This window comes from Lepidochelys olivacea (genome assembly GCF_965140295.1).
Source record: "Lepidochelys olivacea isolate rLepOli2 genome assembly, chromosome: 5".
NCBI classification, from domain to species: Eukaryota; Metazoa; Chordata; order Testudines; family Cheloniidae; genus Lepidochelys; species Lepidochelys olivacea.
The window spans coordinates 116,133,228-116,277,406 of NC_140415.1; the positions used below are offsets into that span (position 1 = coordinate 116,133,228).

The 144,179-nt window shown below is 42.4% G+C and overlaps 2 long non-coding RNA genes across 3 annotated transcripts; both read right to left on the reverse strand.

Annotated features, from left to right (window-relative positions):
- Positions 1-16,744: 16,744 nt before the first annotated feature.
- LOC311520392 lies at positions 16,745-81,726 on the reverse strand. 2 transcript variants are annotated; one of them, XR_014711575.1, is made up of 3 exons: positions 81,650-81,726; positions 18,696-18,847; positions 16,745-16,831 (listed from the first exon to the last, which is right to left on the reverse strand). It is a non-coding gene; the product is annotated as an uncharacterized lncRNA (long non-coding RNA). The 2 variants fall into 2 exon arrangements; XR_014711576.1 differs by lacking the exon at positions 81,650-81,726 and adding an exon at positions 22,813-22,871.
- Positions 68,688-74,313, reverse strand: LOC311520391. The gene is made up of 3 exons (XR_014711574.1): positions 74,248-74,313; positions 73,872-73,988; positions 68,688-69,553 (listed from the first exon to the last, which is right to left on the reverse strand). It is a non-coding gene; the product is annotated as an uncharacterized lncRNA (long non-coding RNA).
- Positions 81,727-144,179: the final 62,453 nt, after the last annotated feature.

The following is a 144,179-nucleotide window of genomic DNA, read 5'->3' on the forward strand; positions in this document are numbered from 1 at the left end:
CTAAGGGCAAGATTCTCAAAGTTATTGTGACTGACTCCCATTGAAATCAATAGGAGTTAGGTGCCTAAATCCATTGAGGATCTGGGACTAAGTGTCTAAGTCACTTCTGAAAATGGGGCTTGGGTGCTTTTGAACATTTTGTCCCACATCTTTCACTGAATTGACTGGTATTTTTTGAAAGCACTGCCTCTTTTTGAATCTGTACTTTTGGAAGTGACTTTTCATCCTCAGAAATTCATGTCAGCATTTGAAGACTATTGAAAGATGTATTTATCTCCCCACACCTTTTGCTCTTCACAGAAATATATTGTTTTCCCCCCAGTGGAACAGAATAAAAACATGGTTAAATATCTGCAAACATTTAGGATCTATCCTGCCTAAAATAGGGACAATTGGTATCTATGAGGGAATACACTGATCACTGAAACCTTATTTCATGGTGTACAGCACCCAACCATCACGTGGAAGCAAGGGTCACAAGACAGCAAGGCAGACAAAGTGGGTGCCAGATGGGAATGCTCAGGTAGGAGGTGTCTTATCGTGTGCATTTCAGCTACAAAAATAATTCAGTCATGCTCCTCCATCGATTAGGAGAGAGGGTGTGGAGCAAAACGATTTTTCCATCAATTTTGCAACATCCCTTTGATAACATCTTTTCAATGGAGCAACTTTAAAGACAAAACTTTACAACCAGAGTAACAAACTTTGAAATGAAAAGCAAAGTGTTGTACTCCACACTCTGGCAATGACTGAATTACAACAGAATCTTCCTCATTATGTTACAGTCAAAACTCAATCAATAAGCAAACAAATAAACCTTGTTGGGCTATTTCAGCTCCACTAGGTCAAGCCAGCTGCAAAACATTTGCTACTTGCTATTAACGATGGGTTAGCAGAAGAGGTGCCTGTTGCATAATGATCTGAATTAGAAAAAAAGAGGAAATTGGTGCAGTTCTCTTGCAGCTCTTGGAGCCAAAGATTTTGGACATTATAACAATTTCAATGCTGTAAATATTTATCACTTATAATACATCCATCCCCATTGCCAATAATGGATTTCCTCACTGAAAAATCCAATCCTTGAGATAGATTTCCATAGTGGTGGCCTTGTATTGGGATAATCTCATGGAAGACTCATATAGGGAGGGGAGCCCTTTGTGTCATATGGTATATCTGCATTGTACATTCACTCAGACTGATGTTTAACTGATGCTATCAGGTAATTGCATATTCTAGGGGTCTGAACTAACAACACTCAGGCAAGTCACATAGGGCCAGATTATTATTGGCCCGAACACAGTTGTATGAGAGTAGGGGAGGAGTGTGCACAAGTAGCCTCTGCCCCTTGCATGCTCTGTGCAAGGGCCAAGGATAAACTCAATGCAGTGTTTAGAGGAGTCCAGGGACTCCTTTTGTTGTATGTCCTGGGAGGGCGGGCATATTGCCTCTAAGGAAAGAGGGAGGAAGCAGAGTCATTCCCCCTCCATTCCAGCCTGCTCCATGGGCCAAACTGCATCAGAATGTTGAAACTTGCACACATGTAATCCTGTACACTGGGCTGTTCTGTCTAAGCTCTTGCATCATGCCCATCACCCTGGTATCTGAGCCCCTGCCCGATGGGCAATCCTTTACCAAGCTCAACTGGAAGACTGGCCTACCTCCCCCTCCTAGAGAGGTGCCTTAAAGATCTCATTGGGCCTGATTCAAAGTCCACTGAAGTTAATAGGAGATTTCCATTGATTTCAATGGGCTTTGGATCAACCTCTTTATGTCTCATTTTTGCCACCCGTAAAGTGGTTATAATAGTATTTACCACCTCTGCAGGGTTGCTGTGTGATCTTAAGTCATGAATATTTGTAAAGGGCTTTGAGATGCTTGGATGGAAGGTGCCAGGGAGAATATTATTTAATGTGCACATCGATTTAAGGGAGGGTAAAGGACCTAAACTGACTTCTGACCAAATAGGCTGTACCATAACTGCACAAGTTGGGAGCCTAACTAGCTATTCTGATTGCTCTCTCAGTCCTGGTCATTTTATTAATTTAGTCTAACCTTCACAGAGACCTTATAATTAGTATCCAAATTGGCAGCCCAGCCCTGTAGGGTGCCCTGTCTTCAGTGGCCACTGAGGGCACTCAGCACCTTGTGGGAGTCTGTGCTAGACTTACAGGATCAGGCCCCACAAAGGTAGTCTGTGCTAGAACCTGGCTTAGTGTGCCTGAATAAGATACTTTTCAGATCAACTCAATTATGCATCATCTGAATAGCTCACCCAACCCTTCTGTCCCTAGATGATGTCCAGCTTCACCTGGAATCATTCAAGAATGAGGTCAGTCACAGAAGGTTTATACAAGCCACCAGATGTAATTGTTTTGGTCTCCTTTCTTCTCTTAGCAACTATAGCACCTGTCCCACATAACACCTTGGACATGAGGGCTGGATGCGTCCTGCAGCCTCTATGGCAAGTAAGCAGCCTCCACTGAAGATAGAATGGCGCTCTGTACTTAACCTCCAAGGGGCACAAACGATCAGTGTGAGATATACCTGTGATGGGATCCCCCCCAGGGTGCAGCCTGGGACCCTGGGACTGCTGTGCCCCCTTAACTCTCTCCAGCCTGGGCTGTCTCTCACAATGCCTTGGCTAGTGACCAGCAGCAAACCCATCCAGATGCTGTTATTACTCAGCACAACCACATGTGGAAACCCCACACCCAATTATATTGCATGAATGCTCCCAGAGACACTCATGAATCACACAGAGAAAGGCACCAGAGCCAAATCCCCCCAGCTCCCAGCACTGTACCCCAGGAATATACCGTCTTGCACTGCTCAAGTTGGGCGGTGCACATTTATTAATTGGTTCACTACTTCATCAATGGAAAGTGGATGTACACCAGCCTTTGTCAAACCTGAGCAGATTTGCCCCACACTTCATACAAACTCACTGGTAAAGATAAACAATTAAACAATTTTTTGACTATAAAAGGCAGATTTTAAGTAATAGGCAAAAAGTCAGAGTTAGTTACCAAAAGAAATAAAATATAAGCATGCAGTCCAAACTCTCAACCCTATTAGACTGGGCAATATCTGGATTAAGCAGTTTTTCTCACCCCACTGGATATTGCAGTCCTTAATATACAGGTTTGTTCCTTATACCTGGGCTCCTCTGTTGGAGTCTTGTCTTCATCTCAGTGTCTTAGTTGCTTGCAGAGTAGGTGGGGGCAGGAGAAGGGCCCAGTATATGTCCACTCTGTCTGTTTTATACCCTCAGTCCCTGTGCTTGGAAAACACAAGTCCAGGCATGTCTGAGTGGGCCTTGCTGAGTCTCTAGGCAAGGCTGAGCAATTCCCCTGGTGTGGCCTCATGTAGGTGAGCCATTGCATCCTAGCATCAATGGCTGTTGATGGGTTGATTGATACCCCACTCTGGTGTTGGCTACTTTCCTTGCTGTTGCCTCTGGGGAGCTAATGTCTGGCTGATTCCCCAATTTACAGCATGTTTTAGTGACCACCATACAACACAATTCTCATAACTTCATATGCATTAATGATACACATCTATGGATCGAGAAATGACTTTCAGCAGGTCATAACCTTTTCCCTGATACCTTACAAGGCATGCTTTATATGTAAGATCACAATCATATACAAATGAGGAATATGGGGGTTACAGGGCACTCCTCCAAGGTACAGAATGCCACAATACCCTGTGATCCAAAAGCTAGCCTGGTGGAGCACATAGCATCGTGATGGCCACACCAGCAGTCCTTCTGAGCTAACTGTTGTACTGTAATTCAAACAGTATTGTAATAAACTGGCTAGTGAGTAGGTGCAGCAAAGCACTCTACTGGATAGAATTAGAACTGCTCAATTGTGTGTCATGGGCCCAATCCCGTCAGCATCTTTCCAATAGAGATTCTCCTCTATCTCAAAGGGGCGGGGGGTACTGTGGTTTCAGAGCAGCAGCCTGTTAGTTATTCTGCTAATGTGCCATGAAGTATAGAGCGGCCATGGTGTGAAGCATAGTGGCAAGCAGGAAGTTGGACCACAGGGTCAAGCTGTGCTGATGTGGCTCAAAAGCATGAGTGCCAACCTCAGGGCAGACTGTTAGGAAACGGCACAAATCCCAAATTGGCTGTGAGTTCTATACTTAGATTTCACTAACCAATTCTCAAGTACAAACTCCCCAGGCAATATAATAGCCTTAACATGGAGTCACAGACAGGCCTTTTGGGTATTTTGATCTGTCTTGCCACCAAGTAATCTTACCTTTGTGACAGATGTTCCCTCACACCCAAAGATCATGGCAGTATTCAGGTTATTCCCAGTTCCAAAGGACCAGTCACTCACCCCGGGTCAATTGCACTTTACATATCACACCAAAGACAACTCTCCTAACCAATCCTATAATAAACGAACTAAAGATTTATCATATAGGAAAAGGAAGCAAGAGAGTTACTTACAAGGTTACAGCAGGTAAACATATACATACGAATGAACTCCAATCTTAAATTTCAAAAAGTAATAGAAGTTTCTGTAGTAAGCAAGTTCTATATGTCCTATAGGGCTTGCCCACACTAAGCACTGGGGATCTTTGGCTTATATTTAGTAATCATGGGTATTTTTAGTAAAAGTCATGGACAGGTCACGGGCAAGAAACAAAAAATCATGACAGATGACCTGGCCATGACTTATACCATAAAGACTCCTAATTGAATCTTGGGGGGGGGATAATGCCAGGGGGAGGGAGCCCACGGCACCAGCTGTGGGGCCTGCTGATGGGGCGGGGAGCCCCGGGGAGCCAGCAGCTGCTTGGGCGGTCCCTGGGGTTAGCTGCCTCGGGCCGCCAAAGCAGCGGCTGGGGCTGGGGCCGGAGCTGCTCCGGCAGCGGCTGGTGCGGCTGGCTGTAGATCCGCTCCAGCAGCGGCCAGTGTGGTTGTCCCCAGGGCTCCCTGCACAGGCGCTGAGTTTCTAATCTGCTGGGGGTGCTCCCTCACGGCTCCACCCAGGCCCCACACCACCCACCCCACTTCTTCCCACCCTACCCTGCCCCTGCACACCCCTTCCTGCCTGCGCCTCGCCTCTTCCCCACTCAGTTCTGCCCCCTCCCCTGAGTGCACTGCACCCTAGTTCCTCTCCCTCCCCACCAGTGCCTCTTGATGCTGCAAAACAGTTGATCTGCGGCAGCTGGGAGGTGCAGGGAGGGAGAGGAAGGCACTCATCCGTGGGGCCGCAGGTGGGCGGGAGACACTAGGGGGAGTTAGAAGTTCTGATATGGGGGCTGCCAGTGGGTGCCAGTCAGCGCCTACGGCACCTGAGCAGCTGGCTCCAGGGCCAGCTGCCTGGGCGGCCCTGGAGTCAGCCACATTGGTTGCTGCTGAAGTCACGGTGTTTGCAGGAAATCACAGAATCCATGACAAACACGGAGCCCTATTAGTAATTCTTGCCTCTCCGAGTCCAAGTAGCATAATGATAACCTCCTTGTTAGGGGATTTTATTCTTTCTCCCCTTCTGCTTCAAGAGCAAACTTAGCTGATGGGAGGAATTCACTTACACGTCTACTGTTTTGATGTAGAGCTGAGGGGAGGAGGGGACTCAAGGAGAGAAATTAGCAGAGTCTTTCGTCTTCTGATGTTCCACAATAGTTCATCTGATGTTGATGGGCCTTTTTGTCAAGCATGACAGAACACCTGTTGGAGACTAGTATTTCACACTAGTTAATGCTGCTCTACTCTCTGGTGATTTACACAGTTACAGAAGCTTACAATACAAATGTTTCAGGCCCTACCAAAGTCACAGTCCATTTCAGTCAATTCCATGGTCATAGGATTTAAAAAATCACAAATATCATGATTTCAGCCATTTAAATGTGAAATTTCACGGTGTTCTAATTGTAGAGATCCTGACCCAAAAAGGAGTTGTGGGGGGGTCACAAGGTTATGGGGGAGGGGGGAGGTTTGCAGTACTGTTACCCTTATTTCTGTGCTGCTGCTGGCAGCGGCACTGCCTTCAGAGCTGGGCAGCTGGAGAGCAAGGGCTGCTGGCCGGGAGCCCAGCTCAGAAGGCAGCACCACCGCCTAGCAGCGGTGCGGAAGTAAGGGTGGCCTGGTATGGTATTGCCACCCTTATGTCTGCGCTGCTGCTGACGGGGTGCTGCCTTCACAGCTGGGCACCTGGCAAACAGCCGCTGCTCTCTGGCTGCCCAGCTCTGAAGGCAGCAGAGAAGTAAGGGTGGCAATACTGGGCCCCCCCCAGCAACTCCCTTTTGGGTCAGGACCCCCAATTTGAGAAACGCTGGTTTCCCCCATGAAATCTGGTCTTTTGTGTGCTTTTACCCTATGCTATACAGATTTCATGTGGGGAGACCAGATTTCACGGTCCGTGATGTGTTTTTCATGGCTGTGAATTTGATAGGGTCCAGTTATTTGACCTGAGGAGAGTACGTGCAGTTCAGAAGTAGGCCTCAGCACTTGCTACACTAGTCTCAGCATGAAGACCCCTACAGCTACCCATACAGTCTCTCAGCTGGTGTCGCTTCCATTCCTGTGTGGGGGGAGGGATAGCTCAGTGGTTTGAGCATTGGCCTGCTAAACCCAGGATTGTGAGCTCAATCCTTGAGGGGGCCATTTAGGGATCTGGGGCAAAAATTGGGGATTGGTCCTGCTTTGAGCAGGGGGTTGGACTAGATGACCTCCTGAGGTCCCTTCCAACCCTGATATTCTATGATTCTATGAAATGTTCAAATATTACCTTACAATATGGGATACAGATGTTATAAAAGGGATTAATGCATGCAGCAATTTACAAGTATTCATTAAAGCCTCAGCACTAATCACATTTTTATAACTCTAATATCACTTTTATCAAGATTACCATAAAGGTGAACCAGACAATTCCACCTATGTGGTTGTCAGTATTCAAGTGGGGCATGGGGCCCTTTGCATAAGCTGGGACCTGGCTTGCCACCATCACACACAGCTAATGAAATGCCCACAACTTTATTATAGGCTCAGTCAGCGCACCCAACAAGCATTCTTCCTAGGGCAGTCCAAAAAAGACACCACAGGCCTCCAGCACCATTTGAGTTAGAGAACAATCTCTGTTAGATAGATGTTCATTGGAATAGGCCTATGACATGTACTTGAGCAGTTCTAATTCTGTCCAACAGAGAGCTTTGTGGCACAAAGGAATGAAAAGAAACCACAAGCAAACCAAGAAAAGCAAGCAGCTGTAACATTACATATTTAGATATAAAAGACAATTAAAAAATGGATGCCTATACAAAAATCTCCAAGCAGCTTAACAATTAATACACCTTGAAGATGTAAATGATGACCACCCAGCAACAAACAATAACTATAGGCAAATAATGAATTAACTCTACTAACCAATAAATTAAAGCTAAAAACAGCCTCTTTAACTTTGCCCCCAGGTATATGCCCATATCTTTCACACAAATTCATTTTGAGTTAGTGAATTTTACAGCATGCCCAGAAGGTTACAAAGTTTGGGCTATTTTAGACCCTTGTCTATTTCAGATTTCTCACTAAATCACAACAGCTAACACACTTCTTCTTCTTCTTTTTTTTTTAAAGGGGAAATACAAACACAGATCATGTTATTACAGCTATCAAGATAAATAACTTGAGTCATACTTGTTAAATAAGGGTTCATTGGAAGTGTATTCCTATGGTGTTCTCTTATCCAAGTATGTATCTCTGTGGCTGTTTCTTTTTTTGCTGGAAGTGGTGATTCGGGTGTATGTGTGTGTGTTCAGTGAATTTAGGAAAGGTGTCAGACTGACAGCCCTGGGAGACAGAAATCATCTGTTTATTGCACAAAAAAGTATAGTGCAAACAGCTGTGCTGCCCTGCCAGCGAGCATCAGCCTGATCTGCAGAGAGCATCTCTAATGATGAAAGGGCAGTTCAGTCTCCATCAGCAGCAGCTGGCGTTAGAGGGAGGCAATAAGCATACTAACAGCCCCAACTGAAAGAGTTTGTCACCAGCTGAAAGAAAACAGGTTTAGCACCAAAGTTCCCTGTGAGCTGTACGGCTATGCAGCAGGCTACCAAGGGCCATGATGGTGGGGAGAGGCACCCCTCCCCCGGCCCAGCCTGGCCCAGCCCAGCCTCACCAGAGCTGCTGAGGAGAGGAGCCCTGCCCTGCCAGAGCTACCGTGGCCAGGAGCCCCTCCCATAGCCTGGCCCAGCCCAGCTCTGTGGGAGCTGCCACAGAGAGGAGCTCAGCCCAGCCGGAGCGGACGTGGCCAGGAGCCCCTCCTCCTGCCCGGCCTAGCCGAACCCCACCAGAGCTGCCACAGCCAGGGAGAGGCGCCTTTCACCCATCCCTAAGCTGCTGTGGCAAGAGAGGGCTAGGGGGAGTCCTTTCTCCCTGCCGCAGCTCCAGGGCAGCCTGCACCCTAAACCCCTCATCAGACACTCCGAACCACTCGGCCCTACCCCCACCCCACATCACCTCCATATTGGTGCACATAACAAAATTCATTCCACACACGGACATAAAAAATTAGAGGGAAGACTGTTTAGCACCTTTCCTCCACAGCTGACCTGGCTGACTATAGCCTTATAGTGAGAGGAAAGGAGCTTTTGGAGACCACGATCTGGGTTCAGCTGTTTTCAGGCAGCTCAAAAGTGGTTTCTGGTCAGGCTGAGATTATCTGAGGACAAAGGCATGAGTTCCATGCATCAGAAATGTGAAGTGTAATCAGCCTGGAGTAGGAAAGCAGGAGTGATCTTGATGGCAGTAGGTGAGATGCCATGATTATAGGTAGCTTAAATACCTCAGTAGGCCACTAGATAAAACTGGCTAAAATCAATATATATAGCCCCACCCCACTTGCCTAAAGGGTATCCCTGATCCCCACAGACGGTAGAACTCCTTAGCTCCTCATGCATGGTGTTCCACTTTGCGCTTGGTGCCTCTACCTAGTGGCAGAACACATAAACTGATAGACATCTCCTATGAAGTCTGCCACAAACAGGTAATGATGTAATGATGACAGGAAACAAACATTTATTCCAGCTGGGGGTGGGGAGAAAAGGCAGGAACCAGTCTCAAAAGGAAAAAAAAATGGGGAAATCAGGGATAGCAAATCGATACGTGACTAACCAATCGTACCGTGCTAATTCAACAGCAGCCTCTGGCAGTTGGTAAGAGGAACTGCAACTTCTTGCAGCCCAGCTGGCTGCATGACAATTCAGCTGGGCTACGCGAATATGGAATAGTGCTGCCAAATGTGTGACTGCCATGGAGATGTGTAACTCCTGGCAGCCCTGCTGGAGCATTCAGAGGGTCACTTGTCACATAGGAACGCAGGGTTCTGGATGCTGATCAGAACAGAGAGCTGCCTGCCCCAGCTAGAAGCAGGCTGTGGTTTGTGTGCTGCTGAATGGATGTAAAGTTAAGAATAAAATAATTTAATTGCTTAGCATCCGCTCTCCTTCCATTAAAATGACAAGAACAACACAACCGCTGCTGGCAGACATGTAAGAGGGATGTGGCATATAGTCCCCAGATCCCCACTTGTTCTATCAGCCACTCCAACAGAAGAGATAGAAGTGGCAGGGCAAAACTGCTGCTGTGACCCACCTCTCTCCTTTCCAGTGCCTGCCAACCTGGCCCTCAGCTGGAATTTCAGGAGCCAGTAAAAGGATGGAGCCTGGAGATAGTTTCTACATATATTTAATTTTTTCAGGAATTGGCATTTTTGTCCAAGTCACCACCAGTTGAGCAATGATGGAGATAAGCATCACAGCAGCATTTCTGAGGGGAGGAGTCTGACAGTACACATTAAACATGTCAGCTTGTATGGAAATTAAAAACAAACAACAAACATCAACGTTGCCTGGATTGATTTATAGAGCAGTCATCTCTCAGGTACCTCACTTCTGCAAGGATTGGTAATGGAAGTCAAAGAACCTTGCTTGACCTTGCAATCTGAAAAGCCTTTTTGTTAAACTGTTTTCTCTTTTATCCTTTTTCTTCTGCATTTTTTTTAAATTTTTTGTCTGTGGATATCGCTGCTTTCTGAGCTACCTGTGTGGCAGATTTTGAAAAAACTTCCAATGTGTTTTATCATCTACCTTCATTTATCTCTGTCTGGTTTTATTCAGATTTCCTTATGACTTTGTGACTAGGTTTAGTCCTGCCGCACATCCTCTTTGTTTGTCTTTCCATTGTTGTTTTTCTTTCTTCCTTTGAAACAAGCTTCACTGGTTTATTGATAGAATTGGGAGGGAGGAAATTTTAAAGTTACATTTTTTAAAGTGATGAAACATGGGGTTTTATTCAAAGTATCATATGCAAAAGCAGCCTCTGTAGCTAGCAGCTCCACACTTCTTTCAGCCTATGCAGCTGTGGTAGCTGTTTCTGATCCAGAGGGGAATGTACCTCTTTAATAGCTACAAGATGTAATGCTATACTAGGCATAACGTGCTTATATCCTGCCTAGGAATGTGAAATGACTGACTTTCCCCAGTGTGATCACCATATTTGGCAATTGAGTACATGGGAAATGTGTTGGATGGTTTCTTCTGTGGCTGACTGAACATCACTCAGGCAGGGAAGAACATAGTGGGATGTTGTGAAGTTCCCCTCTGGTGTAAGAATCATAGAATCATAGAATCTCAGGGTTGGAAGGGACCTCAGGAGGTCATCTAGTCCAACCCCCTGCTCAAAGCAGGACCAATCCCCAACTAAATCATCCCAGCCAGGGCTTTGTCAAGCCTGACCTTAAAAACTTCTAAGGAAGGAGATTCCACCACCTCCCTAGGCAACACATTCCAGTGTTTCACCACCCTCCTAGTGAAAAAGTTTTTCCTAATATCCAACCTAAACCTCTCCCACTGCAACTTGAGACCATTACTCCTTGTTCTGTCATCAGCTACCACTGAGAACAGTCTAGATCCATCCTCTTTGGAACCCCCTTTCAGGTAGTTGAAAGCTGCTGTCAGATCCCCCCCTCATTCTTCTCTTCCCTAGACTAAACAATCCCAGTTCCCTCAGCCTCTCCTCGTAAGTCATGTGTTCCAGTCCCCTAATCATTTTTGTTGCCCTCCGCTGGACTCTTTCCAATTTTTCCACATCCTTCTTGTAGTGTGGGGCCCAAAACTGGATACAGTACTCCAGATGAAGCCTCACCAATGTCGAATAGAGGGGAACGATCACGTCCCTTGATCTGCTGGCAATGCCCCTACATATACATCCCAAAATGCCATTGGCCTTCTTGGCAACAAGGGCACACTGTTGACTCATATCCAGCTTCTCGTCCACTGTAACCCCTAGGTCCTTTTCTGCAGAACTGCTGCCTAGCCATTCAGTACCTTGTCTGTAGCACTGCATGGGATTCTTCCATCCTAAGTACAGGACTCTGCACTTGTCCTTGTTCAACCTCATCAGATTTCTTTTGGCCCAAACCTCTAATTTGTCTAGGGCCCTCTGTATCCTATCCCTATCCTCCAGCGTATCTACCTCTCCTCCCAGTTTAGTGTCGTCTGCAAACTTGCTGAGGGTGCAATCCACACCATCCTCCAGATCATTTATAAAGATATTGAACAAAACCGGCCCCAGGACCGACCCTTGGGGCACTCCACTTGATACCGGCTGCCAACTAGACATGGAGCCATTGATCACTACCCGTTGAGCCCGACAATCTAGCCAGCTTTCTATCCACCTTATAGTCCATTCATCCAGCCCCATACTTCTTTAACTTGCTGGCAAAAATACTGTGGGAGACTGTGTCAAAAGCTTTGCTAAAGTCAAGAAACAACATGTCCACCGATTTCCCCTCATCCACAGAGCCAGTTATCACGTCATAGAAGGCAATTAGATTAGTCAGGCACGACTTGCCCTTGGTGAATCCATGCTGACTGTTCCTGATCACTTTCCTCTCCTCTAAGTGCTTCAGAATTGATTCCTTGAGGACCTGCTCCATGATTTTTCCAGGGACTGAGGTGAGGCTGACTGGCCTGTAGTTCCTAGGCTCCTCCTTCTTCCCTTTTTTAAAGATGGGCACTACATTAGCCTTTTTCCAGTCACCCGGGACTTCCCCCGATCGCCATGAGTTTTCAAAGATAATGGTCAATGGCTCTGCAATCAAATCCACCAACTCCTTTAGCACTCTCAAATGCAACGCATCCGGCCGCATGGACTTGTGCTCGTCAAGCTTTTCTAAATAGCCCCGAACCACTTATTTCTCCACAGAGGGCTGGTCACCTCCTCCCCATGCTGTGCTGCCCAGTGCAATAGTCTGGGAGCTGACCTTGTTCATGAAGACAGAGGCAAAAAAAAATTGAGTACATTAGCTTTTTCCACATCCTCTGTCACTAGGTTGCCTCTCTCATTCAGTAAGGGGCCCACACTTTCCTTCACTTTCTTCTTGTTGCTAACATACCTGAAGAAACCCTTCTTGTTACTCTTAACATCTCTTGCTAGCTGCAACTCCAGGTGGGATTTGGCCTTCCTGATTACACTCCTGCATCCCCGAGCAATATTTTTATACTCCTCCCTGGTCATTTGTCCAATCTTCCACTTCTTGTAAGCTTCTTTTTTGTGGTTAAGATCAGCAAGGATTTCACTGTTAAGCCAAGCTGGTCGCCTGCCATATTTACTATTCTTTCTACACATCGGGATGGTTTGTCCCTGTAACCTCAATAAGGATTCTTTAAAATACAGCCAGCTCTCCTGAACTCCTTTCCCCCTCATGTTATTCTCCCAGGGGATCCTGCCCATCAGTTCCCTGAGGGAGTCAAAGTCTGCTTTTCTAAAGTCCAGGGTCCGTATTCTGCTGCTCTCCTTTCTTCCCTGTGTCAGGATCCTGAACTCGACCATCTCATGGTCACTGCCTCCCAGGTTCCCATCCACTTTAGCTTCCCCTACTAATTCTTCCCGGTTTGTGAGCAGCAGGTCAAGAAGAGCTCTGCCCCCAGTTGGTTCCTCCAGCACTTGCACCAGGAAATTGTCCCCTACCCTTTCCAAAAACTTCCTGGATTGTCTGTGCACCGCTGTATTGCTCTCCCAGCAGATATCAGGGTGATTGAAGTCTCCCATGAGAACCAGGGCCTGTGATCTAGTAACTTCTGTGAGTTGCTGGAAGAAAGCCTCATCCACCTCATCCCCCTGGTCCGGTGGTCTATAGCAGACTCCTACCACGTCATCACCCTTGTTGCTCACGCTTCTAAACTTAATCCAGAGACACTCAGGTTTTTCTGCAGTTTCATACTTGAGCTCTGAGCAGTCATACTGCTCCCTTACATACAGTGCAACTCTCCCACCTTTTCTGCCCTGCCTGTCCTTCCTGGACAGTTTATATCCATCCATGAGAGTACTCCAGTCATGTGAGTTATCCCACCAAGTCTCTGTTATTCCAATCACATCATAATTCCTTGACTGTGCCAGGACTTCCAGTTCTCCCTGCTTGTTTCCCAGGCTTCTTGCATTTGTGTATAGGCACTTGAGATAACTCGCTGATCGTCCCTCTTTCTCAGTATGAGGCAGGAGCCTTGCCCTCTCGCGCGCTCCTGCTCGTGCTTCCTCCCGGTATCCCACTTCCCCACTTACCTCAGGGCTTTGGTCTCCTTCCCCTGGTGAACCTAGTTTAAAGCCCTCCTCACTAGGTTAGCCAGCCTGCTTGCGAAGATGCTCTTCCCTCTCTTCGTTAGGTGGAGCCCATCTCTGCCCAGCACTCCTCCTTCTTGGAACACCATCCCATGTTCAAAGAATCCAAAGCCTTCTCTCCGACACCACCAGCGTAGCCATTCGTTGACTTCCACGATTCGACGGTCTCTGCCCAGGCCTTTTCCTTCCACGGATGGACGAGAAGACCACTTGCCCCTCAAACTCCTTTATCCTTCTTCCCAGAGCCACGTAGTCCGCAGTGATCCGCTCAAGGTCATTCTTGGCAGTATCATTGGTGCCCACGTGGAAAAGCAGGAAGGGATAGCGATCCGAGGGCTTGATGAGTCTCGGCAGTCTCTCCGTCGCATCGCGAATCTTAGCCCCTGGCAAGCAGCAGACTTCTCTGTTTTCCCGGTCAGGGCGGCAGATAGATGAGTCAGTCCCCCTGAGGAGAGAGTCCCCGACCACCACCACCCGCTTCCTTCTCTTGGGAGCGGTGGTCATGGAACCCCCAACCCTAGGACAGTGCATCTCATGCCTTCCAATCGGCGGAGTCTCCTTCTGTTCACTTCCCTCAGATGTATCATCTAGTCCACTCTCCGCATTAGTACCTGTGGAGAGAACATGAAAATGGTTACTTACCTATATCTGCGTTGCTGGTTCATGGGCGCCCCCCTTTCTTCTTCTGGAGGTCACATGCTGCCAAATTTCTTCATCGTCCTCCTGTCCCCGCTGCGCAGCCTGCTCTGAATCTTCAGAACATTGTGCCCGTAGAAGCATATCCTGACGTCTGTCCAGGAAATCTTCAGTTTTTCTTATGCAACGCAGGGTCAATACCTGTTGTTCCAGACCTTGAAACTTCTCTTCCAATATGGAGACCAGCTTGTACTTTGTACAGACAAAGTCGCTTCTGTCCTGTGGAAGACAGACAAACATGGCACATCCAGTGCAGGTCACAACAGCTGAACAGTCCCCATCCATATTATCTTCCTTCTACGAACTCACTCAGGAGTTGTAGTAACTACTCAGAGAAGCCGGCAAGATGTAAGCCACAGCAGGCTCTCCCTAGGCGAACTCCCAGGCAAACTCCCTCTGTTAGCCGCTCTGCTGTTCGCTGCTCAGCTGGTTTGCAGCTGACTGGCTTTTATACAGTCAGGCCCACTCAAGGCTCACCGGGAACAAAGCACTCCCTATTCACACTTTTCAAACCACCAATCAAGCACACGGTCAAACTGTCAAACTGTCCCCACAACAGACACTCAGATACCCACCAACACAGCCTCCTGAATGCAGCCCTTAGCGTACCTCCTCTCAGGCAGATCCCAGGCAAACTCCCTCTGTTAGCCGCTCTGCTGTTCGCGGCTCAGCTGGTTCGCAGTGTTATCTGGACTGGTGATCTGCAATCCTTCACTCTGGGAGCCAGCCTTAACTCTCTCTGCTGTGAGGACCCCCACTCCTGGGCTATTCACGCACAGCCTCTAGCATGGAAGCTGCTCCTTGGATTGTGCACCTGAATGACACTCCCAATTCACACACAGCAAACCAGGTTTGTTATGGTTTCTCTGCTGTGATCAGCTTTAAATCTGTTTTTAGGTATTAACTGAGAACCAGTGTTACCATAAGGTTTAACATCAGTAACAAAATTTTTATCCCCAAACTCACAATTAATACCAAAAATTTTATCACAGATGGGTGTTTACAAGTATCTTTAGGATACCACATCATCTATTCAGATAGTGTAGTTTGAGGTTAGTTTGCTCATTACCCATGGTGTCCTTTGACTCTCTCCCATGTATTTAGTCACTGGCTTTTCTTTCCCTCTAATGCTCCCCTCTTAATGCTCTTAATTTAATCACGTTTCTGGAATTTTGGTATCTCAGGGTCTGGCAAGATAAGGGTCCCGGGGGATCCTGCACATTGGCTGGCCCTTTGGGGAGCAGTCTCCCAACCCCAGGACTGTACATATACAGAAAATCCAGCTCCCTTTTTGGGATTACCTGTTGTTTCCCGCTCCCAGCACTGAGTCCTTCCCTGCCCCTGAGAGGGCTGTGATCTATGCTTTCTGGGCTAGGTGTGTTTACCCTTCGATCAGATTCACCTTTTCCCAGCAGCTTTCCCATAACTGCTCTCTGTCTCACCAGTCTGGGGGAAACACCCACTTCTCTCTCAGTTGGGTCATTTGTATTCTGGCAGACTTCCACCTGGCAATTTCCTGGTCCCAACTCCTCTGTTATCACAGGCATTGGAGCTGCATCTTGATTTAAAGAGACACAGTTACTTTCCAAAAACTTATCAGAAATAGCATCCTGAAAATTGGGACCTGGATTGGGGTACCCTCTGCCACCCCTTTCTCTGTCCCTGAGAAGTCAGCTGTGTGACTGCTCCTCTCCAGGAGGTCAGTTACACAGTTCCTTCTCAAAACCTGGGTCACAGACTGAGTGCCTGGGTGCATAGATACTGACCCAGCCATCCTGCCCCAAGTGACCAGTGAGGAGACTGTAGTCCCAGTATTCCTTCCCCAGTTTCCTCCTAAGACACATTACTCTGTGCTCCCTAGGAAGGGTTCTGTTTCTTGTTCATCTGCAAAACCCTGCTCGCTGAGCCACTGTGACCTTCCCCTCTGGTGTTATCTGGATTGAAGATCTGCTAGGTCATCCCAATCCTTGACTCTGGGAGCCAGCCTTACCCTGCTCTGCTGTGAGAACCCCCACTCCTGGGCTGTTCACGCACAGCCTCTAAGAGCATGTAAGCTGCTACTTGGATTGTGCAACCAAATGACACTAGCCAATATCTCTGGTCCCAGACACTACCCTAGGAACCTCTGTGTTGCAGTGTCCAGGTATGCCCACTGGATGCTGCAAGCTTATATGAGTTTGTCAGTTTAACAAAGAAATTGATATGCATCAGGCTTGTTATCCCAAGGGGAGTCTCTGACATGCTTCAAACCAAACACACTGCTTCAGGTAGAATAAACACACAAATTTATTAACTACAAAGATAGATTTTAAGTGATTATAAGTCAAAGCATAACAAGTCAGATTTGGTCAAATGAAATAAAAGCAAAACACATTCTAAGATGATCTTAACACTTTAAATGCCCTTACAAACTTAGATGCTTCTCACCACAGGCTGACTGGTTGCCCTTCAGCCAGGCCCTCCCCTTTGATCAGCGCTTCAGTCGCTTGGTGTTGATGCCTGTAGATGCAGAAGGAAAAGAGAGAGGAAGAGCATGGCAAACATCTCTCCCTTTTATCATGTTATTTCTTCCCTCCTGGCTTCGCCCCCCCCCCCCCGCTTAAGGATCAGGTGAGCATTACCTCATTGCAGTCCTTGACTGACCAAGGGAAGGGAGGTGACTCATTTGAGAGTCCAACAGATCCTTTGTTGCTGCCTAGGCCTCTGTCCTTTGTTCCTGTGAGGCTGGGCTGGGCTTGTCCCATAAATGCCCTGATGGGATGTGAACTGCCCCTCTGTTCCTGGTGAGTTTTGCCTGGGCTTGCTTTAAGCCACAAGAACACATTTTCATGGGAGAATGAAAAAACTGACACCACGCACACAAATTACACATGGATTATTACAGATTTCAAAACCTGTTTTTTTTTAAATGAAGCAACATTACAATCACACAAATATCTATTTACAGAGTCTGCAGATCGACGGTCAGGTTTGTGCAAATGAACCCAATTGGAGTTCACATCGAGACCAGCACACTCTTATGGCCTGCTGCAAAGCCCACTGAAGTCAGTGAAAAGACTCCACAAGTGAAATTGTAACTCTGCTGAAGTCAACAGCTTCCCTGAGGCACCTTAAGTTCCTACTTCCCCATCTAGCTCTAATATGTGTGTCACAGAAAGCTTCATTTATGCTGAGAGGCACGTTGTATGAACGGAAATGTGTAGATTAGATTGCATGGCCAGCTGTTTTTATGTTTCCTTTACAGTGAACAATGGTTTTTTGTTAGGATATATTTTTTTAATAAAGTTAAACCACTAAGTTCCCTGTTTTTCTGTGAACCACTGTGTGCAGCAATCTACTTAGTTAATACAAATTTAGTTTGTAATAATTATTTCCATAATTCATAAATTATATGGTGCCGTATAATAAATGATAATAGCACAGATTACAGAATGAGCTGACATCTTAACAAAAAATACCCTAACATGACTATTATACTGCAGCAAAACATATTATTGCAAAGTAGCTCCACTTGCATTTCTTTTTAGTAAATGAATCATAATGTTTAATGCCTTTGGATAATTTGCAATTAAATGAACTACAAATAAGATCTAAATGACCACTCCAAGGTAGCAGTGTTCTTGGGGAAAAAAAGAAGAAGAAATCTATGCACTCAGAGAAAAAAACATTGTGCAATGTTTAACCACAACAGAGCTGAAATAGAGTCCTTTAGCTCCATTCTATTTATTACTTTCCTGATTTGTTTGCTAATAAAATTTTATTGTACTGTCTAATGACAACGTAGTATTTACTGCATAATGATGCTACTGTAGGTTATCTTATACTAAATGTAACAATATATTTAAATCATAGTTCAATGAGTGTAAATTAAGTTGTAATTCTAATTTTTATCACAGGCTTTATTTTCCTCTGCCTGAGCCTTAATGATACTGTGATCTGTGAATTGGCTTTAAATGATTTAGGGTTCCATACTAACGTTACTCTTCATAACTCATTAATTAGTTAACATAGTATCAGTAGCCTACTCTGTAAAGAGTGGAATACAGAAAGAGGCATTCTGGATGCCATCCTGGGTACATGTCAATACTTTGGTGGGACCCTGATGAAAATTCTGTGCTCAGTGTAGCCCATATGCAAAATGAGGAGTGGGTGCAATGTTGCCCTCAGTTTCTTTCTTTCAGTTGAAAGAGGCAATGAGGCACAGAAAGATGAAGTGAGTTGCCTACAAACTACGCAGGGTTAGACTGAGAATTTGCTCCTTGCCCTGTATAAGTGACAGGATGTTGGTGCACCAGCCAGGAAGTAGAAATCTGCTACTGATCTGAATCAGTAGCTGATTACTATCCCCACTGTATTGGTTTACCTGTGCCAGCTGGTGTGTTGTGGCAGGGGGCTGCATAGACAAGGCTCCGCCCATTGTCCCGCTCTCTATGCTTACACAGGCAGATTAGAGAAGGTAGCAGCCACACCATCTCTGCTTGTTCCTCCATGTCTGCAAAGGACATGCTGAGAGATCTGTGAAGGAGCACAAGAGAGAGTAGGGTCTTACTCCCATTTATTCACCTTCATGGTCCCATGAACTGGCCCATGGAAAGGCAGCTGTAGAGTCAGGAACAGAACCCTGGAGACTCAACTCCTGATTGCCTGAACTAACCATCTGAGCACACAGTACTGCATCCACATTGAAAAACATTGTGTAGAGCAAAATAAGGATGTACACTTTTGCTTTACTAAAGAAGAAACATATATTTTAAAAAGCTTCTTGTGCCAGACATGGTTTTAGAAACCAGGAGGTCATAAACAGAAGAAATGAAAGTGATAAAGGAAAACAAGTTATCCTATCCCCTTGTTATGAACTATATATTGGTATTTGGTGTAATGGTCTCCTGTGAATTATTTTTTTCACACATGCTTGGGTCAACTAGTATTCATATGTTCTACAGTTTCATCACCTTTATATTCTTAGAGTTGTATATCAACCACATCTCAACAAAAGTCGCTCGAACAGAAAGTTGTGTAAATATATATACACACACACACACACCCAAAACAAACAAATAGCAATTCTCTATTAAATTGACCTTTACTTCAAACATACCACATCATTAGCTCATGAATTTTGTATTGGGCCCTGTCCTGACTGAGATTTCAAATTGCGGTAACATCTTTCTAGAAAACCAGGGTAGCTAGAACCTTAGAATTCACAGGGTCAGTTTTACCCCTGCTCAGAGAGCCAGACCATAGCTATGTTCTACTTAGGCCCCATCTTGAGAGTTTAATGGGACTTAGATGGTGCATATGCCTTGTGCTGGCCTTCTGTAAAGAGAAAAATTTCACCCATGCTGCTGAATGATGAATGGCACTGACTGAAAATGGGCAGACATTATGCATAATATTTCATCCAGGACGGCTAATGCACACCTGTCTTGACTTGCACCATTCTATGCTACAGCAGTTCTGTTTCTCCCTACAGCAGAGACTGTGTTACTATGTGTAGTTTTATGAAACAACAAGAAGCTGAGAAGAGACCACAAAACTCTTTTTTTCACTTGTAGCCTGAGCCTATAGCAGAACCCAGGTTTCCAGAAACAAAAGGCTAGAATGGTAATTTGATGTGCTACCATGGACAGCTACCTCCAGGAGCTATTTCTAAAACAAATTGCCGGTTTGCTACCTAACACATAAACTAATCACTCAAAGTTTAACATTGTACTTTTATCTGAACCTGGAAGAAGGAAAAAGCCTACAGACAGGCAGGCAGGAGATGCAGTAGCTTTAGTTGACTTTAATGGAATAAACAGAGTTCCTAAGAGAGGAATCAGAAGCTCTCTGATGTAAATGCTGTAAAATGTAAAATGCTGATTCTTCCCCATTGAAGTCTGTGTAATTATTAGTTATTTTTCATCAATTGAATAGTATTGTAACCATCTTCAGAGAAAAGTATTTAGATCAAAGAAGAAACAGTGAAAAAATGAATGATTTTTAAAAAAATAAAACCTGCATTGTGTTGTTATGGCAACAGGAGATCTAAGAGTGATATACAAGATAGGGTGCCACACCAGTGCAGTATTTGTATCTAATATTATGGAAGATGTTTTGCAACTAGCATATGTACTATAAGACATTCTTTTACCTGCATCGGTTTCCTTAATCAGAGAGTAATAAATGAGACACTGGGCCCTATGCATACATTTCCTAAAGTGGCAACTGGGTTTGCCCTTTAAAAAACCCATTCCCTAGCTATCATTCATAAGGAGCAGTCCCTAGCAAGAGCATAATCAATGGGCAATATAAAATTTGCCATATGAATTTAAACCATGGGTCCATCAAGTACACTATCCTGCCTTGTTCTGTGGCCTTCAGGGGAAAAATGAAATCCCATAAGGCATCTAGTGCATTCTCCACAAGAGGAGATTTATTTCTTCTTGTCCTCTCTGTGATCACCTTATATCCCATAGCATGAAATTTGATTGCCCTTATTTTAGCATCCAAACTGTTGTCAGAATTCAAACCTCAGTATTTGTCAGCTACTAACACACAGCATTATTTGAGACACTATCATCATCTCTTGTACGTAGAAGAGAAAATAACTAGGATAATACTGATAGCTTCTCAATTGCAACTGTTACACTTAAAACATACCTCTTTGATACAAGCAGATTAATTTTTCCTGCAAGAAATTCAAAGGAAAAAACAATTGAGCTGTTTGGATGCACTCTAATTAAATATGGCAACAGCTTCTGAAAATTTAAAGATAACCACAGGAAACAAAAACACAGCAAATAAACCTAATTTGGGCTTACAAAGAGAAGCAAGTCATTTTTTCCCCCAAGGATGGATTTTTTTTTACAAAATAATGCATACCATTAGTAAATAAACCTTTAGGAGTCTATGCTTTGCTTGATAAGAGCATAGTAATTTATTTGTAAAATCCCTGTTGGATGGAGAGATGAACCCACACAAAGCTCTCCAAGCAGTGAACCAAGGTAAATAGTGTGCCAGGATATATTTAGCAAATGATCATAGCAAACCACAGAAGAAATAAATGAAAATGGGGAAAATACATTTCCTGATTGTGAAATTATTGAACATTTAAAGTTAAGGAACTAAAATCTTAAAAGGGCAAGCAAATGGAGAATTTCCAGGTGGTCTACAATCCCAGTCAAATTACTGCATAGTAATGAGGGCTTCATGCACAAATTGATTTCAAAGAGGATACTGCACTTTGTCCTGCAGCGCATTTGTGTCCATCTCTTTGCTCCAAGTCAGCATCCTACCACATGAAACAGCATTCTGCTCCCTCCTACCTTTGCAGCTGCGAATGCTACTTTGTATTTTTGCGTTTGCAGCAAGAGTAAATAAGTATTGGGATGGGAGGCAAGCTAGGATCAACAACAGCTGAGATTAATAAGTCTCGGTTCAGTTGCATGGTTATATGATCCTCAAGGGCAAGCAAGCTTTAGAAGACCACATAAGTCAGTGAAGGGCACAGCCAAACTATTCGGAGCCATTATTAGCCTGGTGCACAAAGGGGAAACCATGACAAAGATTCCTGCCCTATGCTCAGGTGCAATGTGGCTGCTCAAGGCAATGCAAAACTCATTTACATGACAACCCCACCCCCATGGAGAATGCTGCTTCTTATTATCCGTTTGTCCTCTCCCTTATTCTTATGTACTTTGGTATCGCCCAGAGGCCCCGATTCAGATTAAAGCCACACCGTGCTAGGCATTGTACAAACACATAAGAGATAAACAAGGAGTTTATCATCTAAATAGGCAGGGAGACAAAGGGAATAATCATTTTACAAATGAGGAATGGAAATGGTCACTAAGTCTTGATTTAAAGACTGGATGTCTCTTTAAAAGATACGTTCTAGCTCAACTACAAGTTATGGGCTTGATGCGGGAAGCATTTACTGAAATGGAATGCTTGTGTTATGGAGGAGTTCTAACTAGAAGATCATACAGTTATCTGGCCATAACATCTATAAATATAAGACTGTTTGGTCAACCTCTTATCAGAATCTGTAGATTTTATTTTGGCAGATCTGGTGACACAAGACATCTGCAATGGTGGTGAATTGAGCCTAATAAAAATGAGAGCCTCATATTTTAAAATACACACAAGCTCTTAACCCAGTCAAACAAACTAAGCATTTCTCTATCAATTGCCTCCTCACCAACTACCTATTTCAAGAAAGAATTTAATACTGAGAGGCAAGCAGTATACTGATAAAGGAGATTTGTAACCCTGAAAACATTTACTATTAGCTTATGTTAGTACATCTTAAAACTTGAAAGAAAATGAAATTTCAATCTGGTCACTTATCCACTGAGCTAAATTTACTTTTTGATGAGATGGCTGCATATTAAAGGACAAAATTAAAAAGTCATAAAGTGGATTGGAAAATATAAATAAATTGAACTAGGGAGGACAAAAGCATTAGATCAATACATGAGCAAAATCACTTTGCTTACCAGCAGAGATGGGCTAGATTTCCTCGCTATGTCAGGGTGCAGAAAAGCTCTGAAGTACTGGACACAAAATGTTAACCTTCCGGTAAGCATTGTAAACCATCCTATAGAATTTAATAGGGAATGGAATCCCTAATATAGAATCACGTGGGATGCTTAAAAAAAACCCAACCTTACAGTCTGTGTCTAATTCTCCCTAAAACTGGCTAGGCTTCTAGGGATGATTTCTAATGAACCTGGCTTGTTAAATTATTATTGAATTCTATAGGGCTGTGACACTAGGATCAGACTGGGATTCAAAGGTACCAAAATATCAAAGGCTTTTCTCATGAAATGTCTGCCAGATGGGCTGGGAAAAACAGAACAGCACCTCCAGGGATAGCAGAAAGGATGAGATGTAGCAGATCAGGCTGAGGACCAAATGAACAATCTCTCTCTCTCCCTCTTTCTCTCTCTCTCACACACCCCTGCCCCCTTTGCAGGTCCTGGAGTGCCAGCTGACTCCTTTTTACAATTTAAACTCTGGACATTATCTTCTGTCCGCTGATTGGCTCTTTGTCCTAATCTTCTCCCACTCCTTTCAGTCCCTCAGTAGTGTCCTTACCCTGCCTGTCTTCCAGGCTCTTTGCTATCCATATTTCTCTGCCCCTTAAAGAGGAAAGGACCATCCTTTTCTTATTGCCACTGCTTTGTTCCTCTTTACGCATCCTCTTTTCACACCCTACTGCCTACACCTAGAATACAATCCAGCACTGAGGTTCTGGACAGGTTTAAGATCTACTTGGGTGGAGCTCACTGCAAGATTGGGGCCTAAAGGCTTTGATTCAGTCAAAGCACTGAAGTCAATAGAATTTAAGGACATGGTTGGAATTAAGCATGTGCTTTCTTGAACCAAAATGTTTTCCTGAATTGGCGACTTGGGGTGGAGGGGTGTCATTTTTTAGAGGCATAGAGGGCAGTTAGATACCCAACTCCCATTGGACATCAATAGGAGTTGAGTGTTAACTTGCATGTGTGCCTTTGAAAATCTCTCTTAAATGATTCACCCATTTAATTTGGCATGGACAATTAATAGCAGAAGCAAGAGCCCTAGCCCTCACTTTTATAGTTTACTTACTAGGCCACATTTTCGAAAACACCAAACATTTCAGTTTCTCCTATATATATAAGAAAATACACCCTTTGATATCTCTCAAAGTATGTATTTTCTTTTGCTTCAATGATAAACTGCCAGAATTGCTGGAATGAAGATGGATTGAGAGTTATGTGCTTAACTCTGAAGCTCCTTTTCTCATTATTTGCTGATATTACTCTAAAAAGCCCATTCACTTCCTTTATTTTGTTGATGAAAAAATGAACTTGGAGAACTTTGAAAATGTCTGACTCACTAAAGGTTTATCAATTCCCTTGTTGTGATCTTTAAAAGCAGCTAGGAAGGAATCCAAGTGGAATATTTCTTACCCAAAATGTAAGACCACAGGGAATAAAGGTCCAAGAAAATGCTATAACACAGCTTTCCCTTATCTCTAAAACAGAGACTTCTTGTTTTCACCAAGGCATTCAATAATATAGCAACTTGTTGTCTGCATGCCATATTTTAGCACTCAGTTTAAGTAGTTGCTATTTATGAGCTGTCAAGTTTCCTTCCCCACTCTGAACTCTAGGGTACAGATGTGGGGACCTGCATGAAAAACTCCCTAAGCTTATTCTTACCAGCTTAGGTTAAAACTTCCCCAAGGTACAAACTATTTTACCTTTTCCCCTTGGACTTTATTGCTGCCACCACCGAGCATCTAACAAATATATAACAGGGAAAGAGCCCGCTTGGAAACGACTTTCCCCCCAAAATCCTCCCAAACGGTACACCCCCTTTCCTGGGGAAGGCTTGATAAAAATCCTCACCAATTTAAATAGTGAACACAGACCCAAACCCTTGGATCTTAAGAACAATGAAAAAGCAATCAGGTTTTTAAAAGAATTTTAATTGAAGAAAAAGTAAAAGAATCACTTTTGTAAAATCAGGATGGTAAATACCTTACACTGTAATCAGATTCAAAACATAGAGAATCCCTCTAGGCAAAACCTTAAGTTGCAAAAAGATACAAAAACAGGAATATACATTCCATTCAGCACAGCTTATTTTATCAGCCATTTAAACAAAACAGAATCTAACGCATATCTAGCTAGATTACTTACTAAGTTCTAAGACTCCAATCCTTTTCTGTTCCTGGCAAAAACATCACACAGACAGAGAGAACCTTTGTTTCTCCCCCCCTCCAGCTTTGAAAGTATCTTGTCTCCTCATTGGTCATTTTGGTCAGGTGCCAGTGAGGTTATCCTAGCTTTTTAACCCTTTACAGGTGAAAGGGTTTTTCCTCTGGCCAGGAGGGATTTTAAAGGTGTTTACCCTTCCCTTTATATTTATGACATGAGCCATCTTGGCTTCGTGTAAATTGTAAATGAAAACTTGTACATAAGAGACTATCTGACTAGATAAGAATTTTAAGTGATATATGTTAGAAGTGTCATAACATGTGAGAGTGGCAGCATTTACAGAAATTAATCAACAAAAATTCCTGGAAGAGTATTAAAACACTAGCCTATAAAAATCACACTAAATGGTACAGTATAAAACTTATCCCCCAAGGATAAATCAACCTCTCACCCGCTTCAAAAAAAGAGCAAATGAGTGACCTCACCTTTGGATAGCAGGCCATAAAACTTGAAAAGAAAAACTCCCCACTCTAAAATAAGGAAAACTTAGGAGGTGTTTTTTAGACCTTCTTTCCTATCACATTAGTCACTCCTCAACCATACCATCTTGCCCCACTGCTCACTTATACTTTATCCTGGGTAAATGAAGACAACTGATAAATAATGCACTGCTTGTCAGTGTTTCTACAAAACTAATAATAAATGTGTAAATAATAAATAGTAAATGTCATGTGGATGTTTTTACATTTATAGCATCTAAATATAATGCACTGGGCTTTTTGTTTGAGATGTTGCCCTTTGACATTAGCCCACAAAGAAGCTAAGGGATCTCTAGCTAAAAAAAAAAAACAAAAAAACCTCTTTTAGATCAAGTGATAAAAGCCTGAGTTTTTAGAGCAGCAGTATCAGGGTTTTTCAGTTAATGCTGTGTACATAATGGATTTTTTGGTTTGCTGGCAATTAAAAAAAAAATCATTTTGAAAATGAAAATTTTCCAAAGTTTCAGAGACTCAAAAAGCCCAAAAAATTATTCAGTCTATTTAGATTGAGTATTTTTTATAGCTTTGCTTTGTTTTTTTAAATAAAGTTGAAGGAAATTTATGAACAAAAAGTCATTTTTGAAAAATTTAAAAATGTCAAAATAACACATTTCAGAACTTTTTCCCCTCTGGCAGAAATGATTTGGCAAAAGTGACACAAATTAATGAAATGTTCTGGTATCACCAAATCTGCATTTTCATCTGGTTCTAGTACCAGATCCCCTACTGTGTGTATTGTGTTTATATAGATTTGGTTTTGCTGTCCATGGTATATTGATGAATCACATAACAAAGACATTATAGGAGTCTTTGGTCCTCCTGTTTCAGATATGAAATAGTAGTAAAGCCCAGCTACCAATACAAGATGTCACCCAGGGCTGGGGAACAAACTACAAGAGACATTATAGTTTTAGAAACAGCTTGATTTCTATTTTGTCTTTGAAATTCATTACAAATACTTTATACAGGTTGTGATGCTGGCTGATCAGGTCATGCTAGAGTGTATTCAGGTCAATTCACTTGTGTAGATCAAAATAATGGCTAGAGGTATAAGTGTGTATTCAGATGTTTAAACTTCATGAAAACTAGTGGAATGTTACGTGTAATTTTTTTGCTTATCTATTCCTGTCATAATATAATAAACGTTTACATGGTAAATGTCCTTGTAACTAAATTACCCATGAAATAAATCTTGTGAAATGCTAATGAAGGATTTAAGGATGGTAACATAAAATGCTAATTTCAAAGCAAGTGGCCATTATATATATATGGTTGGAGGTCAAATGTACAAGTGCATTGCTCACTGACCATCATCAAAGGAAAAGCCCACATGGAGACACATAGTCAACTTGCTTTCTGGGTGAAGACACTATAAATATGGATTCAATGAAATATCCTTTATTGCTTGACTGTCTGGGTTCTAACAGAGCAGAACAACTGAACGAGAAGACGGAGATCCCCAGAGTTATTCTGGGTAGCCCTGAGAAACTTTTGGGAAACTGGCCGTTTATTACATCACTGCCATCATTTGGAGTTATAAATTGTGATTTACCTGCTATTATATTTTACCCTCTTTAACCCCTCAATAACTCAATTTTTTTTCTTAGCTAACAAGTCTTAGTAGGTTTACTATAGAATTGGCTGCCAGCTTTGTCTTTGGTGTAAGATCCAGAATACCAATTGATCTGGGATAGTTGGTGTTGGTCCTGCTTTGAGCAGGGGATTGGACTAGATGACCTCCTGAGGTCTCTTCCAACCCTAATATTCTATGATAAGTGACTGGTCCCTTGGGACTCAAAGAAAACCTGATGTGGTGTGATTTTTGGTTTAATTTTGGCTTTTATCACAAAATTCAGTTTGTTTGGATGACCAGATAGACTGGCGAGGATAAGTGGACTGTCTGTGACTCCATGGTAAGATTCTTACAGTGATCCAAGAGTTCACATTTGTTATTGGCTTGGTGATATCTATTTATAGAACAGACTGCCAGTTTGGGGCGTCTGCCCTTGTTTTCTGACAGTCTGGCCTGAGATAGGCACTCACAGTTGTGAGCCACTCCAGACAGCGTGACACTGATACAGTACAACACAGTCAGTCTAGGCACAAGCTGAAACCATGGATGTTCTCAAAATGGTATGTAATAGAACTGAGCAAATAATTGGCAATGAATAATATATTTGATTAATTTCAATTTCATCTTTTATTCCATTCATTAATTTTCCATGATCAAATTGGGAAATTCTCCGATATATTTGTTTTTCTCTCACTATTTTTCAAAACAAAATTCTTTCTCCATAATAAATATTTGCAGTTTCTGCTGTTGCTTGTGGTATGGGCTCTGTTACCTGTTTTACGGCAATATTTGGAATTCAGAATTCACAATTCTTACTGCGTTTGCTATTTACATAGATCATCAAACCTGGAAACAAGAACAATACCACATCTTAAGAAACTAATTAACAGCATAAACTAATGATTTTACAAATCCGTTACAATCAACTGTAACTGATTATGGAATTCAAAATTCACATTTGGATAATAGTCAAATTAATATTTGCTTTTATGAGTATTTACACTAATTAATTGTATAAAGATTGGATTGCAAACCTGGTGAAACTGAAATTCACTTTCACATGTGAACAATTATCAGTTTTTTGACCACTTACTTAACTCTAATCCCAAGTATATGCAACCTGTCCTCTTTGTATTGCTGAGTCAGGTACATAGACATGAGGTACATAAGCATTTTGAATCATAGAATATCAGGGTTGGAAGGGACCTCAGGAGGTCATCTAATCCAACCCCCTGCTCAAAGCAGGACCAATCCCCAATTTTTGCCCCAGATCCCTAAATGGCCCCCTCGAGGATTGAACTCATAACCCTGAGTTTAGCAGGCCAATGATCAAGCCACTGAGCTATCCCCCATCCCATTTATCTCACTGCTTTTGTCCCCCCAAGGTAACGGAGATTGGCTGGACTGATTTTATTCTCCTGTTTCCTTCTGCATCACATTAGGGTGGGGGCAGTCTCAATTTCTGAATCCTGTCTTTGGGACTCTCTTCATTTTTATATCCACCAGAATCTCTATGTAGATGTCTTCAAAGCTTGATACAGGGGCTCTCTTGACACAATGCTCTCTCTGTGGCCTTGCAGAGGAGGGAAGAGCAAGCGAGAGCATGTACACATGCATGAGAATAACTCTGTAACCTGGTGGTGAGAGCATGCATCTGGGGAGACCCAGGATCCAGCCCCCACCTGCTCTGATGACTTTTTAACATTATTTTACCAAAGAGGAGCAGGCTCAACAGGAGAGACTGAGGGAGCCTCACATAGGAGGTGGCAAGGCACTCACCTGAGAGATGGGAGATCCCAGTGGAGGGGGGGCTTAAACTGTGCATCTCCCAATTCCCACGTGAATATCCTAACCACTAGGTTAATAGTTATGAGGGATCACTTGGCCACACCCCACCACTGCTTTTTGTAGGCTAGATAATACTTAGTTCTGCCATGAGTGCTGGGGACTGGACTAGATGAGCTCTTGAGGTCCCTTTCAGTCCTATGATTCTATGACTTATAGGGGCCCAAACTGGTCGGTGAGGTCTGAGCACACTTATCAGATCAGGACCCACAAGCCTGTTAGGTGGAAGAATCTACATCTTCTCCCAGTTTGTGCATCACTCTGGGGCTTTGGAATCCAGACACCTGGGTGTGGGTCTACAGAGTTTACAGGTAGCTGAGCAGGGGCTTTGTGAATTCCCATGGGGCCTGATTCCAGGATTTAGGCATCCCAAGTGGCAGTTAAGTGCCTGGGTCCTTTTGTGAATCCAGCCCTCAGTGAATAGTTTAGGATGATTTTTTTTTCAAATATTTCATACAGAAAAAGTTGAAATGTTTCATTATGACTTTTTGATATGAAATGATTTTTCAATTTTAAATTTGGCCAATTTTTACACACACACACACACACACACACACACACACACACACACACAGAATGGTCAAAATCAAAATGAAAAACTAAAAGAAAAAAACCCACTCTTTGAGTTGACCGAAACTTTTCAGTCGACTTGAAATGAATAATCACCAACTCCCACATTTTTTTCTTCAAGTCATCTTGAAACATTTTTTTTTCAAATTTTCTAATTAGACAAAAAATATTTAAAAATTGTTTCTGTTCTAATTGAACCAGAAATGTTTTCTGATTTTTTGGGGCTTCAGCTCCCTGAACCAAAAATTTATTATTCGTTCGACTCCAATGGTAAGCACCTAGTCACTTAGTTTGACAATATATTCATTAGATAAGTGGCTCTTTCACGCCTATTAACTACAATATACTGTAAACACAAGAGGTATCATTTGTGTGAATACTGTAATTAGAGAGTATCCGCTTTGCATAAATTATAATCATATGGGTGGATCCTTTGGATATACTGTAATTATAAATGTAATTTATTTAGTCTTTTATATACAGTAAACCTTGCCATTTCACCATTTACCAGCTTGTGCTTATTAAGCTGTAGCCTGTGCTAGAAAGCAGTGGTTTCTCCTCATTTCTCAGCAAAGATTTTAGTAGTCTAGTACTATAGCAAAGTCATGTATACATTACTAAGGCTTTTATATATGATATTACATAGTGGATCCTAATGTACATTTCCTAGTGAAGTATTACTGACCCACACCTGTCAAATAAGTGAACAAAGTATGTGTTGTGATTCAGTACATTGGGGTATTTTAATTGTTTGTTCATTTACTAGTTCAAATTTAATGACATTCTATTGTAATCCTAATGCTATTTGTTTGCATATGTCCTAAACACGGTACCTTTTGTTACATTCAAAAGACCTTCTACATACATTAAGTTCTGAAGCTGTGCATTATTAACAACTTTTATTTCCTACAACTTTGCATAAATATTCTCACTATTTTGTTTCCTGTAGTTCTGGATTTTCTAAATCTGTCTTTATGCACAATTTCAAATGAATGATAATATTTGCATTTTTGATGTAAATAGCCTCTTCACTTTATAAATGGGACAATTCATGCTAAACAGGCCCACCTACATTGCAGAATGGGTCCGGGTTTTTTTTTCCAGACATATGAACTTTTACAGTTTTCTGTGAAAGTGGCACTGGTTTCAAGTTCAGAACAAAATGTGAAAAATCTTGCATTTCAAGCAGTTTTGCATTTCATTATTAATATTTTACACATGTGAGGTGAAATCTTGTCCCAGCTGAAGTCAACGGCAAAATTCTCATGAGTTCACCAGGATTTCATCCCTGAATTGTTTTTACTGTGGTATCCCACCTTGTGTATTAAACATAGGGTTGCCTGAGTCGTAGTGAGAACAGGGGTACCCTTTATTACCACAGGGGCAATGTGTCACTGGGAGAATCTCAGCAACACAAATAATCTTTGAATTGAACATTGCCTAGCAAGAATGTGTGAAAGGCTGTGTCAGGTAATACCTGTAATAAGAGTCCATTCAAATCCAGCAATCATAGTGACCCCCAACGTGCAAGCACTGTAGAGCATTTTGATTTCAGGAATCATTTAATGAGACAGAGAAATGCACCTGGAGAGCTACAGTGCTGCTAAGGGGTTTGCAGTGCCTCATTGCAATTAAGGCGCCAGACTGGAAGTTAAGCAGAGAAGCACAATCCATTCTACACCCTTATTTTCAGTTGCTGTTAACTACCTCTAACATTTTCCCTTTGGGCTGAAGCATCTCACACCTTAGTCCAAAAGTGAAGTAATTCTAGAAATTTAGAGAAAAATTAGTTCAGGTTTGACAGCTTCACATCAGGATAAAATAGACCAGTCATTTATTTTTGATTCATTCGGAGAGAGAACTGCAATCCTGCTGTTCATCACAGTAATTCTTCCTACTAGAAATAATGACTGCTTTTGTTATAATACCATCCAGTTAAGATATGAAATTAATAAGTGGGGCCTATTTAAGGTGTCCCAGGTCTCTTCATATGATGCTTAAAAACTCAGGAAATGGTCCAGCAAAGCACTTAAGTACATGCATAACTTCAATAGAACTACGCATATGCTTAAAGTAATGCATGCAGCTAAGTGCTTTATTGAATTGGAACTGTAATCCTTAAGGTACTTTTGTGTGTACTAGTATTTTCACACTAACCGGGAGTGGGAACCACACTGGGAGACAATGGATTCCCGCCATATGCAAAAACTATTTAAGGCAGCAAAGTGACATCGTTGTGGTTTGTTCTTCACTAACTCCCCTCCTGAGAAAGAAGGCTGCTGGAAACACCTGAGAAACAGAGAGACTGAGCTGGGGTGTGAGGGCTGAGCCCAGGCTGGAGGGTGTCAGGCCTGTAAAAGAAATATCTGGGGTTTTAAGCTGCAAGCAAGTCTCTGCAATTTGCCTAAAACATCATTTAGGGTGAGAATTTGCTACTTGTAACCAATTTCTTTAGTATATTAATCTTAGATTGCAATTTGTTTTATTTCCTGGGTAATCTGCTTTGATCTACTTGTTATCACTGTTCCCTCTAAGCTGTGCGCGCGCACACAGATCCTAAACCCCATGCACATGGCGAAACACCGCATACACAAAAATTTGCACAAAAGCACAACAATTTGCACAGAAGAAATTGTTTGTGCACACAGCCTGTCAAAAATTAGAGGGAACATTGCTTGCTATCCCTAATAATTATTTAAAATCTATTTTTTGTAGTTAATAAACTTGTTTTTGTTTGGTCTAAAACCCAATGTGTGGAATTTATAACTGGGGGGAAAAAAGCTATTGCATCTCTGTCAAGGTTCCTTCCTCACTCTGAACTCTAGGGTACAGATGTGGGGACTTGCATGAAAGACCCCTTAAGCTTATTCTTACCAGCTTAGGTTAAACGCTGCCACCACCAAAGTGTTACACAAAGAACAGGGGAAGTGCCCACTTGGAAACATCTCCCCCCGAAAAATACCCCCCCCCCGAAGCACTACACCCTCTTTCCTGGGGAAGACTTGATAAAAATCCTCACCAATTTGCATAGGTGAACACAGACACAAACTCTTGGATCTTAAGAACAATGAAAAGCAATCGGGTTCTAAAAAGAAGAATTTCCTCTGGCCAGGAGGGATTTAAAGGTGGTTAGCCTTCCCTTTATATTTATGACAATCTCTCTTTCCACACTGAGATGGGAGCGATTTTCATGCGCTTATACTGTACAATTCTCTGGCAGGGCAAGACAGTACAATTTTGTTTCTACCATCTGGGGAGGGGGGTGCACTTGAGTATTGGGCAATTCCTTAGCTGAGCCTTCCCATGCAGAGCTGATCTCAGCATGTGTGTGTAAAGCTGCAGCTGGATATGTCCCTACCTGTAGGTATGCTGGTAAAGTGCAGTCTGAAGCCTGACGGGAAGGCTTGGCTGGTTTGTCTCAGCAATACAGTGTAAAGGGAGTCCACGTTGGTGGGTCAGGCAGGCTCAGTGGTACCCCAGTCCCAGCTGGCACCCCGAAGAAGTGGGGAATCCATCACAGCACCACAGCCCTGTACCTAGGCCACCACCATTGTCTCCCTCCCACCCAGTGCTCCCCTCCCTCCTGGTACCCTATCCTTATACACATCTCTCCCAAACTCAGTGGTTGGCTTCCCTTCCCACTCATTCTTTCCTTACTCTGTTTTCTTCCCCAGCCCTATAGCCTTTTTACCCATTCTCTCCCTATGCCCTTTCACTAAGGCCCTCCCACTGCTGTGCCAATCTAATCCTGGCTTCAGTTTCACTATTTGTTTACTCCCCTGTATCTCTTCTGCCACTCTGTCCACATGCCCAGAACCATCCCACATCTGCCCCTCTCCACTGCTCATGCCTTCCCTCTACAGAGTCCACCCAATCACGCCTCTAACTTGTTCAACTCCCTCCTTCCATCCACCATCTGAGACCACTCCCAATCAGTTATGACTTGTCCCTAGCTTTATTCACCACAACCCCAATCACTTCCACTGCAGCTTTTCCCTGTCCCGAGATCCCCACCTGCTCTTTCCAGATTGCTTGGGTTCCTTCCACCACTCTTCCCTGTTCCATTTGCATTCTCCTAGCCACCAGCTCTTTTCCTCCCATTTTATTTGTATTTGGTATTAACATGTAATTATAATACTTAATAGCACTTAAATAGTCATTTCCATCTATAGATCTCAAAGTGTTTTACCTTGGAGAGCATGCATTATTATCTCCATTTTAGATCTGAAGAAACTGGGGCACAAGGATGTTAACGCCTGTTTTACCAAAAACTTCCAGGGGTTCTGGGTGCCTCCATTTTTGATTACACAACTTGAGAAGTCTATGACCCACTTTCCAGAGGTGCTCCACTGACATCAACTTGAGTTACAGGTGCTCAGTATCACTGCAAAAATCAGGTCCTTAGTGCTGCAGGTTGGCTACTCAAAAAGTGAAACATCTCAAATTCACGGTCATTTTGGAAGAATTGTGTATGTAAGTCACAGATCACATAAGTGGCAGAACTGGGAACAGAATCTATTTCTTCTGACTTCCAGTCCAATACTCAATACACTAGGCCGTGCAGCTTTCTGAAAGTAAGAGAGGAAAGGGAGATGCCCCCAAAAGTTGCAGGAGGAAGAGAGAGACCAAAAGATGCTGTATAGGGTAGCTGGCATGTTGAAGGAATGGGAATGTGTGGAGACATAGAACTATGGAGATAACTTTAGATAACTACAATAAGCTTTAGGTAAGCATCCACACAGACTCCAAATGGCAAAACTTCTCAATCATGAGTTTGATGTTGTTGTGTTAAAAAAAAAAAAGAAGAAGGAAAAAAAAGGCCATTTTTCAACTTTAGGAGCATACAGCTACATGCTCAAAAATTCATTTGCACAGCAGATAATTGCATGTGCTTACATTACCTATGTAACTAGCCATTTGTGCACTTAGCTACCCACTTTGCTCATGGAATTGTGATTACGCATCTAAATCATGTGCAGTGATGGGCTGCATTTTTTGTGTGCAAAAATGAGGGCAGCTAACTTTGAAAAATCAAGCCATATAGATATTTTTTTTTGTTTGTTTCCTGCATTCTGATTTTTGTAATGTGGGTGCTGTGCTTTTCGTATTCTCTATTTTATTACTTTCACAGACTTACAGCTGCACAAGAATTATTTAAAGGAGAAAAAGGAGACTTATGTCATTCTAAGAATCACAGGCGAGCAGGGAAGACTTGGCAAGCATAAAATATTTCATATTTCTTTAGGCTATAAATCCAAAATCAGAACCCAAAAGGCTTTGGTTTGTGGACTTGAAAAACCAAAGCATGAAGAATGAGGTTTTGTTAAACCAAAACCACCCCGTCCAAATCCCATTGAGATCTCCTGTTCAGTTACGTACCACCAGTAGCGTGTTCAAGTGCCATTAACGACGCATCTGCTTTTCTAGCATTGAGGTGAACAAATTGCTTTCTTTCCTGATATCTGTCAAAAGCACAGTAAAATGATCAGATATGTTGCTCTAGTGTCTCTGCTATGAAGTTTGTCACACTGTGTATACGTATTATATAGTAAATTTGACAGACCCTAAAGAGGAGCATACAGAGTCTTTATGAATGATAAATGCCAGTTTAGGGCCAAATCGTCTGAGCCCTGCTTGCAGACTTTGTAGTGTGTGAGCTTTTATAAAGGAGTATATACTGTGTCTTTGATGTTTCTTTTCTTTTGTAAGATGTATTCAGTGGTGCATGGTGGTAAGAATGAAATAAACCATCGTGTGTATCTTCTGTAAGATACTGACTAGGGGAATTGTTCTTCATCCTATGAGACTTTGAAATTGCGTGCAGCTTGGGTTGATTATTGTTCTTTGTGTCCCTAGAAAGCAGAATGCTTGGGGACATGACCGCCAGCATTGAACATTTTGCTTTTGACATAATACTTCCCATTTATCTAGCGCCTTTCATCTTACAATCTCAAAGTTCTTCACAAGTATTAGTTAGCCTCATCACATCCCTGTGAGGTAATATTATACTTGTTTCATAGATAATAAAAATGAGGACCAGAGAGGGTAAATTACTTACCCCAGGTGCCTGAGGAAATTAGTGGCAAAGCCAGGAATAAAACCCAGGAGTCTTGACTCCCAGATCTCTACTCTAACTAGTAAATAACATTCTCCTACTCAGTTTCATCTGTAGGGCTGTTTGAAATTTTTTCCAACAAAACTGTTCTTCCGTTAGAAAATTGGGATTATGACTGAACAAAATTTTTCATTAAAAGTGTATCGGTGGAAAACTTCAATTTTTCATTGAAAAACCAAATGCCCCCAAACTGAAATATTTTAGCTGAAAACAAAAAAGCTTAATTTGGATACACTGCCATAGAGCATCATAGGAGTTGTAGTTTGGTTGTCTAATATTCCCTTTTTCCTCTGTGGGCTGGAATTCCTGAGCTGGCTATCTGTCTCATGATGCACCAGATGATCAGGGTCTCCTTTAAAGTACTGCCTCCCCTAGCCAAGAGGTGAGATCATGGTGCATCATGGGAGCTGTAATCTGAACAGGGAGCCTGGCTTCTAGAAGACAATGAACTACTACTCCCACCAGACACCATGGTAGCATTTCCAGATGAAATATTTAAATATTTGCTGAATAAAATTCCAACCAGCTCTAATAAGCAGCTACTTCTGTTGATTCCAGAAAAATTGATAATTACATATATTCTGGATTGGCTTTTCCCCACGAACATGGTCACTTTGCATGATCACTCACTTCACACAATGTATTTTGATTATAGTATTGTGTATATTTAAAAAGAAATTATTTGCTTTACATATGCTGATCATTACTTGCAATTAAAAGCCTTTTATTGTGAGCAGTCTTGAGCTACTCTCTTCCTGTGGACTCCGTTCTGCTGTTTGATCCGTGCATTAGCATAACAACCAGCTTTATTTCACACTCAAGCTCCCTCATACTTCAATTTATCCACCTAGCTCTTTGTTACCTCCCCCGCCCCCCACTATCCTGGCCTGTTATTACATTTCTGATGTGATGGATCTTTTAGAGAAATACATTCCAAGGCTGCTGTGACATCAGGGAACTCACTTATACAAAATTTGACATTTTGCCTATTCTGTCAGAAACCACTGGCTTCCAGTTTGTTGCTGAACTGATTATTATTGATTTCAAAGTGCCACTGGCTTTAGGTTCCAGTACCATCCCACCTTACCAAACATATATTCAGACCTATTCTGTCTGATCTGTCTCACAGCATGCTCCAGTTGATGAAAGTCTGATTATGCAATGGATTCAGATTACTTGACACAAGTGGGGCTTTGTGATTAACTGCTAATCATGTCATACATGGGTCATGGGACTCACGTCAGAGACATTCCCATATATTTGCTGGGGTGATCTTTTTTTCCTCTTAAAAAGAAAATATTTCTGCTTTATAATAGCACCAAGGCATTATGGAGTATGTACATCTGTAGGACATTGTTCGATGCAGTTTTAGATGATTAAAATCTTTCAGCCTCACGGACTGCTTAGGGAGGTTGTGGAATCTCCATCATTGGAGATTTTTAAGAGCAGGTTAGACAAACACCTGTCAGGGATGGTCTAGATAATATTTAGTCCTGCCATGAGTGCAGGGGATTAGACTAGATGACCTCTTGAGGTCCCCTCCAGGCCTTCAATTCTATGAATAGTCCTGGTCGGTGGGGACTGAGCAAAAGGAATTATAATATACACAGAGTATAAACTGACATACAAATATATTCTTGCCAAGGTATGAAGAGGTGTCTGGTTCTAGGACAGGATAGGAATGCAGAGCTCTGTGTCTGAGTCACCCTCAAGGGTACTTGAACCCCACATAAAGATGTGGAGTTATTTCTTCTGACTCATGGTGGCAGGTGGGTCCCATAAGCTCCAACCTAGGACAGGGGAAGCAGCAGAAATGAAGGGCAGGACCCAAGGGGGCCTTCAGGGAAAAAATCTCTAGGAACAGCCAAACAGGAAGAAAGCTTCAGCTGCGGTTTACATTTGGTTGCATGTAAGTTAACAACAAACAAGAAGCCTCAGAAGAAAGGTAAGTTTGGAGCATAGCCAGGATGTATTCTCTGTTCACAGCAGTGTGGGAGCACCACCTGCTTACATATGTCCTTGATTTATTTTTATTTTTTAAATCTAATTACCAACCTCCAGAGTCATATAGTCCCCAGTGCCCTCTTGCTTAATCCTTTCACTCCGACAGGAGCATTTTTCCATTACATCCAGGAACACCAGGATTCATTCCTACTCCCACCCTGTCCCCGAGTCTCCTTTCAGGTTCAAGTCCTGCTAATAGCCTTGCTCTTCATCCTAGTTTTCAATTAACCTGACAAGTCCTATACTACTCATTTTAATAGCTGTGTTTCCTCTGTGTGACGTGCCCTGGGGTGCTCCGCATGAAAGGCACAGTACAGGTGCTACTGTATTTTATTGGATTATTCAGAAACTGAACAACAGAGGTACTAGCTGGTTGAGCTGCCAATGTTCAGTGATTGCCTGGAGGGAGCTGTGGGGCATTTTAAATAAACTATGTGTGATTTCCATACATGTCATGCTATTTAAGTAGTGGCTATGACAGACAAGTGCATTTGAGGAAAGGGGTGAATGCAGTTGAGATTTCCACTGCCGACAGGTCAACAGTGGAGCAGCCTGGGGAAAATAAATTTGAACTTGACCATAAAGAGTCAACGAATGGGTGATACAAAAGGCAGAATATAAATAAACACAGTAATAGAGCCACACTGAACTGTGTCAGGGAATGAAGGAGAAGGGAAGGGAGCTGTGGCCCGATGTGTGACTGAAGATCCAGATCGGATCTAGTAAATTTACAGAGAGCTCATGATCATTACAACACGTGCTCCTGCTCTCCAATTACCATACGGATTGGTTGGTAGTCATTTGGAATGTAGGCGGAAATCCTAACCTGTTACTGAGGTCCGAGGGAATATCAGTGGGAGTGATGGGATGAAAACTAGCAAAGAAAAATTTAGTGCGAATACCAGTTGAAAATATTCCTACCAGTCACATCTGTTAGACTGTAGAATAGTTTCTTAGGGAAGTAACTCCATCACGTGAGCCATTTAAAACCAGATGAGCAGGAACACGTAGGGCTGGATTCTTCTCTCAGTTGTGTTGGGCTAAATCTGACTTCACTAAAGTTATTTACTGTTTCCACTGATGGAATTTAGAACTGAATCTGGCTCGTAGGAAACATTACACTCCTGAACTCATATTTCAGAACTCAAAAGATGTCTTGATTTTGTAGAGTGCTAAATAGCCAGCAGCAGACAGTAAAGTCAACCGGAGCTTCTGGGGGCTCAGCACTTCTGAAAGTTGAATCACGTATTTAGGTGCTTAAACATGGATTTTGGTGACTGACTTCAGGCTCCTGTTTTTGAGAATGTTGCCCCAAGTACCATAAACAAATAGATTGTTAATAGACCTGGCTTCTGATTTCACGCAGTCGTACATTAAAATTCTTCCCTCCCCACTGGAAGGTTACTTCCCCAGAACCTTCATTTTTTGTATTTGTACCCCTCCTCACTCCGCTCCTAGATTCATTCCATTTCTTTCTATTCCTCCATTCAGATACTTTCCATTCTGCCCCTACTTGTGGACCCTTCACTCTCTCCCGCCTTCTACCAAAAGAACTTCCATTCCTCCTTTTCTTCCTCAGTTCATACACACTGGTCACATTCTATTCTGTTACACTGGTGCAAACCCACCCAGCCAGCATACCTGCGAGAAGATTATGGCCCAGTAGTTGTATGTAGTAGATCAGCATGCTCCTTTTCCAGTATCCTTCTCCAAGCTGTTGTGTTTGTCAGGATTAAAAATGCAAGGGATCTTTAGAACAAATTCATATCACTCTGCTTAATGGTCTGACAGGATAAAATGGGAATCGAATAGAGCTCACTTCTTCGGCCAAGAACATGAAATCTCTGGGCATTCTCTCCCTTTTGGGGCTAGATTGTTGCTCTCCAGCTCCCTCTTTACATAGCTCCCCTACAGAAATATTGTCAGCATGCAATAAATCAGGGTGTCAGCCTGTGGCCCATAGTTTTCAGGGATCTGAAGCACTCCTGGAAGCTCTTTGACCTAGGAGCCTGTAAATGTGGGTGCTGGCTCCCTTGCTAGAAGACAAAGCCATCCCACAGTGCAGACCCCTTGCGTGCCTCATTAGAAGAGGAAAGTACTAAACGGTGCCCTGAATACATCTTCCCCTCTTCTGGGGAATGAGAGAGGGAGCTGAACTGTGGTTTCCCTTTCCTTAGGGCGGCAGACAGAAGCTATGTTTACAGCCCCCCAGGAGCTCAGAGCTCAGCCTGGGAGCAGCATATCACTGAGTAGAGAGGGAGCAAATGGAGCCAATTTGGGACTATGGGTTCAGGGAGTGGAAAGAGGAGATAATCTTATGAGGTGGCCTCATTTTTAAATTGACTTCAGTGAGAATTGAGGGGCACTCATCATCTTGCTGGATAAGACCAACTGTTTGAATTTGGGTATAGGCTGAGGGGATTTCCCTACTTCTCCTGGAATTCATCCTCTTTCCAGGAGAGATACTAAACCAACCCTCCTAGGTCCTGACCTTCCCCTGGAGATTAAGGAGCAATATTGGGTTTTGTTTTTTGAATGCACCAATTTGCATAATTTTTGAAAATGGGGATGTGACAGAATAGACCCCTGTATTCACATACTACACACTATTGTAATAATCTTTGTACAAAATATGTCTTGTAAGGTATCATTTGAAAACCGATAATTTGCTGGTCAGTATTGCCCTGTAAAGTATGTGTGGCAGCATTGTATGCAAAGTTGTAAGATTCCCCTGTATGATATTAACATGTTCCAAACCCCACAGTCCTGCCCAGTCAGAAGTCATGTCTGTCCTAAATGAAAAAAAAAAAGGAATGGGTGCTTGCCTTATTTTAAGCAGTAAAGCATCATCAAGCAGGGAGGGAACACAAAAGAAGTTCAAACCAGCAGAAAAACCAGCAAGGAGTATCCTTCCGCACAGACTATGTCTTCGGGAACTCAAGCTGGAAATGTTTTTCAAGAAAGGAACTGAAACTATAAAAAGAAATGGCCAACACCCCAAGGCACCTTTCTCTCTCTCTCTCTCTCTCTCTCTCTCCCTGCCCACCACATTCTCTGCACTTTAGAGGACAAAAATAAACAGCTGTTTGACTCTGGGGGAGGGGTCCTGATTTGAGAATTTGGTCAGTAACCTGCTGCAGCTTGTGATGAAAAAGTTTGCTTTGTAACGAAGATAGTTTCTTAAGTAAATGCTAGGAAGCATTTTATTTTTATTTTTCTTGTAACCATTTCTGACTTTTATGCATTATTACTTGTACTCACTTAAAAGCTCTCTGTGGTTAAAAAACTTGTTTTACTGTTTTATCTAATTCAGGGTGTTTAAGTTGGAATCTATTTAAAATAATAAACTGGCATATTATTCCCTTAAAAGAATAATGAGCTTAAATACATTTGTACTGTCAAGGAGAGGGCTGGGCAGTAAAAGACACACATTTTGGGGGGAAAGATCTGGGATCCGGGGGGTGTTGGGATCCCCTTGCAGCATAACTAAGGCTGGTAAGAAGCTAGCTAAGGCTGGCTGGTAGCAGCACACACACAGACATAGCAGGGAGTGACTCACATGCTGGAGGCTGTTTATGAGCAGTCCAGGTTGGAGGACACAGCAGCAAGGCATTGTAAAGAGCACCCCAGATTACAGAGCAGGGGTGACAACTATTCAGTCTGGCTTGTGCCCCAGTATGTCACGGGGGAAGGGAAGGAGTCTTACCAAAAGGGCTTTAGCCTTCCCTTGGAGAACTGCTCACTAGTTTTGTACATTAGTCCAAAAATACTTTACCAAGCCACTTTGCTTTATTGGCAGATGCTTTGGCATGGGGAGAAAGCATCTCAGAAGCCACAACCTGAAATTCTTACACCAATGACAGGATATGTGAAGGTATATTTGATCACAATTATAAAAGTGTTGGATGGGTGGTAGTGGAGTGAAGTGATTTGTGGGGAAAGATTGCTAAGAGACCACCCATGTTAAAACATGTTGAGGACCACCACTGTAAATTACTGAAAATAGTGATACAATTAAATCCATATTTCCCACAGTTGCATCTTTAAAACACTATATAAAACACTTTATAATGAAAAGAACATATCATAGTTGGATGCAATTCAACTGACTTTACATGGATTAAAAACAAAACAAAACAGAGGCAGTCCAAAGTTAGCAAATATGCAGGATGTAGGTCTACAAAACTGGTATAACTCAGCTGCATAACACAAGGCAATGATCTGTTCTAGCACTAAAAGAAAGCGCAATATAGCTGCAGTAGTTTTCCACTAACTTTTTTTCTGAGATGCGAAGGCATTTATAGTATTCAGTTTGCTTTTGCTTTTCCTTTTCTGAACTAAGCAGCAGAAGGACATATTCTTCTGAAAGACTAATTATGTTGCAGCTTGTGCCTCCGAGATTACTCTCTCAAGAATATGGTATTAATTATTTAAAAAATTGGAGTGTTATGGTAATAGGATATGATATAGAAGCAATTGTTTGCACTGATGCAAAGTGGGTGTAACACTATCACATCAGAATGGCAGTACTTGCAGTTGCTTTGCACAGGTGTAGATAGCTATACAAGGTTCAGAGCACTGGAGGATCAGACCCAGAGTCCCTGTTCTTGGCTTTGGCACCCTCTCAATGTGGAATTTGGGGTATTTCACTTAATTTCCCAATGCCTCAGTTTCTTAGTCTAAAAATTTACCTACCTCTCAGGGATTTGAGGTGTGGTTTTAATTTACTAAGGGTGAGGGGAAAATCTCTGTTAAGAGGCAAATTATCATTATAGACTTATGAAATCTGGACAATCTGGATCAGCATCCAAACTGCAAATCTTTTCAAGTTTACCCCTCAATTGTTGGCACAAGCAGCTCTCTCAGGGAATCTTGCAGCTCCCTGCTAGATGGGGTTTATTTTTCTTGCATTAATTTATGTTCCCCCATGGTGTACTTGCTGAGAGGTATGGAAGTGTTTGGCAGTTACGCTTACACATGTTTTCTGCTATATGAAATTTGCAGGCACATTGCCCTGCTTGACAGGGACATTGAACTAGCCCCAAAGATTTGCTGAGGAGAAAAACCCAGATGCAGTGTCTAAGGTTTCTCTTTCCCCCCCTCCTTTTGGCCCTGCAGGTATTTCCTCAACTACACTAATTACATTATCATCCTAATTCAAGCTTCATTAAAGCACGTGTAGCCCCATTGCCTGGAGCTTTGAGATTTCACTGGCTTTAAGTAATCCAAGAGAGAAAAAGAAACAGATGAGAGATTGTACATGGCTGTCTCTATGGGACATAGAGAGCAGAGGTGCTAATTGTGGGGGGGAGGGGGGCAGGGTTTCATAGGCCCCAGAGCTGGGGGCCCACGGCCTGACCACTTTTAACCAGTGGTCCCACACTAAATCAGTATGGCTGCTGATTGAGTGAGCCAGAGCATTGCTCCAACTACATGGTTGCAATGCCACTGAAATTTGGTCTGGCTGCCCTTCCATCCAGACAGCGGGGTGGCTGGGCCAAATGTTGTTCAGATCTGGAACACAGGGAGTCTGTTCCTGTAGGGTGGTGCACAAGGGGGTCTGCTGAGAATCGACTCCTGGTGGCACTGGCTCATGCACTGTGTGGGTGAGAGAGAAGGAAGACACCCCAGCTGAGGGAAACCAGCTAGCCTCTCAAAACTGAGCAACCACAATCCACTCCTCTCATCTCCAGCCATTAGGAGGTGCGGTGCTGCTGATGCCTTCCCTATGCTTTTTCCACTGCTGGTTCCTCAGAGCCTCTCTCTTCTCCCAGCAGTGTGAGGAGACATACACTGATCCCAGCCCTTCTCCTGTATGCTCAAGGAGTGGGTGGGTATGTGGGCAAAATCCAAGGAGGAGGAGGAGAAAAGTGGGAGGGGAAGCAGGAAAGGAGTCTTCTAGGTGAGGGTTGGAAGAGGGGAAGCAAGTGGCTTCCTCACCATGGCTAGGGCAGCCACTTCCTTCACATAGGGGAGGGAATAATTATCTTAGGTCTTTCTGAATTTTCTCAATCCTCATGCTGCTATCTTGAGGTGTGTGTGTGTGTACACTTGGGGTCATATGGTTTTGCACGTCTTTTACAACTTAATTTTAAAATGAATATTTATTGCTCTATTAGCAAGTTATCCTTCTTCAGAATTCAAGATTATAGCAGTATGTTTACTGGTAATTATTTGCATATAGTTTGGGGTTTGAAAGGAGCTTAACTTCTAAAAATGCAGAAGAAAATTGCCTGCTATTTCAAAATTCTCCAGGGGAGGAGGACGTGCCCTTTAAATACAATCGAGATCCACCATTTTGATTCTCTTTTGCTTCCCATCAGCCTGCTGCAGTTTCCCCACTGTTTTGCTTGACTGGCTATGCGTTTGGCGTGGCCTCAAAACAGCAGAGGCCAGGGATTTATGTTCAAAAGACTAAACCACATGAAACCAACCATGCTGTCCCTCTGTACTCCTCCCACCCCCAACCCCTCCAAGTACCATGGGCTGGGTTTTTAAAGCTTTTTTCCACCTGCACCTGGCAAGATGAGAGCAACCTCTCTCTCTCCCATGTGGCCCTTGCCACAATTATCCATGCCTTTGTCATATCAGGATTAGATTGCTCTAATGTGCTCTGCATGGGGCCAGAAATTGGGGCCATTTGGAATGCTACAGCCTGCTTATTAAGAGGAATTTCACATTGAGAGCACATTAGACCACTATTCTGTGATCTGCACTGATTTCCAATAAGCTTCCAGGTGCAATTCAAGATGTTGATTTCAACCTATAAAGCCCCAAAGGGCTTGGGACCTGATAACCTGAGAGAGAGGCTATCCTCATCTGTCATACAGCAACACACAAGATCAGCAGAGAAGTTCAAGCTGGGGCTCCCTCAATATAGAAACTAAAGTTTAATGAGGGCAAGAGGTTCTTTGTGTGTGTTTGTCGGATTTGGCTCTCACTTCCCACATTTGTCAGCCAGAGCCTGTGTTTAACCTTCCAAAAACAGGGTAAAACTTGCCTTTTCCCCTTTTTGTTAAGGCTGTTGAGATAGTTGTATTTACGAGCACTCCTTTGTCTAGGGTTATGTTATAATTATTTATGTATAGGATATGGCCCAGAGTACTGGATGGGCACAGATAGCTGTCTTAACATTTTGAATAAAAGCACACAATTTTGAGCTAATTCTGCTCCTTCTAAAGTCAATTGTAAAACACCTATTATCTTCAATCAGGGCAGAGTTAGACCAATGCTGATCATTTAAAAAAAATCATCTCACCCAGATACCATGAATCCGGCCATGGTTTTAAACTGCATTAGTAAGGAGGTGTTTGTCCTTCTGCACTATTGTATTTCAGTTAAGTGCAATTTTGCTATTTTATTCATGCAGGCTTTTAGCCTTGCTATTCAAACAGTCATTCTAGGCACCTCCAGGAGGGGACACTGGGATCAATGTAAAATAAATGCTAAGTAGCTATGGAAAACAACTTACTGATCATCTTGTGGAGAACTCTTAATGAAACATAACAAAGGAGACAGGTGAAAAAGGTCAGGCAAAAAGGCTACATTAGAACAATAGAGAATTATTTTTAATTAAATGTTAAAAACAAACAGCTGCTACTCTCTAACAACTGTGAAGGTTTCATTTTATTAAGTTTCTGGGTGACTAGTGACTTTAAAAGCAATTTGTAGTTTAAACTTGTATGTGTTTCTGAGCTAATTTATGACTAAGCTTTCAGAGTTTTGCTGTGACTTTTATTAACATCATTTTTCAAACTTTCCTCCCTTCCTTCCTTGAAAAGAGAGGGGAAAGCATCAAAGTGGTTATATGTGTTTTTTTTTCCTTTTGTCTTCTCAGTCTTTAGAAAAAGACAAACAAATCTGTTCTATAAAGAAAATAGTTCTGGTCTACATTACACTTTTACAACAAAACCAGAGATCACATAAAACTGGTTTGGTTTGGGATTTTACAAACTCAAAACACAGAACAGGTCTAAGGGTCGAGCTAATCTGAGCCCAGTTTGGAATCAGTCAGAGCATGTGACAATGAAAAATACGGTGGATTATTTTTTCCTAGCCTGATTTTTAAAAAAGGAAGAGCTGATGGAAAGAAGGAGTACTAGCCAGAATAAAAATGCTATACACAGAGTTTTGAAGACAGCTCTAAAAGGGAGTGAATTCCATAGACAAGAGTCCCTGAAAGGCTTTGCCTTCAGCTCAGTGCGGTTGGAGCCTAGGAAAGAAGAGCAAGAGGCGTCCATCCAGTCTCAATGCTCTTGTTGGGACACAGTGGGAGAGGCACTAGATTAGAGTAGCAGTCATGTCTACATGGGGAAATTTGTTAGTGGAGTTTCAGTTCTAACTTCAGGGCCTGATCCTCAGTTAAACATTGCCCCTATACACCACTTCAAAAGTGTCAAAGAGCCTTAAAGTGAGCATAAAGTTCATTTATACCCAACTTGAAGGCCCCTTTACACTACAAGAATGGTGTAAAGGAACTTTAGTGTAGCTGAGAATCAGAACCCTATCATTGTGTGACTTCATATTTTCAGTTACTGAACAAACTGCACATCTAGCCCCTCCTGATCTTTGAGTGCCCCCGCCTGCACATCAGTTCTCAGGCTGTCAGCTCTCTCTTGGGGTGCAGTCATGATCCCCCTACTTTCAAAAAGGGCTTTGGGCAGCAGTGTCCTGGAACTAATCATCATCATCTCAGCAAGCCTGACTTAGGCTGACCACCCATAGTTCTGTTCTCTCTGGGAGAGATGACAGTGGTATCCAATAGCCAAACAGCCTTCTTAAAGCAAAGTATTATTTAGTTAGAACAAACACATTTCAGAGAAAAACAGATCTTAAAACAACTGCAGACTCTACACACATCTAGCTTATCCAGTATCTACCCATCTCCCATGTGGGGATTCTGATTAGTCTAAGCTTCCAACAGACCATCCTCAAACCCAGTGAAAATCTGTTCCCTTAACTCACAAAACAGTTCACTCCCCTCTGCTGCAGGGAGTGTCCTTTAAAAACTGCTTAGGTCTTTTTGATCACCCTCCTTCTCAGAGAATACATCACTTTTTGAACTGTTTGTAGCCCTTTGATCTGTTCATTCACAGCATTGGCAAGCAAGACTTTCAACTTGTTGGAGACAAGATAGAAGATCCGTGGAGCTAATACATTTCCACAGGACACACTTGAAAGACAATGGGATATTCTTATCTGGGAGTCATTGTGCTGCCTTCCTGCTTGTTTTTCCAACAATTCTCCTATTACGCTAGATCAGTACATTCATACAGGAAAGTCTAATAACACAACACACAGTAACTTCACCTCATGACTAGGTCACATACAGAACTCCTAAACATAACGTATCAGCTCTACATGTGACACACGTGATCAGGACATTTTTGTTCCTATAAGTTGATTAAACTCAAAGATCACTACTTATCACCCTAAAAGAAATTGAATCAGAGTTATGTAGCATCAAGTGGCATTTTGGGGTGTACAAGTAGGGGCATTGCCAGCAGATGGAGAGACGTGATCGTTCCCCTCTATTCGACATTGGTGAGGCCTCATTTGGAGTACTGTGTCCAGTTTTGGGCCCCACACTACAAGAAGGATGTGGAAAAATTGGAGAGAGTCCAGCAAAGGGCAACAAAAATTATTAGGGGTCTGGAAACACATGACTTATGAGGAGAGGCTGAGGGAACTGGGATTGTTTAGTCTACGGAAGAGAAGAATGAGGGGGGATTTGAGAGCTGCTTTTAACTACCTGAAAGGTGGATCCAAAGAGGATGGATCTAGACTATTCTCAGTGATAGCAGATGACAGGACAAGGAGTAATGGTCTCAAGTTGCAGTGGGGGAGATTTAGGTTAGATATTAGGAAAAAACTTTTTCACTAGGAGGGTGGTGAAACACTGGAATGCGTTACCTAGGGAGGTGGTGGAATCCCCTTCCTTAGAAGTTTTTAAGGTCAGGCTTGACAAAGCCCTGGCTGGGATGATTTAGTTGGGGATTGGTCCTGCTCTGGGCATGGGGTTGGACTAGATTACCTCCAGAGGTCCCTTCCAACTCTGATATTCTATGATTCTAAGTGGACCATTATACTAACAAAAATCAATGGGTCCAATTTTGTCCTCTGGTACATCCATGCAACACTCCTACCTATCTTGGTTTCCTGAAGTAAGCAGGAGCTGTGTAAGAGAGCAGAATTTGTCTCAGTGTTTGTCTCTATGCAGACTTCTGCTCAATATATGAATAAGGAGGCAACACCGATACAAATCCCCATATGCACACAACACGTTTTCATTATAATATGAAGGTGTCATTCCATGTGAACATATGATTTCTTGTGGCATGTTGAAACAAGATCTGGCAGAGCAATTATTTATGCAAATTGCTATCACACATTCATTTCTTGAAGCTTCTGGTACCGAGTCCTAAATGCATGTTATTCTGTATATAAGCTTACTCAAAAGGAATCCTCTTTGCACTCAGAAGGGGTCCTCAGGGCCTCCAGCATTACACCTGTAAAAGGTGTGCAATTTGTGAATACAAATAAAGTAAATACATGTTTTGCATCCACAGATGTAGACTATGTACATTACGTGCAATTTGGAAGATCCAGTTTTGGTGTCATTTTTGAAAATTTGGCCCATACATCTACCCAGAGGGGAAGTGGATGTAAAATCCAAGAACACTTTCTTTCAGCTTTGACTTTTCAACTGCCTTGTCTCGTACACGTACACACACACACACTTCTAAATGGCAATAGTCAAATAAGACTATAAATTATGTTTCATCATTTTCTTACATAATATTGCAGCTTTGGCTGTGCCAGATAACTTTTCCAAGTTTAAGACTAAAAAAAAAAAAAAAGAGAGAGAGAAAACTGTTCTATAACTGGGTCATTAAAAAACTTGCTATGAGTACATGCACTAGAAATATACTAGCTAATGCTTCATTTTCCATCCAGCAATGTACACAAGCAACTTATTTTTGAACTTTCACATTCCTTTGAAATTCCCTTTGGCAGGAGGGAAACTTGGTTCATTTTGATTAATGATCACTCAGATATAATTTTTTTCTGACAGCAGAACAAAAATGTTATGTTGGGTGTTTTTTCTGAACTACATTTGCACTGTAATGTGGGAGAGAGGATGGGCACACTGTAAAACTGATATGCCTGGCAAATTCTACATGCGCAAAGGTCTAAAAGCAAAGTGATCTAACAATTGCTGTTTTGTGCCTAAGCCTCCTTCTATCCTGATCCGAGTGTTCTTATTAGACAGTGAACCCCCAATACCGTATATGTATAACAGCCTCTGTATTTCTTTCAATCCATTTAACGGAGTCATGATAGAATTGTGAAGAATACCAATGACATGAGGAATGTCAGCCACATAAATAGAGAAATAACAGGATTATATTCATTCTTTGAGGGGGACACTTGTCTTTCAGACTGCATGACTTGCTTAATATTTTATAGTCTCAAAATGAAAAAATAATACGTCGCACTCTAAATTCCTCTGGGTGGTATATTTAGAAACTACAAGCTGATAGCAATTTTTCAGCAATACAGAGCTCACACATAGGCAGTAGTCCTCATGTTTAGCTCTCTGTATGAATAAGAGACTGATCCTAAACAGATGGATAGCTCCAGTGAAGAGAATGGGACTACTTCAGTAAGTAAGGGCTATCCCCTTCTATCAGATGGCAAACAGGAATTTCAGAGGAGTAGATGCAGATCCTGTGCTTGGTGGTAAAAGTCTTAGTGAGTTGTGTGTTTGGTATATTTTGTTTGGTCTGTGAGGGCCATGAGGCTGAGCTTTGGGGTCTTTTCAAACACCTGGTCTGATCAGTCTGAGTGGTTAAGAACTCCCTAGTGGCAAGGAGCAAGTAGGTATGTAAACCAGTTGGGAAGCAGACTCCTAAGCAGGTGAACAGGACAGGCCACTTGGAGTTTATGACACAGTTTGCAGAAACAAGTGTAGGAGCTTTTTTTCTAGATACAGTTCTGCTTAACCAATTACGAAGGCCAGCAATGGGACAATCATTGAGATCTGCAAGGAGTGTGCTATGTTCAGTTTCCTGGTCGAAGAAAGACTTCCTGTGCAAGTTGATTGCTGTATAGCTATATTAGAGGAAATAGATCTGTGATCTGGAAGGGCAGCTATTTACCCAGTTCAGCATCTGACACACAGAAGAGGTGTTGTACAACCCAATTTGGGCATCAGCTCCAGACTCAACTAGAGAACAAAACTGGTCTGACAGGAACAGAAAAAAAGAGGAAAACAGAGGATTGGCATTTTGTGACTGACTAAGAAGAGAGAAGAAGACGACATTCTACACACACAGAAGCAGAACAGAAGGGACAGTCTGAGACCACCAGAAAAAAATCCAATATATTTAGAGGAATGCAATTGCTTTCAAATTCTCTGCATCTGCTTCAGTGAATGTCTTGGAAGATTCAGCTGAAGGAAAGGATGAGGGATCTCCTCAGGAGACACTTAAGGATGGGTGCTCACCTCAAGCTTTTAAGATGTCAAAAATTCCCAAAAGAAGACCACAGATCATCCAAAGAAAACAGACAATCCCCACTGGTGACTCAATGTTAAGGGAGTGGATAAGACGTTCTGAAGGGGACAAAAGTTCATCCTTCCTGGAGCATAAACAAATAATTGAAAAACTGGATGGTGTTCTGAAGACTGTGGGCAAGGATCCAGTGGTTAAGATACACATTGGCATGAATGACAGTGCCTCAGAATACATTTTGAAGAGCATGATGATTTTCAGGTGGTCTTCTCAGCAATCATTCCTGTCCCATGAGAGAGAGAGAGAGAAACTCTAGAAGATACTGGAGGTAAAGTATTAGCTAAGTAAGTGGTGTAACATAAAGGGTTTTAGTTTTTATGGGTCATCTTCTATGGAGAGAGGATGATGTATGGCACGGGCAGCCTCCATTTCAGCTGAAGAGAGAGATTTTCTGGGTGATCAATAGCTAGAGTAGCCAGGAAAGCAGCTAAGATGACCAGCAAACCAACAACATTCTGGCTAAAAGTTTGTAGCCCATCTCAGTTGTCTCACCTCTACAGTTGCTCTGCAACTATTACAGCATAGCAATTTACCTCTTTAATTGAAAATAGCTGGTTTGAAATTTTTGAATTTTAGAAGTAGACAGTTTTTATGAATTTTGTTCCTATTTTTTTTTCAGTTTGCAGCTGCCATACTATTTGGAAATTTTAAAAAATAGTTACATTTTTCCCCAAAAAGTTACTGAATATGTTTATAGAAAAATATTCTGCATTTTTGACCATCTCCACTCGTAAGTCTAAAGGTAAAAACAATGTTTAACACTACGTGGGAAGCATAAAAATTAAAATTACCGCTTCATTTAGAAGTGGTAGCTATTATTAAGCTTGGGAGAAAGAACTAACGCATTTTCTCTGAAAGTGCTGAAGTCTTGATTCACTGCTCCACATTGGATGGAGACATACCCATCATCATTTCCTAATTTCATTGTACTTATGAATATTCTCTCTCCATGTATGATCAGCGTGATTGGGGGTGGTGGGATGGGAGGGTTGGTTTATTCATTTGTGTCCCTTAATGGCAGCTTCTGAAGGGGCTCTTCTCGCCTCACGCCACAAAGTGAGACAAGCAACAAAATGAGCACCCTGTACACAACAATACTCTTGCATGCAGATGAGGTATTTGGAGGGAAGAAATAATATTAGCTGAGAAGAATGATGAACTGACTGAAACAAAATATCTTTCAGTGCATTTGAACTGGCTTGCCGTTTTGTGTCATAAGTTTGCGAAGCTGAAGTCCATATACTAGCGTAGAGAATGGATGAGGAAATACACAGCCTTGCCTCACATTTAGACAAGGTTGAACAGACATACACTTTCACAAAGATTTCAGTTGAACAAAATACCGTATAGGGATAGATATAAAGTTTGCTAAACCCCTGATTACATCACTTTTGGGGATGGGGGAAGGGAACTGTTATCCTGTGACTGGACAATATCTGAAGTCCGCTATTTCCCTTCACACACATTTTGTGAAGTAATAATTAAAAACCCCATAACCTCTAAAAGCTGAGCTTTTGGGGGCCAGATACTCAGTTGGTGTAAGCTAATGTAGATCCATTGTCTTCAATGAAGGTATGCCAGTTTACAACACCTGAGGCTCTGGCTCTGTGTTCTTGGTTCCCATGTCTTAGATGTATAGTACCAATCGCGGTAGGTCTCAAAGACAATCTCGTGTAGCAAATTTAAAGTAATACCCCACAACAGCTTAGGTACCCCTTCTCTTAGGTCTTGTCTCCCCTTCTCAAGACCAGTACTACCATAGTGTACTACCATCTTGTGGTAATGGCAGTGATCACCATTCCCCTGTGCTTGGACAGTCTCTGCTCCTGCTCTGGGCAGCTGTCCCCATTTCTCTATGCAGCTCTCTTGGAGCGCCTCTTGAGAGGTTATTAAAACAATATTGATGCTTATGTAGGGCTGTAGTGGGTGAGGCCGTTTTTGGAAGTGATGTTTATATATGTAGAGCATAGTGATAGTCAGATTCTAGAGTGGTGTATAAAAAATCCTAGGAAAATAAATGAAAAGAAAACAAACAAACAAACAAAATCTTCTAGCATTATTGTCACATGAATGTTACAAGATCAAGCCCTGAAAGCAATCTCCAGCAATGTTAACCTGGCTATATTCCATATACTGTTCTATTTTCCTTCCCCTGTTCAGTGTAAATCTTGACTTACTACTCCTTGTTATACATATAACATAAAATACACAGGATGTACTGAAACATGGCCCAGTTAACATTGTCAGAGCAAACTTCACTTCTGGAATGCCCTAGTTTTTGATCTTACAAACTTAAAATTGCTTTTTTGCACTTAACACTCATAAGATCAAAACCTCTTGATTCTTCTTGAGAGAGAGAATATGTATTCTCTCTTTTAAAGATTCATGTAACTATTTGAATTTAAAGCTACATGAACTGTTCTGAAAAGGTTGGATTCCTTGCATGGCCCAAACTCCCACTGATCATATATAAAAAATTAAGGCTTCCAGCCTGCATTTCCTTTGGAACACAAATTCCTTTTGAAGTTAAAGGAAATTTGTGGTGCTCAAAAATGCAGGCTCATCCACTTAAGGTGTGATCCACAACCCACTGAAGCTGATGGAAAGACTCCATTTACTTCAATAGATTTTGACTCCTAACCGCTGTACTTTAGATCTCAGCCCCACAACTGGAGATATATGCAGCCATGCAGAGCCCCAGTGACTATACTTGTGGAACAGGCCCTTTTATATGATACTTTTACAGACTGACCCAAACTTTAGGTGTACTTGTTTTGCTTCTTCATGGAGGAGACTGAAGCAATGCATGAATTTACTGTTGAGTTTTGGAGAAAGTGTGCCAGAGGGCTTTGTTTAGTGCTATTTACAAACATGAGGGAACCAGCACTTGTAGTCACTTTGGGCAAAGACTTGATTTGTAGACAGTTTAGAATTAATGATATTCTGGCAACACTTTCAAATAACTAGCACATCATATGGCCGGTGTGATTAATGTTCATGCTATATTATGTCCTAAGGTATTCATTTTAATAACAATAATTACTTCAGACATTTTAGGTAATTATGTAATGGAAATGCATAATTCCATAAGAATTCCTCTGTAATTTAGAGTGGCCACTTATTAAAAAACATTACCAACAGGCTAAAGGCTGAATATGGTTCAGTTTTTGAGATAAATGTAATTAGTATGCTTACTCTAGAGGTGCATGGATTTATATTTAGGGCTTAGTATTTATCTGAAACAAAAATTAAAAGAAATTAAAGTTACATAGTCAAAAAAATAATGTTTTCCATTTTTAAAGTTTTCATATTATTGGCATTAATTTAGCGTCAATGGAAGTACAGAGCTAAACAGCAATTGGCATGAGTTCTTAATGAATTAGCTGTGACTATCTAGTTTGCTTATACATCTAATTAGTTTTGCCTTTTTAAAAGTTCAGATTGAACTAGAAAAATTACTGTAGTTATTCTTATCAGGAAAATATTCAGATACTTGAGCATCATGTTGTGAGAGATAATAGTATCTATCAGTGCAAAAGATACAGTTCCATCCATTCACTTGATCATGCTACTGCATTATGTATTCCAAAGGCTATCTACATGATTCCTACTCCTTTGTATTTTCTTCAGTTCTTTCCCTTTTCTGGTCTGTAGGGGGCCAGGGTGGCTCCCCTCCGAACCAGAGGGTAAAGAGCCACCCTCTGAGCCTGAGTGGAAGGGGCCAGGCCAAGCTTCTGCCAATCCCCGGAAGGGGAAGGGTGGGACAGGAAGTACAAAGGGCAGGGCCCTCTGCCCAGTGAGGAGAGCACCAGGAAGGGAGACAGACACAGGCTGCTCCCTTGCGATCCTGCTGCTGACCCAGGCGAAGCCCTGGGCAAGGAGGAGCGTGACCTGGGGGAAGGCCTGTGGCAACCAGGGCTGCTGGCCGCTGAATACCCAGAGGACCTGGAGGGGTCTGACTGCAGCCCGGGCCAGCGTGAGTCCGATACCGAGGGGGAGTGGGAGCTGCCCGCAGCGGAATACCCGGAGGAGATGGAGGGACCGGAGCTGCCCGCAGCGGAATACCCGGAGGAGATGGAGGGACCGGAGCTGCCCGCAGCGGAATACCCGGAGGAGATGGAGGGACCGGAGCTGCCCGCCTGAGAGAGACCGGGTAGGAAGTAGCCCAGGGGCCCAACTACACCATGGGGTGGGTGTGTTTGGTCAGCGGGCGCGGACTGCCCTGCTGACCCAGCGGCAGGACCTTCGCCTCCTGCCACTGTCAGGGCCCTGGGCTGGAACGCAGTGGAGTTGGGTGGGCCTGCGTTCCCCTACCCCGGCGCTCCCCTGCCCGAGGGGCGCGCGACCGACTCTGGCCGGCACACCTTCTCGCTAATTCCCCAACGCCCGGGAGGTGGAGCCGAGGCCTGCCACGGAGACCATTGCTCTCCATCGCCCCTAGGGGCTCAGAGGACTGACCGATGCCTGTCACATGGTCTCACAGCCTTTTCTACTGTGTTTTTTCTAAGTGCTTGACTCAAACAACCCATTGACTTAATTGGAGCTGTATCAGACCCCAAGTCTTCTCCTCTCTACTGCCATCTCCCTTCCCTTACCTCCTTGCTCCTAGACTTCTCTCTGTTTGTCCCATTATTCCTTTTCCCCCATGTTATAGTCCTCTGCTAATCTGGAATAGGCTCAGTTACTGTTCCCATTCTTGTTTCTTCCCAGAGTTGCTTCCATGGACATTCACCCAGTAACTCATCCCTCTTTTCCCCCGCATTATTTATTGCCCCTCGGCTACTCCATTCTGACTCAGGACACTTTGTATAGAAACTTCAAACTTTTTGTATGGATCAGATTTTCTTGACCATATATAGTACAAGCCAGTGCCCCTGCCACTGTTTTTATTTTTACTCAGACATTGCTATTGGATTAATTTTCTATCCAGTTTAGTTTCTTTTCCCTTCTTCCTAGTGTTACTTTTCAATCCAAGGCCTCTTTACTCCATTTTAAAATTAGAAAGTTTTTATTCTTTTTGTAATAAGACACAATGCTAATATCCGGATTCTTCCTCCAGTGGTTTTGGTCCTACCTATGAGATAGGAGTTGATCAGTGATTATTATGAGCAACTGTCCATCATCATTGAGGGATATGAAATGCAGCACTATGGAAGAATCTATCCCATTTTTCATATTACTCAATGTACTAGGCAAGATGCTTTAGAAACACAGAGTGACATCAGAATGTTGATATGCTGTCTGGACCATGGAAGTTGAGACTATGCTTTGGAGGAATACTTAAACAATATTATCAGCTGGTTGCTTTGGATATTCCCGCTAGAATCTGCTTCTATGGGGGTGGGGAAAAGAGGGGAGGCTCACGCCTGGGGCTCGTGGCTTGGTGAGGTAGTGAAACCTCATAAGAAGCTCAATGTTACTTGACATGCCTACTTGAGAAACTGCCTGGCCTCCTGCCATACTATCACAGAAGTGATCAGCAAAGGAGAGGCAGCTGGCAGAGCACTCTCTCAATAGGCTTCATTGGAATACTTTGCCTCTTCCCCAAGTCCAATGTAGCCCCTATTTATTGACTGTATATCCCAATCTTTTCAGTGAGCATTGGTGGAGCCGGAGAATAGGATTTCTGTGTAGTGGGGAAATTCAAGGACGGCTGTAAGCTGAATTGGTCACATGACTAGTGATCAAATGATGAATTATATGGTGATAGGAAGAATCATTGCTATTCTGGTTGATTTTGTGTTTTTAAATGTGCAGTTGGGGTTCTCCGAGATTTGGCTTGGTGCCCTCTGGTATGAAGTCTTTGAGACCAAAATATATATGAATAACTTCCGCCTCTGTCTTTTCCTCAAAGTCACATGTCAGACGTGGTACAGAAACATTGTCCTTGTAGTGCAGTTTGCAGATGCTGCCCTTTAATCATCCCTTGATGAGTTGGCAAGAACACTTGCTTCCCTGCCCACAAGGCAATTTTTTAAAGCCCCTAGTTTAGCTTATAGCCAGGTTTTTCCCAGCACTGGCAGCAGTGAGCTCCTAGCATATCCTTTACTAGAAAAATAATAACGTTTTCTCTTCTGTTTTTCTTTTCAGATCTCCCAGTCTCTTCTAATTTTAATTGGGGTAGGCGTTTTATAATATTTCAACAGCTACATCTATTTTAAAAAGTTTATTAAATATAAAACAGGGACATTTTTATTAAGCATCCTTCTTTTACTGTCCTCTGTACTGTACTCTTTGATTCTTAAAGTGGGAGAGTACAAAGCCTCCATAATTTTACTAGTGCTATAGCTAAGCTTGGAAGGATTTGATTTTTTTGTCGGTAAATGTCTTTCACAATCTCTTTCATAATTGAAATTTACATATAGGCAAAGAAAGAAAAATGCATCTTGAGAAATTAGTTTGATTTAGAAATATTTACTTTGTATATTTGGACATGTGACAGACAATTTGGACACTGCTACTGTCATTAAATAATTGTCTGACCCCCTGACAATTTCCTACTACTGTGAAAAAATTTTAATTGATAAAATAGAAAAATGCTTAAAAATAAACATTGACAAACTGCCAAAATTATATAAAACATTGAATTCTAAATTAGCAATTCTTTGAACTTCCCCTCTGTATGCATTAGCTATAGCTAACTTCAAACCTGGCAACTGTGTGGAAGAAGCCAATTATAATTAAGCAAGCCAACCTTGAAAATAGATCATATGAAATAGCAAATGAGAAATGTAAGAGGGCCTAGTCCAAAGCCTATGGAAGCAAGTGAGAATCTGACTTCCGTGGGCTTTGAATCAGACCCTTAACTGGCAATGTATTTCTATTCTAAGAAATAAAACTTTATAATAAATGTGAACTTAAATCTCTTCAACAGAAATGCCCCCTTATAATGGCAGACTTGTGTATTTTCTTCCATGTACTATAATTCCCCTGGGTTAGGGGTGTTCCACTCACCCCTTGTAGCACCTCTGCCTGGTAATCTTGGGGATTAGCTCTGGCCAGGTATTGCACCATCCCTGGTGGTGTCTCCTGTCATCCTCTTGCCCTGCAGACACCCCCTTGGTTCAGAAACCACAGCCTCCTCTTGATGACTCAGCCCTCCAGCTACACCACCATACATGTTCACCTTCTGGGGTAGGGTAACAAAGTCTTTCCAGAACAAGTTGTCCCAGGTAGACTACTGTCTTCTGGCTGGCCTGTGCCATGTCTCCAAGGGCTACTAGGAAAACCTCAGCCCGCCCTTTATGCTGGGTTCCAGTTCAGAGGCCTTCCAGTCAGCAGCCAAGGCCTGCACTGTCCTGCCCTGCCTTTCTGATTTATCCATAAGCATTTCCCTATCTTCCTAGCTTCCCCCGAGTTCACCAGCCTTCCACCTCCCTGGGAATATTTATGGACTAGCCTCTAGCTCCTAACATACCTCCCCTGTCACAGAGAGTGACTTCAACCTACAGCCCACTTCTGCTCTCATCTCCTGGGATTTATACAGCTCCTCCTGTTCCTGCCCAGCTGGGCCTCATTTAATCCACCCCTGCTCCCTGGCTTTTCCTCCAGGTGTAGCCTAGGGAGTTAACTGACCTACCTGACCACATTAATCCAGTGATAGTCAATAGGTGGACCACCGGCAAATGCCAGATGCTTTTGAACAGACCCCAAAATCTTTTTATTTACTTACCTTTTTTTTCCCTCTGCAGTCTGGTCCTTGACAAAAAAAATAATGGACTACCTCTTCCTTAACTCTTTTGTGGGGTGGACACCCCATAATCTTCTTATAAGAATTCTATTCATATCCATTTGCAAAACGTTGTGAGTGTTTCCTATTTGCCCAATAGCACAGTCCTTAGTGCATTTGGACTAGAACACCCACAGGTGTCTTTCACTGTCCTTTTAGCACCTGCTGGCTGTTTAAAATGACAGTCTGAGAAGTAACATTGTGCAGAGTCTCTCTCTCTTTAGGGAGAATTCAGAAAACCAGTAACAAAGGCAAAGGATGGGTATTGAAATGTGTTTATTTTACAGGTCAGCAGGTAAGCCTTAGTCCAGATTCATAACTCTGTGCCATTCTCTTTGCACTGTTCGGGAGAATACAATAGCATAAGGGCAATTCAATTGGCAGAGCTGGTTCTAACACATCCCTAGTTTCAGCCCCTCAGTGCAAGGGGTGTCTTAGAAGCAGGAGGGTTGTATCAGGTTAGGGATCAGAGTAGCAGCTGTGTTAGTCTGTATTCGCAAAAAGAAAAGGAGTACTTGTGGCACCTTAGACTAACAAATTTATTTGAGCATAAGCAGGTTAGGGAGAGGTTAGTAAGGGAAGTGTAGCCTGAGATATTCAGAGCAGTCTAGGGGAATTTGACACAGGAAAAATAAGTGTTCAAATCCCTTGGATTGCTTTGAAAATCTCAACCATGTTCTTTAACTTTTAATGCCCGCAAAGAATCCTAATATACCCACACCACCTAAATTTCACTTTATGAAATGTACATTCATAGATTTTTGCATCACCCCAAAGCAGTTTTCACCGACAGATTTCTACTTAGAAGTCATAATTGTGCTTCACGAGTAGGGTTGGGGTTGCGGTAGCAGGTGGGCAGATGAGCTGACAGACAAAAATAAAAATTCTGAAATGCAGCGACCTTTGCCAACAGATAGGCTTTATTTACAGTATGTTAGAAAATACCTAGCAAAGAGGCATGCTTTATTTTCTAAGCTTCAGCTCTTGGCTTCTTGCATTTTGTTATGCTAATCCTATGCTAGTAACAAACTCCCTATTCCATCCCTTTTCCTTCCAAACTCCAGTCATTTAACCCTAACCAATGCTAATTAACTACAGCTCTTTACTTCCACCTTCACACCTTGTCTTTTGACCATTTTTACTGTATTTGCATAGTTTCAATTTAAGCTTCTTGAGGCAGGAATCTGTCCAATATTATGTGTGCTTTTAAAATTGCCATGCACATCAATGATGTACAAAAAAAAACCTGGGTCTTAACTGAGTTTGTGCTGCTGAACACGAGACAAAATGTAAGATAGTATTCACTCCAGATGTTACTGCGAAATGGTTACATTCCACTGGAACATGAGCAGTTCAAAGGAATATCAATGCTAATTCTGTTGTAGCAGCATATAGCAACAAAGGGTCCAGAACTGTAAATTCTTAGGTTGAAATCCTGGCCCTGGAAGTTAATAGGAATTTTGCTGTTGACTTCAATAGAACCTTTGGCATTGCGGGGCCTCTTATTTGTACAATAAATAAATTCCAGACATTTTTCTTTAAGTATTTTTAATATTCTCTTCTCTGGCAATTTTAGTCACTGCTTGACCAACCTCAGAGGCAATGAGGGCGGGTAGAGCTCAGAGAGGGAAGGAAATATTATAGGTATTGGGACTGAAAGCTCCAATAATTAAATAAATGATTTTTTCCAAGTTAGAAAATCATACAAGAGAACACTATTTTTGTGAAAAGTGTGATGGGTAGGGGACATAAATCGTTCAGGAAAGCTGGAGGTCACTGGTTGGGAGGGAGTGCTGCCAAAAGAAAACTAGGGAGTGGCATATGTGAAAGGAGTTAGTAACATAAGTAGCACATGGGGAAACCAACTGTATTAACTAAAACAAGGTTGTCACAGGTCACCAACAGGCTGAATGTTGAATTAGGTCATATTTTGTAACAGCACATGAACGAAGAGTGTAAACCTAAACTTTACATTCCCCAGTTTTGCCAGAAAAAAAGTTGACTTAAAGTTGTGAATTTCCAATTCAAATAACACTTATTAAATGTGTTCCCATTCGGGATGTAATATTTAAGCCATGGCATTTCCTTGCATTAATATCACTTGTAAATTTTTTTCCCAAGTTTTTTTAGAGTATGTTTTTATTGGACACTAACCTCCCCCTGGTGTTATTCTGGAGTAACTCCACTGAGTTCAGTGGTTATTCCTGCTTTACACTGGTGAGAGTTCCAAGTCAGACTCTCACATTATAGCTGAGTTTGCAGTTTGGGCATGGAAGACTTTTTCTGGTGTCTTTGCATATGGAGAGTTTGAGGGAATTACCAGTATCATTTCACCCATAATATGGGCCAGCAGTTCTCAATTAAGACTTGGCATACTGCATCTAAACTCAAACAGACTTGGCAGTTTTAAACAGGGCACTTATAAGGGATTGTTCTTATAAACCAGCCCTGTACCATTATTAGTACATGTACCAGAGTTTGAGAAATGTGGTTCAGCTCTTAAGCAGAACATCTGCTGTCCCTATGTGGGCTCTTGTCAATGGAAGAAGTTACAGCATCTATGGCATATCTCATCATGCAGTCTATTGACCTTGTTACTGCTTCCCCATTTATGCTGCATGTCCCCTACTCTGCCTTTGCAATTAAACCTTTACAAAGCAGCTGTTAAGGGTAATTATTTTTCTTCAGCTGTGGAGTTCCTCCTGTCGTCTTTTCCCCTTTGCTGCTGCAGTTAAACATGTACCCTCTGTTTCTAGATCAGAAAGGGGGCGGGGGGGGCTAGGAAAAACCCATGCTGATTTATTCTTCCTTCCCAGGTCAAGAACACTTGGATTACATTATTAATAATTTCTGTTACAACAGCTTTAGCAGCCCGTACGGAGAATGGTCGAGCACACTACAGCCACTATACAAAGACATAGTAAGGGATAGTTCTTGCCCCAAAGAGGTTTCAATCTAGGTAAAGAGCAGACAAAGGGTGGGAGGGGAAATAGAGGCACAAAGAAGTGAAGTGACTTGCTCAAGCTCACACAGCAAGTCAGTGGTAGAGATGGGGATAGAACCCAGATTGGTAGAGTAGAACTAAAGATGCCATTCTCAATAAGTCATCCTGTCAGCAATTTTACCCTGAGACACTCTTGAATTGCCTGCATGTCTATGGTCTCCTCATTGTAGGTCTACATACTGCTGAATTCTTGAGTGGGAAAACAGACAAGCAGAAGGCATTGGCTGAGCCATATGAATTCCTTCCCACTCCCCCAGACTGCTGCAATACACAGATTTCGCTTTCACTGGCAGAAAGTCATGAATCTGCACAAGAAAAGCAATTTTTTTCCCTTGTAACATTTTACGAAGCTAGCCAAAAATCCAGGTGTCATCTTCAGTTTGAAAAAAAACCCACTGTACTCAGTTGATAAACCATAATCCCCCCCCCAACACACATTAAGCAAGAAAAAAAAGAATATACAGGCCGCTTCAGGGGAGGAATAGGGACAACAACAACTCATTGACATTCTGCATTGAGCTGAAACACAAACTAGCAACTGCCTCAGTTTCGCCTGCTGCAGGAGTAAAAGTGCCATCTAGCTCCCTTCAGTTACACACCCAAACCACTCCAAGGAGGCTCAGTGAAGGCCTCTTTCTTCCTTTAAACACAATTTGCACTTGTTTAACCAATGGTGCTCAGCAGTGTAGACATACCAAGTCTCTTTGTACCTCCACTCCCCATTTGTAAAATAGGGACAATCATACTTTCATACCTCAGAGGGGTGTTGTGAGGAGAACTATATTAAATAGCAAGAGACACTCATAGAATATGGTAATGAGGCCATATAAGTACCATAGAACACGTCATGCCTGGAGAATCCAGCTATTACTGAGGAAGCACATTGTAACCTCAAAGTGTACAGCTGCCTGGAGTAAACATTGGCAGCTTTTCCAGAGAAAGCAGAGGACCTGTAATTCTTCTACGTTTTCAAAGAAAGAACAGCCACAGAAATCAGCTTGCTCAGGCTTGAGTATGAGAAATCTGTTGCTAAAATACTAAAGCATGAGAGTTCGGACTGTGTAAGTACATGCTTAAAAATACAGTCCATATGAGTACATAAGTGGCACTATGAAATAAAGTGTCTTCAGGATACCCAGGTCCTTTAAGAATATTCCAAAGGTATTCCTTCACTGAAATGCTAGATTTAATTTTAATAAGATAATGGCATACAGATGGAATATGTGAATAAGGGCATTTCATTATGATTTGCTATTACAGTAGAAGTCAAATCAATCATGTGGATAAGGTACTGTCAAAGGGATCTCTTCTCTCACCAGCAGCGAAAGTAGCTCTCAGACCGCAAAGATAAACCCTTAACTTTTCCCCTCTTTCAGGGATAGAGGTGTGTGACAAACAGGCCAACATTAAACTTTCCCCCTTTCTGGGGTTTAAACAAAGGCCTGTGCTTGCCAGGATGTACAGCGGACACATTTTCTTCTCATGTTGAGCCACGCTTCTCCTGCCACTACGCCTCTCACCTCTCCTTTTCAGCTCTTCTTTGTAGGCAGATCTGTGTCTTTAAGATTATTATGCCCCAGCTGCACCCACTTCCCCTCTCCTATCGTGGTTCTTTACCCCTGCACATATGACTGGGAATAAGGGTTTGGGTTCTTTTCCCCACATGGGCAACTCTAGTCAAAGTACCAAGCTCACATATCCAACACAGGAATCTAGAATTTACGATGTGTTTCTCTACCATCATGGCGTTGGAGTGCCCACAATAAAAAACACAAAAGTTCTCTTTTATCCTACCTCCCCATCAGTGCAAATGTTGTCTTGTTTCCATAACGAAACTGTATGTCTCCCCCATCCTTCTATTGCAAATATCTAAAGCACCCTCCCCTGGTATCTAGGTGCCTGCACAGCATCTGAAGTTCAGTGGGTGTTTAGGTCAGAGAGTTTGACTTGGATCGATCTGAAGATTCGTTCTAATCCAGGCCCCTGAGAACATGACAACCTCATGCCACCTGGACGGTCTAAGAAGCTCATTCCAGTATGAGTTTTTGCATTAACTTGAGGGAGACACTTGTTAAGAGGAAAAAAAAGCCTCCTTTCTTTTCTTACCTTACCTTGATCTGTACCACAAACACACACATTCCCAACCTACCATGACCAACAAGCTTTGTTGATCCTGCCTTTGCCTAGCCCTACTTGCCATATCATGAGCTCCCCAAATATTCCTATATTAAAAAAAAGTCCTATGAAAGGCTTCACCACTAAGGAGTGGAATATTTGTATGGGCAGCCATGTCAGGTCTTGCATTCTAGTGCATCTCAACCGTTAGATTATGTTCAGCTACTACTTTTCCAAACTCTGTGAAAATGCACATACGTGTATTTTACTTTTTTCCTTGCTCATACTCCTAAAAACTTAGAAAAACAAGCAGCATGGACAACAGCACATATAATTAAACACAAAGGATGGTGAGGTTGTTCTGGCCTCACAGTCACTGTCAATGTTTTTCAAGGGAATAAACAAAAATGCATGCAAACATTTTTCCAATGTGTGATTTACAGTCAAACAGAAAATGCTAATCAGACTAATTTCCTCCTACTGGTAAGTGATGCATAAGTAATCTATTAACATGCAAGGGCCAACAGGGTTAAGCTGTTCAAACATTGTCATTGATTTCTTCCCTTTTCCCATATGCTCACTTCTTCTCACTCAACTGGTACTAAGTAACACTTCTTTGCAGTTGTATTGTAAAAGTTTGTTCCCTTGAGAGTCTCTCAGAGGCTCTGCTGTTAAAACATTAATTACAAGGAGGTGAAGTATTTGACTAATCAGCAGCAGGAGTCTGTAGGGGTCCAAAGCTGAATGACAAATGCCAATATCCACTTTAGGTTTGTTGGATCAACAAGCCAATATGGTGAAACTGATCCATCATCTTGTCACCAATTCCCATAGCAGTCTCAGAAGCCTGCCAATTAAAAATAAATTGTAATCACTATACATCACTCAGCAGTGATTGCAGGCACATGATAAATAGGGACCTTTTCTTTCCCCTCTGTTCAGCTCTGATCTCTATTTATTTATTTATTTACACACTTTTAGTTTAGTGCAGATTCCAAACCCAGAAGTTCAGAACACAGAACATACCTTAAAACGCATTTCCCCCTTCCTTTCAATTACCATTTCATCAAATTGGTATAAATTCATGTAGACTTGTGAGAACTGGCAGCCAGAAGTCTAAAGCTGTAATTGTGATTACCCAGCAATGTGCCATTTAAATTCTCTCTCCTTTTCACCTTACATTTTGCAAATGCAGAGTCATGACAGTATGATACAATATTCCTAAAATCATATACATCAACAAAAGTTCTAGTTATTATATCATTCCTCACAGACAGCATGACTCTGCTTCCCTTGCATAGAGAAGCTAGTGTACTGAGCAGGACAATAACTTTCTAAGTCTATACCTCAGGTTTCTGTCCAAGAAGACCAACACTAAAACCAAATTAAGGCTTTTCCAGGGCAGAGGAAGGAGGAGGAGTTGTAGAACTTGAGTAGTGGCACTCCAAGGCATTCTAATCCCTGGACTGGCAGATGTTCTCAGGGAGCACTGGGAGCCAGTACAGTCTCCATTCCTTACTACTCCTCCTTTGGAGATATAATAGTACCACTACCTGCTGCCTAATTCCAGGTGTGCAGGGGGAATGGGCCATAGCCATACCCCTAACTCTGGCTGAACACCCCACTCTCTCGCCATGTAGGCTGACAGAATAGCCTAGCATTCTAAGGAAAGTGAGTCTAAATTATACATACCTTGTGTCTACATTGGAGGGAACAGGCTCTGTACAACCTGCCCTCACAGCCTAATGCAGTTACAAAGGGGCTGCCACAATGTACCAAAAGTATCCAACTTTGAAATACTAAGTGCCCCACTGGCAAATAACCTAGAGCAGAGCTTCTCAAACTGTGGTCCATGGACCACTAGAGGTCCATGAGCTCCATTCAGGTGGTCCGCAGATAGTTCCTGGGCAGCCGCACACAAGAGAATGAAGGGCCACCCACAGAATTAGTGGAGCTGTGCAGGCATGGCTCCACTAATTAGATGCCTGGACCCTGGAGACAATGCATATGTAAGGTGAGGTGGTGGCCTTAGGGGGAATAGGGGGTAGGTGGGAAGAGGCAGTGGGGCAAGAAGGTGGGGTGGGGGGAATTTGGGATGTGCAGGGTTGCAGAGGTCAGAGAAAGAGGCAACTTTCCCCCAGCTCCAGGGCTGCTGCTGCCGGGGAGAGACTCCCCTCCTTCCCAGCTCCAGCTTGGGGGCTGCTGTGGCAGGGTAGAGAGGGCACATCCATCGCATTAGAAAGGTAAGATGACAGATATTGAAATGTGAGTTGTGTGCTTTTATTTGTAGAACAAAAAAGTTAAATTATAATAGAGGTTTTTTTTAATATCGTGCTTTTATCCAAAGCGCTTTACAATAGTTAGCTAACAGTACAAACATTTGGAAAGATCAGTAAGTGGTCCACCGAGACACTCAGCAATTTTCAAAGTAGTCTATGGAAAAAAAAAAAGTTTGAGAACTACTGGCCTAAAGGCTTGGTCTGCACCTAATCTGCATATAATATACTTTTTTTTAAAAAAAGGAATGAACTTATAGTATTTGCTTGCATCTTCCTTGATAGCTAAATAGATCTAACTTGCATTTGACTTCTTCAGCAAGTAAAGCCTGCAGCTGATGACCTTTGTCCTCACCCTGCAGTTACAAGGACAGGACTGGCCTGGGAAAAGACAGCAAAAAGCGGTTGTGAATATTTGCTCTCATTTGTTGCTTGAAGTCCCTTCACGTGGATTTGCACTCCTTCTGCAGTTGCTTTCCACTCATGTTTGTGGGCTCAGAGTTTTATAGCACAAATGCTTTGCTGAGGGTAAAGTGAAGGGCTGGGCTCACCGTTGATGCTGCTTGGTGGTTAGGTTCCAGCTCTCTCATCAATAGCATCCCCTGTGGGTGGTCGCTTAGGTGCAGTCCCTCTTCTGGTAGATAGGGACTCAGTCCTCCAGACAGGTCAGTACTGGAGACTACCCCTTTCCAGAGCAGCAGAGTCCAATGAAGTTTAGAAGTCCAATACCCACCACCCCCGGCCCAAAAAAGTCTCCTGGCTCCAGACAACTCCAGGTGCTACACCTCTGCATCAGAGCATACAATGTCCTTGTCCCCACTATCTCAAGTGACAAAAGGGCTTTATACCACCCTCATGGCTAGCTATTAGGGGAGCCCACATTCCCCCTCCCTACCAGGCTACAAATGGCAGCAGACCCCAGGAGTGCTTTGAGGCTGCCTCCTTCAGCCACTTCCTACCATTTACTTTTCCAGTACAGCACACAGTCAAAGTCTCAAACAATCCAACAAGAGAGAAAATGAAGTGTTTCTTAATCCTTAAGGACAAGCTAGTCAGTCCTCTGCTGCTGCAGCCACTTGCAGTCCCTGCCCATCCCTGCAGCAAGAGCTCCTCATATACCCTTACTCAGGAGCTCTCAGGATAGATCTGTTCTCCCCTATGGCTCTCTTTTAAACACCTCCTCCAGCTCAAGCAGGTGTGGTGTGGCAGGGCAGGGCCTTAACCCCTTCTCTCCCAATTTAGGGTTTATTATATACCCCATCACAGGCAGATTTTAAATTCACTTTTCCAGAGCCCAGCACTAGAAACCTGAGTCTGTCTACATTGCCATCAGAGGTGTGATTGCAGCTCTGGTGAGCATACCTGGGGCTCATTTTAATCTAGCTAGTGCAACTAAAAATAGCCGTGAAGATGCAGTGGCCTGGGCTGCAGCCTGGGCTGTATGAGCCCACCCAGAACTCTGGGCAGGTATTTGTGGTGCTAGGTTGTACCAGAGTACGTGCCACTCCATCTTCACTCCTAGCTTTAGTGCAGGCACGCCAGCCCAAGTGGTGATCACACCTCCCTGTGGCACTGTGGCCCTTCCCTAGGAGTTAACATTCATTCAAATCAATAAACAGAAACAAAACTGTTTGAGGTACGTAATCGGTCTCAGCTAAGCAGCACACCAGGAATTTTCATTAGAAATATTTAAAATGAAGTCAATCAAATAATTTCAAATGGCAAATAAGCGTGAGGAAAATAGCAATCTGTCCGGGGATACATCATTGCTCACAGAAAGAGATGAAATTCACAAAAAAATACCCAAAACTTTGCTATGAACTATTCACTCAGCTCTACCTGGAAATAAATGTTGGCATTTCACAAGCTGCACTTGGCACCAAGGCTTCACATGATTGGGCCCTTCTAGATTAAAGAAAAGCGCTGTATTTGGTGATGGGATCATGTTACAAAAAGAGGCCCAAAGGACAAGATGAGACCAACTTTAGTAGAGTAAATTTTCCACAAATGAAAATGCCAAGGCAAAACGGATTTTTCAGATAGCTTCTTCCATTAATGTTGCAGGCTGTGTGAAATGAAGAGGTGGTGTATGCCTTTAAAAAGCATTCTTGGGGGACTGAAGTCCCTATTGCAATCATGTAAAATACTGACGATGTTTTGGCTTTAAAATAATGCATCCCCAATGACCTGTTGAGTTCAAATAAATTCATAAATTCCACTTGTTTAGTTATGTATATATTTACATTCTGGCTGAACAGGGGTTTTAATGGAGGAATTAAAATTCAGCAGGCAGCAATCCAAAAATGAGCTCTGTACTCTAGGTATTGTTTTTAATCTTTTATCTGATTAACACTGATGAGCAAGACAGCATAAAAGCTCTTCTAGACTCTTTCAAATGTCTAAAAGCAACAAGAAGAAGCAGTATTTACTTTTTAAAGTGAGTATGCATTTAAATATTCACAGACCAAACAAAGGGAAATAAGTAAACAGAAAGCTAGGAAAATTAAAAATCCAGTTTTTTGAACTTCCAGTGGTAGTGTTTGTGCTACCGAGATGGTTAAGTTCAGAATGGGATTTTATAAATGTTCAACTTTTTTTAAACACCCTTTTAAAGAACTTCAGATGGCAGACAAAATGCACAAGGGGAAAAATGGAAAAACTGGCACTTATGAACAATGAGCTACATTTTGGGGGATTTTTCCTTTTGGGAAGGGGGTCTTTAAATGGAATTTAAGAACCACTACAGAAATCAAGTAATTTTTATTTCCTTAATATTTGTTTTCTTTCCAAGGACCGCTTTAAAAAAAATCATGCCACAAGTATTCAAGTATATGTTGAAGCTGAATGCAATTAAACAAAGCTACCACACAAATTGTTTCTCTCTACTAGAACTATGCTAGCATTTCACAATGAAATTCAGACACTGGCAAAATATGACATGATTCTGGTGGGCGTGATACAAATTTAGAGATGAGCATAAACCAGAATACTAGATCTGAACTCCTTTCACCCTTTAGGATCCAAATTTTGTAGATGCGCTTGAACTGTGAAATTTGGAACCAGATATCCAAATTAGAACCCAAACTTCCTCAATGTAGTATGCGCTCTAAATATGATTGAAGAGTTACACATATATGATATGCCTAGTTTTAATCAAAATACTACTGAACAACCATATATTCTTTCTGATCTTCTCATTGATGATTACTGAGGGCCCGATTCTGCCACCCTTAAGCATATTAAGTAATCCTTATTAGTGTGAGTATACGATGAAATAAGAAACATTCAATGAGTAAAGGCTGCAGAATCAGGCTCTTAGTTATTTGTTAAAACCAATGCAGAATTATACCTGTACAAAGACAGCTAAGTACACATGGCAGATAACGCAATCTGCAATCAAGCATTTAAACTGTGCAAAACCATAACTTTTTAAAAAGGGAGAAACACAAGGAAAACACAACTAACCGAGTGTGCAGGTGTGGGTAAGGTAATATCTTTCATTCGACCAGCTTCCGTTGCTGAGATCCTGGGACCAACATGTTTAAAACAACACAGTATCCAAGTGTGCAAATGACAGTCCCAGGCATGCAGGAGAAGATTTCAACCGTGCACATTTGCAACAGACACCACACTGCACTGTACTGTCAGTGGGTAATGGTTGTGCCACTTCTAAGCCCTTTACCACCAGAAGCACCGTCCCTTGATCTCCTTCCTTAGAGCTGTAATGGGGCTGGCATGTGTGCAGGGGTTGAGTCCATGGGGTGGAAAACATTCCCCAAATCCTGCACTGTTTCCGTGCCACTGTGGTGCTGAGTGAACGTAAGCAGATACACACCATGCAGCTGGCATGGGAGCTCTCCCTGTAGGTGGCTGCGGAGCTGCCGGGGAATCTGGTTGAACCACACTGCTGGCCCACATACTCATCAGCCGCCACTCCAGGAACAGCTGGTCCTACTCCCTGTTCCTCCTCTCCTCTTCAAGGAAATGCTCCAGTAGTCTCTCTTCTCAGGCTATGTCCTTCTCTCTCTCTTCCTTGACACTCTGGAAGGCAAAGTGCTCCTCACTCTTTTTGGTCACTAGTCCAACACACTCCTTGCTGCTCCTCCATTTCCAGACCCGCTGCTGGCCACAGGTAGTGCCCATTGTATTGGATGGGATGCCTGGACCCAGCAGGTGCAGAGGTATCTGCAAATGGAAGGAGGCACACAGTATGTTAATTGTATTGCCATGTGGGAGGAAAAAATCCCTCAACTTGTTTTTATCCTGTACACAAGGCCAGAATTTGGAATATTATAGAATGCTTAGAAATTACTCCTTCATTTTCTGTCATGGGCAGGCACTCTTATGTCTGGCATTAGAAGACTGAGACCTACACAAACAGTATGGTAAGTAACAGATTTTGTTTCAAGTACAAACAGTTTAGGAGTTTGGAACCTGCTTAGGCAGGGAAGGGTGACATCAGTTGTCAGGGAAAATCACCAGTGGTGGCTCTGACTTTTGTTTCAGGGAGGCAAACTACTGAAGAACATAAACATTTTCTAAATACCAGAATGGAGAAAAAAAAAGAATTGCTGTTCCAGGCACATGATGGGATCCTATCAACTTACACAATGGAGATTTTTAAGGAGCTGGTCTGGGAACTGCATATGATTGAGTGGAACAGTTTAGTGAGCTACCTGGGTGTTCCAAGTGCATTTTCTCTCCCCAGAAATCTGAGAAATCATTTGGAACTTCTGGTCTGTGAAATTGTTTCAGAGATCACATTCCAGGAGTGCAATGAAAACAGGATGAAAATTAACCAGTTTTTGCATTAGGATGCATACCTTTGCCACTGGCTATATCGACTGCACCTACACCTTCTACCACATCAACAGAAAAACCATGACAAGTCAGAGAGCACAACAATGCCTGTTCATGAACCATCATCTGAAATGGCGTTTGAAGAAATCCAGAAGAATAAAAATGGACTTGCAATGGACACATAATCACCGTTACATGGCAAAAATGTTGGCTAGCCAAAGGATCATCCACAGCATTAAGAGGATGAATGAGTGACAACCAATGACAGACACAAAGAACTTTACCACTTTTTTGCAGCCCCCTGGACTTATATGGAACAGTGAAGTGGTAGCCAAAGTACACATCTGTACTATGAACAGGACGAATGAAGAAGAAAATGATTGTCACAATTAACTTTACCAAATGTGCTTGCAATCTGTAGTACACATGAGAATAGCTTGATAGCCAAAGTAAACACTAGCAACATTACATAGTCAATCCCAGTTTCACAGAAAACGTTACTGGCAAAATTACACACTCATGTCTGTTAGGTCATGCACCCTGTACCACCACTGAGAGGTTTAATGGAATACAAAGTATGAATCAGAGAGTGTTGAGTTTACATAGTAGTTCTTTTCTTTTCTTTTTTCTCACTTAGCATCCATCTTGGGCCTCTCACAGCAGTGGCAGGATGTGGTGGGAGAAGAGTTCACTGTGAAGGCCTATAGTTAACCAGCTGCCACCAAGGGTAAACAGTATTTTTGGGGTTAATTTTTTTTCCCAACTGGCATCCATTTTGGGTACATCATGGCAATGGTGGGGTGGGGAGCGAGGTATGGAAAGAGATTGAAGGGAAGATACCTTAGATAAGTCCGAAATGTACCACCTGCCACCCAGGAAAAACACCCCTCATCCTGGAATATAACATCCTCCTCCATGAAAATACTGTTATTTGTCATAACCCAAAACTCCTGCCTATATAAACTGAAGATGAAGAATCTGGCAATAATAATAATAATAATTAATAATAAAAACATGATGTTTGTCTCTTATCCAGCTGCAGATAGGTGCCCCATCCTTGCTCCAAACTGTCGCCCAAGACTGGTCCACAAGTCCATCCCCAAATGGATCCTAAGAGAATCTGCCAGGAACCTCCACTAACCCATCCTTCGGAGTGTCTTGAATGGGGGCATCAAGTTCCATGGACAGATATGTGGACTGAGTCCCCTCTACTGCCACCCACTGCTATGCCCATCTCTCCTTCCTCCTGCCTCATGGTGAGACCCTCTAGGTTCAGGAGGATATCATGGCAGATACTGAAGGTGGTGCCAACAACCCTGTCAGGCTCCTTATAGAAAAGACATGTGCTGGGCATATTACCACACTAGTTGTTGGAGTCCTTTGCCTTGTTGTAGACGGACTTGAGATATTTCATCTGTTCCTTGCATTGCACCACTTGCTCAGCTAGCCTCCATGAAATGTTTCCACAGATGAATATAACGCAAACTCATGCTGAAGTCCCAGCTCTGGGTGTCATCACACCAGACGGTCACGAGCACCCTAGTGTTGTTCTCTGGCCATCTCGTAGCACACTGGGCGATGGGCATTTTGAAATGGTGGGGCGGGGATTAGTAGCATGTTGTTGGAGCAATCCATGTGCATCAAAAGGAAGGGTTAAACACTGTTTAAGGGAACATAAACATGAGATAACTTCCAGTCCATGGAGAACAAGTGGGAGGGAAATGAAGATGCTGAAAGGCGGAACATAAAAGACAGGGAATTCTGGGAGTGACAGTGGAGGACAACCTAGACTTGAGGGCAGTTCACTCTATCATGGCTACATCCACATCACAGAGCGGGCAGATGCAGAGGTATGTCAGATGGTGACACATGGTCTTACCTACCCCCTAGGTGGGTATACTACCTCAGGTTCTACATGTCCCTAGATAAGCATTTAAGGGTTTCCAGTGTGTGCTGGGGAGGGGATGTGAAAACTCACAGCTTGATCTGAATAAAGCCAGAAGTGGTAGATGTACACTTTCAAACTAGTGTGAACTTAAAATATCTCAGTCCTAAGCCAAAAGAGAGATTTCTAATGGAAATGGCAGCTCCACTAAAAATGCAGTAACTCTGCCAGGGCCCACTACAGCATTATTGGTACAGGAGGTTGAAACTGACTGGCATGCTACAGTATAATTATGAAACAGCATGGCTCTATGGAACAACAAAAATGGCACATTTTATCTCTCTTTTTCTCATACTCAAGCTTGGTGGTTTTGGATATGCTGTGTCTTAGGTTATATATATATATATAACCTATTTTATACATATGTGCATATATATAAATCTACTGTAGATTGACTTTTGAGAAAATGTGTGGAATGTAATTTAAATAATCCATTTTGTGCATTATCTGAAAACCTGGTGAGATGTTTCTGCTTTAGCAGCTGTGTAAATGGTGCTTGCATCTGACTTTTATTAGAACAGAAGACAAAGCTCCCAAATGTCTCTGTTTGTTTCCGTTTGCTCATATGGACATCAGTCAATAAATGAGCAATCCGTTTTTACAGTACATGTTGGAATGTAGTATGTCACAGCAGCTGATTAGACAGCACCATACATTCTTCAAGTCAGCTCTTTGAGCATTTCCCCATTTAACAATTATATATGGTAACTGTACTGGTAATCTAGGCAGTTTAAATATTTTCCACTTGGAGACAGTCTTTTAGTTTTAAAGGACTGATCCTTTTTATCTACTTCATGTGATTTATCTGATTCTATTTTCAGCTGAAGTTGTTTTAAATATTTTCTGAATGCTCAACTTTTGAGCTGAACAAATCACTTACCGTGAATAATCTATTGGATGAATGTAACTTTTTTTTCAGATCACTGAATATGCAAATGAAAATCATGATTCCTTTGAAAGTGTTCGTTATTCAGGCTTAACTGATGATTAAATCTCTTCCAGTGGCATTACTGCAAATATTCAAAAGTGAGCTATGCTACTTGTGATTGGTCAGATAAGTCAGAGAGTATTGCTTTTGGTCCCGGGTTGGATATGCATTCAAAACCTTTTGATTTGAATTCTTGTGTATGCAACTCTGAAATTCACCTTCTGCAAGCAGCTGTGTTCGATTCTGCAGCTGCTATTTGCATGCTTCCCTGGCTTATGTTGGGTAGTACCTCATCCTATGCGTAGCCCCATCACAATGAACAAAACTGTTAATAGAATAAAGTACTATTCAACATGAATAAGTGGAGCAGAATTTGGCCCATTGTTATCACGTTAGATCAGTGATGAATGGTGTAAATCTGATCTAGGAAAACAGTTTGGGTATATCCTATTCTCAATCGACCCTATCCTGTGAAGTGCTGAGCACCTTCATTAGCAGGATTATGAAGTACACAGAAATAACAACAGCAGTCAGTGGAAGATCTGGGACTAAAATTTATGGTCTCTGGGTTTGCAATCCAGGATACCTAACTCTAGACTTCAGGGCACTGTGTAGAGTGTCAGGGTTTCTCTCTTTCTCTCCCTCACCCCTCATATGAAGGCTATAGCTTTCCACAAGATCACTTGTAGCGGGGGTCAAAATCATGATAAATTCATGAGCGCTGACAATACTGATACATGCTATGCAACACTAGAATTACTCAGCAATACAGGGAGATTTAAGTATTCTCTCGCTTTAGATCTAAACACTTTTAGAAAGTCCAGTCTTACCTCCACTGCAATCATTTTAGACTCCAATAAAGAAAGGTGGCCACTTCTTCATGTTAGCCATTCTTCTGTTAATCCATAATTTATAAAACAGCAGGTCTGATTCTTTCCTCTCTTATACTGGAAAAGGTATAGAGATGGGCAACAAAAATGATTAGGGGTAGGGAACAGTTTCCGTATGAGCAGAGATTAAAAAGATTGGGACTTTTCAGTTTGGAAAAGAGATAACTAACAAAGGATATGATAGAGGTCTAAAAAAATCTTGACTAGAGTGGAGAAAGTGAATAAGGAAATGTTATTTACTCCTTCACATAGCTAGAACTAGGGGTCTCCAATGAAATTAATAGACAGCAGGTTCAAAACAAACAAAAGAAAATACCTTTTCACACAAAGCACAGTCAACCTGTGGAACTTGTTGCCAGGGGATGTTGTGAAGGTCAAAACTATAACAGATTTCAAAAAAGAACTAGATAAGTTCATGGAGGATAGGTCCATCAATGGCTATTAGCCAGGATGGGCAGGGATGCAACACTATGCTCTCAGTGTCCTTAGCCTCTGTTTGCCAGAAGCTGGGAGTGGGCGACCGGATGGATCACTCAATGATTGCCTTCTCTGTTCATTCCCTCTGGGGCACCCGGTATTGGCCACTGTCAGAAGACAGGATACTGGGCTAGATGGACCATTGGTCTGACCCAGTATGACCATTCTCATGTTCTTAATGGTGTAACTCCATTGGCATTAGTGGAATGTCTCCTACTTTACACAGGAGTAAGTGGAAAGAAGGGAATCAAGTTCAAAGCCAGAAGGAGATGAACTCACCAACGCAGAATGCTGTGGGACACATTCCCTCCTACAGTGAGCTCCATGGGCCATGAGAGAGCCAAGTAAGGCTTCTTCATTATCAAGCTGAAACTGCCCAGCCCAAGTTAGAGAATTGGGACAAACTGATGGGTTGGGTTTTAGTGATGTTTAAAGAGATGTGTAGCTTGTAAATTATCATACACATTTAACTGGTATTATTTATAAGTTGGGAGCACACCTTCTGCATAAGGTGAAGGTAATATCTCTGCACAAGATGGCTTCACAGAGACTGTTATCATACAGAACCCTTTTCCTGTACCATATTATTGGCTTATGTCAAGGTTCCTCCCCCACTCTGAACTCTAGGGTACAGATGTGGGGACCTGCATGAAAAACCTCCTAAGTTTATCTTTACCAGCTTAGGTCAAAACTTCCCCAAGGTACAAAATATTCCACCCTTTGTCCTTGGATTGGCTGCTACCACCACCAAACTAATACTGGTTACTGAGGAAGAGCTGTTTGAACGCGTCTTTCCCCCCAAAATACTTCCCAAAACCTTGCACCCCACTTCCTGGACAAGGTTTGGTAAAAAGCCTCACCAATTTGCCTAGGTGACTACAGACCCAGACCCTTGGATCTTAAGAACAATGAACAATCCTCCCAACACTTGCACCCCCCCTTTCCTGGGAAATGTTGGATAAAAAGCCTCACCAATTTGCATAGGTGACCACAGACCCAAACCCTTGGATCTGAGAACAATGAAAAAGCATTCAGTTTTCTTACAAGAAGACTTTTAATAAAAATAGAAGTGAATAGAAATAAAGAAATCCCCCCTGTAAAATCAGGATGGTACATACCTTACAGGGTAATTAGATTCAAAACATAGAGAACCCCTCAAGGCAAAACCTTAAGTTACAAAAAAGATACAGAGACAGAAATAGTTATTCTATTCAGCACAGTTCTTTTCTCAACCATTTAAAGAAATCATAATCTAACACGTACCTAGCTAGATTACTTACTAAAAGTTCTAAGACTCCATTCCTGGTCTATCCCCGGCAAAGACAGAATATAGACAGACACACAGACCCTTTGTTTCTCTCCCTCCTCCCAGCTTTTGAAAGTATCTTGTCTCCTCATTGGTCATTTTGGTCAGTGCCAGCGAGGTTACCTTTAGCTTCTTAACCCTTTACAGGTGACAGGACCTTTCCCCTGGCCAGGAGGGATTTCAAAGGGGTTTACCCTTCCCTTTATATTTATGACAGCTTAGAACAATAAACCTGACTGGCATTGGTTCTCTGGCCTCTTGAATATATTTCATAGTGAACCAAAGAGTGGTCAAGCAATTGACTGTGCAATTTATCAACGCTATCTAAAACAATCAAATCAACATCAAGAAGAAAAAGAGCGAGAACACAAAACCTGTAACAGACAAATGGAGCCCTGCCAATTGCTTCACACTTGCTATCAGGACACTGAAGGCATGTCTACACTGCAATTAAAACCTTGTGGCAGGCCCGTACCAGCTGCCTCAGGCTCAGGCTGTGCGGCCCAAGCTCTGGGACCCTCCCATCTTGCAGGGTCCTAGAGCGTGAGCCGCAGCCCGAGCCCAGAAGCCTACACACAGTTAAACAGACCTGCAGCCTGAGCCCTGCAAGCCCGAGTCAGCTGGGTATGGGCCATTCAGAGGTGTCTAACTGCAGTGTAGATATACCCCAAGAGAAAGCTAGTGATGAATATAGTGCTTGGTCCCAGTGAAAGCAGAAGCAAGGAATTCACAGTTTAAAGTAGTGAGCCATGCCCCCACCACCATGGCCTCAAGCAAACCCCATTCAAGGAGCAGCAACGGTCACTATTTAAGGCCTCCAGCACAGAAGCCAACACATTTGATGGCCAAGCAAGATGGGCATCTTAGTCCAAATGGAGTCATTGGACAGTTTAAATCAAGAGACTGAAGCTGTCAGTCCTTTTTCTTCCTGACTACCATCTCACAGCAACAACGACTGCTAATCTATCACCAACAGAAAGAGACAACTATGTGGCTTTATCAACTACTTTCAACCACTAGTACAGAACACTAAAACTAAGGATGGATGAAGCAGTTGGATTAAAATAGGAAACTCCTTCCCTCTTCCCAATTAATTCTGCCTAAAACCTTAACCAAACCTCAATTGAATGTTTCTGGAGACTTGGAAAAAGTTCAGCTCACTTCCTCCCCCAACTCCATATTTCTCATTACTGTTGCATCCATGGCCACCAGTGGAAAAAGTACTGATCAAAATAAACAGATTCTGTGGTATTTCTGGCCTGACTAGAACAAGAAAGAACCAGAAACCTCACAAGAGGTATGAGCTTTCAAGTTCAATTTTGCAAATTATAGATGTTCAGCAAAGCCGTGGATAAACATCTCGAGAGTTGAGTGCTTATCCAAATCATTTGGAGTCTTCCCATCACTAATAAAGAGGAAAGTTCGGAAGTTGGGTTTCAAAGGTGGTCTGGTTCCTTTCTTTGTCTATCAGTCTCTCATAGCTCAACAAGGCACAAGCCAACACAAACCCGTGCACAAGCCAACACAAACCCGTGGGTGCAAGATGTGTAACATGTCTTACAGCCTACTTCAAGGTTCTTATTTTTAAAAGATATATATTTAGGAGTTACTGATCTAGAGCAAGGACTCGAGTTTTAATGTAGCTTGACAAATTTATTGTCACATAGAGTAATTTCCAGGAGTTTAAGGGTATTAACTATTGAAATGAAAACATGAACTCTGCAAAGTAATTTGGTCAGCTGTACAAAGAACTAACTGATTTGGATCACAGAGTTATTATAAAACAAATTGCATGTGATAGTAGTGATATTATTAGTGATCCCTGTGGTATTGCCAATTAATTGTAACAAGAGCTAGCTGAAACCAGCGTGTTCCTCATATAAGCTGTATACAATGGTTGACAGGTTAATTTGAATGGAAGAAAATCAATATCTTAGAATTTTTCCCCTCGTTTCAAGTGACTGGATTTCAAAGTAGAACATTTTGTTAGGTTCACCTTAATAAATGGAATAAGTTATTGAAGTATACTCCTAAATCATTAAATAGAGACTTAGCTGCTGCCTAAACAATTGAGAACAAACAAGACTTGCTCCAACAACTATTTTTCCACTCAGATCAGTCTGGGTTTCATTATTAGAGGATATATTTTACAGAAGAGAGAGCTTCTGTGGTGAAGCAGTAGCAGGACAGATTAGTATGGCTCAATCTGATTCCCATGAATAAATAACTCATGAAATCACATTTTGACATTTAATTTGACTGAAGCCAGATTTTTGTTTTACAATATTTTCTCCTGCTTAATTAGGGTTGCTATAATTATTATTAATTGAACAATTATACTAGCAAGTATCTTGATAATTAAACAACAAACTGGGTGAGACTCAGTACAATACATCCAACTGAAAAACAAAACAATTTTCCAAAGCTCAGCGTATTAGTCGCTGCATGACACATTCAATCTAACTTTTCATTTGGAACATGCAGCTTATTTGCTTATCTTATGCAGTGGAAAGACATTTTAAGAGATGTGCTCATTGCGTGTATGAACCTGTGATGGAATGTCAGGGCTGAACACGAGTAGTTTAAGAATAATTGGTGCCGATAACTACTAAATATTTTGTACAAATGTCCTTTTACATACTTATAACTGTGGAAAATGAGCCTATATCCACAACAAGAGAGCAAAGTGATATATTAAGTGTTGGAAGGCTGCCTGGTCTGCCCCTCTGTTGGATATTTAAAAGGGACAGCTGGAGAAAAGGGTTATTCTATGGATGTTTGGAATCCACCCGAATAGAAGTAGGGTTATAACAAAAGGTAACTTAATAAGGCCAGAAGAACCACCAGATCATCTAGTCTGATTCCTGTATGCCACAGGCCACCAACACCTCCCAGCCCCTGCACACAAAACTCATCAACCAAAATTACACCAAAATACAGCAGCCCCCGGGAGACTAAACCATTATGCTCCACTGGCAGAGAACAGGAGAGACAGAGGTGCACTAATGCCTGTGGTCCCTGAAATGACAGGGAATTGATTAAGTGAGATAGACCCAGATTATCCCAGCAAGTGACTCACACTCCATGCTGTGGAGGAAGGTTAAAAAAAAACCCCATGATTACTGCTAATCTGACCTAGGGAAAAATTCCTTCCTGATCCCATATGGTGATTGGTTAGGGCCAGCACATGTGAACAAGAGCCAGCCAGCTAAGTCCTTTCACCCAGGAACGGGAGCTTAATTTCCTCTATCCCTAAACATCTTCATCATCCCAAATAGTTTCTGATCTCGGTTACTGATGTAAGTCTGGCGTAACTTGACTGGAGACAATGTTACTCCATATTTACAGTAATAAAAGTGAAATAAAAAAACTGGTTAATAAAGTTTACTGTAATGATCTGATGTAGGATGGAAGAAAGATGATGAGATGGGATGTAGGATGGGAGAATCTAAGAAATAGAAGAATATGTAAATAATTGTATAGAAACAAAGAACAAAGGAATTACAGTAAAAGCTATTTATCCAGCATATTAGGGGAATGAGGGGTGCCGGTAAGTGAAAAATGCTGGTTAACTAAGAGGGAGGGAGTTTGGGTGAGGGAGGGGGTGTGGAGCGTGGGCTCTGGGAGGAAGTTTGGGTGCAGGAGGAGGCTCGGATCAGCTGGTTGGGGCACAAGAGGGATTTTGGGGTGCAGGTCCGGGGGGCATACACCTCGGGTGGCTCTCTGCAAGCGGCGACCTGTCCTGGCCACTCTTAGGCAGAGGCGCAGCAGGCAGTTCTGCACCCACAGGCGCTGCCTCCGCAGCTACCATTGGCCACGCTTCCCAGCCAATGGGCACTGTGGAGGTAGCGCTTGGAGTGGGACAGGGGCAGCGCGCAGAGCCGCCTGCCACGCCTCCACCTAGGAGCAGCCAGGCCAGGTCGCTGCTTATGGGGAGCCGCCCAAGGTGAGTGACCCCTGGATTCAGCATCCCGTACTTTCTCCTGCACCCCAAACACCCTCCTGCACCCAAACTCCCTCCCAGAGCCCGCACTCAATACCCCCCAACAGCCTGCCAGCCCCGCACCAACCGGACTATAAATCTGAATTTTAATGAAGATCAGAAATGCTGGTTTATGGAGCTTTCTGGCTGGTGAAGTGCCAGATAAAACAGCTTTTACTGTACCACTTTGTGTCACCAGTGGTCCATCTTGTCCAATATCCTGTCTCCAACAGTGGTCAGTAAAAGCTGCATCAGAGGAAAGTGTAAGTAATGTAGTATGCAGTTCTAGAATAACCTGCCCATAGGGAAAGGTTCTTCCCAATCCCTAATTAGTTAGAGGTTAAAGCATAAGTTTATATCCCTTCCAAAACTCTGTTTTGTTTTTTTTAAATCTTTATTATTATAACTTTTATTCCTAAGAGAATCTGTCAGGAAAGGGACATCTGACATCTGAATGAGTATTTCTTCCCCCACCCCGGCAACCTCTCCAATGATCCCACTCATTTTACCCATTCAAGTGTTATCTAGTTACAAAGCCTTTAATATCAAGTGTGGTTTAAATGGAAGAGATGCTAGTGTTCATATTATACATCTACATGAACGTACATGTGGGCCAGGAGTGTGTGTGAGAGAAAAGTTTTAACAGTGCTCTTGATATTGTGAAGCAGTAACATAAATAAATGCCTCAGACCATTTCACTCCCTCCTCTATTCTTCCCCCGTCCTCCTCTCTTCCGTGCTTCCTTTGCTGCCAGTAAGTGTTAAGAAGTCCTGGCTGAATTACAGAGGAAGGCATTAAAAGGCTCATGAAGAAGCTGAGCTCTTCTGGGTAAAAATAAAATAAAGCTATAATTTTGTGCAGATTCCATTGTATCAAAAATGCTGACATTCATTCCTCTCTGGGTCTCATTTGCACTGTCAGTACAGCCATCATTTTAATGTGTACACATTGGTTTGCATGTGAGCAATATAAATGCACTTCTTCAGCATAAATAATGTTTTTGTTGGATTTTCTTCTGTTGTTTTTACAACCCAAGACCCTTCCACTTGGCAGATAATCACAAAGTGTCATTGTCGATGAATCACTCCGTAATATAGGTATGTACGGGCCACAAACTGAACCCTGTTCCATGTGAAATAAACATATTCAACATAAATTATCAGTAGCAGGTTTATCTGGTGGCAAACTACAGCCACAAGACCCTGACTTGATTTCATGTATATCACAGGCCACCAGGTTATCTCCTACACTTTAAAATTCCTGTCAAAGCACTTTTATGGGGAGTGAGTTAAGGCTTTTGACCCCAGCAACTACCCTACTACTGTTGTTACTGCATTCAAATTATTGCTGTAGATGCATAATGATTAATGGGATGTCTGTTTTTATTATAAAGGTCCAGTGGGGGAAATGGAAGGATTTCAGCTCACCCAACTGTATGGCTAATCCGGAGGAGGTGAATCTCAGCAAATATTTCAGAATGAAATGACACATACTCCTCCACACTGCAAATAGTCTTAAATGGGCTAATAAACAATGCTTCCCTCCTCATTTCTGTTAAACTGTGTGTTGAGTAGAGTTGGTCATCAAGCATTCCAAGGGAAACACACTGGTAAGTTTCATATAACCAATATTTGAAAACATAGCATTTCCTATATTGGTACAAGGCATTGATTAATTGATTCTATTATCCTGCTTCCAGCAGTGGCCCCTCTCTGATTCTTTGGATAGAGCCTAACACACCCCATAGGGCACTTAATCATCTGAGAGAGAAAATCCTCCCTGAATTCTGCAGCAGTAACACTAACAACTGATTATGGAAACAGTGTTAGAGTGGACAGCATCTAACAAAAGTCATTATGAGCCAGATTTCTGGACAAATACATGAACATCTGTGCCCCTAATTTGCACATGGAAGATCATTTGCACATATAGTGGATCACAGAATCAGCCTACCTAGGCCGGTATCCTGTCTCTCGTAGAGGCTAACCGCTGCTGCTTCAGAGGGAGACAATAAACCTCCATAAAGATCCTGGAGAATTTCACAACCCTCTACAGGAGATGCAGGGATTCCTTCTTAACCCTGAGTAATGATTCACTTATTCCTCGAAAAAAATACAATTTGATCACTGTTATTATTTTAGCTTCAGCTTGCCTGGCCACCAGTGTTATTAGTGATCATACAATTACCAAACCCTTCTAAAAATCCAGCCACACTCTACTGGTCTTAGTGACCTCTCTTCAGGAGCACTGGATATTCACAGACACAGGGTATCTTCTCCCTTGCCCATAACGGGATGGGCAGTGCATAAAGCTGGGTAGTGGGGGAGAGAGAGAGAGAGGAGGAACAGGTCAAATTAAATGCTTTTCTGTCTATATTGGTATGGGGCATTTGATCCTTAAAGGTAATTGATGACTCTCTATTTATTAGCATACTTTAAAACACAGTCAAGCTTGCCTGCTCCTCAGAGCTCTGAATGAGCTCTTATTGCACAATATTAATCTAAAGAAAGATGTGTTTCCTTTATTGCTTCTAATTTTACTGCATTTTAACTATGTTAAGTACTCTTGTTTTCATATTATGGGAAAGAGGCTTTTTTTTTAAAAAAAAAGAGGAACTTTCCAATTTTTATTACTCTATTCATAATCTGAGATACATCGATCAAGTCTATACTGTGGTACTGTCTCTTTAAAATTAGCCACGTGGATATGACCAGAGAGCCTCCCATTATCAGGGTCTCTCACATGCTGCAGGAAGATTCAGGCCAGGGCTACATGACAAACTTACATCACTATAACTACATCTCTCAGGGGTGTGAGAAATCCACAATCCTTAGCAACACAGTTATACCCCCTTACTGCCCCCCCCCCCAGTGTAGACAGCACTGGGTTGACAGGAGAACTTCTCCCATTGACATAGCTACCATCTTCACTAAGGCTCTGGAGGGGTGCAGCTACACCAGTGCAGCTGGGTTGCTGCAGCATTTTAAGGAGAGACCTGCCCTGAGGGTCTCCATGCTTGTAGTCTAGGAGCCATTCTGTTATGTATTTAATAAAGACACTTGTGGTTTAATCTCTATATTCCTGGCCTCATGCTGCGTTCCTGAAGTACAGAGGCTGTAGCATACTCACAAGAATATGGCCATCTGGCCATATTAAGAAACAGCATATTACTGCGGGTCTGTGCCTTTAAGGGCTGAACTTCCCAGACAGCAAGCCTGGACAAGGTTCTGTGAAGGTCTTGTTATGCACAGGCAGTTAGACTCAGAATAAAGCAGCAAGCACTGTGTGGTCACTGAACTCCACAAAGTCCACTAATTCTTCCTTCATTGTTATCAGTAGCCCTCATATTTCTTGTGCAGCAATAGTCGTTCTTTATAAACTAAAGATCTGTGTAATATTTTCTCCAAACCCAGTTTTAGAGTAGCAATCATTTTGACCACCTACCATTCAGTGTCTTTATTGCCATAATCAGAAAAAGGGTAATGTTTCAGTTTCCGAGATGTCAAACAAGGGCCAGGGTATGCAGCACATAATCGTATCATCTCCAACTGATTTAGTGTGTTGGAGTGGCAGAAATGCATGAGCAGGAAACAATTTATTAAAGTGTGGTTCTATGCTGAAAAGTATGTACATAAAAGTGACACTGCTGTATTGTAGCACCCATCACAACAGAGAACAAAGTCAGCCGTCTGTTGTAGTAAACACAAAGGGGATTCTTTATTTGGGGTTTTGGACCCGCACAAACACTGCAGCTCCCTAGCTATTCACTTCACGGACTAAGGAACAGAATTCTGCAGTGCTACTATTGAGGGTCTGTCTAAATCATGGACAAGATATGACAATGCTGGAATGCACTGCTGGCCCCTCTACATCTACCCCCATGCTAAGAAGACATGAGTGTTATTTAACTATGTCCTTAAATGTAAAAGACCCATTAGGTCTTTCATTTTATCCACGAAGAGACCACACCAAAATTGACCTAAGAAAACTGGACAGAAAATTACCACAAAGTAAAGTAAAAGGATTCATCTCAAAGGAGCCCTAGGGAGTGAGGCACCAGAATTTTAATATGATTTGGGTGCCTCACTCCCTTAGGCTCCATTGATAATCCCAACCAACAACAGTAGAATGAAATAGTGATTACTTGCACTCAAATCATTCTAAGCAGCTACCTAACCAGATGGAAACAATGAACATGGAGCAGATTCTGATCTTGTATAAACACAGATGAATGCCACTGACTTTCACTGGAGTTCATCTGTATTTACCAGGGTCTAACAGATCAAAATTTGATTCCTTCTGTCTCCCTTTGAGCATTCACAGATTTCCCTTGAATGGCAAGGATATGTTCATGGCTGTTTCATGTAGTATGTGCTGGATATGAGGGACTCCGTGTTTCTAAAACTAAACTGGTTCTTTATTAAAAGGACTATTTACAGAGATGCTGCAGCTAGCGTTCTAGCCATGTGCATGCAAACTAAATTCCTAGTACCTCCTCCAGATTCTTCCCTTCTGTAACAATGCTCTTCACTCCAAGTTCCATGCAGGTCGCCACAGTTCAGCTGATTTGGATACCCTATAGCTGCTTGAAAGCACAATCTCTTATTGATTAACAGTGTAGCCCTGCACCTTGGAATTATTTGAGTTTATAGCACCATGAGCCTTTAGAATGCAATCTAATTATCATTGGTCAGTTATCTTCCTGCCTAGGTGCTCCTATAGTGTGGTGCCATGATGATCTCCAAATCTTGGCTCTGTAGTACTCAACAATAAGGGATGCAGAAGTTCCTTACACTCATAAAGCCATGCTCCAGAAGGAACTGACTAATTCTGATTACACTGATGCCAATGGAAGACAGAAGCATGTAAGGGCTTGGGCAGAGTGATGTGTGGAATTATTGGGTAGGGTAGAGAGCTCATGTAAATAAGCTACACGAAAGCAGACCTCTATGTCCCTCTTGCAGGAGCCACAGGGGATTAGTAGGACTGCAGTAACTCTGAAAATGTCTTCAGAGCAGGATGAGAGGAAAGGAATTGGGGCAAGTGCTGTGCAGAAAGAATAGGCTTACGGAAGATGTGGGCTGTGGAAATGGATCTCACTCCAACTCTCCCTTCCTAGTTTCCATAAGGGAAATGATATCTTTGTCCAAATGAAACTTGTTTGGGTCCCTGCTGACAGCTCTCTGTCATGACTTTTTTTAAAGGGACACTTGCTGGGGAGCTGAGAACATTCAGCCTCCCACTCAGCAATCACTGAGCAGTCTGAACCTGTCCTCCTGTCACTGGGACACCAGGGGATGGACTATGTACTTTATCAGCGAGGTATAACTCAAGGGCACGATGCAATCACTCTCAGGGATGGGCAGGGAGGTTCATTGGCAGTGCCTCCAGGAATCTATTTTGCTCTTGTGACCAGGTATTTGGGGTGGACTGTGAAGGTGTCGTATGCCCAATGAATCCTGGTAAATGCTCATTTTGTCATCTTTACCTTTTGTTCTCTCACTCATGAAATGAGAAACTAAACTGGGAATTCATCTTGAGGGAAAAGGGTGGGGAATCCTATGAAACATTTTAATATTCAGCATTTTCCTGGTAACTATGTATCAGGAATACTCTGTGTTGTGTTGGGGCTTTTCAATTCAAAGTGTTGCAGTTTGTCTCTTAATGTCAAAATATGCCTTTAAAAAAGCCCAATACAATGACATACCCATTATTCCTCCAGAAATATTGGCGATTGTGTCTTTAATAATTTAATTTTCATCACTGCATCCAATAATATTGAATATATTAATGTTTGGGTAATACTGAACATTTGTAATAGGTTTACTTTTCTTTATAATGTCTGAAGAATTGATCTGTTGTATCTTTAAGAATCATTCACTGATGAAGTTTTTTTCCCTTGTCAGTTTGATTTACATAGTGTATTCGTGAAACTTAATTACATTAGCATAATTGTTGTAAAGGACTTTTTTGAAATGAAATGTAACTTAGCCCCATCCAGATTGTTATGGGGTTTTAATGCTTTAAAAAAAAACTTTATCATTTAAAAACAAATTACAATAGCATCCTTCAAAGCTGCTGCCACTAATGATGCTCTGCAAGAGAAGGTTGTACAAACACCACACTATGGGATGCTAGACCTCACAAATATCTAGACCAATGATATTCAGACGGAGGTTCGAGAGCCGCAACTACCTCTTTAATGTGTCTCCTGTGGCTCTTTGCAGCACAATATGAAAACACTGTGTGATTTAATTAACAACCAATCAGGATGCTTTTACTACATTATTAACCAACTGTAGTCGATAAAATGGTAATACTTGGTCAGTCATTTTGCTATGAGAATTTATATATACACATATATACACACATATACATACACACACACATATACAGAGGGGAAAAGAGTACATGAAAATGAATTCATACTACTGTAGCTCTTTTGGGCAATGCTGATTGCTAATTTGGCTCCTGAATCACTGAGGTCTGAGAATCACTGATCTAGACCTACATAAAAGGGTTGAAAAAAAGTTCTCTCTCCAAGCTACATCACAGTATCAGGAGTGTTGTCAAGTGATTGAAACAAAGGAATGGTTGAGAGTGAAGACTCCTAGATCTATATACTTCTCTTCCTGTGTCTGCACTGGCTCTCCCGATGTGATATCAAGTAAGTCACCATGGCTCACATTTTTCAGAGTGGTCTCTCATTTTAAGTGCCTCATCTTGACATCCCCAGGACCTGATTTGCAGAGGTGCTGAGTAGCTACTTCTCTCACTGAGTTCAACTGGAATCTTAGCAGCTCTGCAAATCAGATCCTAGGGGGCAGATTTCTTAACATATTTAGGCACCTAAAAATGCAGACAGGCACCTAGTGGAATTTTCAAAAGTACCTATGCACCTAACTCCCATTTAAATAGATTCCAATACCTATAATTTTCTATTGGGCCAGGCAGAGTTCAGACAAGACACTGTCTAAACTGGACTTGATGGACACTGTCACTTCTTTCAGCATTAAAAAAGTCAGTTATGAAGCCAACCACACAGCAAGAGACCATAGTAGAGAAAGAGATTAAGACCTGATATGTTCTTCAGACTGTCTGAAAGGTTGTGTATAGATGATTCAAAGTGCTCACTACAGTATCTCAAATCCAAACTATTGCTGCACTGGGATACTGGTGTACTTATCAAGAAGGTTTTAATCTGCTATTTCCTACCAAATGGAGGGGTTGTATGAAACTCTACTAAGATGTTGCTAAATCGTCTTGGACCAAATCCTGGGAAGTGCTAAACTCTGTCATGGTAGAAGCCTCAGGTTCTGTCCTGTGGAATTTTATTTAGTTCTAATTTCTTAAAATCTTTTTAAGGACTTTGAATAAACGTTGACGATATGGGATCCTGAAAAGTTTCTGAGTTGCTTTGTAAAACTTTAGATCACCTCCAATGTATGACATAGGAAGGATAAGCATAACATATGGTTGATTTTGAGCTTCACTTCTTGGCATATTACTGTTCGCTGTGCACTGAGGGTTTTTTGTAAGGTTGTGAATTAGTTCAGCAAATCTTTATCCAACTACTGCTGAAAACAGGCCTTTTTATATAGCTTTCCTGTGATATTTGCAGAGGTATAAGTTAAGGTAAAAAGGTTAAAAAGCAACAAAAAAGGGGAAAAGAATTTGTCAGCATAGTGCCAGGCTCAGCACTACATAAGTTTAAATATTAAACTTGTTCCTCAGTTTAGAGAGGTAAACCACAAAAATGACTAACTGGGGATGTATCAGAGAATTAATGAACAGGTTTCAAATAATGAACTGAGGCCTTCCTGTTATTTTACAAAAAGTAAATAATACTTTTCAGATTAACTAAAACTGGCTTTTTAATGAGAGAAAGGCTTACTTCATTATGATTAAATACTATAAAAGTGTGTATGTGTGTGGGGGGAAGGAGGGAACATATCTAGAGAGAGAAAGATTGCAATGGTTCCCCTACAGACTAGAGACTGAATGGCCAGGCAGCAGTTCTGCAGAAAAGGACCTAGAGGTTACAGTAGACGAGAAGCTGGATATGAGTTAATAGTGTGCCCTTGTTGCCAAGAAGGCCAATGGCATTTTGGGATGTATAAGTAGGGGCATTGCCAGCAGATCAAGGGACGTAATCGTTCCCCTCTATTCGACATTGGTGAGGCCTCATTTGGAGTACTGTGTCCAGTTTTGGGCCCCACACTACAAGAAGGATGTGGAAAAATTGGAAAACGTTCAGCGGAGGGCAACAAAAATGATTAGGGGACTGGAACACATGACTTACGAGGAGAGGCTGAGGGAACGGGGATTGTTTAGTCTGCGGAAGAGAAGAATGAGGGGGGATTTGATAGCTGCTTTCAACTACTTGAAAGGGGGTTCCAAAGAGGATGGATCTAGACTGTTCTCAGTGAGAGCAGATGACAGAACAAGGAGTAATGGTCTCAAGTTGCAGTGGGGGAGGTTTAGGTTAGATATTAGGAAAAACTTTTTCACTAGGAGGGTGGTGAAACACTGGAATGCATTACCTAGGGAGGTGGTGGAATCTCCTTCCTTAGAAGTTTTTAAGGTCAGGCTTAACAAAGCCCTGGCTGGGATGATTTAGTTGGGGATTGGTCCTGCTTTGAGCAGGGGGTTGGACTAGATGACCTCCTGAGGTCCCTTCCAACCCTTATATTCTATGATTCTATGAATGGTTCAAAGAAGTAGGTTAGATACTTTCCTCTAAGGAATTAGGCAAAGCAGGTGGTCAGGTCAGAGGATAAATGATTACTTTTTGTTCCCGCTCTAAAAAGGAATTTTTAATAGAAAATGAATATTTAGAGATAAAATAAGGACAAGGGAAGATGTGAAGGGAAATGCTTCACAAAGCTGTGGTCATATTAAGAGCATTAGTTGTTGAAAAGACAAAGGACACACGAACACCTGGAAAAATTAACTGTTGCAAAATCAATTTAGAGATGCAAGGGGAAAAAACAAAATATGACACTACCCATTTCTTCCCATTTACAGAACAGAACTGCTGAAACTTTGTCACCTCCCACGACAGAGTGGGGGGTTTGCCCCTTCCTCCAGCCACATCCCTTTACATGCAGGGGGATAGTGGGAATGTAGAATCTCTACATCTTCTATGAATTTCATTTACACAGGGAAAGTACCCAGTTGGCCAGATCTGCTGGCTCTATGGCCTCTTAGCAGTAACTTCTGCACTGATTATCAACTAGATATCTCTGGTCCCTAGAGCAACAGGCCAAGCAGAGTGACCCCTCCCGTACTGCATGCACTTGGAGCGGACAGGCCTCTGCAGTGCCTGGAGTAGATCCTGGGGTCTTCTACATCAGTGGGTTTTCTGGCCTTTTCTACTACATTTTGCTACCCTCCACATACAGCCCATGTATAGTGCACTATTATTTCCTGCACGAAAGAACTGTAACATCGGTGATTACAGAAAATGTATTTACTTTGTTTTAAAGGTGTCCTGTTTCACTATAAAAACTAAAATATTCAATGAAGAACATTTATCATGAAGTGGGCGAAGTCTGAAATAAATTTATTTGCAAAGGTTGCAACTGTTCAGTTGTGTGAATACTTTGGAAAGTATTGGTAATGTATTTTTACAGCAGTTTAGCAAAAACAATTGAACGTTTCTAGGTATATCCATTCTTTATGCAGGCAAGGCAATAGCTGTCAGAGCTGATGAATTCCAGGGTGAGTTAGAACTGGTGAAAGACAAGTGCAAAGGAGAAAGTTCCTCAGCTGACCTGACTTTTCACAACCTTATTTCTGCCAAAAAAATTGATATGAATGACCGAGCATGACTGAGCATGGTAAGAAGACGACGCTGAAGGAACCATACAAAAACAACAACAAAATTACAATCTCTAATCCAAGGATCCTCAGATTGAACAAGGCAGATATACAACTGCCCTGTGCTGTTGAAACAGAGTTGAATATAGCCCCAAAGGCCAGTAAACATGGCTGCTGGCTCTGTGATGTAAGACCTCTCAGCTCCAAGCCCTTTCACTTCTGATTGTAAGGACAAAAAAGGGGGATGGTAAGATCAGAGCACAGCAAATGTTGTCCCTAATTTTTTTTTTTTTAGGACTGATACTGGGAATCATTGAGCAGTAAGCCCCACTTCTGTATCTGAATAAAATGGGTGAAACAATTAAAAAAAATAGAATTATACAACACCTATATGGTGATGGTGATTGGGCCTTCTGCAAAGGAAAATCATGTTTCATTGGTCTATTAGAATTCTCTGAATATGTCAATAACAAAAGACTGATTAAAGCAGAACCAGTTGACAATTTATGTGGACTTTCAAAAACCCTTTGAGAGGGTCTTTCACAAAAAGCCCTGAAGAAAAATGAAGTAGTCATGTTGTGAGAGGCAAATTACTGTCATTGATCAGAAAATGGCAGAGAGAGAAAACAAAGTAGGAATAACAGGTTGTCATAAATATAAAGGGAAGGGTAACCACTTTCCTGTATACAGTGCTATAAAATCCTCCTGGCCAGAGGCAAAGACCTTTTACCTGTAAAGGGTTAAGAAGCTCAGATAACCTGGCTGGCACCTGACCCAAAATGACCAATGAGGGGACAAGGTACTTTCAAATCTGGAGGGGGTGAAAAGGCTTTTGTCTGTCTGTGTGATACCTTTGCCGGGAACAGATCAAGGATGCAAGCCCTCCAACTCCTGTAAAGTTAGTAAGTAATCTAGATAGAAAATGCATTAGGTTTTTTTTGTTTTGGCTTGTGAAATTCGCTGTGCTGGAGGAAATGTGTATTTCTGTTTTTGTGTCATTTTGTAGCTTAAGATTTTGCCTAGAGGGATTCTCCATGTTTTGAATCTGACTGCCTGTAAGATTATCTTCCATTCTGATCTTACAGAGTTGTTCTCTTATCTTTTTTTGTTATTCTAATAATGTTCTGTTTTTTAAGAATCTGATTGGGTTTTTTGGGTGTTAAAAATCCAAGGCTGGTCTGTGGTCATCTTCGTTATTCTAAAGCCTCCCCAGGAAAGGGGGTGTAAGGGCTTGGGGGGACATTTTGGGGAAATAGGAACTCCAAGTGGTCCTTTCCCTGTTCTTTGTCTAAATCACTTGGTGCTGCCAGCATACTGTTCAAAGACAAGGTGAAGTTTGTGCCTTGGGAAAGTTTTTAACCTAAGCTGGTAAAAATAAGCTTAGGGGGTCTTTCATACGGGTCCCCACATCTGTACCCTAGAGTTCAGAGTGGGGAAGGAACCCTGACACAGGTCTATTTTCATCGTGGCAAAATGTTAATAGTGGAGATCACCAAGGTTCTGTATTAGGGACAAAATTTAATACTCGTATTAATGGTCTGAAAAAGTGGGGCAGGAAGCTGTGAGGTAACAAACTTTGTGTTACAGAATTATTTTGTCAAACAGGAGATGGCCATGAGGAACTTCAGATGGACTTAACTAAGCAAAGCAAGTGAAGATCACCATAAACAGATGAAATTCAATGTTGACAAATGCAAGGTAATATGCACTGGACCCCTCTGATGGATCACAGCCTTGTCATGGTGCAGAGGCTTGTGTGGGCTAAAGACCCTCAGATCTATATAGTCCAGAACTTTTATATTCCTGGTAGGTTCTCCCTTGGCGAGCAGGTCTGAGGCGAGCCTCCTCACTAACCATGGTCCAAACTTCAAAACACCCCAATGGTGGATTGGGCGCATATAGAGGACCTTCTAGTACTCTATGGCTGTGAAGGCGATGAGGACTGCAGCAGGAGGGAGGCCCTGGTTGTCTTGGATCTCCTTGCCACCATGTCAGGATTTTCCTCTTGTCAAGTTTTGTGTTGTTACTGTCTGTGCACCAGTTTCCTCATGTTAAAAGATTTCATTCACAGGCCTCTGCCATCAACTGTGATGCCCTATGGAAGGTGCTGTGTAGGTTTGGCTGTCCACAGAAATTCATTTCTATCATCAGACTATTCCATGATGGGATGACTGCCACCATTTTGTGCAATGGCACAGAGACTGAACCATTCATCATTTGCACTGGTGTCAAGCAGGGCTGTGTCATTGCTCCAACACTCTTCTCCATTTATGTTGCTGTGACAGAATCAGAATTGAGGAGTTGGCTATCCATATGATACTCAATCTTCGACATCTCCAAACAAAATCTAAGATAATGAGAATTGGCATCACTGACCTTCAGTATTCAGATGACTGTCATTCTTGTACACACAGAGGCCAACCTGCAAAGCACCCTAAATCGTTTTGCAAATGCCTATCACAGCTTGGGTCTCTCTCTCAACATTGGAAAAGCCAAGGTACTCTACCAGCCCCCACCTGCACAAACTACTCTTCATATGCCACAAATCACGATCAGCAGAGAACCCCTGGAAAATATGGACCATTTTCCGTACCTTGGCAGCCACCTCACCCAAACAGCCAGCATGGACACAGAAATTGAATACAGGATCCGCTGTGCCAGCACATCTTTTGGAAGACTACTCAAACGAGTCTTCAACGATAGGGATCTACAAACAGGTACCAAGATCTTAGTTTACAAGGCAATTGTCATCCCCACCCTTCTCTATGTGTGTGAGACCTGGGTAAGCTATAGATGACATCTTAAGCAGCTGGAATGGTTCCAGCAGTGGTTCCTCAGGAGGATTCTCAGGATCAGCTGGGAAGACCAATGCACTAACACCAGTACTCTCTCTGCAGCCAACATCAGCAGTACAGAAGTGCAGGTCATGAAATTCCAACTCTGCTGGGCTGACCCACTGTGTACGTATGCCTGACACTCGCCTCCAGAAGGAAGTACTCTTCTCTCAGTTAAGTCAGGGAAGAAGGATTCACGGAGGGCAGCGGAAAGTTTCAAAGATGCACTGAAAGAACATCTTGAAAAGGGAGGCATCAACCAACAAACTGGAAGGACTTGGCACAGAACAGGACAGTGGTGCCACACCATACACCAAGCCATAGCTCACTTTGAGGAGAACAGATGTGCTAATGAGACAGAGAAGCGACAAAGAAAGAAAGAAAGAAAGAAAGAAAGAAAGAAAGAAAGAAAGAAAGAAAGAAAGAAAGAAAGAAAGAAAGAAAGAAAGAAAGAAAGAAAGGGCACAACAGTCCAGCCAACAACTATATCTCCTCCAAGATTACACCTGTCACTTCTGTAGGAAAATCTGCAGGGCAAGTATTGGGCTCCTCATCCACTTAGAAACTCACCAATGAACCCCCTTGGCAGACATCATCCTCGTATTGAGGGATAGCCAAAGACTATGTGTTTCAAGGGGAAAAAATGAACCGCTTGTATACCTTACTGGGTTCTAAATTGAATGCAACAACTCAGGAAAGAGACACGTGTTTAATTGCAGACAGCTCACCCTGCAACAGCAGCACTCAAAAATGCAAATAAAATGATAGAATGAATAAGGAATGGGATGGAGAATAAAACAGAAAAACTATACAAATCAATGGTCTATCCTCTTCTGGAATATTGTGCCCGCCCCAGAAAGGAAATCTAGAAGGTGCAGAGACAGGTGACAAGAATGATTAGCGACGTGGAAAAAACTCATATATAAAGAGAGACAGGAAAGAATGAGACTATTTACTTTAGGGGAGATGAATAAGAATGGAGATGATAAAGGTATACAAAATAACAAATGGTATGTAGAAGGTAAATCAGGCACTTCTATTCACACTCAATGAAAATGAAAGGCAGTACATCTAAAACTAAAAAAAAGAAAATACTTTTTTTTTCCAAACAGTGGACAATTAGTCTGTGGGGCTTGTTTGCACAAGAGACTACTGAGGCCAATTCAAAAAGGGTTGGGCATTTTTAGTGTTAAGAGAATACAGAGCTCAAATAGCAAGAATCAAAACCAACAAACTAAACAACAAAAACAGAATCCCAGATTGTTCTGGAAAAGATATAAAGTCTCCTGCTCCACATCAACCTCTAGCTACTGAGGATAAGAAGAAAACTTTTGTAGGCAGGTATGAGGGTGTATACAAACCCTACACCGGGACCAATAGGATGAAAAGGCCATACTGGGCCCAGATAGCCAGGCCCCTCCAGATCTGCTGAGCATGCTGTGTCTGGAGGAGCAGGTTAAAAGGAGCTCAGAAGCCTAAGCCTAAGAGTGGTGGACAAACTGCAGGAGAGAAGGATCCTTCTATAGGAAACCAGGCAGACGAGTGAGCTTGAGAGGAGACCACAGAGCAGAACCTTCTCTAATCACCATGTCCTTTGAGAACTCTCAGTTCCAGCAGGGCCATGTTCCTTTGAACTCTTTTGGTTGCAAGGTGATTGACTGTTTGGACCGTAGGGGCCATGCCCCAAACTGAAAGGATCTATAGGTAGGAAGGAGCCCAAGGAGGCAACTTAGACTCACTACATGTTGCTTCTCACAGGGCCCTGGACTGGGGCCCAGTGGAGAGGGATAGTCTGAGTCCCCTTACCACACTCCCTTAAGGGCCCAGACGCAGCTGTGGCTTGGAAAGCCAAAGATCCCCCACTTAAAGTCAAGTACAGATACCCCTGACTGAAAGGCAAGGGGGTGGAAGTTAGATGCTTTAACCACTAGGCTGCCCTAGCCTCCAAGCCTCCTATCAAACCTGGTGGAGAATATGAGCCCCAGAGTGTCCCAGGCTTGAGAGTAGGCCAGAGAAGACACGGGCGGGGGGAGGAGGAGGGGGAGAGGCAGAAATGGTCCTCACGAAGGTGCTGAAAAACCAGCAACAGCAGAGTCCCCAACAGCAGCAGCACCACTACAAACTTGGTAAGTTTATGGAGGCAATGGCATGCTGAGACTGCCTACAATGGCATGTTTCAGAGTAGCAGCCGTAGCCGATCTGTGGCTGCTAGTAGCAAAAATCTCCAACAGCCGGTGATGGGACACTAGATGGGAAGGGCTCCGAGTTGCAACAGAAAATTCTTTCCCAGGTGTCCTAGATTTTGCCCACATGCTCAGAGTCCAACAGCTCGCCATATTTGGGGTCAGGATGGAATTTTCCCCCAGGTAAGAATGGCAGAGATCCTGGGCAGTTTTCACTTTTCTCTGCAGCATGGGGCACAGGTCACTTTCAGGTTTAAACTAGTGTAAATAGTGGATTCTCTGCAACTTGAAGTCTTTAAGTCATGATTTGAGGACTTCAGTAACCCAACCAGAGGTTATGGGTCTGTCACAGGAGTGGGTGGGCAAGGTTTTATGACCTTCAATGTGCAGGATGTCAGACTACATGGTCACAATGATCCGTTTGGACCTTAGAGCCTATAACTGCTTCAGAAGCTCACCACCTAGCAGCAGCAGGCACCTGTTTAGCAGAAGCAGCTAATTAGAGAAATGGCAGCACAGCAGTAGGAAAAGCAGCAGCTCATCCAGCAGCTGATGACGCTCCTAGAGCCATCTGGGGTAGAAGCATCTCTCACCACAGGAGGGGGAGGTATCACCCCAATGCCATTTGTCCCAGCGAAACTGACACAGATGGGGCCTGCGGATGATCCAGAGGTCCTCATCACCTTCAAGAGAGATGCTGCCATGGCTCAATGGTCTCTGGAAAGCTGGGCCATCATGCTGGCCCCCTACATGGTCACACACCAGGGCCTCAACATGGCGACTGCTCAGGATGATGCACAAGTCAAGGCACCCATCCTGGATGTCCTGAACATCTCTCCTGAAACCTACCAGGAGCAATTCTGCTCTAAGAAATTCCTACTTGGGGCTTGGTCCTGGGCTGTTACCCAGAGACTTAAGGAATATTGCTGGTGGTGGCACCAGCCAGAGGGCCGCATGGGGATTCAGGTGATAGAGAAAGTCATTTTGGAGCAGTTCACATAGATTGTCCCTGCTAGGGGGCAGGGGGGAGAGAGAAATGGGTGGTAAGGCACTGTCCTGAAACTCTCATGGTTGTTGCCCTGGCAGAGAACTATCTGATATCCCTTGGGTCCGTAGAAGAAACAGCAATGGCTGGCCTGGCACAACTCCAGGGCCCACATGCTACTGACCCCAAAATACAGCTGAAGAGGTCCTGGGGGACTGGGTGCTTGAGAGGAGCCTGAAAGTCCATTCTCATCCTGTTAGGAGAGATCTGGGCCCACAGGAATGACCTTACCCACAGGGGCCATCCCCCTCAGGAGAAGTAACAATGGGATTGCGTTCCACCATGGTGGCCCAGGGAAAATGTTAGAGCCAGTGCAGGTGGATGGAGTAACCATGCAGGGACTGATAGACTCTCACTATAGCCAGACAATGGTCAGGCAACAACTGGTGGGGCCAGAAGGAAAGGACAGAGGGATGTACCTCCAGTACATCTGCAGAGATATACAGCCCTACCCAATGGAAGAGATGAGGATGCCTGTGCAAAACCACACCAAGATGGTGTTGGCCAGAGTGGTCAAAGACCTGGCCTAGCTGCTCGTCCTGGGGAGGACTGGAAGTTTTTCAAAAAGGTTGTCAAGAGATGTGGTGGCACCTCCCTAGTGGAGGCAGAGACAAGGCAGAAAGACCCCAGAAAACCAGAGACAGCTGTGGTGGCTGAGAAGGGTGCCATGAGTGCCCCAAATGAAGGACTGTCTTCATGGGTGAATGACCACACACAGAGGCCTAACTTAACAGTAAGAGCCCACCACTGCTCCTCAATGAGGACTTGCTGTCTGGTAAAATGGACTTTGATGAAGAACAAAGGAATGATCCAACCTTGGGACAGGTTTATGAATAGATTGCCTGTGTAGACAGCACAGTACTAGAGCCTTAGCTCTTGAAACAGTGGACCCATTTTGAGCTGGTTGAGAAAAGGGTGTATCAGGATGTAAAGGACCCCAAATCGGGGAGGGAAAATGCAGCTGCTCGTGCCCAGGAAATTCTGAAGGCCCATGTAATACTATAGAGCAGGGATGGGCAATAATTTTCACAGGGGGGCCACTCCACGAATTTTGGTAAGTCATCACGGGCCGCATATTTCTACTATATTAATGGAGGAGGTGCAGGGTCTGGCAGGGAACTTGGGTGCAGGAGGGAGCTCTGGGCTGGTGCAGAGTGTTGGGGTGCAAAGAGAGTGAGGAGTGTGGGCTCTGGGAGGGAGTTTGGGGCAGGAGGGGGCTCCGAACTGGGGCAGGAGATTGGGGTGCAGGAGGTGGTGCAGGGTCTGGAAGGGAGTTTGGGTGCAGGAGGGAGCTCCAGGCTGGGGCAGGGAATTGGAGTGCAGGAGGGGGTTCTGAAATGTTAGACGGGCTTCATCCAGCCCATGGGCTGTATTTTGCCCACCCCTGCCATAGGGGGACCACTTGGGGAGAGAAAAGACACCCCGCCTCTTCTGTTTGTTTTCCATAATGTGCCCCAAGTATCCACCAGCTTGTCCCCATTTGAGTTATTGTACAGGAGGCAGCCCTGAGGAGTTCTGGACCTCCTCTGCAAGACATGGGAGGAATGGGACTCCAAGGCAACCAGCATAGTATGGCATATTATCCAGTTCTGAGAGAAGGTGAAGACCCAAGGGAAGGTTGCGAGGGAAAACCTGCAAAGGGCACAGCACAACCAAAGAGCAGACCTATAATGTACACGAGTTGCATCTGGCAGACAGAGTGTTGTTTCTTTTGCTGACATCAGAATCAAAGCTATTGGCCCGATGGGAGGGCCCCTCTGAGGTGGTGATCTAAGTGGGGAAAGTTGACTCTGAGATCTGACAATCTTGGGAGGAAGACGATGACCCAGGTGTATCACATCATCTGTTGAAGGTGTGTCATCCTGCTTCCTCCCTTCCCCTGAACTTGGCCCACAGCCTCCTATGCCCCTAGAGCCTATCCCACTCTGGTTAGGAGACATCTGCAGCCTCTCCAAAAGCAACAGGGTCATTGGCTGGTTGCCTTGTTCACAGAGATATTCTCAACGTTGCTGGGGCAAACACATCTGATATCCCACTATATTGACACTGCACCTGAAGAAAAGATGTGTGAGGGTGTGCAACCCCATCTCCAGGAGCTCCAGGCTATGTTAGAGTTAGGGGTTATGGAAAAATTACACAGTGAATGGAGAAGCCACATTGTGCTCGTGCCCAAACAGGACAGGTCGACATGATTCCGCATTGATTTCTAAAAGATGAATGCAATTTCAAAATTTGATGCATACCCATGCCAAAGGCCGATGAACTACTAGAATGACTGTGAGTGGCCCAGTATATATCCACTCTTGATCTAATGAAGGGGTATCGGCAGATCCCCTTGATGCCCTAGTCTAAAGAGAAGACTGCCTTCTCCGCAGCATTCAAGTTGTATCAATTCAAGACCATGAGCTTTGGGCTCCATGCAGCCACTGCCACCTTTCTGCAGCTGATGGACAGAGTGCTGCAACTGCATGAGGCATACGCAGATGCCTGCATCAGTTACATCATCATATACAATGAAGCATGTTCTGACCATATCAGGCACCTCACAGGAATACTACGAGCGCTTAAGGAGGCACAGCTGACAGCCAATTTGACCAAGTGCCACTTAGCCACACAAGAAGTCTCTTACCTGGGATGTACAGTGGGAGGAGGACAGTTACAACCCCTAGTGGGCAAAATGCAAGCCCTAGCAGACACTGTCCCCTCCACCAAGAAGCAAGTTTGTTATTTCTTGTGATTTGGAGGGACACTATTGGTGACTCCTCCAAAGCTTCACTACCATCACTGCACCTTTTAGGGACCTGGTAAAGGATTTGGTGCCCAAGAAAACCACTGGATACAAAAGCTGCAAGGAGGCATTCCAGCACTGAAAGAACAGTTAAGCCAGAAGCTGGTGCTCTTCCACCTGGACTTAAAAGGCATTTATTGTACAGACCAACGCACCTGACTCAGATAGATGCAGTCTCAAGAATTTGGAGGAGAAGAGCATCCCAGCCTCCCTCTCAGTGAAAAGTTGTTCCCCTTTGAGGTGCCAAGCTCGGCCATCAAGAAAGAGGCCCTTTGCAGTAGAATGGGCTGTTGATGCCCTGCGATATTACTTACAGGTCAGCTCTTCAGCCTAGTAACTGCCCACACATCACTCCGATGACTGAACTCCATGAAAGGCCACAATCCTCTCACCATGCGGTGGACCCCTCACTGGAGCCATATAATTTCCAGGTATCCCACACAGAGGCATGGAAAATAAAAATGACAATTTCTTTTCCTGGAATGGAGATCAGTCCTCTGACACTACACCTCAGGAGCTGAGGGGGATGGGGAGGCTGTGTGCGGGAGTACACAAACCCCCATACTAGGTCCAAAAGGGTTAAAAGTCAATATTGAACCTGCTAAGCAGGCTCTGACTAGAGGAGTGGATTAAAAGGAGCTCAGAAGCCCGGGCCAAAGGTGGTGGACAGACTGCAGGAGACAGGAATCCTTCTGCAGGAAGTAAGGCCAGAAGTCAGGTGCTCTAATCACTTAGCTGCCTGGCCCTCTGAGTCTCCTATCACAGCCGGTTATTCCATAACTGCCTACTGCAGTGTGTCTTTGAGGCAGCAGGTATTGGCCACAATTAGAGACAGGCTACTATATTATTTGGACCACTGGTCTGATCCAGTACGGCAGTTCCTATGATTTCAGCTTGACTTCACAGTACACGTTATAGCTAGGGTAACGTCTTAAAGCGTTTTTTTTTCAAGTGCAGTTATTTTTAATGTGTTAGTTGCTTTAGACCTTTAATACTTTTGTTGTTTTTCCATGAATTCTCTCTAGCTTGTGTATTGGAAGAGTATTTGATGATGTCAGCACCACAGCATTGCAGCTTTCAGCAGTAAGACGTTTTTCTGATCCCTCTGTATACTTTAACAAGCGTGCCTACCTCAATAGGTCACCAGATAAAGATCTAGGATGGTGAGAGCAGCCTTGAACCTCTTGAGTCCTAATAAAGGAATACAGATCCCACTGTCCACTGCCTGAAGACACCAGAGGAGAGGAGATTAAAAGGCAGCCACCTTTCCCCACAATGGAAGATGGCTCCTCCAGGTAAGGAGGAATCAAGGTCATTTGTGGAGGGGTAGTCCTGGGCTTATTGTGATGAATTGGAGAGACAGGCTGATATTTCAATTTGAATGAATGAATTAAATCCTTGTATAGCCCTATATAGTGTGATCCACATGTATACCCTGGATGTGAATATCATTTCAGTCCAAGCGTTTGCCTATTTATCTACCTTATTCATGAATTTTATGGACGGGTGAACTAATATTTTCAACTAACCACTAATTCATTTGTATAAGCTGACCATATTTAAGCTAAAATTTTATCTGCCTACTCAAGGTGGCTGCTGTCTCTTGTTGGGATCAAATGATGCCCAGAATTGTGTTTCTTTTATGATGGTGACATTGTAAGATGTTAAACTGTAATATACGAATGCTTAATTGCTCATTGTTGTTTTAAGACTTGTCTGAAAATGTGTCATCCAAGACAACCATTTTTTATTTTTTCTCTGCAAATTGTGCTATTTATTGTAATAAAAAAGAATATTACAGGAAATGATGGTTTGAATCTCCTCAGAATTATCCTGATAAGAAATTTTAAATTACAATAAGTATATTGTGTGTACATGCTTAAGCCTTAAAAATGTTTTATTCAGAAAATTAATACATGAAAAAAACCCAGGGATAAAATATTGTATTCACTCAAGGAAAAGTGAGCTTTACTTTGTAATTCAAATTCATTGAAACAATAATATTTTTAAGGAGTTACCCCAACATCCTGCATCTCTGTCTCGTTAAGAAATAAATTGGACCAGATATTTTCACTCCAGAAAAAAGCAAGAGGGAGGGGGAGCCAGGAAATTGTTTAACAGTGAGAGAAATACTTCTTACAACAAGATTAAAATAGATTAAGTACAGAAGGCCCAATCCTGAGAACACTGACAGTCACAAGAGTAGCCCCTCCTGGGTGCCTACGTGTCTGTAGGATCAGGGCCGATACTGTAAATGTCAGTGAGCGCCATGTATTGCAATATGGATTTAGCTCTGTCCCAGTCTCAGATGGATTAGCTCAAGTTAAATGTTGTCTTAACCTACCTGAGGGCAGCTGCGTGATCTATTATGTTCTGTAGGATTCAGCTCATTGAAATAAAATATTTTAATGTCAATTGGGCTAAATCTTGAAGTCCTTCCTCAGGCCCCAATGCTTTAACATTTATACATGTGCTTAACTTTGCACAAGCAAGCAATCCCATTAAATTAAATGTGCTCCATGAGAGTGTGGGGGCCACCTATGTAGAATGGCTTGCAGGAAGGGGTCTTTATTCAATCCATGCATGCCCTAAATCCCCATTGGCTTCTCTGAACATTTTGACCAAAGAAGGATTTGCAATGTAAAGACACTTAGATAGCAACAGTAAGCGTTTCTATAATATATGGCTAGCGTATATAGCATAGGTGAAGGAACTTATTGGCCTAAAAATGCTGGTCTTAATTCTCATACAAACTGATATTTTTGTTATGCTAGGCCCATTAAAGTTTTATTGCTTCCTACACCCATGATTATAGAGATCCTGATCAAATAGTGAATACATTTCTGTGAATATTATTTGTCATTATCAGAAAAATATTGCAAATAGTGAGACCGATTGTGTGAATGACTAAGTCCCCTTTACACCACTCTAGCAGCATATTAAAGGGGTATTAGAATAAAAGAGAATCAGTGTTTATAGTGTTTATGTTTATAGTGAGAAGAGCTGTTTGGAAAACCAACATTTTTCACCAGAGAAATTTTGAAGGAAAAATCTTTGAAGATTCAGTCAAAAATGTTCAGTATTCCAGTGAGATATTTCAAACCAATTCATAAGGTACAGGTTTTGTTTGGAAATTTCCCATGGGAATTGACGTTTTCTCCACAAACATTTTTATTTGACAAAAGTGTGTTTTCCAGAGGAAAAACCTTCCCACACTAAAATTTCAACCAGCTCTATGAGCTGGTTTTGTTTTGCTTGTGATTTTCTTGGGACTGGAAATCTGAAGCACCAGAAAGTTGGGTGGACAGGTGTCATCTTCAGTACTAGAGTTTGAGGATCTTGTTGTGGGGTGGTGAGCTGACTGGATGGTTTATCTGTGTAGACTTATTTGTGTAGGTGTTGATGCCGAGGGTCTTGTCTTTAGGACCATTCCTTTTTTTGTACGGCAACAATCTGTTTTTGGAGTTGTGGTGCTTAGATGTTGCATGTAATTATTAGAATTGGGAGCACTGGCTGTTGGGAGTCTGAAAGGACAGGAAACAGGAAGGAGTGGGGAGGAGTTGAGAGGCTGGGAGAAAGCTACAGACGGTGCAGTCGCAGCTTGGTAAAGAGGTTTCCACTTTGAAAATAAAGTCCTGTTGAAGCTTGTTAGTACCTTGCCTGGTTGATACAAAATTTTAGTGACAAGGATAGATCTTCTGCCTCTGAACCCACCTGCACCCTTTCTGCAAAGCCCAGGTGAGCCTCCAATTGCTTTTACTACCTGGATCCATATGTTTGAGACTTATCTGCTTGCAATGAGTGCTACAGAGATTTCTGAAGTAAGAAAGCATGCTCTGCTAATCCACTACCTTGGAGCAGAAGGACAGCATATATTTTACACTTTTCCCCTTGCAGATGATAAATATGAGACTGCACTCACTGCATTAAAGAATTTTTTTGTGCCAAAAGTGAATGTAGTAGCTAATCGCTACAGATTTCGCCAGCGTGAGCAGAAACCAGGGAAAACATAATGCAGTATATTGCTTCCCTGAGGAGTCTGATTGTAATTTGTGACTTTGGGAATGTGGCAGTTGAGATGATTAGAGACTAGCTCATTGACAAAACAACCATGCTTCATGTAAGAGAACGTTTACGTCTAGAACCACAACTTACACTAGAAAAAGCAATAACCATTGCTACTCAGATTGAGTCAGCTACAGCTGAAGCCAACATAATGAGCATGGATACAGGAGGCATAGTCCAGGCTGTGACTCCTTTGCAGAAAAGTTCACTACCACTGCAGACACACAATTGCAAGAGGAAAACTAATGAAAAACCACCGAATCAGCAAATTCAAAATACAGTAAAAGCATGTTTTCGCTGTGGATCCTAACAATACCTTGCAAGCTACACAGGATGTCCAGCAAAAGTAGCTCAGTGCAATCATTGCAAAAAGATTGGACATTTTGCTAAAGTATGTCGCAGTAGCCAGTTCAATCAACAGGTGCATGCAGTTACAATACCAGATGTTACTGTGCTGAGCGTGGACAAAATCACTACTGCACATATTCCAGAACAGATGAAGTGCACTATAAAGGTTTCTGCCATACCCTCAGGCAAACCACACTCTATTGGTCGCTGATTGCCTTTCTCGCCTGCCTTTGCCTTCACCAGATGGTCCACTGGAGGGTGAGGATGTAGTGGTTGTACTTATTACAAGCACTCTAACTGCAGTTACAAGAGAACAATTTCAAGCTGCTTGTTCAGCATGTCCAATTCAACAAAAACTACGGGAATTTCTGACAAAGAGATGGCCCAGTCATCCTAAAAACCTTGACCCAGTTTTGCTGCCTTATTTTAGACTTCGGGATGAACTTCCTTTGTTTGATGGCTGTGTGCTACGAGGTACACACCGGCTCCTTGTGCCAGAAGAATTACAGTCAAAACTCATACACCTGGCACACGATACTCATCAAGGAAATGTCCAAACCAAACAACAACTACGGGATCTGTATTGGTGACCAGAGATGGACTCTCAAACTGAAGCACTCATAAAATCCTGTGTCACTTGCCAATTGCATGATAAGACAGCAGTGACATGTACCCCTCCATTACAGCCTGTTCCTCTTCCTGAATCTGAATGGGAAAAAGTGGCGATTGACGTTGTAGGACCCTTTGATACTGCTCCAATTGACTACCATTATGCCATAGACTTTAATAGACTATTTCAGTAAATGGCCTGAGGTAGCATTTACATCTCAAATCTCTTCTGCTACAGTAATTAAGTTCCTCTCTTCAGTTTTTAGCAGGGAAGGTAACCCCAAAGAACTGGTTTCAGATAATGGTAGTCAATTTACTTCCCTGGACTTTGAAATGTTTCTAGCACAGAGGAACATTTTACACAGAAGGTCATCCCTATATTACCCTCAAGCCAATGGGGAAATCGAATGGTTTAACAGAAGTTTGAAAGAGAGTCTGCAAACGGCTAAACTAGAAGGGTGATTATGGATACCCTTCACAACTGATTTCTTGCAAGCATGCCAAGCTACATGACATGCCACAACACAAAGATCACCCTCAGAGTTACTGCATGGGAAACAGATGAATACTAAACTGAACATTGCTGGATTGTTAAAGGCATGACCTGATGCCCCAAATGAGGATGATGTGAGAAAAACAGTTGAACAGAACCAAGCAAAATCTAAGGCTTTCACAGACAAGTGGCGGGGTGCTAAGTAACCAAAGTTTGTGTGTCGTTCCTTCGTTAGAATATGAAAACCTGGAATTTTACGCAAAGGGAACCATAAATTCACGGCTCCTCTTAAAATCATAGAGAAGAAGGGACCTTACACCTATCGACTTTCTGATGGGCGGGTATGGAATGCTTCTTATCTTGTACCTGCCTATGCACTGTGACAAAGTTCCTGCTCTACCTTGGTGGGTCTTGCACTTATTGGCAGATTTGCTCGCCTTGGAGCTTCACGGCAGCCCTCAGCTTGGCCATTTTTCTGAATTCACAGTCCAGGTCGACTCCTCCTGTGTCTGACCAGGAGTTGGGAGGATTTGTGGGGAACCCAGGCCTGCCCTCTACTCCGGGTTCCAGCCCAGGGCCCTGTGGAATGCAGCTGTCTAGAGTGCCTCCTGGAACAGCTGTGCGACAGCTACAACTCCCTGGGCTACTTCCCCATGGCCTCCTCCCAACACCTTCTTTATCCTCACCGTAGGACCTTCCTCCTGGTGTCTGATCATGCTTGTACACCTCAGTCCTCCAACAGTCCGCGTTCTCACTCTCAGCTCCTAGTGCCTCTTGCTCCCAGATCCTCACACACCACAAACTGAAGTGAGCTCCTTTTTAAAACCCAGGTGCTCTGATTAGCCTGCCTTAATTGATTCTAGCAGCTTCTTGATTGGCTGCATGTGTTCTAATCAACCTGTCTCAATTGTCTCCAGAAGGTTCCTGATTGTTCTGGAACTTTCCCTGTTACCTTAAAGGGACCTACTTAACCTGGGGCTAATATATCTGCCTCTATTACTCTCCTATAGCCATCTGGCCTGACCCTGTCACAGCACCAAGAGGAGATTATGCCAACACCCAGTCTGCATTGGATGACTTCACCATAGTACCAACACAACAAGACATTGCACTGGAACTGGGGCTTCAGAGACGGCCTGTCAGACCCAGACGACCACCTGTCTGGACTAGAGACTATGTAATGTAGTATCTACAGTGTTTTCAGTGTAATATTTCTGCCAACAGTATAGTCTCTTGTTTCATATTTGTTCCTGTGGCTAGAACAATAATTTTTATTTTAATTGGGAGAGTTTCTTAAGAGAGGAGGGAATGTGGTGTTTAGATGTTGCTTGTAATTATTAGAATTGGGAGCACTGGCAGTCAGGAGTCTGAAAGGACAGGAAACAGGAAGGAGGGGGGGAGGAGTTGAGAGGCTGGGAGAAAGCTACAGAGGGTGCAGCAGCAGCTTGGTAAAGAGGTTTCCACTTTGAAAATAAAGTCCTGTTGAAGCTTGTTAATACCTTGCCTGGTTGATATAACAGGAATTTACTTCATAATAGGACTGTCAATTAATCACAGTTAACTCATGCGATTAAAATAAAAAAAATCATGATTAAAAATTAATTGGTATTAATCACAGTTTTAATTGCACTGTTAAACATTAGAATACCAATTGAAATTTATTAAATGTTTTGGATGTTCTACATTTTCAAATACACTGATTTCCATTCCAACACAGAACACAAAGTATACACTGCTCACTTTATATTATTATTTTTATTACAAATATTTGCATTGTAAAAATGATAAACAAAAGAAATAGTATTTTTCAATTCACCTCATACAAGTATCATAGTGGAATCTCTTCATCATGAAAGTGCAACTTACAAATGTCTATTTTTTTGTTACATAACTGCACTCAAAACCAAAACAATGCAAAACTTTAGCGCCTAGAAGTCTACTCAGTCCTACGTCTTGTTCAGTCAATCACAAAGATAAACAAGTTTGTTTACATTTATGGGAGATAATACTGCCCACTTCTTACTTACAATCTCACCAAAAAGTGAGATGCTTCCAATGTGAGATTTCTAAAGATAGCTACAGCACTTGACCCAAGGTTTAAGAATCTGAAGTGCCTTCCAAAATCTGAGAGGGGTGAAGTGTGGAGCTTGCTTTCAGAAGCCTTAAAAGAGCAACACTTTGATATGGAAACTCAGAACCCAAACCACCAAAAAAGAAAATCAACCTTCTGCTGGTGGCATCTGACTCAGAGGATGAAAATGAACATGCATTGGTCTGCACTGCTTTGGATAGTTATCGGGCAGAAACTGTTATCAGCATGGACGCATGTCCTCTGGAATGGTGGTTGAAGCATGAAGAGACATAAGAATCATTAGTGCATCTGGCATGTAAATATCTTGCAACACCGGCTACAACAGTGCCATGTGAATGCCTGTTCTCACTTTCAGGTGACATTGTGAACAAGAAGCGGGCAGCGTTATCTCCCACAAATGTAAACAAACTTATTTGTCTGAGCAAGAAAAAGGACAGAGCAGACTTGTAGGCTCTAAAGTTTTACGTCATTTTATTTTTGAATGCAGTTATCTTTTGTACATAATTCTGCATTTGTAAGTTCAACTTTCATAATAAAGAGATTGCACTACAGTACTTGTCTTAAATTAATTGAGAACGATTATTTCTTTTGTTTTTTACAGTGCAAATATTTGTAATTAGAAATAAATATGAAGTGAACACCGTACAATTCATATTCTGTGTTGTAATTTAAATCAGTATATTTGAAAATGTAGAAAACATCCAAAAATATCAAAATAAATGGTATTTTATTATTGTTTAACAGTGAGATTAATTGTAATTAATTTCTTTAATCACTTGACACCCTTACTTCATAATCATAACTTTTTTACTTGACCAGCACTTGGCCTTTTCTGTCAGTGTTGCTGTACCCTGAGTAGTAGAAAGGACTTTTTTTTTGGTATGCTTAATATTTTCTAATTCAATTAGTGAAAGTTTTGTAGAGTTTTTCAAGTTTCAGATAAGAGAAGACTTCAAAGGATCCCAATAGTCAGTATGTTGAACAATGGTATCATAACGGGCAATTAGGAACTTTAGAGATCACTTTATCAGGACTTTGAAGTACCTTCAAAGACGTGTGTGTGTATGCATGTGTGCGCGTGCGCAAAATAAAACTAGAATTTGTAACAAAAATACACAGCACAATCCCCTAGTCTAGATGTTCTTAAACTGTAGTCTGTGGCCCAGTGAGGGTCCTCAGAGTATTTGCTGTTGGTCCAATGAGAGCTAGCTAGTCACATGGTGACTTCTTTTTGCCTCCTCGAGTTGTCTGAACAGCATGAAGGACACCAACCCCAAGTTTATGTGATGGTACCTCTCATTACAACCATATAGTTTTTCAGCTTTTTTATCATGCTGGGAAAGCCCACCAGAATGCAATTTCCCCCGTCCCCCGAGAAGGCAGGGAGAACAAGACACCAGGCCCTGTTTTGAGCGGGAGGGTATGTGATGGGGTTTACCCACACTGTAAAGCAAGGTGTTAAAGAGCAGCTCTGGACCCGGGCAACCCCGGCCAGCCACACCTACAGGTCTGGACAAGCTGCCGGCAAAGCTTTAAAAGGGGAGAAGAACAGCTCAGAAGGAAGCACACCATGGAAGGGAGCAGACAGCTCTGAAGGTCAAAGTATTGTCCCAGGGACACCTTGCCTGAGGCCTCACTACACGGACCTGTCCACTCTTGGGCTCTGGACCGGAGCTTGACGGAGAGGGTGGGCCAGGGCTCCCCTATCCCCCCCAGCCTGCCCCCCAGCAGACAATGCAACACCAGGAGCCTCCATTTAAGGCAGGAAGACTCCTGGGACTGACCTTGAAGACCTAGCCCCCGGTACCCTAGTGCAGGAGGGGATAATTGGAAGCCCTGCCTGACCACTAGGCAGCACTATGGGTGGTGCCGCAGAAGGCCAGATACGTGATGTATCAGGCACACAGCAATTATAATCAGTTACTGTAATGTCTTTCCTGTTAAAGAATTGAAAACCATGGACCTATCCCAAATCCCACTGAAGTCAGCAGAAAGATTTTTATTTACTTCAATGAGCTTTGGATCAGGTCACATATTCATAACAACATATCCACTGTTTATGGTTGTATGATATATCTACCCAGAGATAAGATTATATATTATAAAATGCTAAATACACCACTTGGTTGCATTGCTGTGCAGCTTTGAGCCAATACTCTACAAAAAGGGTCTTTGTATTAGAGGGAAGAGGAATCAAATATAGTAATCTCTCCACTCTGTTCTCTCATAAAAGATCATTTCCTTCTCCAATACTTCAATGTCACCAAAAGTCAATGCAGATTAATGAATCCGAGGAGGAATAAAATGTCTGTTGTGGGAAATATTTCTGCTATAGCTTTCTATAGAAGTGCCGATTAAAATGCATGACCCACATAACCTTCAGATTTCCTTTTTTTAAACATTGGCTCTTCAGGAAAAAAAGAGAAAGGGAAAAATTGCAAATTAAATCAGGGATAAGCACTGTCGTGCTGGCGGAGACAAGTTCAATATAGATGATTTATCTACTTAGACAAATGAAATCAGGGTCAGTTGATCCTTCTGAAATGTTCTGATGCTTCTGCAAAAAAAAAAATGTTGCAGGCACATGCCATTTTGCTTTGGCTTAATTTTGCAGAAGTTCTGTAACATTTCTAGACTTTAAGGACATGGTTTGAGGCCAGCTCGGTTGCTAATTGTTTCAGGAGACTGGGTCTGATCTTGATGAGCACGTCAAGTTTGAAGGATCACAAGAATGATCCAACAACAATTATGTGAACATCTGAAAGCATAAGCCTCATGCAGCAATGTCGCTTGCATGAGACGGTGTCCAGGTTAGCTGGGGTTCTCTCCCAGACTACAACAGAAATCCAACTGATATTTTGATCCTGAATTCTGTAGGGCGTTCAAAAATACTTAGAATACCCTCAACACCTCGAAGTTTGAAGTACGAAGGATTATATGTTGCAGGGGCTAGAGTCAGGACTACTGGGGTTTTGTCCCTCCTGCATTGAGTGGAATATTGGTTAAGTCAGTTAAACCTTTTCTGACTCAGTTTGCTCACCTCTAAAATGGAGACAATAATCCCTATTTAATAACTCACAGGGGCTTTGAAGTTATTAAGAGTTATACAGTAGCACCTTACCTTGTAAGTATTAAGTAGACAGCAGGATATTGTAATTTGCTATAGTGCTACAAAAAAAGAAGGGTTTGATCCTATAATCCAAAACAATAGTCCCCTTGCCTTCACTACAATTACTTGAGTGAGTAAGGATTAATTCAGGTGAGCAAGGGTTGCAAGACTGGACCCTCAATATACCAAAGGAAAGGAAAGCAAGGGTGTGTTATATGAAAATGTTTCTTGGACGAGCACCTGGTGCAAGCTATGCACGTATTTATCTCCTACAGTGGCCTCACAATAGCAACATATGCCCATCATCACAAGACTCAGGGCTTGTCTGCAATTACAGCACTTACAGTGCAGCTGAGTGGCTGTAGCACTTAGTGAAGATGCTACTTATGCTGACAGGAGAACTCCCATCGACATAGGTACTCTACCTCCCTGAGAGGTGGTAGTTATGTTGTCCGGAGAAACCCTTGCGTCAACATAGCACTGTCTATACCAGGAGTTAGGTCAGTATAACTACATCGCTCAGGGGGTAGATTTTCCACATCATTATACGACGTCATTATACTTACATAAGTCATTATACTTACATAAGTTTGTAGTGTGGACCAGGGCTCCATTACTCTATCTATTCCCACAGTCCCAGCACAGCTTATCACTTGCGGCTTGTTCAGAATGCAGGAGCACATTTGTTTACCGCTTTAAGTAAACAACTCAGTTATGTCCACCTTGCTTCCTTTACACTGCCTATAAAATGGGAAATGGGGTATAAGCTGGGACAGCTTTTAAAGGCCTAAATGATGGAGGCCTTAGCTGCATTGGAGAAATGTCCTGAGGATTATCCATGCTCAGACATCCCTTGTCTTTAGAAGATCCTTCCACCGTCTCTCAGGTCAACGGTCACCGTCTTTGCTGCAGGGAATTCTAAGAGTTCAATGCCATTTCTCCTAACCCCACATCTCATTCCATCTCTCCCCACTTCTATAAGCATTTCAAACATATTTCCGATTAAGGTGAACCATTTGTCTCAGCTATTGCTTCAAGTATTTGCCATTCACTTCATTATTTGTGCTCTGTGGTGTGCTCCTCTAAGACACATTAGATGACTAATGCTCCCTAACTGAGGCCTCTCAAACCGACAGAGCTTTCAAAACAGCCATTTAAACACTTTTGCTTTCCATGAAAACTCCTGCAAACAGTTCTGCTCACTTGAACGCTCATGAAAAGTGAATAAAATATCCTGAGTACCAGCCATGTGAATTTGTGAAGTTTTATTCCATGACAGTTTGTAAATACTTTTATTTGCAGCATGGGCCCAGCTCTGCATATAACTCACAAAAGCAAATGATTTTGTATAACTTCTTTACATCATGTGGGATTTTCTAAAGCACCCAAAGGGGTCAGGTGCTCCACTTCCATTGACTGAAATTCAGTAGGAATTGGGCACCTAACCCCCTTAAGCACTAGGGAACTAAAGGATTCAGAGCACTTTGAATTGGATGCGGAACCTTTTGCCTCTAAGTTGCTAGCTTGAATCCAGCCTGTGCAAAATGCACTGGTAGACCCAGTCCTATTCATGATCCAACAATGTCTACGTCACAGTTCAAAGAAATTGGCACCCATGTTGTCAGTGCTGGTTGAGAAGCCAAGGAAAGGAGATATGGAGACTGAACGAATCTCTTACCCTAGAGATGGTCCCTTCATTACCATACAGGATTGAGATACCTGGACTGAGCAGAGCTGGGAGGCTTAGTCTGCTGTTGCTGTCCACACACAGACTTCTAATACCCATGGCTGCTAAGCTATTTTTTTCCCCACAGGCAATAAATCACACACTAAAAAATAAAATGTAAGTAGAACATTATGTATGACTAAGCTAAGTTGCTGGTCATAAAGCATCATTCATGCATTAGGGATACTTGAAGGCTTTTGGTTTAGGGTAGAATATTTTGCCAAGGAACATTGAAGTTCTACAAAGCAAAAGTCAAAAGACCTAATTCTCCTTTCCCTTCATACTGGTATAAACTAGCACCTTTGAAGTCAATGGAGTTACACATATTTAAAACTGGTCTAAGAAGAAAATAGGCCCAAAAACTTAAAGTTATAATGTATACCAACTTTTCCTGATCATCTAATAAAAAAGTATCTCCAGCATATGCTCATAAAAATATTTATTACAGTCCAATGTAATTTGGTTTCACAGAGAAACCCTACTATAATCAGGGAACATTTCCATAATACCTTTTATGCTGAAGTCAGTCAGATAACAATTTTATACTGAAAGAATCCTAATTGATTTGACCATAAAATTAAGCCTTTTGTTCAAAGAAAAATGGTAACATTTATATTTTTCTATTTGCACTCCTTCTCCCCCCCCCAAGGAAAAAAAAAGACAAAACAATTCAGCTTTCAAATGCAGGCTGTATGCAAATATTATGAGATCAATAAAATGCTGCAAGCTAAAAAGAAAGAATTGTTCCAGCAGTGAAAAGACCCAATTGACTGAAGGATGATACACAAGCTAATGCCTCCTCAGAGGATGGCTCTTGGGGTGGAAAAATGGTGTAAGCTGCTTGAAGAGAGGGAAAAAATATGTGAGGATCCAGTCTGTTTTATTCCGTAGAAGGCAGATGAGCAGAGGAATTTTAGCATTACAAAATCATGGGGAAGGGTGTTAGGGAACAGTTACCATGTGTCATTTGGAGTGACACAACAACAGCTACATTTCTGTGGTGATGCAAACATTGGACACAGCACTAAAATCACTAAATCAAGTTTCAGAGGGGTAGCTGTGCTAGTCTGGATCTGTAAAAGGGGCAAAGAGTCCTGTGGCACCTTATAGACTACCAGACGTATTGGAGCATAAGCTTTCATGGGTGAATACCCACTTCTTCAGATGCATGTAGTGGAAATTTCCAGAGGCAGGTATAAATATGCAAGCAAGAATCAGGCTAGGGATAAGGAAGTTAGTTCAGTCAGGGGGATGAGGACCTCTTCTAGCAGCTGAAGTGTGAACACCAAGAGAAGAGAAACTGCTTTTGTAGTTGTCGAGCCATTCACAGTCTTTGTTTAATCCTGAGCTGATGGTGTCAAATTTGCAAATGAACTGAAGTTCAGCAGTTTCTCTTTGAACTCTTTGAAGTCTGGTCCTGAAGGTTTTTTGCTGCAGGATGGCTACCTTAAAATCTGCTACTGTGTGTCCAGGGATGTTGAAGTGTTCTCCTACAGGTTTTTGTAGATTGCCACTCCTAATATCTGATTTGTGTCCATTTATCCTTTTACGTAGGGACTGTCCAGTTTGGCCGATGTACACGGCAGAGGGGTGTTGCTGGCACATGACAGCCTATGTTACATTGGTGGACGTGCAGGTGAATGAACCAGTGATAGTGCGGCTGAGCTGGTTAGGGGTCCTGTGATGGTGTCGCTGGTGTAGATATGTGCGCAGAGCTGGCATCGACGTTTGTTGCATGGATTGGTTCCTGAGTTAGAGTTCTCTATGCTGAGAATTTCCCCCAGCATGTTGGTGACAGGGGGAACACCCTATAACACCCCTTTGTGCCAGGCTCGCTGGAGCAAAGAGATTGTAGTGCAACACTGAGTCGCACCAATTGCATTTGTATTAACAGTTAAAGTAAGGTCAGACATAACCATCAGATTGGGTCGTATACGATCAAGCCAGTTATGGATGCAAGTCAAGGTTTCCTGTGCATGTTTTCCTTTTCGGTCTCTTCCCTCTTGTCGTTGAAAGCAGTCCATAGACTGTAGGCTGAGTGTTTTGTGTCAGTATTTGGACAGTGGAAACCAAAATAGTGTACAAAACAGAGTTAGGGAAAAAATAACCATCTAAGTTTGAAGTCACATCCCCACATCAGAAAAGAAAGCATTCTGCTCTTATTGACAGCAACCCTTTGAAGACCTGGAGAGGGGCCTTGATCTCAGCAGGAGACCATTGTTATATGCCATTAAAAAGCAGTTACAGCTAGTCAGTCTAATGGATATTTTGTGCTCTGCTTTGAAGACAATGTTATTTAATAACCCCCCTTCTCACACACATGTACATACTATCTATGGTGATCTTATGTTAAAATAAGAAAGGATGGTCATATAAAAAGCCGGATGGCTTCTTCAAACCCTAGGATATCAGGCTGTCCATCATCTTTACTGGCAAGCTGAGAGCATTAAGAAACAAATGCACATAGTACTTTGTTCAAAGGCCAAGTTGGAGGGGAAAATAGCATTCAGGCCTAAGAATGAGAGAGCCTGCTGTTTCTCCCATCACAGTCACATCACACACTCCACTTGTGGTAGGAATTATCCCTGAATAGCTAGATTAACTAATAGCAACCTGTACCCTAGACATTCATGCATAACACTAACTTTGTTTTTATATTTGAGCGACTTTTAGTGCTTATGAAAATGAAGCACTGACTGTACCGGCTAGAGCATAGATAGCGGAGGGGACGCTTGCCCGTGCAGTTCCGTCAATACACCTCCATCTGGTCTACAACAGCTCCTGCACTTCTGGACCTGGGCCTCTGCTGAACAGAGCCTTCTAGCTGGCCTGAAGTGTTTGGTGGTGTCATGAGGTGGAAGTGTCCATTTCACATTAGGATAAGGCCGAGCAACATTTTCGTTTGCTTCAAGTCTTCAGAAGTAGAGCCTTTCCATCAGCACCACTATGATAAAGGGTGAGAGAGTAAATGTGCTGGTAACTTTTCATGACAATTTTTGCCTGGCTGCTGTGAATATTTAGACTTCACTTTCAAGACCACTCATATCATTAGGGTAGTCACTCATGAAATAGCTGTCTAAAGTTTAACTTGGAGAAAATGGAATGGATGCTGGTAAGAAGAGGGAAATGCTTTAACGAGTTTGCTGCTGCTGTCACATTACCAGACTTGCCTTCAAAGACATCTATGCTGTAGTTGGCAAAGTAGCACGAAGCCTCCCTCTTAATAGGCACCTCTATTTGCAACCTTCCAAAGCCACTGCACTGATCAGAGACACTGTTCTGGGATTCCTGTCCCAGGATGAAGCTATGGGGACCAGAAGTAAGTCATTTTCAGTGTTTGACCCTAGGCTACAGTGCAGATCAGTATACGATAATTAGTCTGACTGTTTACAGATTCTGGTGAATACACTTTTTTTTCAGAAGCCAACTCACAAGAGGAACAAAGAAGAAAGAAAGTACAGGGGGGAGAGAGAGATTCTTAAAAATTAAACTAAAGTTTAAAGTCTAAACATCTGGATTTTCAAAAAATGCAGTTTTTAAAAATGCCTATTATTGGCCTACCTCTGCTCCCACTGAAGTCAAAGGCAGCTTTTGAAAATCCCACCCTACCAGAATATAAACTGAACATAATTGTGATCTTATGCTACTTATTTATGGATTTGTCTCCTCAGTTACTGTAGTGATTGTTACTCTATAAATACAGTCGCTAGAGAGAGATGAGGGGCATACTTAACCAATGCGCCAGATAGTATGCAGTATTCTCAGTGCTTTTGGTTTTTTCCAGCTTATTGCCAAATTCTCAGAGACCTATTGTGCAGCCACTATGCATGTCCCCAAATGAAAAGTATACCAAATGTGTTCACACTATTCGCGTTTATACCCATGTGTGCTGGAGTAAGCTACAATAGGCAAGGATCATCAATCATTATTTCGACACACACAGGAACCTACACTCCTTCTAAGCAAATAATTTCTGGATAAACCAAAGGAAGAAACAACCCTAAAACAAGCTGCACAACAATTACATTTGGAGAAAAAACAGCTACACAAGAAAGTAGATGTACTACATGGATCGTTCACTGAATTCATTTAACACGTTGAAAAAATCCTAAGAGATTCAGCTAAGAATCTCTTCTCCTGTGTGGCATTCCTCGTCCTTCAATCATCTAATTAGAGTTAGAAGGATATTGCTGAGGATAATCATCATACTTGGCACTCGCTGTGTATAGCACCTTTCATCCAACGGCCTCAAAGTGGTTCACAAACATGTATTAATGGTGATTCACATCAGCCCGACTAGGTAGTTAAATATTATTATCTTATATGCATTGTAAGATACCCACAGGTATTATAGCTTACTATTTGTATCACACTACAACCTCGATTAGCTGAAGGTTACAGAGGACTCCTCACACTTTTGGATAATCAGCAGTCTTTGAAGTCTGTTCCTTTAACCTCAAACAAAGACTCCAAGTGTCTGCTGGGTGGTCCCCTCCCGTAGTGGGCAAATGGCTGGCTCAGTGAGCCTCCATTTGTTTGCAGCTCTGCTCACTTACAGGGCGAGTTAAACAGCAAATCTTCTGATGGAGCACCAAGTAGGAGCTGAAGAGCCCAAGAGAGCTTTTGAAACACATTAGTGCTGCTACCTAATGATGCCCAGGGCTGGCCATAGTGAACACAGATTACGTCGCACAATGAGCATCCTATCCGCTCATTAACTTGTTCATTTTCCCCCATGCTATCTTAAGGTAAAGATAGTTGGATCCGGACGTGACTGGTAAGTGCTGACAGTGGAGGGGCACAATGGCAGCCCCTCCCGCCCCCCAATCACCACCACAGCCACGATCAACTTCCTAGTGACTGCCAAGTCACCCTCCAGCAACACCCTCCTGCCAGCCCCATCCATTCCCCCCACCCTCCTGCCAGCCCCTCCCATCCCCCACTGTCTCCCCAGGCCCCCACAGCCTCCCCCAGACCTTCACCCATCGCACCTGGCCCCCCGCTGACTCCCTGAGCTCCTTTCTGTGCACCCTAGGCAGGATAGTCCAGAAAGGTACTTGAGCAAGTAGCTGCTGCTGCCAAAGTGAGGGGACTCAGCCAGCTTCCTCATGCCCCTCTGGCAGAGAGCTGTGCTCCCAGCCTGGTCTTGCTTCCCTGTTCTGGATGCCACCTAGTGGGGCTCAGCAGGAGTGCTAGCTGCAGAGAAATACCCCAGACCAGAGTATCTTGGGTTACAGATATCGAATGTGGGCCCACAACCTTCATAGAGGATAACAATTTGGATGATTAATGTAAAAGCTGGTCAAATAATTTTAAAAGGGGTGGATATTTTTGCAAATAAAAGCCTCAAGTTTGGGTCACTAATGGTTTCTAATTGGCCAAGCACCAGGTATTTAAAGAGAAAATGTTGACAAATCCTGAGTTTCATTAATTTTAGCACGAATTATTATTTGCCTGAAAGTTTGTACCAAATATATGTGATTTCCTTTTCAGTGAGATTTAAAAATGCCACACCAAAGAACATCTCTCCAGAGCCCTGAATATTTGCTTGTGATTATTCTCTTGTTTAAACAAACAAACAAACAAAAATCTATCAGCCACCCTCCTGGGAAAACAGAATCAATGACAGGAACTCAGGTGATCTTCCACACAATACAAACCACTGGCAAATTCCTCTTATTTTTCCCATGCAATTTCTTACTTCTTGGTCCACTTCAGACTGGATCTGGGGAACAGACCTAACAAAATAAATAAATAAATGTGTTGGTCTCTAAGGTGCCACAAGTACTCCTCGTTCTTTTTTCTGAGACCTCTTCCAGTTTCAGATACAACCTAGAACCATGGGGACATCCCATTTAAATTAGGGTCTCCAGGCAGAGGGGGAAGGTTTGAGGACCACATATTAGCTATTTATATAAAATCAATATGGGTCTTAGGGCCTTATCAAAGCCCATTAAAATCAATGGCAAGCTTGCCACTGACTTTTAATGGGCTTTGATAAGGCCCTATGTGCAAGTGTATACTTATAATTTCCCTTGTACAGTACTGAGCTATTAAGATCCCCCATTTTCTCCCCTGCATATCCCCATAACTGCTTCTGGGCAGCCTAGTATGGAAGTCAGTTTCTTTTCTTCCTTCCCTCTGCAGTTATCTCCAGCACCCAGTTTAGACAGGGATGGGCACTGAGGACTAGTTTTGTCCCAAGAAACCCAGCTACCTGTATGCTAGCCACCCTCTTTGCGGGGTTGCAGAAAAGCTTCCCAGGCCCCTTCCCTCCTTTTGCACATCTCCATGTAGCAACAGCCAGGTTGTGGACCATATTCTCACATATAGCCACTAGAAAGTATAGTACAATGCCATATCATTTGGTTTTGGGATGTGCCATAATATTTCCTTGGTTGTGAGCTTTATTTTTCTGAGTATCAGAGGGATAGCCGTGTTAGTTTGAATCTGTAAAAGCGGCAAAGAGTCCTGTGGCATCATACTTTCCTGGGTGACAACAGTATATTCCCCAAGTGACACAAGGAAAAGCCTTGATCGTGACTGTTGTCAGCTGACACTGGCAATGTTACATGGACTAGGCAGTTTAAAAAAAAAACAACTGTGTGTGTGTGATGCTGGGGGAGGGAGTTAAACAGACTTTAGCAATTCTGTAAAGATCAAGAAAGTCCACAAGGCACTGAAAGATGCTATGGTATTAGCTTCTGCACCCTCCTGTTGCTTTGTAAATAAAGATCACAATCACACGGCGTCTGCGGAAGTAGAATTTACTCTAATGTGATTTTGGAGGAATACCTCAAAATAAATGTTCTGCAGTGCCTGGGGTTACTACTTGATCCATGCAGAGGCTAGCTGCTAATAACTCGTAAAGCAAACTGGATAACTCATATCATCCAATACAAGCAATGAGAGAAAAAGGTAGCTTTATTCACTTTATTTTTTTATTTATTTATTATTCATTTATTATTATTCATCAGTATTTTATTTGTATAGTGTTTAAAGTGAAGTACATTTGCAGAATCAGAGAAATTTGCCTCTACAGCTTAAAATAACTTTTAATTGAATATTAGCTAGGAAAGATTCACTGAAAAAAAAATTATATTATTTTGAGAGATGGACCCTCGATAGTTTATCTGCCACTTAGAGGGCTGGGTGTGGTAGGGGCAACAGTAACTAAGAGGAGTGTAAAAAAGACAACAGAACTTAGTTTATTAGAGTCCAACTACATTACAAGTGGTGGTGTCAGAGTTTTGAGTTTCCACACAACACTAGCTCAACCCTAAAACTCTCCAGCGACTGCCCATCATTCCAAAGAAACCAAGTTAGCAATGTTACATAGACTGAGCAAAATTTAATTGGTTGATTTAATAAGTTTGAAGCCCCCATTCTCAAAGTTGTCCTTTTACAGGAGTCCCATGTGTTTCAGTGCTGCTGTCACAGACAATATAATTTGGCCATTTGGGAAGCAGTTCTTCCCTACTGCCTCACACAAAGCCCACGTAAACCTCTCCTACATGAGAGAGTGTGTGGATGGAATTCACACCCACAATCTCAGGCAGGTTTTAGAGAAGTGTGTGGTTGATATTCCAGTCATGAGGCTGGTATAGCAGCTTTGCATCCCTGTTTAGGATGGATCACCATAACTGCAGTACAAACTTTGTACAAAACATATCCTAATTACATGATAGTGGTGAATATTGGGCTGTCAGGGTGTCACACACACTATGGATATAAACTAGCATCTAATATAATCTAGATTGTAGAACACTGATTTCAAATGGAAAACATCAACAGAAAGACATCAAATACTTAGTCTGGAGTTTCTTTGGTTCAACCGACTAATCTATGATAATGCAACTTGTACAAATTCATACAACAATTAAATCATCCGTAAGTCACTCTTACAAGTTGTGGCACTTAAACTATCTTTGTGTCTGATCTTGCAACCCTTCCTCTCATAACTATATATTGGGGCTTGTCTAGACAGCAAGATGGGGTGTAAGTCTACAGCACACTAGCTTTCCGAGCATTAACTGTCCACATTGACCCTACTGCCACACACTAAAAGTTCTCTAGTGCACTTTGATCTACTCTCATTTCAAATAGGAGTAGCTCAATGCACACTAGAGGACTTTTAGCGTGCCATAGACAGTTAGTTCACAGTACACTAATGCACTGTAGATTTACACCCCAGCCACTATGCACTTACTCGCCACCTAGACAAGCCCTTGCTCTCATAAACAGTCCCATGTTCCATTGACCTCAATGGAATGAATCAAATGAGCAAAGACTGCAGGAATGAACCCTTTAACTCATGTCCCAAGATGTTTGAGGAATCCCCTTCCCCTTCTAAACTCCGCCATGTGTCTGAATGCTACTGATTATTATTGGCATAGTTTAGCCAGGGCAAACATGCTGCAGTGAGCAGAAAGGCTCTTTGAACCCCATCCCTGTAGAGGTCATGTGGATAGCAAGCAGAGGGTGTAACCATAAAGGACTTCACAATACATGTTCTGGATAATGTCAAGTGCTCCTATCATTTAGAAATACGTTCTCAAGAAGCCAACCTACAGCCCAAATGAGCTAGTCAATAATGGGAAAGCATCCTCATTGGGTGTCAATTTCAACACACATTCATGCTCATTTCTTTACAAAAGCTGTCCCTTTTCTCAGCGCAGAGGCCTACACACTCGTTGACTCTATAGTTGGGTTTTGGGCATTGTGCTTTTTACAAGCCTTGAATACTCGTAAAAGGGAAAGTCAAAAATGCCAAACTCCTCTCTTAAAGCACCTGAGATGGAGGTATTTAAAAGCAATCATTTTATCCCCGGCACTTTAAAACTTTGAGTAATGCCTTTCATGAATGTATTATTCTTTCAGGTCAGGTTTTATTAAACATAGTGGTTACAATGCAAGGTGCAGTCAGCTCTTCCCAGTATTACAATAAATGCTTTTGATCCTATCCCTACTGAACAGGGGTCTATCACATAGGAAAGATTTTCAACAGGAGCCGAACCTCCAGTTTCCACAGACTTCATGAAGCACTTGGTAAACAACATATGCTTTCATAAACACACAGAGTGCTTTTCATGTTCCTATATCACATCACACCTGGAGCAAAAGGTCAAGGAAGCCACACAATGATCCTTCGTATATTGACAAGTGAGTACTGAGCACTGCTTACACAGAGCTAGTCAGAATAATTTCAACTGAACAGGTTGGAGAAATGGAAATGTTTTGTGGAGAGGTTCAATTTCAATGAACTTCCACTGGAAACCTACCGGGTTTCATGCCAGCTCACCTCCCCGGATCCTCAGAAGCCTGTCAAGTGGGCTACCTCTGAGCGGGGGCTCCTAGGGTTGCACGCATCCCATTCAGTCCCAAGCTGGAACAGAATCAAATTTCAAAATATTGAAATCCTCCACAAAATAGAATTACTGTCCCTTGCCCAGCTATACATTTACAGTAATAAAGTCTCCTTCCATAACATTGTGCTGATCTCTTCAACAACAGGGTAATATTTAATATCTACATTGCAGTAGCACCTAAAGGCCACAACCAGCTTGGGTTCTATTGTGTTAGAAGTGGGAATGTTCTCAATGTTTTGTCTGAATAATGTGTGTGCCTCAGTTTCCCCTGTGTTTCTCAAATATCGACTGATGGGACAAGGGTTTCTGATAATTGCAGATACCCCTAGAGGGCAGGTGAGACTGGGCACAGACAAGGGCCGACACTCTGTATGCTGGCAATCAGGGGTGAAAGTGGGCCGCTATGGCATATTGATAAAAAGTGGCCGCCGGTACCGGCCTGTACGCAGCCGATGTTAAAGCGCTGCCACGGCAAAAGACCCTGCTTAAAGCTTAAACCACCAATGGGGGGGGCCAAAAGGGACAGCTGCCCCAGGGCCAGCAATTTAAAAGGGCCTGGGGCCACTGGTGCTGCAGTGGCTGGAGCCCTTGGCCATTTAAATCACCGCCGGAACCCTGGGTGGTGCAGGCCAGGCAGTTCAGATGGGCTGGCTGTGGGACACCGACCCCCGCAGCCCCGCCACTTCCGCCCAAGGCCCTCCCCCTTCCGGGGGCTCGGAGCCAGGCCCCCAAACTGGTAAGTATTGAATGTTACTTTCACCCCCTGCTGGCAAGTGATGGCTGAGGCCCATCCTCTTCAAGAGCCAGCTGGAGGTGTTGGAAAACAAAGCAAGAGGTGGAGGCCAGGTGACCTATTTGTCTCTTTCCCCAGCAAAGGATGGAGGAGGGGCAACTGGATGTGACTGAGAATGGGCTGCTGGAAGCGAGTCAGTTTCCTGGTTTGGGACTCAGGAGAGGGGTGGGGGAACAGCCCGGGGTTCTGGATCCCCCCCAAGATGGACTTTGCTGAATGTTCCTAATTTCTGTGTGAACAAGATTTGTTCTACGCTGCGTCCCAGACAACTAATAAACCCTTCTGTTTTACCACGCTGGCTGAGTGTCACTGCTGACTGCCAAGCTGGGGTGCATGGCTCTTTGGGGCCATGTAAGGCTTCCCCAGGTGTCCCATTCAGGCAGACTCACTGCATGGAGCTCACGGTGCTCACAGGGGTGCTGAACGCTCCAAGAGCAGACCCAGGAGGTGCTGAAGCCAAGGAGGATGGCCGTAGTGATAATGTTCCCTGAGGGGCTGTCACACTGCAAGAAGAGTCCTATCTTTACTTAATTCAGAGGGGTTCCAGGGCCTCGAGCCTGTGCTCTCTGTGACTGCTGTACAAAGAGAATAGATGATAATCCCTTCCCTCAAAGAACATACAGTTTTAAAGACAAGCCCTGAAGGATGGGGGAGACAAATAACTGGGCCAGTGTGGGGTAAGGGAGACAGGTAATAATTATAACAGGATGGTACTCAAATCTGAGGTGGGTAGCAGTGGCGGTCACAGCTCTCCAGCTCCGTAGCCATGATCAGGTTTCAGTTTATTTTATACATTATGGAAGAGGCAAGTTTTGAGGAGGGACCTGGAGGACAAGGTGGTGGGCTTAAGGATTCTGACTAGGAATTTTTCCCTATTTGTAAGGGGCAGCCTGGGAATAAGTATGAGAGTACTTGTTGGAGAAATAGAGAATTCTCTAGCCATGATTCATGTGCTTTTTACATGTCCAAATAGTGACAGATAATTGCCATATACCTGTCTGAGTCAGCACAGTTTGCTGAAAAAGGATAAGCTAATAGGTCTGGATAAAATAAGAAATTATCCAAACTTCCCTCAGTCCAAAACTTTGAAGGGTCTGAAATGAGTTAGACAGTCACAGAATTTCATGTACCTTTGCATGTATGCACCAGTCTTTTAAGTGCCTGCAAAAGGCCTTCTTGGAGTGCCCCTGTGAGGTTCCATTTCACAAGAAATGAACATGTCTGGGGGAGCTCCTATGGGAGCGTGTGTATTCCCTATAGAGCAGAGTGACAGTTTTCAGTCAAACTGTTTATTCACACAAAACTTCAGTTTGGGGTCAGCTGAAACTTTCCAATAATTTGGCAGGGAAAAAAAATCTTTTGTTAAAATAAAGAAAAAGTCTAAGTGCTTTGACATTTTTGCGGTTTGTTTCCAAATATAGTTAGATTTATTTTTAAAGGAGTGTAAAAACATCCAAAAACTAAACAAAATGAAAAGCTGAAAAGTTGTTCCAGATCAAACAAAGTTTCACTTGACCCAAGATGAATTTTCCCCCCTTTTGTTTAAAGAAAAAACAAAATAAAATTCATTTGGAGTTGACCTGAAATGATCCCATGCCCACTGATTTTTCAGTTTTGCCACCAAAAGAAAAAAAAATTAATTATTCACTCATCTTCTAATCATGTGTGACATTGGGAAAGTCAGTTTGACCTTCTCTACACTACAGGTTACTTCGGTAAATGTTACATTGCTCATTCTATACCTCTTCTGTTGAGACGGAGAAGACTTTAGTCTAAGGACTACCAATACACTCACTTTCACTACGACTAAACCAATTGTTAAGAAAAATTCCAGAGAGAGCTCTGAGAATGAGATGGATGTTTATAAGAATTTAAAAATACTTTTAGTGACTAGAACTCAGCAGTACTAGAATAGGTATGCATTATGCTCTGTGTGCACATTTTATAGCTTTACAGAATATGATACTGAAGTAAAAATGTATATTTTCACTTTGTTCTAGTTTAGGGCATTAATAAGTCATGTTCCTTTTTGGTAGAGTACTACATGGATTTCATTTTTTTTAAAGGAAGCAGGCAGAATATGCCATAAACCAGGGAAAAAAACATAGGTTTACTTATCAGTTGATGCACTCTACCATGAGAGCAAGCATTTTGTATTCCAGAACAACCCGGAGCAGTACCCAATACAAAAAAGAGGAAGTGAGAGTCACTAGAAGACGATTTTTAAACACCACCCTGTTATGAGCTGATGTGAACACCTGCAGTGCACGAGTTTTATTGGTCCTCTGCACCCCAGGAACTATTAACTATTTACCTATATACAGACATCTCACTTGTAGAGCACTCCTGTAAGCGTTCTCTTCCTATAAACTAAACTGAATATTTTCAGTAAACCATATAGGCTTTGAAATGACTTGGTGACTTCATAGCTCTTTCACTTTGTATAGTTTCACTCTGAGTCCAATCCTCCTTCTGCCGCCTGCCCTCAGGCGATTTGTGATGCTAGATTATCTGGCACCATCTTTCCCAAATCGAGGGTTGCCAGTGGGAGAACTCTCCGCACAGTCATGGCCAGTTTCCCCGCATCCACATCAATCTGATTTACAGAGCACTCTTACAACAGTAATCAATAAAGGAATCAATCTTTAAAATAAAATTAGAGCAGAGGTCAGCACCATCTTAATAAAACAAGGCTCTGTCTGCAAGTTAACATGTATTAGGTTATGTGTCAAATATGTGTTCAGTATTTGAGGGCCAAATTGTGGCATTTAGCCACTCTTTGAATGGAGGGCAGAGCAAAGTTTCCCTGAGTAGCTTGTTGAAGTAACTCTAGTATGTGGTACATCTCAGTATACTATTATGGAGGCCTGGCTCTTGGAGAAGATACATCGGGTATTGTCCCAGAACCTTAGAATTCCACCTGTCCTGCAGAGAACTTCCAGTTCATTAGGGTAAATGTCACCAAGTGCCTGTGGGGAAAAAAAATCCTTCCTTCAAGAGAGCTGGAGTTCTAACTGTCTGGCACTCTTTTGGGTGTTAGGTGGGGTCACAATTCTAGTTGGTATTGACTTGATAGAGAGATATCTCCTTAACTACAGTAAGATAAAATAAACTGCAAAATTATCCTCAGACCTGAAAAGGCTGATCCTTCTGTCACTGTTGCATTGCCTGTAGGCCTCCCGGTACCCTATCCCTTCAGTGAGCTACCACATGAAAAACAATAGCCAGCCCTTCCTCACACTGATGGGGAAAAATCAAACTATTTCCACCCACATGAAATACTTTGTTTTACAATAGCCACTGAATTAAGCCACCTGCCTGCCTACTGGACACTGAAATACAGCCTGGCAATGATGACTAATTGCTTGTATATCACATGATGCGTAATCTGGGCATCAGAGAAGACATCTGTCTCTTATCAGAGATGACAGTCGTGAAGTTGAAAGAGGGGGCAAGGAGAGATTAAGCTGCACAAGATGGGGTTCTTCAGTAATTCCTTACTGAAAAGTCTTGCAGAAATACTGGATTTTTAGTACCAATCATATAGAATACAGGAGAGAATTTATCCCCCTTTTACAATCTTATTGGAAGGCCCAGAGAAGGCCTATAGAAATTATAACGTTCTCTTAAAATCTATCAAAACATTTCTATAAAGCCCTCTTGGTTTAATCTCTATTAGATTGTGGGACTTTTCCATAAGGACAAACCCACCGATTTCCAGTAACCTTAGTACAGGGGCTTTCATTGCATTTTTCTCAGACATCCCCCTGACCCTCACAAGAGAGAGACATCCAGCTTGCAATCAGGCTGGCTATTAATTAGTGCCTAGCCCTTGTGCCTTACATTGAGCCTCAGAGGGCTCACACAGTGCACAGGGATAGTTAGAATGACTGATCCCAAGAATAAAGTAGGTTTTTGTCTGTGGAGGGGGTAGAATATACCAAAGAGTACTATCTTTGTTCCATTGCCCATCCCCTTCTCCTGCCCCCAGTTTTTGTGGAGGACATAAAAGTAGCTATGTAAAGTAAGTAACCATCTTTGAAACCACCTTTCCCTTCCACATGGCAGTTTTGCTACTCTCTACACTGGGCATCAGAGGAGGGGTACACTCTGCAGTACTGACTAACTCATTATTGGTAATAATTAGTGAAGCAGTCAAGAGACTGCTACATTTTCAAAAGAACTGCATAGGTTTTACCCACTTAACTCCCATTGACTTTGAAGTGAGCACAAATAATAAATCCCAGTCTGGTGCTAATACAGGCTAGGCCCCAATCCAATGCCCAGGAAGTCAACGTCCTTCTTTGGCTTGACTAGGCACTGGAGTGTGCCCACAGTGCTCCTGACCAGCTCACGCAGCCTTAGATATTAGAACATGCTTTAGTTAGAATGGGAATGTTTCCAAGGGCACTGAGATTATCCCCTGCTCTTTCATTTTACACCTCCACCGACACCAGTCACCCACATTTAACATCTTATCCAAATAACAGCTCTTTTCAGTGCTGCATCCCCACCCTGCAAAAAGGTTCCATTGATTAACCCACTTTATAACCCTTTTGTTTCTTAACGAAGGAGAGAATGATCATTAATTTCAAAAGACTTCTCAGTCATTAAATGCATTTTTTCTTCTTGGTCCTTTCCCAGTTGTAAAGTTGCTGCTAAAATTATTTTAATTTTTATAGCACAGAATTTCCCGTCTCTGATATGGTGCCTTTTCAGCAGAAAGAATATCCCACAATCATCACAGGTAAAAAAAAAAATTCTAAAACTATAAAATAGTCAAATGATTCCTAAAAATATAATCTAATACTTATAATAATACAATAATGGGAACTTGAGGGTCTTTTAGTCTCTGTCTTTATTGTATGTATTATCTAGGTTGACAGGAAAATGGATTGTTTGTAAGGAAAGCTTATGGTAGGTTCTCCTTTAAGAGTGCATTACATTATATTTATGTTATACAGTGCAGCATGGATTGTTATTAAGAGGTGAGAAAACTTTGCAAGTAACCAATTACAGTCAAATAACATTTGTTTACTCTCTCCATGTACTTTTGCTGAGAAAAGCCATTTCTCAAATGGCAAAAGGTACAAGTTCTGGCATTGGTTTTCTGTGGAACAACCATTCAAGTGAACTAAAGGTAGGGGAAATGTAACAGCCAGCAATATTCAAGCCTCCAAAAGAACGTGCACTAGCTGGACATAACTGACACACCAGTCAGCACTCAAGTGGTTAAAACACCAGTTGCCTCTGATTTAAATGTTTTCATGTTATTTGCAATTGAGAAATGCTCTCTCTTGTCATCACCAGGGAGTACTCTGCTCTTCTCATATTATGCAAAACAAAATCTCAGGCAGGAGAGAAAAAAACATCCATTATTAATTAGACATAAATTATTCCTAATCTACACACAATGCCTAATCCCTGTTTCACAGAAATGCAAATTGCGCTTCAGAAACAATATGTTAACAAGTCATTTGTCAGCAACAGACAGGAGCCCAAGCTCAACATAAAATATAGAACAAACACTTCAAGCTCATTCCCAAGAACACGCTGATTGAAGGTTACCCTGAGCAGCGAGGAAATACAAGATGGAATACTGTATGAGCAAAATATTTCACACAGTGAACTTGTTCACTGGTAAATGGGGAAACAAAACACAATCACCAAATATGCCTCCACCAACCACCATTTTTATGTTTTTTCATAAAATGGAAAAAAACTGACTAAATATTCTCCACTAGAATAGTGAAAACAGTCACTAAACCACTAAGGGGATGGTGGGGCCTGAACACTGTCCTGCTTCCTTCTCTTCTTGCTCACTGATCACTACAAGACATCACTGAAGCCAGGAGCTTAAGATTCAGATGCTTATCTGGATGACGGTGAAATACAGAGTTATAATCATTAAAAACAAACATTTTTGAATGGATCTAAACCCTTCTGCTTCAGGGCATAAACCTTCCACTAGCTAATATAGGCCAGGAAGAAACTTTTCCTGTGGTCAGGTTATTCTATAACTGCAGGATTTCTTGCATCTTTCTCTGAAGTATTGAATACTGCCTGCAGCTGGAAACATGGTACTGGACTAATTGAACCATTGATCTGATCCATTCTGGCAATTATGATGTTCCTGTGAAACATGGAATTCTCAAGAACAGATCATGCCAAACCAACCTAAGTCCTTCTTTAATAGGATTACTGACCTAGCGGATGGTGGGAAAGTAGTAGAAAGTAGTAGTAGTAGAAGAAAGTACCTTGATTTTAGTAAGACTTTTGACATGATCCAGCATGACATTCTGATAAGCAAACTAACTGTGATCTAGGAGATGTTACAATAAGGTGGGTGCAAAACTGGTAGAAAGACCATACTCAGGATAGTTATCAAGGTTCACTGTCAAACTGAGAGGATGTATTTAGTGGGGTCCCGCATGGATTTATTACTATTTAATATTTTCATTAATGACTTGGATAATGGGGTGGAGAGCACGCTTATAAAATTTGTAGATGACACTAAGCAGGAAGGGGTTGCAAGCACTTTAGAGGATAGGATTAAAATTCAAAACAACCTAGATAAATTGGAGAATTGGTCTGAAACCAACAAGATGAAATTCAAGATAAGTGCAAAATACTACTCGTAGTAAGGAAGAACAAAATACACAACTACAAAATTGGTTCTCTTACTATGTTTTTGACTGCTTGTCCGCGCAGGGAGCTGTGTAAGGTATAAGGTTCTGGAATATCTTTACTCGCCTAACCAGAGCTTCACCATCGACAATGCTATTCATACCTATGCCGGGGGTATGCAGTGTATGTACTCTACATGCCGCCGTAAGTGCCAAGATGTCCTAAGACAAAGAGAGGGTGGGACTGATGGGAAAAGAAAAACCTAAAATGCTAAGTGTTGCTGCTGCTATAGCTCTCTAGGGGTTTTTCTACCTTTCTAAGCTTCTTCCTTGAAGTTGACCCTGGGGTACCACAAAAATGCAGAGATAACCCAGGGCTGAATCTATGCTGACTTCTACTGCACAATTTGGGGTTCCAGGACCTCAGCACCAGAAATCTGACAGACACTGGACTGTAGAAACACAAGAGATCTGTAGCCCCTGCTCTCCACCAGGCTGGCTTGTAGCTGCACAGCACAGCCACAGAACTGAGCAGCATTGGGCAGGGAAGCATTGTGGCCAAGACACCTGGGGAAAGTGTGGATCAGCACATCGGCCAGGCAGAGCTTCTCAATAAAGTCTTGCTTAAGTGAGAGCTTCGCCCCTAACGGCAGGCACATTACTTCCACAAATGCACTAACTCCACTGGTCCCATCAGTACCAAGGTCAATCTTGACCCTGAATCTCTAGCATGGTAATAAGATACATTGCTGCCATGTCCTAGTCTGGCAAGACCCTTCCTGTCAAATACTGGACAAAATTATTCACCAATATATTTGATGAATAATGTACTACTATTTGAAGAATAAAATATTCAGCAGCTATTGTTTGACTAGCTTTAGAGTTTCTTGAACAACTCCCAAGTCACTCTTTATACAACATATTTGATGAACAGCATTATTCGTGGAATACATTTGGTGAATCATCTTCAACCAGCTCTTTTCTTACCTTCTTACTAACATCCAACATCTTGTTGCCAAGAAGGCCAATGGCATTTTGGGATGTATAAGTAGGGGCATAGCGAGCAGATCGAGGGACGTGATCGTTCCCCTCTATTCGACATTGGTGAGGCCTCATCTGGAGTACTCTGTCCAGTTTTGGGCCCCACACTACAAGAAGGATGTGGAAAAATTGGAGAGAGTCCAGCGAAGGGCAACAAAAATGATTAGGGGTCTAGAACACATGACTTATGAGGAGAGGCTGAGGGAGCTGGGATTGTTTAGCCTGCAGAAGAGAAGAATGAGGGGGGATTTGATAGCTGCTTTCAACTACCTGAAAGGGGGTTCCAAAGAGGATGGCTCTAGACTGTTCTCAATGGTAGCAGATGACAGAACGAGGAGTAATGGTCTCAAGTTGCAGTGGGGGAGGTTTAGACTGGATATTAGGAAAAACTTTTTCACTAAGAGGGTGGTGAAACACTGGAATGCGTAACCTAGGGAGGTGGTAGAATCTCCTTCCTTAGAGGTTTTTAAGGTCAGGCTTGACAAAGCCCTGGCTGGGATGATTTAACTGGGAATTGGTCCTGCTTCGAGCAGGGGGTTGGACTAGATGACCTTCAGGGGTCCCTTCCAACCCTGATATTCTATGATTCTATGATCCCCCATGCAGCCCCAGCCTCTGTGGTGTATGGGAAAACCAAAAAAAATGCAATGATACACGTGACTGATTGGCTGAGAAAGTGAGAAATTTAACAGACCCCTAAGAAGAAAATGTATTTTATATTTTCCCTCCTCTTGCACACTGACTGCTGCTCACATTCATTTCCAGCCGTTTAAATACTCCTAACATTTGTAATAGGTTCACAACTAGACCTAAATTGATTGTGCAGTCCCACTATTTTTAACTCCTACTGAGTTTCAGTGAAGCTCAGCACCGTTGGTATTGCTTGCTCATACACTACATGGGAGTACATGTAGGAAACCACATGGGTTCTCTTTGGTCCAAACCATATAACAGATAATTACTCTGTTACTTGTGCAACACTTTCTCAAGTAACTCTGACAAAGAGAAACAATGGGCCCAATTCTCTATTGCCCTGCATCTTGTGTAGTTATTTGCACTAGTGCAAAGTAGTGTAAAACAATGTCCCCTTTGTTCTCATGTAAATGACTACACAAGATGCATGGCAATGGAGATGCAGGCCCAACATCTTTTGGAATGGAATCACAGGTGCTGGAACAATTTGTATGGTGGGGGTGCTGAGAGCCAGTGAACCAAACTGTAAACCCCGTATATGATGGAAACCACTTTAAACCAGGGGATGTGGAAGCACCCCCCAGCACCCCTAGTTTCAGTGCCTATGAATGGAACACTGGATCTGACCAATCTACAACAAACATGGCTGCTTCACCCCAATAAAATTATAAGAGTTGCTCAGGATCTAAAGTCACACTTATTTGCTTGAACCCTTTTTCTTCCTGTCCCTATCAACTTCCTTAGTTTTTAACCTTCATGTTCTATGTTTCTTATTTAGATTGTATCACCTCAGGCTGTAAATGTATTGCAGAATTATGGTGCTATAAAATGTTTAGCAATACAAATGGTAATAATAACAAAATATGAAATCGAATGTCTTCATAATGAATTCATTTTAATGGGGGGAAGAGGAAATCATCTTTTTTTGAGGAACTAGGCACAGCAAGGGGGAGACACTGAACAACGGGGGTTAGTTGGGATTTTCAGGGCAGTGAGAGGATGGAGATCACATTTTACTAAAACCACCACCACCACTTGATTATACTCTCTGTAAAACCTGGTAATGTGTGTCTCCTGGGCTAGTGAACTCCTTGGCACTTAAAGTCATATTTGTTTAGCCTACGACATCGCTATTAACTTGTAAAACAAAAGGACCCTCAAAATATCATTTAAATAACCATTTTCTGTGCAGATAAACACCACAGCCACATAACCTTGTGACACAGCACGTGGTATTCATCATATATGCTGTCCTCCCTCCACAAAATGCATTCTTGGATCATATCCTAATTTGAACAGTATTTTTTGCTTGGCTTCTAAGAGCTGCCTGAGTTAGAAATATACAATGTCACTGCAATGACAATTGCCCTTCCACCACTATCACCACTGAAAGTCAATTGAATTTCAATTTCTTTCAATGGGTAAAGCCAGGAGGAGCCAATTATCGTTGCTTTAACATTGTGCAGTTTTACCCTGGGCAACCCGAAAATGTTTCAGATCCTGCTTTCAACCTTCCTTCTTCCGGATAACACACAATTTCTCTCTGACTCCCAAAAGCAGTGTTTTATCAAGGGAGGGCTGTAGTACATGCATTTCTCCAGGTTGGTCATGTTAACAAATAAGACAAATTCAAAATTTAATGCTGTTTACTAATGCTGTTTTGTTTTATAAATCATGTTACAAGGTATTGTACTATGTTCTCCTTGTCACAATGACTTACTCGTGGATGATGTCAATATATGATTCCTTTTATATTTGGGACCTCCCAATCTTGAAGAAATCTCAGCTCTTTGCATGACCCTGAAAACTCTTACTTATGTGAAAAGCCCTTGCTCACTGACAAGTATAACTCTCATGAGAAGGATCCTGTCCTTCACTTACATTTGCCAAAGCCACATGTTTTCTAAAAGAATATTTCATCTTTCCAATGATAAATTTGGCTTTCTGCAATACAGCGGATGCTGCTTTTCCAGTAGTTATCCAGGGCCTATGGGCTAAAAACCAGAGTCACCTAACAAGCTCTGAAAATCTTTTCCAACCGTGATACCCTCCATTAGCTAATGAGTCTCTGCTCTTTTAGGAGCTGGAAATATCTGGGTTCTAGGTCAGCTGAAAAAGTGTGTCATTCTCACCATGTGACAAAGTCAATTAGGAATTGGAGTGCTGGGATCTGAAAATAAGCTGATAACAAAATTGCTAAAATACAGAGAGGTTGCTTTAGATCATTTTGATTTAGGTCTACTATTTGTGAGAGACTAACAAGACAAGTCACAGCACTGTAGATGGAGTAGGGACTGTAATACAATGGATTGCAAGATAGATTCTTGATTCTACAGCTCATGTTATAAAGACTGTAAAGAAGCTAAGCTCTATCCAGGCAGAAAGGGAGCATGCTGTGTTATTTTGTCAGTAACAGCTCCAATTGCAGAAATATTCAGGAGCTTTTATAGGTCATTACTTCTTCTTATGGGATGACAGGATATGGTGAACCAGCACCCTTCCAAAATTCCTTAACCTTTTGTTTTCTTTTCCCACATAATTTTCTAAAAATTCCCCAATAGCTACCTACATGTATCAGCATTGGATTTTAAAGATGCATGTCCTTGCCTCAATACCCACTTTCTAGCCATAATCCAGCATTTGATGATGTCAATGGATGCCTTTCCATAGATGTCCATGGTTATTATATTGGGTCTTTTGCAATTTTGAGAGGCTCTATTAAATCTGATGCTGAGACAGCTTACATCTTATGTTTCTGAAAGTTCCTTTTAGGGAAAGCTGTAGGGAGATATTTTGAAAGCTCAAATGGCAGCTAGGTGCCTAAGTCACATTGGTTTTCATTAGAAGTTAATGCATGCACAAAAGGTAGGCTGAAAATAGTTGCAGACAGTGGCTTAGCAGGGCAAAATTAATTGTTGTGGTACTGGTTTCTGCAAGCACAATTTACACCTTGTCAAGGATGAGAGTTTATCAAGAAACTCCTTAAAGGTCAGTTAGTCTCCATGTCTCAGTTCCCCATCTGTAAAATGTGAATAATAAAATTTCCTTTCTCTTTGTCTTATCTGTTTAGATTGTAAGCTCTTCCAGGACAGGGACTCTCTCTTATTATGTGTATGTACAGTGCCTACCTCTAGCAATGTACTGATCTCAGGTAATGCCTCAAGGAACTACCTTAATATAAATAATAGGCCAGTCCACATTTCTTCTTGCATTACTGGGATTTTAGTTTGCTAAATTCTGCAAACATTTCAGACGAGCAGAATTTAGTTCTGGATTTGAATGTTTGTATGTGCCACCAAAAAGGAAAACCTTATTAGAGAAAGAAATTTTACCATTATACAGTCTGAAGTTGAGCTGCAGCAATCCTGGGTATTTACAATACAAGGGGGAGTTACAAAGGTTGTATCTGTAAAGGAAGCAAGCATGGCTGAACAGACAAAATCCTTTGTAAGCCTCTGAGAATCTTTGCTACTTCTGTCAATCCAAGTGGAATACTGATCTTGACTGTGCCTTGCAGAGCACAGGATCAAGGGAGCACAGAGCTACAATTTCATGCAGGCAGAGCATTCTAAATTATATAGCTTTCTGTAGGATTACTAAGGCCTCTTCATACACTGAGAATTTGCCTTTATTTTAGCCAGTAGTAACCAGCCACTGATGCCGCTATGCCAGTGCCACCCTTTAGCACAGAAGAGGTAAAGCGCTGTAAGCTGCAATTTGCATCAGTGCATCTAACCCCTGTCTTCAGAGAGTTAAGCATCACCAGTGTAAACAGAAACTTTGCCTTTTTAAATTAGGGTGTTTGCACTAGTGCAGCTATGCGGGCAAGTGAAATCAGGGCAAATCCTCAGACTATCAAAAGGCCTAAGGGAGGTAAAATCATCTGACCTCAATAATAGCGAGCCCTCTCAAAAGTCTTTCCAATTATATAGCCTTTGGTGGCATACCTAAGGGAGTCCATACCCTCTGATCTCAGCAATAACAGCCACCTCCAGCATACGTTTCAGAACCATTGCCTCAGAAATGGCACACCACGCCATTATCCAATCTAGATCTTCTGATCTGAATGATCACAATCAAATCAAATAGGATAAAAGTGAAAGGGTTCTGCAAACCAGAATACGTATTTACATAAAAGACAAAGTTAATGGAATTAGGAGCCGACAATGCATGGAATGTTACTCTGAAATTTTTCAGAGCATTTTATATTTTGAGTGGTAGGCAAGAGGGAAAAAGTTTTCAGGACAGGATAGATAAAAGCAAGCTGTAGGCAACAAAGCTGTATAAAGTTGCTAGCTTGCCTCAGATTTGAGTTTGGGATTATTTCAACAATAAATGTATAGATGAGACTTCACACATACATGAAAACTGGTGGTTTTAATTTTGCCAAAATTCTCTCTAATTTCAAAATGGAAAAGAGGAATGGGACAGCGTCCACATTTTAGGCTGTGAACTTCGGCAACCTCCAAACCTCTGAATCCAGCATGTCATGCAGAATACGATAAATGAGCCACCAGAGAACTCAGCCTTCTTATTAAAGTTATGTTTATATGAGAGCGCACTGGAGGCTGCTTTAGCATAATGACTCCACTGAGAAACAGAGGCTCATAACTGCTGCCTCACAGAATGTGTTGTTGAGAAGTCTGAAAATAAGGAAGCAGCAGTTTCCACTGGGGCTTGTAATGTTCCTTCCCAGCCTCTACTTTGTTGGGATTCAGAACTCATGAACAATTTAAACAGCTCAGGGAAGCATAGCAGCTCCAGTATGTGGGTTGTCAAGTTAATTTATGGGCGTGTATAATTGGGTGGTTGCTTTTACTCTGGAAAGATGAAACAGCTGAGCCAAGAAAGACGGGTATCTCACCATTTCCAATAGAGAGAGAGAGAGAAATCTTAGTTTTAGGAAGAGGGAGAGGAGCGTCTGAACAGCCACTGAGAATTCTGTATGATATAAGCTTCGATCATTGAATACATCTGAGGAAGTGAGCTGTAGCTCACGAAAGCTTATGCTCTAATAAATTGGTTAGTCTCTAAGGTGCCACAAGTCCTCCTTTTCTTTTTGCGAATACAGACTAACACGGCTGTTACTCTGAAACCTCTCTAGACACTAACTCACAGGGCCGTACTGGAGCTGCAGAAGCCTTGAACATGATGCTGAGGGGTGCAGAGGGGCATTGGGCCACTAGCAGTTCCCAGCAAAATTCTGCCTACAGAAAACAGACAGGCAGAATGCTTTGTGGGAAACATGGCATGAGAAAAACCTCCTTTGTGGAGGCTTAAGGTGTCTTTTCCTCAGCGCTAGCTCTGATCTGCAAGCCGACGTTGGATAGGGCAACACCCCAGTGAGGCAAGCTGTCTTTAAGAGGAGGGATGTTTAACACTGCTGCCGGTGCTATACATCCCCAGGGCTTGCAGAGAGCATCTTTAGTAGGATTGTGGCAGCTCCTTTTCCAGAAGCACAAAGTAAAGGAGCAGGATCTGTTCCTCCTATAAATCCTTTAAGACAAACATTCTGGAAAAGCCAGAATTGGTCCCTTACAGTTGTCAGCTCTTACATTACATAGAATGAGAAAATCATTCCAATTAAAAGATGATTCCAATAGGCCATGCTATCCAAAACATAAGGAGTAAGTGTGGGGTACATTTTGTACGTTCACCTAATATTTTATGAACCCCAGCTGCCTCTATCTAAAGTGATACATTCATAACTTAACATTCTCTTTGACTTGGTGTACAAACGTTCCAAACCAGAACAAATTTAACTGGGTACAACCAAAGCTAAGAAAAACTGGAAGTAAAAATCTCACAAGGGCCAGTGAAGAAACTCCTTCCTCTCAGAACACACACAATCAAAATCCCAAAGGACAGCCCCTTCTCTCAGAATGGAAGCAGCCCTGCCTTACACTTACAAAATAGTTAGGTTTCCATATGCCTACACAGACAGAAATAAGTGAAAACACTTAACTTGGCTAATCAAAATTGGAATAAAGAATAAATGAATTCCAGAAATGCACTGAATTGCGATGGTGGTAGGTTTTGGGAGGGATGGGGGGGAGGTAATTCCTTATTAACTTAATAGCAATTCATTTAAATGTTGCAAAGACCATAAAGAGTCATATAAAAATGGGTTGGTACTTAATGAACATACTAATTTAAAGTGGAGCTGGTCGAAGGTTACAAATAGCACTGGCAAACATTCATTACATCCCAAACTTCTCTTGGACTGGCCCATGTCCATGTTCCCCTTTGCTATTCCTTTGAACGTTCATATGAATGGATGGCCCTTCACATGTGGACAAGAGTATGTGTTAGCCTCCTATTTAAAAAGGTTCAAACAATCAAGTAGCAGACTTAAGCCCTTGTGCTAGCCCTCTAATTTCACACACAGGGTATGTCTACAATGCTGGCTTTTCATGTGTGGAGCGGTGGGATTTTGCTTCTCTGTACTTCTGTAGAAGAAAAAAAAAACCTATTGGTTTTCTCATGTTTGAAAAAGCCAGTAAAGGTCGTAAGTAACCCTTTCAGAAAGCAACAGCTTAGGTTCAATGGATCATGCTCAGCTCAGCCATGTTAGCAAAATCAGCTGGCTTGACACTTGAATGCATTACACCAGTTTCTCATTTATAATAGCTATGGGCCAAATTGTGCATTTCCCCATTTTTTTTTAAATACTAAATTCTATATCTGTACCGAGTATCTGATGCTTATCACTGTACTCTTTGGGCACCTCCCACAAGTGAAAAAACAAAAGGCCACCCCTCCCCCAATACTCGCTCCCTCACTCTAACCCTCCTCTTAACAAGCTTAGGTACTCTGTGTCAGGTCCTCAGATGGGGTGAACTGATATCGTCAACTTTGGCAAAGACGAACCCATGTTAGCCTGCACCACCTGAGGGTCTGATATATTAAAGTATTCCACAGTAACGTTGCGAAACACTGTTGTACCACAGAGAAACTGGAGTTGGTGGGGTGAGCTTTATTGAATACTGTAATGTTTTTAAGGGTTACTCAGGCAAAACATCCATAGGTTTCAATGGGAGATTTGCCTGAAAAAAAGACCGAAAGACTTGGACCTAAGCAAAAGATTCCTGCAATTCCTATTCCCGCTGGGAGCAGCAGTGGCTGGTTATGCCAGGCTCTGCTGTCATTTGAGCAGCATTAGAAGTCACACTATTAGAAGCCAAATGATGGCTGCACCTTGTCAGCTTTTAGGTGCAGCCTTTCAAGTTTAAATCTTTGTCCTGCACCATTAATTATGTATTGCATAGCTGAAGCCTGTATGCAGATCTCACAATCAGTTGGGTAATTGACTTCAAACCCTTTCCTCACACAATAAATAAATTAGATAATATTGGAACCTTTAAATTAACAAAAGGTTAAACAACATTTTACGAGCTCCCTTGGTGATTTTCTGGCTGGCACCATGTTTTCAGTAATACATCATTATAACAATAGCACTCTGTTGTACTATAGCAATATTATTATGGGAGAGCTGTTGCTTTGAGGCACCTATTAAATAGGCTTCAAGGCCCCACGAGCCTCTACACAGTCCATAAATTGTACATTATCCAGGATTGCTTAGTAAGATCTACCTGGAGCCACATGAGCTTAAACAATGCTGGTGGCTTTTTGGATCCCTCTCCCAGTGACTCAACCAAGCCAGAGGCATCGGAAGCAAGTCCTTGGCTTCTCAAGTCCTATCGGTATTTTCTGCCAATGCATATTAATATATTCAGCATGGATTAAATCCTCATCCCCTTTATTTTCCATTATGGGAAAGCCACAGATGCTCTTAAAGTAGAATATATATATATATTTACAAAAAAAAATACCCAGACAATTATTCACAATCCCCAAAACAACCTAAAACGGAATAGTGCAATTCTTTTGCCATTGTGAAATATATTCAATATTGGAGACTGAAGCAGAGCCATCTGACACTGTATGGAAAGGATAACTACTTAAGGTGGTTTCTTTTCTTCACGGGTAAAATTCACCCCCTGTGCAGAAGGATAGCACTAGGCCTATACACCATCGAAATCCCACTTACAATGTTATTTAGAAGTCTTAAGTGGTGAATAGTCTCTGAACAGGGGCTAATTTCACCCTTTGAAGTAGAAAACACTGTGGGACACCACCAGATATTGCAGTGCTTAAAAGTTGGATAACTTCATTTTGGATGGGGGGAAAGATAATTCAGGAATTACAAACAGTGATAGGGATAGGACAGGATTTCCAGATCTCAGGCTTTATTGCTTTGCAAGTGTTCTGCAGCCAGTTCCTATTCCAGCAAGGAGTTGTGCTCTGGGTACCCTGTCCAGCTTCCCATAGTGACTGTCCAGACGAATTCATTTGCCATTACCTTTCAGTTGGGGATTTCCTTGATTTTCTATAATAAAGTTTGCTTTTGTTGAGGATAATTGCAACAACTTGTGGAGAGTATTAAGTGTTAGGAGTGAGGTAATGATCTGAGCACAGGGTGAAAAACAGGCTCCCGGGAAGGAAGTTGGCAGAAGTCAGCATGAGCTCAAAGAGAGACAGCCAGGATGCCAGGCTGGATTAAGCCTCCTGTCTCTGAAATATTTAATCATTGGCATTTTGCTTTAGCAACTTGAAGGGGCCTTTCTGTGACCTTGGCAAAACTGTACTTTCTGCTCTCAGCCAAAGGGCCAGACCTTCCACTGGTGGAAATCCACATAACTCAGTTGAAGTCAGTAGAGCTACACCAAGCTGCATCACCAAAGATTCTGACCCATACAGATTAGATAGCTCATGAAATAACACTTTCAAATTAAGACCTGAGTAATATGCTAGTGGCCAAGAGAAGTCATAATAGCCCATCAGATAGGTACTTTTAAAAAAGTACAGAATGCAGATGGTCAACAACAGACTATCAGGTAGCCTAAGGCACCTACCATAATACAAGTCATATCAGGGTGCATTTAATCAAGTTAATTTAGCTCTTTAAAAATGCCTGAACAAAGTAGTAATCATTTAACCTGAAAAATGTGGAGACTACATTTCTACCCCGCTATGATTTTTCCAAAAATAAAATTAAAGCAGAATTTAAAAATAAAAAAGAATCGGGGGCGGGGGGGGGCACATCCTCAGCAGGATTTTGATGGATTTACATCAGCTGACGATGTGGTCTTATGTAGCTTGCTTTACAATGTGTCTCACACCATCTCTCTGTTCTTTTTCCACTTTATTTCTTTCTTCACACTCTGCTCCATTTTTCATTATTTTTCCTTGCAGTTTCTTCTGATCTTCTCTTTATGCTGCTTACCCCACTTGTGCCCCCCACCCCCACCCCACTCCCTCAGTCTTGACTAGGTGAATCCCAACAACATTTATGTTTGAATCAAACTTGTTAAGCTAGGGTGTTAAATTAGGCCCCGTGAGATCCCTCACTTAGACAGTTTTCTACAGCAATGGTCCAACACACTTAGCTCACTACAGTGTTTTCACTGGGGATTTTTGTGGTATTCCCTCCTTTAAGAGTTCTATTCATACAAGGGATATTTTCAGGGTCATTTAGAATAAACTGACAGTATCAGTTGCAACTTTGTCTCTCCTGTTTTCCTGCTCAGTTAACGCTTGAACATGTGATGTATCAGGCTGCAGCACTATTCAGCTCAAGCCATTTTGATCAGATAAATTTTAAATCTCTTTTTTTCCCCCCAGACTCACCATTGATCAAAGTGTGGGATGCATGGAGTCAGAGAAAGCGGTTTTGTAAAAGTATCTAGTAGACACAGTGCATTAACTCGACCTGTGATGTATCATGTACAGAATGACACACACACCACCGGTGTCACTGATCATATTCCCATCATTCTGTGCTGACATGAGTATGCACAAACTCAGCTGTGCCCCGAGCAAAAACTTGGCATATCAAGGTTCCCAAACCCACAGTCAGCAAAGCATGAATTGATGTGTCAGTTATTGCTAAACTGCCCTTCTGAAGATTGTCCCACATTTGAGAAACTCTTTTTTTTTTGCCAGAGAGGAAAAACGCCAGTGTACTTGCTGAATTACTCCTGTGTCATTGAAGGAACATGTGAAAGAGTTTATCTGCAGTGATGTATTTCTTACCATACAGCTCTATCACAGAATAAGTGCTCATTTTTATTTCCTTTCTGCTCTTGCATTGAGATTTCATCATGAAGTTGTTTGTTGCATCGGATATAGTTAGTCCCCAGGAAAGAGACTTACCTCTTCCTACAACTCTCATATTACTCTTCTTCTACCCCAGGGGTGGGCAAACGTTGTGGCCTGAGGGCCACATCTGGGAATAGAAGTTGTATGGTGGGCCATGAATGCTCACAGAATTGGGGTTGGGATGTGGGAGAGGGTGAGGACTCCGGCGTGGGGCCAGAAATGAGGAGTTCAGGGTGTGGGAGGGGGCTCCGAGCTGGGGTGGGGGGAATGAGGTCTCCAGCTGGGGGTGCGGGCTCTGGGGTGGGGGTAGGGATAAGGAGTTTGGGGTGTTGGAGGGTGCTCTGGGCTGGGACCTAGGGGGTTGGAGGGTGGGAGGGGGATCAGGACTGGGGCAGGGGCACAGGGGGGAGGCTCAGGAGTGCAGGCTCCAGGCGGCGCTTACGTCAAGCGGCTCCCAGAAGCTGAGGCATGTACCTTCTCTGGCTCCTAGGCAGAGGTGCGGCCAGGTGGCTCTGCATGTTGACCTGTCTGCAGGCACCGTACCTGCAGCTCCCATTGGCTGTGGTTCCCAGCCAATGGGAGATGCAGGGGCAGAACTTGGGGAGGGGGCAACTTACAGAATGAAGCCTCCTGCCTGCCCCTAGAGGTAGGAGCTGGAAGGGGGCCATGCCACTGCTTCCGGGAGCCACGTGGAGCACCCCCAATGCTGCTTCTCAGTTGAAGTGCCAGAGTGGGGCAAGCCCAGACCCCCGTCCCCAGCGGGAGCTGGAAGGCCAGGTTAAAACGGCTGGTGGGCCAGATGTGTCCCGCAGGCCATAGTTTGCCTACCCCTGTTCTATCCCCACAAGTAAACACAGCTCTGATTCCCCCCCCCCCACACACACACACTTTTACTATATATTAATCTCAACACTTTTAAATAATTATATGGATTAGCCACACAACCCCTAGGGTCCCACTAAAGTGACTGGAAAAACCATTGTCTCCTTCCCCCAAGTAAACAAAAACATGTTTTCCTCACCATAATGCAGAAGGCAGGCAACAGAACTCATCCAGCAAACTATGAAGTTCATTTACTGGTTATATTTACACTTGGTTCCTGAAACATATACTGAGTATATTATCAGGATAACACCAGGCTTAAACTGCACACTGTGAATTGCAGGGGACTATTTAGACCTGGTAGAGAAGCCTGGAGTCTCTTTCCCAGAACTTAAAAAAAAATATTCCTGCCTTTTGCACAAAATGTATCCAGAAAACCCCAACCCAACATAATAGTGCACGTCAAGAGGATTTTAATAAACCCCAGGGATAAAAACCAGTGCTGGCACAGATGGGAATTACATTGACCCTCACTTTAATAACTCTATGGCAATATTTTCCCCAGATGGGTCCCTCAGAGCTTTTCAAGCACAGCACGGCAGTGTAGATGAAGTGTTTTCCAAATGGTGACTACAGATTAGTGCATTCACTAAGTGTAAAATGCTTGTCCCATTGAAGTCAGTGCAATTTTTATGAAGGGCTTCTAGAGATTTTAGCCTTGACAAAGTAATCACCAGAGCAATGACAATTTGCACTGGCTGAGGATCTGCTATAACTGGGTTCAAAAAAGAATTTGATGAGTTCATGGAAGATAGACCTATCAGTGGCAATCAGCGACACAACCTCATGCTTCGGGTGCCCCTGAACCTCCAGCTTCCAAAACCTGGGACTGGATGACTCCCACTCCCACTCCCACTCTTCCTCAGTTGTATCCTTGTGCTGGGAGCTGCAAGGAGCAATGTGGTATAAAGGTGACAACATCCCTTGAAAGTTCACCTACCCAAGGGGAATCCTCAGATGGCCACTTGAGCTGGTTTTAAGTCTTTGGGCCACTGAAGTGGTGCAGAGCAGATTTAACAGGATTTGGTGCTATGCCTACATCCTAGTGCTAGAGTTAATCCACTGTCTAGCTGTTTCCATTCTGTCTATATGGACCAGCTGTTTCGTTAACTGCACAGTCAGACACAACCACTTCACAAAGAGTCTTATTGGCTAATGTACGAGCTGATCAGCTATAGTCTATACTATTTAATTTTATTTAATCACTGTGCGGTATTGGATGGGCTCATTATCATGGAATCTGTACCAGCAGATGATGAGAGAGTGCATTTGTAATATGAAACCTTCATATCTTTGGGACATGGAACTAAAGGTTCCAGGGTAGGGCCAGATTCTGATGCCATGGGAGGGATGAGTGGATCATGCCGTCACTCCTGCATTTTCACTTCTGGTGTTCCCGTCCTCCCCTTTCATCTAACTTTGTTGTATGTGGCCGAGCCTCTTTAGAAAATGGATATATGGTCTCTTTCTATATTTTAGTGTAGAGTTTGTTTGTTTTTTAAAGCAAACTAATGCAATTTGTCTAGGGAATGAATGTAAAATTATAATCTCTAAAAAAGGCTCTGGTTAAAAAATGAAAAATAAATAAAATCACCAGTTCAGACACTGAATGCCCTCTCCTTAGGATTTAAGTCAGTCTTACAAAGGCAAAACTAAGAAAGGGTTAAATTTAATTGCAAGAGGCCTAAATAATGGCATAGTACTAATTGGTGTTGATCAAATGGCCTACTTTTTTCACCATGACTAATTAGCATGGAAATCAACATTAATGCTGACTTCATCCTTTTAAAATAACTTACCCCTGATTGTTAGGGCTAATTAGTATTAACCTTATTAGGGCAGGTACTAATTAGTGGAGGCCTAAAGATTTCTTACTCTTAGCTGGACCATTGTGTTACAGTCACGCAGAAGAACCTGACCATTTGAAGGCAAAAGGGACAAATAAAGGTAAAGAGGAAATTTAAGATAAGGGTAAAGAGGGCAATTCCTTCCAAAAGCTAGGTGCTTTGCAATATGTTGGTTAAACACAATGAGATGCATTTTAATTAGATTCTATGTTGAACAAAAACCATAGATCAGATCCCCCTAAATCATGGGGAAGTTTGGATTTGGTGCCAAACTTAATGGTTTAGGATCCTCATTATTTTAATATGTTGCACAAGTGAATTAGCAAATACTTGTATTTTGAGCTAACAAACTCTTGTATTGTATTCATCATAAATGTATAAATACAACAGAATAACAGGTGATCTTCCTATGGTCTGATCCAAAGCCCATTAAAGTAAGGCCCCGTAGCGTACCTTCTGTGTCGTGTCTGTGAAGGGGGCAGCGTAAGGAGCTGACAGCAGTCTGCACAAGGGCTATTCCTCCTCAGCTCATTGTGGTGCATTTTCAGCTCCTTTATGTTAGTGGAACAGCATATAAGAGTCGGGCCGGGGCAAAATCTCTTATGAATATTGAATGGCTAATTTTTGCTAGGCACTTATATAAATACCTCAGATAAAATTGGAAAATTTGCTAAAATATGTTTCCACTGACAGGGCAAACTATGGTTGTCCCTCTGCATGTGTTTATGAAGGGCTGAGAGGTTTTCCCTTATGCAGGAGACAGTCAGAAGATAACTGGTCAGCAGGGGAAGGGGTGGGAAGACAGACCCACCATTGCCAAACCCAGTGGATCTGCAGATTCATAATACATCAATCCTCTCCAAGGCCCCAGTCCTTCAAAGAGAGCTGTGCGGGTGGTCATTTGTATCCACTATGAGCACCCTTTGAAGTCAATGGTAAAGGGTAGTTTCTGAGATTGCGGCCTAACATAGAAGCATTCTTTAAACATGCCAATAAAGTATAGTTGATATAATTGATTTGGACTCCTTATAGATGCCTTGGGCAAAGTTTTCCCCCCAAGAGGCTAATGAGGAAACTACAGAGTGATGGGGTGAGAGGTGAAGTTCTATCAAGGATCAGAAACTGACTCAGACAGAAAACACAGCAGGAATAAAGGGTTAATTTTCAGCATAGCTGGCAGGGTGTCATGACGCTTTATTTAGCATATTGAGCAATGGTCTGGAAAACAGGGAGCACAGTGAAGGGGCAATGTCTGTAGATGATGCAACATTCAAGACTAAGGGACATAAACAAGCTGGATGAATGGGCAGCAGAGTGGCAAATGAAATTCAGTGTTGTTGTATGCAAGGCAATGCACATTGGAGGGACTAATTAGAACTTCTCGTACACATTGTTGAGTTCTAAATTAATAATCACTCAGTAAATAGACCTAGGCTGTCACTGCTTAGTTACTAATTCTGCTTTAGGGCCAAGTGGGTTACTGGCCCCTCAGCAGGGTGCAGGGGGTGGCTTGTAACTCCCCCACACACTCTGAGTTCCCATGCAGGACTATCAGTCTTAGTCCTTGCACTTCTAGAGAGTAAGGCCCGGGAGGATCTAGTGCTGATGGTATCACTAGACTGCACAAAAGAGGGGTGGGACAGGGCTGTGGTCTCCCCCTCTGTGACTGTGCCCCCCATAAGACTTTGTGGAAACATGCTTATGAATATATATGAGATATCTGGAATATGTTCTATGTTACATGGCATTTCCATCAAAATCCCATGCTTTCCATCAAAACCAATCCTGCACAGGAAAGGGCACATGGGGCACCCTTTGAAAGGTGTTGCAGGGACCTCTGCAGCCTGTGCTCCCCAGCATCCCCAGAGGAAATCGAGCTGACCCAGCCAGAATGCCTCCAGAGACTCCTGCCAATGCATGTGTAACACCGACAGTCTTCGGTGGGTGGGATTGAACCT